Here is a 128,369-nt window from a genome sequence, read left to right as displayed (position 1 = left end):
AATTGCATCTTAATTAGTTGTTGATATAGATTTTATTTATCGCAATATATTGTGCAGTATAAAAATATCAGTATCAAATTTTTCATTTGTATATTTGTATTGTTTGTATTGTTTTTAAAATTGTTTGCAGCTTGAAATTTTGTTCATATCAATCTCCATGAATTTTTCGAACGAATCGTAATGCCACGACCTTTATATTCTTTTTGTGTTATTTTTCGTTATGAATATATGATATTAAAATGCATTGTTGCGTACATTTAACATCGGAAGTGTCATGTAAATTACTGTGCGATTATCCAATCTTGATGATTAGTACGCGGGATTATAATTAATCGTGTTTTTGTATTGCGTACGCAAGAACAACGAACAAATCTGGAAGGAAAAAAATATAGAACATCTGAAAATGGGCAATAGATAAACCGAAGTGGACAAATTATTATATTTTAGTTTAGTTGTTTAGTCATAATAGATATTCGTGAAACTTACGTCAGATAAAGGTGAGCCTCAGAAAGGGAAGGAATTTGTTCGGCATAAACTCGGTCGGCCCGATCTAAGCAATCGGAGCTTAAGTTAAAGCCGAAGTAACACGTAAGAACTTTGAAGAAATCTCCTTTCCTCACTCCTCCTCCTCCGCTTTTTAATTTTTCCACTTTTCGTGTTTTATTCCCGTGTAGAAGCAATCAGTCCTCTCAAATATCAATTAAATTCAATTAATCGTCTGTTTGTCTCTCGTTCGTCTTAAGAAAAAGACAAAGGAAGAATTTCAATTAACTTGAACTAACACTCTATGAGAATAGAGTCGGCAGACAGATAAAACATGCGCGAAAACTATTTCGCGGGTCTATCTACGTTTTATCATCACTCGGAACCGCGTTGAATTAAACTTGCGGGTTTAGCCGGTACCTGTGGAGACGACAAAGCGGTCAGGCAAGCGTGTATATATATATTCGACCTGTATTAGACTAGCCGAAGTTAAAGCCGGAACGCTTGTAGGAAGCCCCCTCTCAGAGAACTCGCCGAAAGGTGTTTCATTCTATGCAACATTACCACGTCGCAAATTAAACTTAACATTCATTCCCCTTTGAAACTTGTTCTCAAAAGGCTATTGATCAGGCAACATCTATTCCAATATCGCAATAACAATTGAAACGTTCGTGGCAATATAACGAGTCTACAATTTCTACGGACAACTGTAAATAAAAAGAAAATCGTATAAATCTTATACAATTTGCGGATTTACTCCATTCTGGTTGTAAATTTTTCAATTAACGTTTAATCAACGCTTTGTTAATATTATTTGAAAAAAGTAATAAATAAATTTCTCAGATTATTTAACACACTGGTAATTAACTGCGATAAATTGGTTTTTTCCATATTTTCGGACGCAAAAAAGCTTTTGTTTTACTCAGCTTTTGCTATTCTGTTTTGATTTGGGCAAATTGAATTACAATCGTGAAATAACTTCAAGTTATTGCGATTATTTTTTATATAATGGATTTTTTATGTTTCCAAACGCATTTATTTTTATTAGTAAATAAAAAAATTAATATAAACGAGAAATCAATTATATTGATGATGATTAAATGTCAACAATTGCTATATCAAGACACGTGTGAATGAGAACAAAAGACCTTCAATATTCCGATGCAGCACCTTTAAACGTATCGCATCACGCATTTTGTCGATTGTTCACACTTCGGGTTTTCGTTTTTATTCTTTTACCGATAGAGTTTCTCGGCACACTTGTATGCTGTCCGCGACACACGACGATTTTCCATTTGTCCACTAAAATTTTTGCCTGCTATTGTCCGCTTAAACAAAAACGAGTGACGCTTGCTTTCTTTTCGTAAAACCACACACCATTCTATGTATATTTTTCTTTTTCCGTTTTTGAAAATTTTTTATTGTGTTTGAAGCAACACGCGATACATATGTATTTTTCATGCCAAACCCTGTCCTACTGAAATCGAAGCGATTTTTATTCTATTTTTTCTTTTCGACGATACAAATACACGTTGTCATTCACACATAAGTATATATACAATACAGGAAACTTGTTTTTTTATAAGATGCGATTCGGAGATCAATATTATTCAGTATTAGTATTTTTTTAAAAATACAGGTATATTTTTATATATATTTATATGAAAGTATGAAACTTTATATTATAATTAATTATAATATGAATTAGATTGTTATTAATTATATGTGTATATATATATATATATATATATATATATATATATATATACACATATAATGTATATATATATATATATATATATATAAAGTATACCTGTATTTTCTAAAAAATACTAATACTGAATAATACTAATATCTCCAAATCGCATTTTATAAGAAAATCCCTGAAACGAGGGAAAGTAGAAGGGGAATTGAATCTATTTCCAGAACATTCCATTTTGTCTCGCTATTTATGTCATACATCCCCCAAATCTATGTCGATTAACGATAATACGACATGATATCGATATCGCACACCCTGTGAATGCTTTCAGGTTATTACGAGATCGATTCCTCGTTTGTTGGGGATTAACTTTTTTCCAAGGGCCGCTTTCACACGTTACGCAACAGACGTGTGGTTGATGCCAAAGAACAAAACTTATCTCAAAAAGAATTAATTGGATTGCGAGCACTTTGCGTGCGTGTTTGTGCGTAGAAACTCGAAAAAGTTAATTTTCAATCGGTCAATTTAGCTACGCACGCAGTATTTATTTACCGAAAAAGAATTCAATTATTATGGTTATTTCTGCTATGGTTACTATGATTATTATATCTTAGTATATCGTGTATGACATCAGAAAGCAAAACTAGTGTTCAATTTATTTAAAAAATTCGCCCTATTAAAATTTCGTAAAAGTCTTCTCTATTCCTTTCATCGCGAATACTCGTACGTTATGTATTCCTAGGTAAAAAAGAAATGTGGCCCTTTTGCAAATATCCCAGTCGTCGCATGTTTCCCTGAGAGAAGATAAAACTCTCCTCTGTAAACTATGTTATAATTTAAAAAGACTTTTACGTGAATTGGTGCCATATATTTTTGCTGACATTATTGTTAAATAATTCAATATCTTTTCATTATCTATCTTATACATAGATGACACATTTATTTTTTATACTACACTTGATATATTTTATATAATATTTTATATAAATATATTAACCGGTTAATTCAGAACTATATAATTTGTTTTTCAATAAATAACTTGTCAATGATAACAAAATTCAAAGGAGGATTTACTGAAATCCTCTAAACATACGAGGAATAAGAGAATAGCAAGCTTTGTTAGAAGAAGTACAAAGCTAGTAAGATCTTTAATACCCCATTCAATCTCACTACTTTCGCAAGTGAACAGCTTTCTCTGGGGATATAAACTCTTAAAGTTGTAGAATATTGTACTTTGAAAGTAGCTTACAAAGCATTTATCCATTCCGTTCCGTAAATCACTCTTTGTAAAATGTTAGAAAATTTTCGTGCCCTTATTTCGCCGCGCAACTCTCAACGATTCGTACTAGACCATCAAAAACTTTCGTCAATTCCTTCAAAAGTTTTAAGTAAAATCGATAAGAAAAGGAAAGACACTGCGGTGTTACGTCAAAAGCCTTGTACTTGTAGAAATTGTCGTTAAATGTGACCGCAAGATTAAAACTGCTTGAAGTCGAAAGATAACATCACAGTTTCAATAAAAAGTAACGATCCGGCACGCGGATAGATAGAGTTTTTACTCTCACGTTTTAACTCGCACACTGTTGAAAGGGCACGAGTCAATTTCTTTAGAAAATTGAGCTCTACCGCAGCAATTGTGAACTGATAGCCTTTGAATACTATCTAGAAGAGATGACTAACTACGTCATGACTAAAATAAGACACTTGTGCATTCCTTCAAGACACCGCTTCTGTCCAATGATGAGATAATTACAAGAATTTCTCTGTACTCTTAAAAAAATCAGCTGTAATTATGATACTTTTGTAAATATTATTTGAAAAATTTTTATCTTAGATTATTGTGTCTATTATTTTTCTTTTTTTTTTTTTTTACTAAAGTTTAATATAGTATATGAACGTAAACAAAAAAAAAATGAGAAAAAAGGACATAAATAATGAGAACATGGAGAGAGCTATACAGACTGTAGTGAAAGATACGACACTGAGAAATGTAACTCATTTATTTTGAATAAGACTCGATACCTTGTCTTATGAAAGTCAAAGAAGACGAAAAAAAAAAAAGAAATAGAAAATTTTTCATGAAAAGAAAAGTTTTCATTAAAATCCTTATTTTTTTGTAAAAAAAACTTATAAGAAAATAAAATATATATTTAACAGTAAAATCACATTGTAATCAAGATCTGTTTATTAATTTTTTATTATGGCAAAAATTTCAACTGTTTGTATAAATGATAAGAAATGAAAATTGTTAAAATCTCTTTTCAAACTACGTAGATTTGACAGTAATTTTAATCTTAGGGAAACTAAGAGATGCCGGAATTAGAAAATAAGCTTTGCCAGAGTGAAGCGACGAATACTCTCATATATTTTTAAAAGCTTTTTCCATGTCATAATATTAGTTCTTCTATGGATGTATAAGTGTTTCTGCAAGAAAAAGAGTTACCATTACGGTATTGTGTCCTTTATATCCGCTTCTTGAAAATAACTGTCCTACTTTAATGTCTGCGTTAAACTAAAATAAGAATAAAAGAAAAGGCACGCTATACACAATGCACTCTCTAAGACGATTGACGGTTAAATGGGGAAATACGGCAAGATTAATCTGATACCTCGTTTTCCATACTATATACTTCATTTAAGTGCGCACGTGTCCGCGCTTGTATTTTTAGTCCGGTCAGAATTTGTAAAAGACCGTATGGAATATATATATATATAGCATCTATATTAACTGGCAATATATTTTTCCATCAGGAGAATCTAATCTCTGAAGCTACATCGGCAAAATAGATTCAATCAGCTTTCCTTACTTATTTAATATATGTGTATATGCCTGAGGGATAAAGCTTACGATGTCACGCACACATATACATGACGCAAGTAAAGTCTGGAATTTTGAATAGCAGACGCACGTGTCTTCCATCTTGCGTCTTATAAAGTAAATCCTTTGAGCTTCGCAAATATTAATCTATCTTTTAATTCATTCAAAGAGAAAGGTTATAATACATTCATTGTGTATAATTCTTAAAAAGTATAGATTTAATTTTATGTGTAAAAGTATATTGTTTTTTATAGTTATGAATTTTATATGTATTTCAATAATGTATGGACGAATGATATATACAGAAGTATGTATTCAGAATTTTCATATCTTTTTGAAGAACGACAAAATTGATAAACATACAGCCTAGTATCTTATATTTTCATTTCATTTCATATCTCTACGTGTTTGTCTATATAGGAAGGTAAAATGAAATAAGATATTGATAGTAGAATAATGTATGCACAAAAATTTCATAGTTATCAAATTTAAAATAATGTAAATATCAAATATTAAAAAAATATATATTATTATAAAATATATATTTAATATTATATGTAATTGTTCTTGCGAAAATATAAAAGACGCAACTCCGGTAATGTGATATTCTTTTTTTTAGAAAAATTACGTTGCTTTAGAAAAACTAATATTATGACACAGAAAAAGCTTTTAAAAGTATTCTAGAATATTTATGATTTTGCAGGAAAAATTCATTAAATATCATAAATTTTAATTCTTAATTTAATTTTATCGTTAAAAAATATTATCTCTGATTTATATTACGTATGTGTGAATGTTGTGTGACTGTAATTTAAAAAAAAATTACACACACACACACACACACACACACACACACACACACATACACACACACACACACACACACGCACGCACGCACACACACGTGCACGCATTAAAAAATAATAAAAATCTCGTTAGTAACACAACATGTACATGGTACTTTTGATTACATTGTAATATACTTTCATTTATGTACATGAGATCGATATAGATTGTAATTAACTAATTGTTCGTTATCCATAATTTCCTTTGTGTCCAAGCGTTTCTAAATTACTGCGACAAAGCATGGGTGTTGCCTTTGATGTGCAAAAACGTCAGCTCCAATTTTACATCGCGAATTCCCATCCAGCACGTTTCTCTATTGCGTGGCGCCGGCATAATTTAGAATCAAGAGAGTTATATGCGGACGCGGATCGATAAAGCGTTCATAAAGATTCACTCAGGAAATGTTCGGGCGCGAGATAATCACGGATAACCGATACGATTACGTATCGTTTCCAATTTTGCGAAGTGAAGCCGCGCGATTTTGCTTCTATCGTCTCCTTTCCGGAATTCTTTCCGCGTGTAAGTCCCATTTCACCAGATTCGCAAATAAAATAACGTATCGATTTCCTATCTTGGGATGCATCGAGCGTCAAAAAGTACAACTCCCGGCTGGTACCGGGAACGAAATAGTTCGCTGCTCTAACTTCATTACACAAGTTTTAATTCGTTTGCTGAGCGCGCCTACCCTCCCGCTAGTTTTCGCGTTACGCAAGGATCTGTGTGGAAGTTACCGCCGTAAAGTTGCTCTCGATACCTTATCTCGGTGCCAAAAGGGGTACGCATTATAAAGAGAGAAAGAGGGAGGGAGAGAGACAGAGAGAGAGAGAGGGAGAGAGAGAAAGTTTATACATCGACGCATCTACATCTTGTTTATTCATTAGATTCTCCGTCAGACAAATATCGAATTCCGCCTTCGCAGAATTATATCCTTCACCGACTTAATAAATTCATCCACGCAGAATCCGAGTCTATGTCCCAAGATTCAATGGACAAATTTTACTTCTCTTCGCGCATTCAAAGTCGTTTACGTCATATCCTACGTTAATTTACAATTTTTCTCGTATCAATCTGTCAATCTCATAGAAATTGACTAAATTTATAAATTATATCACACGTTGGAACAATACGCAATTAATATACGCATAATTTAAAGTAATATCGGTCTTTGTATCAATCTCGTGTTATATGTAAATTTTGTAATTCTCGTTTGTGCGATTATTTATAGCTTGAGGTCATTTTAATTAAACGTATACGATGATACCCGTCATATATATGTAACAATTTCCACGCAGATGGCGAGCAGATAACAATAGCAGAGAAATCATATTAAAATAATGATAAATGTCTAAACGAACTAAGAAAAGTTAGTACATATCGTCTGGAAGAATAAATATATAATCATGATTGATATTCACTATAACTGTAACAATAACAAATATTAATGGAATCTTAATAAATCGTGCAGCAAATCAGCGATAATTGGAAACACATAAAAATAAAACTTTAATTAATTTTTTCAAACGCTAAAATTAGCCTGTAATCAAAATTATTTTGAGCACAGACGAAAAGATGATGAAAAATTTAGGATATGCAAAATATAATACAAATATCGTAATAAAAATAAATCCTCGTGCAGCAAAAGAAGTTAAATTCAATAAAAACTTATTTATCAATAATCATAGAATTTAATTATCGTGTCGAATAAAATTTGATAATAAACATATTTTCAAGACACGATTGATTTTCGATGAGTAATTTAATATAAGAATTTCAATGTAAATGCAATTAAAATATGTTTGAACTGAAAATTCAAATATGAATTTAAAATGAGAATAAAGGAAGCTTTCTTTTGTATTCATTAATGCAATTTATTTAATAAAACATATATCTTTGTCTTGATGGAAAGTTATTATACGTGCATAATATATCGTGAAAAAATACTTGTAGCATGAAAATATGAAAATATGAAAGTAAAATTGCATCTCTAATCAGAAGAAGCGACGAATTGGAGCAGCTTTATATTAATAACATACGGAAAATTATAAATATAATTAATAATCGAGCAAACAAGTTGTATACCACAAAGATCAACGTTCAAAGATCAACGACAAATTAATACTTCAATAAATCGTTTTATTTATTCGGCAAAATCAAAACTTCATATCGGCGATCGTTAAATGTATAAAGAAATTGTTAAATATCGTTTTACTTCCGTTCTGCGCATTCTTGTTTAAATTTTGACAATTGTATGTTAAATACAGTTAAAAATAGCATATTTTAAAACATAAAATACATATGTTAAGCGGATTGCAACACTGAGTGTTTCTGAATATAGTTCCTTTTTTAAAAAATAATAATTTCAAAATAAATCTTTTGTTCATTATTCTCCTTTTTATCAAGGGACAACAATTGTAGCTTGTAAAACAGTGCATGGCACTCTGTCAAAGTTGAGGGTATTGCAAATACCCTAACTCGATAGCGCGCGACACTAGTTAAAATAATTACAAAAATCTTAAATGGCTCCTGGAAACCTTGTTATGAAAATAAGTTTTCCCATTATCGAACGAAGGAGAAACAGAGACGTCTGCGATATCTCGAATAAGAAACCTCACCTTTCCCGATTCAATTCTGTGTTTTTCTTTGTAATACAATACGTGTCAACGGATCGTATTTGCAGCTGCCCTATACACATATACATATATACACATATATACGTACATAAAACACACACACACACGCACACACGCGCACACACGCGCACACACACACACACACACACACACACACACACACACACACACAATAGGTATTATAGCAATTGCGCAGGCGTCACCGCCCGTGAGCTTTTTGCGCGGCGAGATAACGCCAGAGGAGGAAATTTCGCGAGAGAGGAACGCACCGACAGTCGGCGCCGAGCCGTTCTCGCGTGACTTTGTATTCGAGTATTTCGTAGCGGGACGATGCTCCCCGCTTACGGTTTTCGATCGACTGCGACATAAAAAGCTGCGCTCGTTGAAATTTTGCCAAGTGAAAATCACGGCAAAGGATTCGACAATTCGTCATTTCCAAAAATCGGGAGAGGATCCATGTGCCCGCAGCATGGCTATCATGCAGTCCTGTTGCTGTTGGCAATCCGTACGCAGAGGCAGTTATGCCTGTGCCATTTACACCATAGTAAGTATCGTGATTTATCTTGAATGCCTGCGAATGGAATGAGTATGCAAGAGTTATGAAAATAAAGGAAAATGAAATTTGTACGTACGTATGTTATTTTCCGTATACTTGAACAGATAGAAACTTTTAACTTTCCTTTTTCTCTCCGGAAATTTTAAATATTTTATTTTAAACGTATACATAAGTTATTCTTTGTATATTTATTTTAACATGAAATAATGTGGAAAGTTTTAACATTTTAGAATATTTTAGTTATTGCTTTTTTTTATATATATAAAGTTTATATAAATTTTAGATTTGTCTTTTTCAAAGAGTTCATAGGAAACCGATAATAATAATATTATTATATTATTTAATTAATTAAATTATAAATAATATTTTATTTTTAATCGATTTGTGAAAGAAAAATTTAATAAAATGACTGATATTTTTCAAAGTAGAATATTAATATGTACAAATCTTCCATTTCTCGATATTAGAGTAATAATATTTTAATAATTAACAACATCATTTATATCGCTATTTTGATTAATAATTTTTATCCGATAAAAAAGGATAATAATTACATCTGTAATGATTGATTCTTCCATTCTTGCGGCAGTCTGCTGGACGAAATAGTAGTACGAGTCAATAATAAATCATACGTTTCACTTACATAATGATTAATGATTATAACGACATAAAATTTCAGATTTTTGTCTTTGCAAATAAAATAAGAAGAGTATTATAATAAAATAATTGGATTATATTATTATTTTATATATATATATATATATATATATATATAATATTATTTTCTCATCAATATTTTTTATGAAAATATGTCAAAAATACTGACACTACATATGTATCATAGCAAATATACGCACAATTTTATGATACAATTTCTTAGTGTTATGAAATTATGTAATACAATAAGGAAAATTTCGCTAACACATTTTATATAACATAACATAACATTCCCACAATATTATATCAAATTACTGAATGTACATCTACTGAAATCAAATGCAACGTTACTGTTCATCAACGAGAAGCACTCTTAAAGCACAACAAAACGTGACTGTATAATAATAAGTTTTGCAGTTACAATTACCGTGATGACCTCATAACACAAATATTTCAAACTTCGTAATTTTTCTATCAAGCATGTCTGTAATATATTTTCACAACATCACAAAATATTTGAAGAAATTCATGAAAATATAAAATGTGTCTTAAAATTTAAATATGTTTCATAAGTATATCTCCATTATTTACTAAATATTTTTCTTGTTAAATAAATATCTAAATGACATTTAATTGTAAAGAAAGAAAGAAAGAATTAGTTTTTGTATTTGTAAAAATTTATTTATGCAGATTTGTAAGACTTTAAAAGCCTTCCCTTAAGCCTGATAAAAACTAAAAATTGTTCTTAAAATAAAATATGCACAATTACACAGCACAATAAATAATAATAGAGATTGTGACAAGTAATTTGTAAAAATACTAAAATCTAATGAAATCTTTTCGAGAAATATATTATATTCGTCATTATATATGCTATTTTTTGGAAAATAAAATAAAAAAGTCATATAAATAGATAAAAATAATTAATTATCACAGTTAGATGAAGTACTGAAGATGAAATACGTGGGAATATAGTGCGAGATAGTTAACCCAAATTATATTTGCTATTGTAGATGTAAATATAGCGCGCAATATCGGACATTTTATCATTAATGCAATCAGCAGTCTATTAATAATATGGAACATTTCATCGCGCAGAACATGCACTTCAGTTGCATCATTGAATCGAGTAACAACTATTGATCAGCACGTTCTCTTGGGGATATATCAATTCAACCAAAATGTATACATATCTATGATATACATATTATTACGTGCATGCGTCTATATATATATTTATATAGACGAAGATTTAGATATATATATATATATATATATATATCATATATATATATATATATATATAGACACATGCACGTTACACACACATATATGTGCGTGTGTGTGTGTGTGTGTGTGTGTGTGTGTGTGTGTGTGTGTGTGTGTGTATGTATATATAAAAACGCATACTTTTTTTGAACGCATTTTTACATATTTTACATATTTTTGGTCGCTATTCCATGAAAATTAATGAAACAATCAGAAGAAAAAAAGAGAAGCAGAGAAGCAGCTTTATTTTACAATATTGTTGAAAGCTTTCGATTGTGAACGGGAGAGTTATAACACCATGTTTGACTCTTTCAAACTTTTTCACTTTTCAAGTATATACACTCTACAGCAGCGTTATTGCAATTTTCTTTTCTATTTTTTTGGATAGAAAAAAAATTATATTTTTTTATAAAAGATTGAATCAACGATATATATGTATATACATAAATTTATTTTTACTCTAATATTATTAATTTACTTAGGAGCTTACTTGAAATTTTCATTTCCGTCTAGATATAAGAAATATTTACCTTTGAATGTAACTTTTGCAGAATACTCGATAGAAATAAAATAGATTGCGGTTATAGATTTTAATTTTCGGGATGCAAAACGAAGTTTTGCATATCACCAATATCTCGTGTCAAAATATCAGTTGTTTATTTTGCAGCGTACAATAAATGACATTTTTTGTCAAACAGATTTTATTTCTTCAAAATTCAGTTTAACCAAAAAAAAAATTTCTTCTGTTTGGTCTTAAATTATAGATATGTTGTTGAGTCTACTTTAATTAACAGTTGGACCTTTTTGAAAATTTAAATTTGGGCGGATTCCATATGACGGTGAAAAATATACGAGAAGTTTTTTAATGTAAAATACAACAAGATTGTATGTGTATGAAAAATTCTAAAACTTTGTATATGATGGTTTTTTGGGAGGATTTTTTGATTACAAATCTACCATATAAAATTTAAAATCCATAGCAGACAAAATGACGATTTGATGTACTTAAATTATTCTAAATTGTGTATTTTCGGGTTTTTAGGTCGCTGATTATGAATCTGTTATCAAAAACATACAATACAATACAATACAAGATGACAAATCTCATGTGACAGACATGAAAAAGATATAGTGACAAGAGTACAAAATTGTAATAAATTTAGAACCTTCATTTTTACATCCTTGAAAAATTATCTATATTTTACAAAACTGAGTTTGTCTTTATATTATTTGCATGAAACTTACATTATCTTCCTTTTTATTTATTTCTTTTTTTTAGTTTTCTTTCCGTTTCATTTTTAGTTTCTCTAATTTTTTATTTTATATATATATATATATAAGATATAGAATTAAATGATAGTCGCGAAAACGCGGAATAAACTTTATTTAATTATTTAATTATATCCAACAGGTTTGCGTAATTAGATGGGATTTTGGAAATTATTGATACTTGCGAAACATTGCAGTACGTAAAACTTTACGTGATAAAGCATTTGTCAATTTCTATGGAGTTTATAAAGTAAATTAATTGTATTGGATAACCTTTGTCAAATAACTAACTAGAATTCCGCGAGCGAATTTAATTATTCTCATTAACCTTTTTACCGATTCTTGATTATTTTTTGAGCAAAGAAACAGACTTTCCCATTATATATCGTCTTTCTATTTCAATCATCTTTTTTTTTCTTGAATCTGTGAACCCAGATCGCGCATTTACAGATGTTATCTCGTGAATATAATTCTACGATCGTTATCGAAAAGTATTCGTCGAAAGGGCAGGAATCCGAAAAACACGCTCTAGTTGCTTAAAAATTAACTCCAATAATTTCATTTGTCTCCCGAGCGCTAATTATTGAGAGAGAGAGAGAGAGAGAGAGAGAGAGAGAGAGAGAGAGAGAGAGAGAGAGAGCGATCTCATTGCATATTCTATAATACTACGGCATTGATTTTCCGCCAGGCTTAAATTGATATTTGATCGTGTCGTTAATTATCCTTTAATTGATTGATGTGAACAGCGCAAATAGCTCAAATTCAACTATATTTCTGACTCTAAATTTAATTCTCCTTTCCATTAGACATTTGATGGCAGTTCAGATCCGTTTCTTATCGAAAGTATTGATTATTGATTTGATCTCGCCCAATCTCATGTGCTGCGGTTGCAACTATATTTCACCTTTTTGCCAGAGAAATGAAAATTTGACAGCTAATAGCTAATTAGCGAAATCCGGACGGCACGACGAAATATTGTATTTTTCAACTGATTTCTACGCGAGTTAAATTACGCGGCGGTATACCGCGATTTCGGATTTAATAAAAGTCATATTTGGCATGTGCCTCGCTTGATAGATCTGTAAAACGAAATACGAGTGACAATCAATAAATATGAGCCTGAAATGAGGGTTGTGGCGCGCAATATGCCATAGTCAGCAATTCGTGGGTGCCAGAGAAACGACGAAGCGGAAAAGACCGCAGTTTTGCGAGAGGAGCATTTTTCACATTATTTTCCTTCTTCCTTTTCATTGATCTTCAGTGTGCGGTTTTAGCGGCCCTTTGAGTCTTTTTAATTGTGTACGGAACATTACCCAAAGAAAGGGATTTTTTTCTTGCTCGAGACTTCTACATTTATTTGATTACACTCAACAAGAGAGAAATCCAATTTGACTAGTCGATGTGTCGGAATAATTAATTACTCGTGTATGATAATCGTAGCGTTAAAATAAATGAAATTCAAAGAAAAGAAGCGCTTAGAGCGCAAACCACGATTAATTTTTCGTAACAAACTGTGATAGTCGCTCGTGTAAATATTACAAATAATCGATTTATTGCAATATTAAAAATAATCGTGTATATGAAAAAGTTAAAAATTTAGTTAGCACTCTCGTTTCGAGAGAGTAATCTTTTAAAACAAACGCATATAACAAACGTGTATTTTAATAAAGATACGCTTTCAAATTAGAGACGGAGAGTAGTAGAGCAAAAAATAATCGAAACTCTGTGATAAAAGAGAATGATTGTTCCGCGGTGCCACTTCAATTTCAATTAAACATTCTCACGAAGGAAGCAGCCTCAAAGATTTGATACATCGTGACAAATTTCAAAAAGGTCAATGCGATGCAAGAGTACACGGGGTGATGAAGATGCGCACTTTCCTTACTCCGACAGAAATTAGCATAAAATAATACTTCAGATAAGTGGCCGAGCAGTTCCGATCGATCATTTAACAAGATTTGCCTGGTGGCTTGATCGTCTTTAACTTTTTACTTTTCCTCTTCCAGTTTTATCGGATAAGCATCACGAGAAAAAAAAATTATGTTTTCATGGAACGAAAGTTAGAGCTAGTCTACGTCCGACGAATATCTCCCCCGACCCCGGCATTCAATTTATTTGCACGCGAACAATTTGCAACTTACAGGGCGCGATATCGCACATAACATGCCCGACACTGCGGTGGCGAAAATGTTAATGCGTCGCACAACATTCTGCGCGATGCGACGCAATAGCACAACGATATAATATATCATCCGACTTTACATTTAATTCAGAGCACCGAAAGCTCCGTGATGTGCTTACGCGACTCGTTGCAGTGTTAATTAATACTGCGCGGTATAAGCAAGTTTCGTGCTTTCGTCGTACGCGCACATTTCTGTCTGCAAACAAACATCTCGAGCGAATTCCGACTATAAACCCTTGGGAAATTTGTTTATCTGATAGAACACGCCTGACCAGTGTCCCATCTCACCCACCATTTGATCTTTTTTAGGCTGAAAATATTCTCGACAAAAATCTCCGCGGTTTCGATCACGGATTTATCAAAAACCGTCGATTCCCACATTGGTGTTGTAACGAAAAAAATTGATTTTTTTGAAATACCACTTTTTTGTAATTTTATAAAATGATGTTTAATATATTAATTGTGAATGATTCTTTTCTTTTAATATTTCTTTTTATTAATATTTCCAATGGACAAAGATTAAAATATTTTTAATATAAAATGTATTATAATAGATAGTATTCAATTTTGAATGTTTTTATATTTTTTTATCGCTAGATCATAATTATAAACAATTAAATTTAAAACAATTAAATTAATTTTGAATCTTTCTTAGAAGACGAGAAATACATTCTTGTTAATTGTATTTATGCAAATGTTACTTTAAGAAGACTTTTCTTAATAAAAGGGAAATATAAATTGGGCAAAGTATTTCCTTGTTATCTATCTAAATCTCTCTCTCAAAATATATTTTTTGTCTTAAATAGAAGATAATCTTTCTGATTTTAAAAGATGTTAACCTTTCCTATTTGCGCCATTGAAAGAAATTCATATTTTTATTTGAAGATCTTATGCGTAGAGATTTTTTTCTTTCAATCTTAAATAAAGATTGAAAGCAAAATCTTTTCTCCAAGACGAATCTGAGAAATTTAATTAATAATTATCTATTTAAGAACTTTAATTATTCTTATTTTTGCAATAATAATAATTAAACTTAAAACAATTTAATTAATAAATCATTAGCTTTAATAAAAAAGATAATTAAAAAAATAATTATAACTTTATTTAAATTAAAAGTTATATAATTTTCCTCGGAAGAATATCTTCTAGTGCTACTGCGCGCCAAATAATTATTAAATTAACGTCATACATAATTAAACGCCTTGATTATATATATATATATATATATATATATATATATATATATCAGCAGCTAAATTACGATTCTGTTATATCTAATTGCAATCATCACATCATAGAATCAAAGAATTTCATTGAACCTGAATCAACTTTTCAACGTCATGAAACATAAAAATTTTCCCTTTCTTACTACATATGTGTGTATATGTAACAAATGATACATATTTGTGTGATACATAATATGTATATGTAATAAATGATACATATTTTTACAGAGATTTAATTGAAAAATAATTGCCTCACATGTTCGTCATGACTTGCTAAATAAAACATTAAAAAAATGAATTTATTTTGATTTAATTTAATTTAATTTATTTATTCTAATATTTCTATAACATATATATAATATACACTGAAACTTTGCACGTTCTTATCATCATCTCGTAAAATTGTTTCGCAATCTTTGAGTGACAAATCTTTGCGAATGGGCTGACATTCACCATGCGGGTAGAACAAATGTATTCAGTTATCGGTCGATGTGTCCCTGCCATTATTCCAGTTCGCCGTATCCTGTTTCCTTTGTGCTTCTGATTAATCCATTTTTCCAAGTATGCTAAATATACCCATCGGCACAGGTTTAATTAGCAGCATCATACACGTACACACGTACATGTAACATACACTGAAATTGCTCTCGCTATTTTGGCCAACACTCCCGGCATTTACTTTTCCGCACACTATCTCATGCCATCCCTCATTCACATAAACATGTGTTTTGCTCGTTAATCGCTTTGCCGATAATTGCCTGCAGATCCCACTCAGTAAATCTCATTCAACGTTCGCCAATAGGGTTCGATTTCGAGGTTATCAGTGTACGAAAAAAGACCTCAGATTTTTTTCTTTGTAACTAAATTTGTGATCTTTGTTTTCTCTCTAATACTTAATGATTTATTTATCTCATTTAAAAAGAGTATATAATATAGTTACAAGAAACCTTTTACGAAGCCGATTAAAAAATTTAAATAACAAACAAAGCAATCAATCACAATTGAAAATGATTAAAAATGTAAAATTATAAATTATCTTTAAATTCTTGACTGTAATCGATTTTAATTATTTCTATTATTTAGATGATATTAGTTAGAACAAAAATAAGGGAAAAAATCTTTATCGAATTTAATATTAAAGAAGGAATCAAAACATGTAACCAAAACTTATAATATTATTATAATTTAAAAAATCAATATAATTTGTAATTAATACAATAAAAAATAGTATTTTATATATATATATATATAAAATATACTATTTTTATAGATATATATATATATATATATATAAAATATATATATCTTTGACCGAAATCCTTAACAAGAATTTAGCCTCCTTAACAATGAGTTTTGATGCAGACATCGACATTTCCATCCATTATCTTTTATATGTTATAAGCGAAAATTATTGTCGCATCCTAAAAAGCTAAATAAATGCTTAGACACAATAAATAGAAATGAGAAATGAGAAAAATTATAAAAAAAGAAAACAGAAAGTTACTTTATTATAAAAGAACATCTTGATATGTCTTGATTATTTATTGAAGCAATATATTAAATTTAAAATCTTTATTCTTAATTTCTATGATTTAATTTCTTGTTCTTTATCTTTATTATTGCGTCTGGATCCTAAGAGATCACAATAAATGAGAATAAATAATAAGGAATTATTTTCGACCAATGGAAAAATGCTTTAGTATTTATAATCGTATATTGAAACATGATTTCTAATATATCAAAATTAATTGTTTACTTTTAATTTTATATATATATATATATATTTAATTCTTTATTTTTATTTATTTTTCATTTGTCTGAATCTTAAATTTTAGAAATAATGCTGGCATTAATCTCGTAGGTAATACATTTTCGTAATGCTCGTAGCGATTGGCCAAAGAAATGGATTAGAAAATTTGGAAAAATCACACGATAATGACGAACATAGCGAACGCCATTGTTACTGGCGATTATCGATAAGTCACGAAAACCAAAGACAATCTCTTGTTCTCGTAACTCTCCTCTAATGATCCATCAACGATTTCCTGTCGATGCTCAATTATCTCTACAACGCGAAATGCCAACAACAAACTTCGAGAATTTGAAGTCTATGGCGTCTAGTCTAACAGATCGTTTCATCGTTAATGAATGATCTCGATCGACATTCACTAATTGCACTCTCCATGCCAAATAATGCACCAAAGCGATCGTCCATCACTGAATTCTGACGACGCGAATTATGATATTCAACGCAACAAAGAAAACAACAACAAAGAAAATAACAAAGAAAAAAAGTCCAAGTAGAAATCATAATTATTTATTAATAATATAATTAATAATATATATAATAATTTTAATTTTATAATGACATTTATATACGGACATGTTGCATGCTTAAAAATTGCATCACATTAAGATGTTTCTAATACAAATATGCTATCCAAATAGCACAGAGAGTTCAAAAAGAATTCATTTGTACGTCACCAATTCTGAATTCATTTCAAACGCAAAAATAATTCTTTTTTTAATTACCAGATGCAAAGAATTCTTTTTGAACTCTCTGTGCTATCTCTGGGTACTGTTCCCCTTTTCTCTCTAGACAAAATCCAACTAGATAGATAAATAATAAAAAGAGAGATCCATGCTCATATATCTTTCTCTTTTTAAGTCCGTCAAGATAAAAAAAATCAAAGAATTTTTGCCGTATACGCTTGTCCATCGTATTATATATCGATGGAATGGATTCTCGTCACTTGATGCGTATCGACGCATCTGTCGCGTCTGTTTGTCAAACCGGACACGTTCGACTCTCGTTCGAAATTTCACGGACAGGTGAACGATGACGAGAAATGCGGAGCGATCGTGAACTGAAGCGTCAACTGAATGAACTTAACGAGCGATTTGAGCACAGAATTTTCGCTTCTTGAAAATTTGACGAGAGCTTGTTCACGCGCTATAAAACAATGCCTCTCAAGTTTTTGGTTCTTGTCACTATCGAGAAACGACGATACACGAATTATTTTAAATATAATTTTATTAGATAATTAACTCTTTATGTGCCCTACATGGATATTTCGAGTTCGGAAACGGTTCCTATTCATAGAAATAATTCTTTTAGAAATTTTTCAGCACGTTGAGAGATCCTGGATTTATATTACATTTTCTATAGTTTCTTACACATGAAGAACGGATGTTTGTTCTAAAAATTTGAAATTATATCTGTGAACCATTTTAAAGACATGAAAAAAGGGGCCGAATTCGAAAGATCTATGTAGGATCACATGTGGTGCCGTTTTGCACATAAGTCACTAAGGTATCACTTAGTGTATTAGGTAATATTAGAGAGCAATTAAAAAATGTTATACAGGGCACTTTGAATCAAATTTCGAATTGCAAAAGAAAGTAAGAAAAGAGGCATCGAGTTCGCTTTACGCACAAAATATCATGAATTTTAATTCAAATGCATAATAATGATTCAACGTTTCTCGGCACTTTAAATTCGCGGTTTACTTACAGCGCGGTCATGTTTTGAATATATCGAATCCTACAAAGCTATCCCGTATCAATCGGGCAATTCCAGCGCGATATTAGATTCACGTCGGAATAATCTGGTTTATTTAAAACAGCCTCGTAACACTCGCGCGAAAGATGAAATAGAACTGATAAAGGAACGAATCTGAATTTAAATAATTGCTTATAAGCTTGAGCGGAGCTTGAAGGAGTGCCGTGAATTCCGAAATTGTAATTTCTGAAATCCTCGTTTCCCAAAGCGATACTTGATTGCAAAATACGAATCAAACACTTGTGCGCGCGATCAAATAACACTTTACTCGGGGGGGTGATGGGAAGTAAAGATACGAATAATGGTGAGAAGGGAGGATGTTCGTTTAATATCGGCGAATTATCATGGTGTACCGGCTGTGGGACGTCTGCGTAGAATTGGATACCATCGATGAGATCTCCCCTGCCGATGCTCCCTGAATTAAACTAACTCGGATTATTGCGACAGACATACGTGTCCTTCGTCTGGTAAATTGGTAACAGGATTGCCAAGCTTACTGACGCGAAATCGAATTATTCCCTGGATATCGAGCTCGCGTCATCCGTGAATCTCTGTGAATTCTTCCTCGTAAAATCTAAATGATCTAAATATCGATGTATCGATAAGCTGAAGAATGATCGATATAGATCTATGCAATTAAATGTGTGACACAATGGGCGAAGATTAAATCGCAAACATCAGTGTCAACATAATTAATCGCGCGAGGCTTACTGCATATGCATTATGCAGAACGATCTATTTAAACAATAATAATGTAGGGATATTTCCTATTAAAATTTAATTAATCATTAACTTAATAATGTTAATAAATTAATGATTTTATTAAAATAGATTGAATCTTGATATACATTAATAGGCAACGTACCGATGGTTTGTGACGTTTAGTTTGTAATATGGAGTGTTCCATGAGTGTTTGAAGTTCTGAAAACTCTGCATTCGCGATCAATCTTCGCATTAATGCATCGTATTTTTTTAAATATAAATTATAATATTATAAATTATAATATTACAATATTATATAATTAAATTACAATATTATATACCATAACACTTTCGGTTTCTTTATTCTAGATATACTTTGCGTTGCTAGCGTCAACTACCGGCACGACTCTTCGGGGGGAGAGTCAGTACCTGAAGGGGGACGTTTCCCTACCGGAATCGATTAGCTTTCTGGAATCAGGGACCATATCGCCGAGTAAGTAGATAGTTGATAGCGAGTAGATAGTATTCTAGCGAGAGTTAACGGTATCAACAATTCTTTTCCTCCGCACCAACTTCTTGATTGAAATGAAGTTCTTGTGATCTCGCGCATGGAATTGAGTCTATATTTGAGTAGTCGGCTTCGCTTAAACGATATTGTATTGCTTACATTGCTTCAGCGACGGTTCAATTCAACGGAATGCTGCTTATCTGCTCCTGCTGCGGCGTGCTGTGCAGTCTCCTTCTTTTGTACGGCTTATACAAGGTAGGGCAAAATTATGGATTGACAATTAACGCATTGTATCATATAACGGATGCCGTTTTTTTTATATTTGTAATCATTAGAAAACCGCAGGAAATTAATTTGGAAATGCAATAGAATTCCGATTATTTCTGTTTCCATTATTACATATTAAATTGTTGTATTAGACGCTATTATTATATTACTATTATAATAATAATATAACAATATAAGTAGGAAGTTATAATGGTAAAATTATAATAAATACTTTTATAATAATAAGTACTTTTGTCTCTCTCTCTCTTATCATTTGACATTTAATAATTCTTATGAATATTTCTTAGTATATTTTTATTATGTTTAACAGCCAATTTGCATTTTATTATTTTGTATAATATAAAATCTTTTATATCTTTTATATACATTTTCCTCTGAAGACGTACTTTCGTGGTCTATTACATTTGCAAGTAAACTCAATCCTATGAGAATGCAGTAGAAGATACTTTTGCTTCCACTTGGCACGTGATAAAACAGTATTATCGCTGCTCCCGAATGGATCGTATGAAAGTTACAAGTATGACGCACATGTGTTATTCCTAAGAGATACGTGTCATTAGACATAATGTGAAATGAACATTTGAGTAAACAATTCATATTATTTTTAATACATATTTTTAATACATATACTATTTTTAATAAGTTTATTAATATCTTGATCTTTTATTATAATTTTTCTGATTAGTTTCTGCTTTCTTATCATAGTTTTGATACATTCTTGAATAGCACAATCAACTAATTAACAAAAAGATTAGTCTTTCTGATTAGCTTCTGATTTATTGTCTTCTATTTATAGTTCTAACATATTATTGAATATATTATATAAAAGATAGATTTATAACTTATAACTTTAAGCTTTATTAGATTGATTGATTGAAGATTGATTTATTTAATTATTTTATTAAGAACATAAGATAAAAATGCATAACAGAATATATACTGATTTCTTTATTTTGATTTCTTCCAAATCCTAGAATTAATACATTGTTTTTCTATTGATTAGCGAGGTTTTTATGCAGTATACATATACATATAAGCCGTCAATAACGTGCTAGATAATCCGCTTTGCGTGCGCGATATTATTACAAGCGATAAAAATCATACACTCACGTGGGCGAACCAGCAAAAAAACGGAGCGAGAACGCATTAAGAGTCTTAATTATTCTGAGTACTTGCTTGATACTATGACGAATATCATTAGCAAAACAAACTGTAGTGTTCACATGAAAGGAACGCTACAGTGTACTAATGTGTAAGTAGACGTTCATGAATATTAATAACGAGAAGCATTGATAACGTGGAGAGAGCATTTTGCGAGCGTTACAGAAAGTGTTTTATTCGATAAGGAAAAAAATATACTCGATACGTTATTCCACATTGCGTTTTATACGTTTTATATGAAATTTTCATTACTATACACATCCCCGCGTTTGGCTTCGTCACATATCTTGTTATCAAAGAATGATTAACAAAACAAAACATATAATTAAAATTCTTGGAATCCAACTGTGTATCATGATTCAATAGAAGCTGTGAAAACATTTTACTTATAATTAGATACGATATTAAGTTTTCACGTAAATTTTATTTTTCTTTTTCTTTAAATCAAAATACTTTATTAAGTCATTACGTGCTATTTCTTTCTATAAATAAATACATAAAGAATGAATAAAAAAATATATAAATTCTTAAGTAAATTAAATAAATAAATAAATAAATAAATAAATAAATTCTTTTATGAATTCAATCATTCAATGTAAAAAAAACTTTTCAGGATCGTAAGATGTTACTGATTCCATGGATTGTTGCAGTCATCACGTGTGGTATTATAGACGTAGCACATTCTTTGTACCTGTTCATCGTCACAGTAAGTTTAAGTTTATATTTTTCCTTTTTTTTAAATATATAATTAAATATATTATATAATAATTATGTAATAATCTATTTCTTATTTTTTTTACTTGTAAGGAACAATAAGGAATAATATATAGAGAATTCGTATTTTTACAAATTCTCTTAGATATTTGTTACCTGCAATGTTTAATTCGATTATCACCGAACCAAGTTATTTATGAAACTGATGAAAATATTTATTCTACAATTTATCATTTAGCAAGTCAATCTTTTTGTAAAATCGGTTTAATAAAAACTCTTTTTGAAAATGAAAATTAATTTAAGGATTTGATAGAAAAGAGGCATAAATTTAAAAACTAGAACACGAAAGTAAATCTTCTTCAGTTGTGTCCATATTTTAATGCGTGTGTGTGTGCGTGTGTGTGTGTGTGTGTGTGTGTGTGTGTGTGTGTGTGTGTGTGTGTGTATGTGATTTTCAGAAAATCAATATCTTCTTTGCAATATATTTAATCTGCATTTAATCTCATATTAAATTTATAATTAATATAACACATTCTATACAGTTTATGAGTACAATAAACTTTTTCGTTTTGAATTCTATTGTAAATCAACATCTCTAATAATGTTTAATATTTTTTATGTAAAATATTTTCTTTTATTCTTCTATTCATTTTTTCTGTGTCTCTCTCATTTTATAACGTTTGGTTTATGAATATCAGCCATTTAAAAGGTTCGTAATTATTTTAGGAAGCACCGTCATTCTTTATGAGAAAAATATTAGAATTAATCTTGCCAGTTTTTTAAAAATAAATTGTGAAAAATCGAAAAATACATTTAATGAAGATTCAGACATAGGTATTTTTATGCTCCTTTCCAAATTTTTCATAAAATTTTATATGCGTTTATATAAACTCATATATATAACATAAACTCGTATATATAAAACTCATATATAATGATTGTGAAATTAATTTGTTACAGCCTGATTTCAATCCAACCAAAGTTATGCTCTACACATTAAATTTCTTTCTACTTTGTTTAAACGTGAGTACACATATTCGATTAATCTCGATTACGCATTATAGCTGAAATTGTCAAGCATTATATATAAACTCGCTTAAAAATATTTCAGATTTGTCACTCTTGTAATTACTCTATTTTGTAAATAATTGTGTTATCATTATTGTTAAATAATAAATAGAGATCGAAGGGTATTATAAATCGATTAAACATCGTTGTTTTAACAAAAAATTTATTATTTTTATTGTATACATTTATATGTCGTGTAAAATTTTTCTCGCGTGAGTACTACCGAGTATAGATTTTATTACATAAATACCGTTGTTGACAAAATTTACGCATTTATGCATTACAAAAATCTGTCGCGCGTAATTGAGTACAGGTATTGTTACAGATATATTCGTTACTATGTGTCATCTCGCAGTATCAGGAATATTCGGCTGGTCGCGGCACCGCTGCGCACGATTACGAATACAGGGTCAGTATTCCAAAAGTTACGCAGAGGAAAGAACAATGGGATAAGAGAAAAGTTAAGTGAAATCCTTCACTTGTATTACGCTATCTGCAAATAGCTTATTTAGGAAAATCTAATTATCGGATGCGTGTGTTAACGTAATAAATGACAAATCTAGATAATTTTCAAATTAATTATACTGAGAGAAAGATATTGTAAAATTTATTTAAATATGGCGAAATAAAATTTTATTTGTATATAGAGCAAATGAATCATGTTACAGTTAGTAAGAAGAATTAAATATATTTTACAAAATTATATATTTCATCATCACAGTCCAATTTTCATAAGCATTAAATATCAAGGAAAAAAAAAATATATATATATATATATAACACAGCATTTGCTTTTGAATATTTCGATTTTTTTTCTCAGTGTGCGTTTATAAGCACGTGTAATAAAACGTGTGATCCGATGGATACAAAACGAAATAAGATACTAGCCGAAGTCTGCGCGATTGAATGCTCTTTTAAAATTGTGGAAGTAATGAAAGAGACATCCATAGCAACTGTTATGTTAATTATCCATAATCAATATTCCAAAGGAATCATTTGTCAGATTCCAGGTTATATTTTTAAATCTTCTTTTCGTATCGAAGACTCATCGCATTGGATTCTTTCCTCCATAAAAATGTTCATTCTCATATAAACCATATAAAGCGAACCGTTTTATAATTTTAGTAGTTCCTCATAAAAAGATCTAATGTATTATGCCATGCTATTACTTGAACCTCTTAACGAGCAATCTCCGTCGTTATCCTACTATCTTACTACATTTGTGCGAATAAATAAATTCCTTTTCACCGAGCGATACATATTTACGTCTCATATAGTACCCTTTGAAGGTTCCAGTAGTGAGATATGTAACTCAACCACCGACTACGACTGCCACTACGTCGTGTCTAAGTTCACGAAAAGGTGTAACCAATAATGAAACAAAAGCAACACCGACTCAGAGTCCCACAACGTGTCACAATCCTCTCTTATCGGAGAAAAGTCCCACCGGGAGTCGACTATCGAGGAAGCACGTTCAGTTTCCAGACACATCAGATCCGAGTCAGATAGAGAGACCAGGTCAGCATTCACATACATTCCTCATTTTCGCTTCAGAAAAAGCTAAAACTACAGTAATAAATCTGGAAGCGCCAGAAGAGAAAACAGATATCGTTGAGAAGACTTTTGCTATCACGGATATAACCGTGTTCACATACTTCGTGGTACATTTTCATAAATCAACCTGCGTATAAATTTTCAGTTCTCTTTGCATGTCACTGAAAATCGAAGCACGACGCGATTTCATGTCTCGATTCAAATTTAGAAAAAAATTATTGAAAGCGCGACGTATATGAAAAATTCCCTGGAAAATCTCGTGCTTTCGAAATGAAGCTGTCAGTTGTTCAAAATCTCTCTCTCTCTCTCTCTCTCTCTCTCTCTCTCTCTCTCTCTCTCTCTCTCTCAGAAAAATCAAGATTAACTATTTTATCTTTTCTGAAAATTTTAAATAATTTATGAATAATATTATAAGATTATATCGTGTAAAATTATTCTTTTATATTAGATAATTATTAAAAAAATGGAATGAATAGATTTAAATAAAATTTAAATTCTATTCTAAATAAGTCTAAATAGGTTTAGATCAGATTGTCTTATAAAATTTATTATATTTTTGTTCATTAAATTTTGTTATTTAAGTTATCTAACTGAGCGCTTTGAGCTATAGCCATTTTGCATAAATGTTTCAGAAATACCAATAACAAAAATGCCAACAAAATTCTCGTCGAAAGTTGAGCGCAACACGAGAACTTGGCTGCAACCTAGCGATGCCATAACAATTGTCGTTAATCAGTCTTCGCCATCAAGTGACGACGAGCAAAATCATTGCTCATAGAAAGTATGAATCTGAAACACAATCACATACAATTGTTAATAATCTGAATACATGTATGTGATTGCTGTATAATCTTCAAAGACTTATTTTATTGTTGTAAATATATCGATGAATTTTTTTATAAAGGAAAATCTCACAGACTTATAACTTATTTATTTCCCTTCTACTTTATAACGTTCGCTAATTAAAAATTTAAAAAATTTTTCATTGTTCTTGTTTATAAATTAAGAAAGAAGTAAAATAAGGAAAACATTTTCTAATAAATGCGAAAACGTTAAATAAAATATTTAACGCAAAAGAAGTGTAAAAGAAAAAAATTATTAAAATGAGATTTCTATTAAAAAGACGGATGAAACAAACGCAATTAAACACATAATAATAATATTCATTAATTTAATTTCATAATGTTAAAGATAAAAAATAATTCAATATTTACAATATTTTAAAAGTTTACAAAAAATATGCTAAAATAATTATGTAAATATTCTAAAAAAAGTTGAAAAACTCGAAGCAAAATTAATTTTTTTTAAGAAAATCATAGATATCAGTTTTTAAATATTAACTAATGTTAATATAAGTATATAAATATAATAAGTATATAAAATATAGTATATAAATATAACAAATATATAAATATATAAATATAACTTAAGTTTTTACAAAGACTTTTAAAGAACAAAAACTTTTTTCAGATTTTTTAAAATCTTTATATTGTTAATTATATTTAAATTTTGTAATTAATGTTTCATTTTTAACAATAATAAAATACACGTAGATCATTTCAAGTAGAGTAATTACAGTGACAAGTGTAAACTCAATTTCGAAAAATGCTTCTTTTAAACGCAAATAATTTATGAACATTCTATGTCGAAAGAAAACACATGTAAATACTCTGTTCTCAATTCTTCATTATTTTGACAAACTGTGTAATTTCTGTTGTATCTGTTCCAGTGTCTTGCCTTTAGTTTCAAATATGTAGAAAAACGTAAATAAAGCACTGATGATGCTGCATGCAGTGAATAACCAGAACGATGTATGAGTGCCAGTCATTTCACTTAGACTTGGATATAATTTCGTCACTATAAAGGCAGTTACATTAGTTATCAATATAGTTGTGGTAGTGCCAATAGCCTTCACGTTCATAGGAAACAATTCACTGGCCAATGTAAACGGTATTCCCGCTAAACCTATGGCATACATAACTATATATGTCACTGCACCGATAGCAGGCAACCACGTTATATTGTTGGTATCTACGCGATAGTATTGCAAATGAAAATACGTTGCGATCATGGCGGTGGAGCATGCCGAACCGATGGAAGAGATTATCAACAGTGGCTTCCTGCCGTAGCGATCGGTGATGGTCATGCTGATAATCGCGAAGATTAGTTGCACGACACCCAATATTATGGTCAAATACTTGCCCTCCAGATTACTGTTTATTTGGTTGAAAATTGTTTCAGCGTATTGCATCACGGCTTGAGAGCCGCTCGATTGTTGAAATATACCCAGACACATCAACGTTATTAAAGCTCTGTAAAATTATTCGATCAAATTTATTAATTGTCCTTTAATGACTAAAATAAGTTAATAATTTTAGCTTCTCCAAACTACTATATAATATACATACACACACACACACACACACACACACACACACACATATATATGGATAGATATATATAGATATATAATAGTATCTCTGAAATATCTCTCATTAACACTAAAAATCAGATAATAAAAATGTTTTTTAATGAATTATATATGATTATTTTACTTAAAAAGATTTGTATATAATTTGTATATATTCGTAATATTTTTAAATTCAATATGCAATATTCTTATTTATTTGTACAAAAGTTGTTATAACAATTCTAAAACTCTTGAAATCATTAATATTAAAAATCAATAAAAATATCTTCTAATAATCTTTTAAGATTATTTTATTAAAAAAAAAAAAGTATGTATTTAATTGTAAAATTTTTTAATACAGTACCTAATATTCTTATTTATTTGCATCACAGTAATTAATTTTGAAATTTTTATTTTAATATGTGAATGATCGTTGATATAACGACAGATCGAAGTTTGATATGATCTCACCTGCGATTTTCCGGCACAAATATAAGTTCACGGAAATTAGCTTTGTTAGCCAAATCGGCTTTTACGAACTGCTCGATATTGTCTGCTTCTTTGTCAACATCCTCTTTGCCTCTCAATTGAACAAGACAGTTTATAACTTTTTGCTTAGCATCACAGCGCATCAGGTAGTATGGCGATTCCGGTAACCAAATGAAAGCAATCACAAACAGGCATGGTGCCACCAAAGAGACGAAAGCGAGATTTCTCATTGAGAGAAATGGACCTATCACAAACTCGATCAAAATGCCGAGTTTCACAGCAACTGTCAGCATGGACGACAATTTGCCGCGAATATCTGCCGGTGAAATCTCGCCTAAATACATGGGTGTGGCTGAATAAGCGATTCCTAAAGACAATCCACCTACAAATCTCGAGACATATAGCTCCTGCAAAGCAAAGAAAGGACAAGAAGATAAAGAAATTAAATGAATCAAAGTGATCCTTACCTCTTGAGTAATTTTATCCCCAAATTCAAGAAGATAACATGACCTTTTTTTTATTTTTTGAAAAATAATACAGAAACTAATACAGAAAATTTATATATACAATTATAAGCATATTTGTTTATTCCATGTGATTAATTTAAAAAATGATACATATTCACTTTTATGAATTTAATTTGAAAAACAAATTTTGTTTAAATTTTATGAATATTTCAAATCTCGTATTATTCGACACACAATATATTCACATTACATCAATAATTTTTAAAAATTTTCATTCGATATTATTTTTTTCATTCCTATTATATTCATTCCTATTTGATTTTTTATCATTATCTTAGGATATGTAATATGTCTTGATTATTTATCACACTCTGTTATAACACATATATTTTAAAAGTCGGTGAGAAAATTCATGTAATAATTAATCTTGAAAAATTTACCACTATTCTCTATGCTGATGATGTTATCAGTTTTATCTAAATCTTAATATTTTATAGATATTATTCCAGTGTTTATTCACAAGTTTACAACCAAAAAGGGGATTTGGTTTACAAACATAGTTAACTTCATTCTATTTATCCTTATATCTATACTCTTATCTATCTAATATGACTTGTGATATTAACTGACCTTGAGTTGCATAAATTATATATATATATATATATACACATATGTACATTATGTATATGTGACAATATAAACCCGAAACTAGAACAAAAGATATCTTAAAACTATCTTTTAGGCATCTTTAAAATGTCATGCTTCAATTTGGATTTTTTATTGTCTAGGTACGTATTGGAAAGTATTAATAAATAAATAAAAGTAATAAATAAAAAATTAATACAATTACAAATTAAGATATCTAAAAGAAATATAATTATTACTTATAGTCTAATACTTAGCATTCGCAATCTTTAAACTTTAATTCAAAGTATTTGCAAAATCTATCTTAGAAGATACACTTTCTCATTTTAAGATATAGCAGCAATTATCGGTAATTAGATAATAATCCGATAATAATGATTCTTCGCGACACATATGAACATTTTAATTTCAATGTAATCAAATTTAAATGATATAAACTTATCAAACAAAACTTTATTTGATAAGAAATGGAATTATCTCTTATCAGTTAAAAATTATCGACACTAAAAATCTGATTGTATATTATAATGTAACAGAATATAAAAGAATATGAAATTTAAATTGAAAAATATGACATATCCCAAGATAAATGCATTACTGTTAAAAACTAGGATATATAATTCATACATTTCTGTAATATATGGATAGATTTCGGGAAGCTTTAAAAGGCTTGAAAAAAATTTAAAAAAAAAAAAGGATTGAGATTATGATTCAATGTAAATTGACATCTCCCAAATATTTTTAATATTTAATTTTCAACTTTAACATTTGTCATATTATTTTGTACAAATTCCATGTGTATATCTAACCAAAAAAAAAAAAATGTAAAAAACGCAAAAAAATTACCCATGCTGATGTTGCAAAGGCTATTAACAACCAGCTGATTATCGTAGGCACAATGGTAAATAGCATAATTTTCTTTCTGCCGAAAGTATTCACCATAAATATACAAGAAACACAACCTGTGATGGCACCAAGAGTAAGTAGAGATATTACCCAAGAAGCTTCCTCCAAAGTCAAACTCACGGAAGATTTAGGATCATCATTATCTTTCATAATCAATAAAGGCAAGGATGGCGATGCCCAACCGATGTATTGACCGGTTGACAGCATACCTAGATTTCCTATTAAAATAATGGTTTTTAAAAAAATTTTATATCAATAATTTTATTACAGATAAATAATAATTTTATTACAGATAATTTTTATAAAAATTTTATTTATAAAAGTTTTTCCTTATAAATTTTTGATTTATAGATCTGAATTGCAAAGTTTACTCTTTATTCGCTATTCGCGAAATATTCTAATGTGATTTTTTGTTATATTAATTTAAAATTGGCATAATAAAAGATGCCTTTAATATTCAATAAACTTTTGTAGTGTTCGGTTAACTGAAACTAAAACTTATAATGAACTGAATGCGTGACAACTAAAATACATTTGTATGTTGAAAATAATTTAATTTACTTTAAGTTGATGCAAAAATTTCTTTCTATGTCTATATATCTTATATATCTTATATATCTATACATTATTCCAATATGTACATACCTGCTACAGCAGCGAGATATATTTTCTTCATCTTCTTGTTACAACCGCATAGTATGAAAAACGTTTGAGCTAGTAAGACTAAGACATTTTGTCTAAATGAAATACCAATACCAATATAGATATTATCATATCAGTTTTAAGTATATTTAGCAGTATATTTTAAGTATATTTTAAGTATATTTAGCAGTATATTTTAAGAGACAACAAATATTTTTTCTTTATAAAAGAATTATTTCAAAATTATTTAACATTAATTATAGTCACTAGTATTACAGTTAAAAGAAGTTATACAAGTTTCTATTACACTACATAAATTTAATTTATAAATAAAACTAATCTGCACACCCGTTTTAAAGTTCTTGAGTACTCAGCTAAAAACTCCGCGTTGATGATAGCGACGTACTGTCGCGATGAAAAATAGAAAGTTCATTTATCCTTGTTCATCTTTATATAAGTGATGTGTCAACAACGAGTATCAACAACAAGTTTACGCTACGTTTTATCACATTATCTTGTGCTTAATCGTGAAACGTTGTTTCGTGCTTATCAAATTCGTAAAAACCGAACACTATAAAAGTTATCTTTTGATTTTATATGTGAAAGCATACTTTTCATCTCTTTCAACAGCTGTCAAATCGTATGTTTTCTGCCGGAATAGGCTTCATTTCACATGTCTTTTATGACTATTTATTGACTGTCAGGAGGGAAAAAAGTTGTAGCATTCGGTTTTTACAAGTGTCTTAGAGCCATTTCAAGTGTTATTTTATTGCAACATCTCTTTATTTGCAGGAAAAGTGTAGCAAACTTTTACGTATCGTTTCTCGCTTATGACATCACGATTCCAATATGGCCGCGGCGACTCAGGAGCTTTAACTAAACTGAAAAGTTAGTGAGTTAAAAGAATTAATATTGTTAATTTGATAGTAAAAAATTTATCACAGATTTATAAAGAATGTTTGGAATGTTATATTTTTATAAGATAAACTCTTTATAATGACAACTTATAAGAATAAGATGTGATCGCAATATTTATAGATTTAATGTGCGAATTTTTATATTTCTGTAAGTTATAAATAACACTAACTAAAATAATACCAACTATTAGTTTTAAGAATAAGTTTCTTATTAAATAAAAAAAATTTACAACTTTGAAGATAGGCATAAAACAATAAATATCGAATCAATAAATAAAAACTGAACGTGACAAATTATATGTTCGGCTGCGGCTTAATCGCTCTGAGAGAGATTATGACGTCATAGTGTACTTCCCGCACCTAAAGTGAGATGGACATAGGATTCGGCGTTGGAAAAAAAAAGAATGAGAAACGTGAATGTAGAAAGTATATTATGACGTCATTATGACATCATTTGATTGTTTTCGGAGCAATCAAAACTACAGTCGAATGCTATTAGACAAACATCGCATATATTATATTGTAAATAGCAAATACTTTTTACAATATATATATATATATATATATATATATATATATATATATATATATATATATATATATTGTAAAAAGACGCACATCCCTGTACACGTATATATACATGTATATATACATGTATTTATTAACTAAGTTTATTTTATAAATTATGTTCTTTTACGGAGATGCGTCCAATAAGCTTGCAAGCAATCATAACGTAACAAAATTGCAACAATGTTAAATCAGGTATAATATTTCTTGTACTTAATAAATACTGTTTTGTAAAACAATGCATGTACAAAGAACCACAGCCGATAATCGTATGTCTTATTTCTTTCCTTTAATATCTTCTTAACAATATTGATAATTTCTCACAAGCACTCCGCGGATGTTCTCTTCACTAAACACATAAAATTCATACACACGACGTAGAATTATAAAATCTGTAAATTTTAATTATCCATTTTCAAGTTAACTAGTATCTATTTATTAACATCAACAACATATTTTATATATAGTTAGTTATTTAACTTATCGAGAGAAATTCATTTTCATGTACAGAATTTCACAAAATTCTATTGACATGAAAAATGTCAGAAATACTATATCTATTGATAAAGTATATAAAATAATATTTTGATTTTGTCAATAAATTTTTGTAATATTCTGTATATTTAGAGTGAGGCACTTTATTATTTGCTCACTCTTGATAACGATTCTGATTAACGCTTCTAACAAAATAATACAGAAATAATTCAAATCAAAAGTTATATTCAAGAAGAGAAAAACTTAATATTTTATCAGAAACTTTTTCTCCATTATATAAAGTACTCGCTATTTAAACATTTTTCGCCAAATAAATAATTATTTTATCAAAACAAATAAGAGTGTATACAAAATTTAAATACTAAATAAAAAAAATATAATATTGCATTTTTCATAAAACATCATAAAAACAATAAAAAGATTAATATGATGCACTTTACAGATAATAAAATTATAACTGTTTTGAAAATGTTTAATATATTTGCCGAAGTAAAATGGGAAGTGTTGTATTTAAAGAAACAATTTCATGGTGTACACACACACACACATACACACAGTTAAAATCTTATAAAAACTATGTGTTGACAAAAATAAAATTGTTGACGACATTTCAATAATTCTCCGTAATACATGAATTTAAAATCAATCGAGCAAGACTACTTAGAAATACGCTGAATACATTATAATACATTATTAACGACTATAAATAAAAACGCTAATTTGTTCTATTAATCTTAATATCTCTCGTGTGTATATGAACGTATTTGCTTATTCGTATAATTGTCACTCATTATATATGTATATTCGTTTATATTTTATGTACATATCTGTATTACACAGATTCGAGTTCTGGTTATTATTACACTTCGCACTATTTTGCATAGCTGCCATAACTATCGTCAATCCATAACCATCATCAAGTTATGGTAGTGTGATGTACATGTATAGTAATATATATATATATATATATATATTTATATATATATATATATATATATATATATATATATTCACTTGGACAACGTAAGATGTAAAATCTAATGTCAATTCCTAAAGAAATTTTCCCTAGCAATACGATATGGTATACAACCATAAAACGTGTCTTTCTGTGCGGTTATACAGGCGATGATTGTGATTTTCCTTTTTTATCTTTGTATGTATAAAATATTTAGAACAAATACAGAAGTGTTTGCAATTGGCAAGATTTGTTATTCGTATAGATTTTTTCATTTAATAAAGAAAACGACTCGCCGGGACGTCGATTGCACCACGACAGCTACTGGGTGGCGGATTATCATCGTCGGAATTGTTATGCTGTCTCAAAGGCTTTGTCGGAAATTGACTACGTTGCGACGCTATCGCTCGACGTCTCAACTCTTCTATATAATCTGTAGTATCATTTGCTATCAATTCTTGTATACGTTTATTTAGAGTCGACAATTCAGGCTTGTCATCTTCGTACATCCCGTCATGAGCTCCCGATTTTTCATAGAACAATATGTAGGGCGTATCGGGAGGTTTCAAGCTTTTAAAGTCCTCGAATGTAGTTTGCGTTACGAAACTGTCGTTAAATTTGTACCAATTCTGCTTGGAATCGCAAGCATATGTGAAATAGTGCCCATAATCCATGCTATATCCGGAATGCACGACAGCGGCGTACAAATGATACGTTTCGGCTACGGTATATGGTATCGTCGATACCGGTAATTGTATGGTATCGTTATATACTACTTTGTGCCGAAGTTTGGTCCTTAGTCGAGTATCGAAATCATATCGGAAGTGTTTCAGTGTCAGAATTAAATGCGCGGGTGCTTGTAGAATTGTAATGATCCTCTGCGCGTCGCACAACTTCATGCACTTGTCGCATCGATATTTGTTTTCCCCCGTAAGCTTCTCTGGTGTAAGATAATAATTGATAAGATCCTGAACGGATACTTCCTGGTTTTCCTGTATCTCTTCGGGAAAGCACAACTGTAGATCACGAAATTTGTCCGTATTGCGGGAACTAGTGTCACATTGTGCGCATTGATAGGTGATTTGACACTCTCCGCCTAGTACCCTGTGTATAAGAGATGTGTATGTGCCTGTTTCTTCACCACCCACGGATTGTATACCGCTGTCAGTTGAATCCGAATGAGAATCACTAAGTCGTTGTCCAAGCTCCTCACCTGTTGCAAAAATATTCAAAATGTTCAAATATAAAATTATGCAAGTATAGATATAAATACAAGTAATTTCAAACTAAACAAACTAAAAAATTTTGGGAGCTTAATTTATAATTTATTTAATAGACAAAAATCACCTCGTGTAAAATCCGCTAATGATTGAGTTTTTCGTTGTAAAGCTAAACCTTCTGTTAGATCCTCTTCAGTTGTCCAACGCTTAATAATACTTTTTGTTGATTCCATTGGCAACGTTACATAGTCTTCCTGTTTCTCAATTTTACATTTAAGAGTCGCCGTATTATCACTCCCTCCACAGTTTGTATTGGCAGATTTTTCTTGTTCATGCAGAACATCCAAAAGATGACTGCAAAAAAAATTTTTATCGATTATATTTTTTAATAATCAATTATATTTATATATAAAGTGTAGAATAAATTCTTTCAAATCACGCTAATTTGCTTAATTTATTAATATCTAAATTTATATTGCTGAGATAATTGAACTTTTTGATTATTGATAAACTGAGGATTTAAAGACATAGTTGATTCTCTGTAAATCTTAGGATAACTAATAGATGGCGAGATTCAGTAACTTCCCACATAAATATAGAAGAATTTTTTCAGAATTTTGTACAGTCTAAACTACAGTGTAAACATTAATCCTCAAGACCAAGTTACCAAGAGAAGATGCTAAATTACAGATTGTTGATAGAAGATTAATTACAGTTAACAATAAAGAGCAAAAAAATTATAATCAAAACAATATACAAACCATAAAAATTCTGAACTGTCTTGTTGTTGTCCAGGTAAAAAATATGTTGGTCTTGATGCTCGTAATACTTCAGTTGGTGCCAAACATATTCTCTTAGAATATAATAATAATGCAAATAAATTTTGAAGTTTTTCTAACAAGGGTGTTTTACTTGATTCATTTAAGGGACGATAATTCAATACTTCTTGACAGAATTGTCTGGTCATTAATAACGCTTGCAATACACTATTCATGTAACAAGTATTTCCAAGATTGGATAGTCCAACTTTTCCAGATAATGGCCTTTCTGGTTCTACAATTGGTTCAAATTCTTTTGTTTCATCTATCCATACTGGCTCTCTGCAAAGTTCTTTAACAACTTGCATGCGTGGTGGTACAGGAAAAGGATAATTTTCTGCATTTCCACATGGCATACAGGTAGAAAATCTCTTGCTGTATACTTTCATGATATCAACTAAATTCTGTATGCAGTCTTTACTGGAATCTGAATTTTCTTTCATCAAGCCTTTTATTAATGCCGGTATCTTCTTAACTACATTCTGAACAAATGATAATGAACTTTGCCTCTTCAAGATATAAAATATAATGTTGGAAGCATTCTGGCGGATCACTGGTATCAATAACACTCTACACATTAACATTCCTATGTCTATTGAAAATTCCGTTAATTCAAGAAGGGTGGAATATTTATGTTGCTTTTCCAAACCACGTATGAATTCCATTATCCAAACGCTAAGTCGATCTTCAAGCCATTTCGGGAGCCAGTTGCATAAAACTTTCAAGGCTTGTATTAGTTGATGGTCGGTATGCGACTGGGACAGAATCCAGTCTACCGCCTGTGGAATAACGGAAGCTTCTACCAGCTGCAATATGGCAGCGAGTCCCGGACCTGGTTCCTGTCTTCTATTTGTATCGGATATGATGTTATATAAAGTTTGAAGACAGGTAAACATGAGAATGTCACGCTCCCCATTTTTTGTATTCGAACAAAGGGCTTTTAGAAAATGTTGAATCTTGGCGGTGTTGTCATAAAACTCAGTTATTTTCTTCGGCTCCAAGGGCATCTGAAAGGAAGACAGGCTTGTGACTATGGCCTCGCAGAGTTTCGTATGATTCGCCGATCTAGGCAGATACACCCTGTGATCCGCCAGGGTGCTCAGAAGTTCAGTCAGGTGCGACATGTCATCGATATCCGTTTTTCGCAGTAGCACGGCGACGTCGTTGGAAATGGGATTGGTGTTGAAACGTCTCTCCGTGATGTAACCCGATATCCAAGCCATAATTTTCGGCACTTCTGACATATTTGCTATCTCGCCTCGGAGAATATCCCTCAGCGTCTCCTCGCAGTCGGTCAGCTGGTTGAATTCGCGATCTTGAAGATTTTGCAGCATCAGCCAGCCGTCGCTGACAGTCGCGTCGTTCCCGGACACTATCAATTTCAAGCATTGTCCGATGTCGTTCTTCAGTACGTGCTCGGTATCCATCTCGTCGGACGGGTACACACTAAATTTTGTCGCGACTTAGCCTAGCTTAGAATTAAAGAGATGACAATTAACCTCCAATCGACGATGAGTCTCGAGAAAATGAAAATTATCCCATGATGATGAAAAAGCGTAAAGAAGGAAAAAAAAAAGAGAGCAAGTACTACGACACGAATCATGAATCATGTGCTATTCGAGATTAACGGCTCGATAGGGAGATGCATCGTAATTCTCGCATGTGGCTCCCTTCGCTACTTGCGGTTAACCTTCTTCTTTTCTTTCTATGTTAGAGAGAAAAAGAGGAAAGATAAACCGTGCAAGATCAGCAAGCTGAAAGGAATAGATCTATTAAATCCAAAGATGCAGTCCGTTTTTTGCATATAATGTATCATTTATATCCTTATATTTACTACATGTTAAACAAGGATAAGATCCGGTTGCACCAGTATTATTTGGGCTTTAAGCGAGACTTAATACATCATACACGTGACGCATATTATATATTAAATACCACTTAAAATTCAAAATAACGTTGGTGCAATCGAGCCCAAATGATGCATTGTGCGTTCAGGAAAAAAACGGAACGTACTCCCCCCCCTCCCCCCTCCGAAAGAGCCAATCACGTTTTCAATTGTTGAACCAACAGGCCGAATGGGCGCGGCGTGTTTAGTCTAGAAGTATAGAGCTTTCTCGCGTCCAATAGAAGAACTCGTTTCTCGTGATAAGACGAAAATATCTCGGCGGTTGGAATTTCTATCCATCGTTCGTTTAGGGACGCGGCGGTCGGGGCCGACGGTGGTTGGCGACGCGTTGCGGGATTCGAGTTTCGTGTCCGAGCTCGTCCGGCACGGAGCGCGAGAGAGCGCGGCCAAGAATAGCGACGAGCATGCGAGTCTAAGCCGTTCCGTAAATGAGTGCCTGCCAGGCAGAGAGGAGGTGTATGACTGAAGGCGATCGACCGTTCGAACGACCGTGTACGACCGCTCCTTCCGGGTAACCCGTCAAGACGAGAGACTCGACGCAACCGACAATAACACTCGGACGGGAACGCGCGGTCGCGGGCGCCGATCTACTCTCTCGTATATGGAGCAGAATCGCGGGAAACGCCTGTTTCACGTGCCGTATCGCGCGTAGTGAAGCGCAAGTGTGTATGTGTGTGTGCATACGTGCGTGCGTGCGTGCGTGCGTGCCGTCATCGGCATAATCGTCTTCGTCGTCGCTGCTGCCGCCGCCGCCGCCGCCACCACCACCACCACCACCACCACCACCGCCGTCGCCACGCACGAGGAGCGAAAGTGAAAGACACGAAGGGCGGCCGAAGAAGAGTGAGGAAAAGAAAAAGTTAGACAGATAAGACATTCGTCGTCGGGGGCGGGGGGGGGACGAGAGGCGAGCCCGAAGGAGTGAGTAAGAGAGCGAGTGAATGAGAGTGACCGTGTACGCGTCGGCTTGCATGTTTGCTTGTGTGGCGCGCGGTAGCGCGCGTGTGCCAAGCGGAAAGAAGGAGAGAAGCCCGTGCGCGCGACAAGAGAAGCGATTATAGGAGCAGCCCGCTGCCGTCGCCGTCGCCGTCGCTTCTTCTCTACCTGCCCCTTTGGGAGGAGGAGTGCGCGAGAGCGCGTGAGCGAGCGCGTCGTGCTTTTTTCTCTTCGCCGCCTGTCGTCGCCGTCACCATCGCTGCCGCGATCGCCGCCGCCGCCGCCGCCGCCGCCGCCACCGCCGTCGTCGCCGCCACCGCTGCCGCCGCCGTTGTCGGGGCAATGTCTCTCGAGACACGTTCGAGCTCGGCCCTGTTCAAGCGAGCCGAACAGCTCAAGCGCTGGGAACAGTCGGAGACAAATCGCGAGCCCGCACAGCCGCGCCAAGTCGCGCGCAAGATCAAATTCTCCGCCGACATCGTGTTCCTGGCGGCGTGCGCGGCCAGCGACAAGGACGAAGTCGTGCGTCTGCTGCAGAAGGGGGCGGACATCAACACCGGGAACGTCGACGGCCTCACCGCGCTACACCAGGTATGAGAGGCTCGCGCTGGCATCCCTTTGGCATCCCTCCGGCATCCGGCGGGGTTTTGACAGCTTTCAGCCCTTCCGAACGCGCGATTTGTTTTCCTTTTTTTTCCTCTTTCTCTTGAAAACGTAATTCTGCAAGATGGCTACTACGAGCTCCAGCTGTAAATTTGAACTGTAATAATCGAGAGTATTAATCGTTTGTATCGTATATTCGGCATACCGATAATGGGGATTGTCATAATGTGAAAGATGTGATTTAAAGAGAGAAATATGTGACACACAGCGCGCCATACCGTTCACAGTGTTTGATTCGATACGGTCTCCTCAAAGAAAACAGGTCTCTCTTGGAACCTCATCAAGAGACCGCCACGATAATCACAAACACAGTGTCTTCTGCTCTTAACTGTTAATTATTATATATGTGTATTAGTGAGGAAGCTACTTTAGGTGGTAATCCTCTGCTTGTGTAACCAAATGCTAATTTCATTGCATGTTTTGACGTATCGCGTTAGCTACTGTATTTAAAAAATATGCAATCGGTAAATTCAAAATTATCACGATCTCTTTTTTTTTTTACGAAATCTTTTTTCAATGTTTTGATTGCAAATAATATTTTGTTAATTAAATTTATATTTAATTTCAAAATGAAATTGTTATAAACGTGTTTTTTAATCGGTCATTCAATTCGGTATTTGTTAGAATCTAATGTTTATCATTCATTTTTCTTAAAAATATGTAAAAATATATGGAGCATACTTAGAGCAACATTAAAATTTTAGATTTTCAAATCAAATTTTAGATTTTATTTTAAAATCTGTGTTGTATGCAAATACGAACATTATAAACTATGTTCAACGAAATAAAATGATGGAATCTTAAATTTATGTATTGCAAGAAGATATTAAACTTTCCTGAGAGAAATTCCACATATAGATACACATATACATTTATTTTCTAAAACTCCATTTAATTGCGTTAAAAGTAATACTATTTGATTTGCTAGAGAATATTTACTCTTAAGTTTGACCTATTGCCTAACAAAGCAGTTGCAGTTCTTGAATAAATCTTTAATTTAAAGAATTAATGGCCATGATTAATGAATGATGTTTTTTCGTTAATTTTATTTCATTCTATTAAAATTTTTTTGAAATTTGTCAAAATTACTTATTTTTTATAAAGTATATTTAATGTATTTCTTTAAGCATATTTATGATTGGAATGTTTGTATATTTTTATTTTTTAGATACATGTATTACATCTCTACATTTATATTTTTATTAAAAATAATTTATATTTTTATTATATGTTGTGTTTTCGACTTATGTTGGAATATAAAATAATTACTGAGGCCAACATATTTCATATATATTATTTTTAAAATTGAATGTATATAAAATTGTGTATGTAACGATATATATATATAATTTGTTGTATTGAATGATCAATTGCATGACGGGTTCTTTTTCAGTTAAAGACTTAAAACTATTATTTTTTCTGTTTTGCAATAGTTCCTCGGACAGACTAATTATTTATTGCTCTTTTAATTGTTAAAACTTAGAAAATTCAGATTAAAATCTTTGCTACGAAAGAAGATTAACTATGTATACCGATTTTTCAAAAATTTGTAATTATGTAAAATTTGTAACTTGTATTCTCAAACATAGAGTTGCGTAGAACAATTTTTTTGTCACATTAGCAACGATTTTTTTTTTTTCGCGAATAGCAAGCTTTTACGAGCAGCCTATTTTTGGGTGTTTCCGAAAGTGGACACAACTGGGTAATCCGGGACATCTTGTATATACACGTATACCATAACGGTTATTACAGTACTAAGTAATTAATGAGGATACATTAATGAGAAGGTAGCGTGTAAGAATTTCTGATGCAAAGAAAAGAAATTATATTTCGACCAAACAAAAGTAATTCTTTAAACAAGTAACTTTCACTAATCGTGACCAATATAAAATTATAATGCAAAATGTTTTTGAAAATTTAAAATAAAAATTTGCAAAAAATAATGTTTGATAGAATACACACACACATACACACACACACACACACACACACATATATATATATATATATATATATTAATTTAGTTTTACATTTCCTAGATAATATATCTTTTATGTATATTTACCAATTAAATTGATTGACAACCATAACGATCTTGAAACTTGATAAAACTATGAAAGTGTAGTTTAATATAATCATGTAAATGTAAAAGAATACTTGTAGTAGTAATAGCGATAGGGAGTCTTATCCAACTCTTATTAAATGGAATAACATTTTCCATAACGTGAACCAATATTTATGGCTGTTATTTAAGTGAGAAGGAAGGAAGTTAAGGTATTTCATGGATTTGCGAAAATAGAATGTGAAAATACATCAGGCATCAAATGCTATTTATAGCTCTCTGTTAGAAGTCACAGACTGCAGCATCTGTGTTCAGTTTAAATTCTCTATGTCTAGCAATGTTGTAATATGTACCAAACTTTTTTTATCTCGGTAATATCATAACCATGGGAATTTGCGCATATTAAATGATGTAAAAAGTATTTTATAATTTTACTATGTGTTTAATCTGCATGAATAAATTAATTATGAAATGTGTATAGAAATTATTAAATGACAAATACATTTTATCTCTTTCTTTATATTTTATTTCATGATTTTACTTAGAATTATATTATATTTAAGATTGTTCTTAAAAATTTTATGAATGTTATAACATAAATTTATTATTTTTTATTTACGATAAAACATTTTATTAATATAAAAATATTGTTTCTTTTAAAGATTTCTTTTAAAAAAATAATGATGTAATTGTAAATTTAATAGCGCATTTATAACGTCGATTCAAACCTTGGATTGCGACCAGACTTGACTAGACTGAGTAAAATCGGTAGTCTCGATGCCGAGACCTCGAAATACATCTTGCCAATCGTGTCCGCTTTTCATCCCTCTTGTTCAACACATGTACTCGCACATGTTGAATTTAATCAGCACATTATATACTTATATTATATTATAACAGGCCTGCATTGATGATGACCTGGATATGGTGGAATTTTTGGTGGAACAAGGAGCGGATATCAATCGTGGAGATAATGAAGGCTGGACACCCTTACACGCAACAGCATCTTGTGGATTCATATCTATTGCTAAGTTAGTATAATTTTTTTTTACACGAAAAAGCAGAAAAATATTTTTCTGTGTATTTTATATTTACAACTTATTTGTATAAATAATTTATTTATATTAATTATGTTTATCATCAAATAAATAGGAAATTGTACTTTATAGATACTTAATAGAACAAGGATGTAATCTGGCAGCAGTAAACAATGATGGTGAATTGGCGCTGGATATCGCAGAAAGCGACGAGATGGAAGACATGCTCCAACAGCATATAAATAAAGCAGGTTTGTATTTATATGTATATCTGCAGGATGTCCGAGGCCTCTATTGCGTAAAACTTTTAATTATAGACTTCCGAGGAAAATCAGAGCTGGAAATCTTAGTACTGAAATATCTCTGCTGCGATAATTTTACAAGCAATCTAACTGCGTAAGTGGCAATTAGCCACCGTTCTCCTTTGCTTTGTCTAACTTATTTATAAAAATTATTAAATGTTACTGAAACTGTGTACGCGCTTGACATATAGATTATGAAACACCTCAAACTCAACGTTCGGCTAACAGTTTGCACATCCAGACACAGCAAATCGTACATTGGCAAAGATACCCTCTTCCATTGACCTCTTTTCATGACGTTGATATAATTTTACATACAATGTACTGAAATGCTTTCTTAAGTAACACTATCATTTATGTTTTGTACATATAAGTACTGATATAGAGTAGTAAGTACTCGTATAGAAACATTTTACGATATTGATAGTAAAAGCATTTTTTTTTTTATAAAGGTTGAATTTATCGATAAAATCCGAATTAATTGCATTTGCGAGATGCTTGTTAAAAAACCTGTTAAAAAAATTAATAGATTATTGAACATGCAAAATAAATTTAATCACTTTTTAACTATTTTATAACAAGTTTAATTTTGTATGCAGGCATTGATTGTGATCAAGCCAGAAGCGAAGAGGAACGATCAATGTTAAATGATGCAAAAGCTTGGCGATCAGGGGCGCCAGGCAAAGATTCTACACATCCAAGATCAGGAGCCACTGCACTTCATGTCGCTGCTGCCAAAGGCTATATCAAAGTCATGCAGTAAGATAAATGTAGCATTTTAATTAAAATTGGTTAATTAAAAATAAAATAATTTTTATTGTATATTATTTATTCATATTTTACTTAACGGATAACATATACAGAGAATGTTATCTCTTGTATTGAACACAATGTACAATGCAATGCAATGTTAAACTTTATTTTAAAATTAAAATTTTTTTATTTATAATTTTTTGATATATTAAATACGGATTTGGAGTTGATATTTTTTATTGAATCTTTTTAATATTTCTGTGCAGCATATTACTACAAGCTCGATGCAATGTTGATGCACAGGATTTTGATGGATGGACACCTTTGCACGGTGCAGCGCATTGGGGTCAATTGGAAGCTTGTAAACTTCTTGTTGAGAACGGCTGTGATATGGATATAAAAAACTATGCTGTAAGAAAATAAACATATATAATAATTATATAATATAGATTGATCAAGTTGGCTTTAGGCTAGTCTCAGATTTATTTAATTCAAATTCAGGCTTTAGAGGACTTTGGATTTTATAGTGACAAATATGATTATGCTATATTATTATTATATTTTTGCTCATCGTCTTGTTTTTAGGATCAAACTGCTTTTGATATTGCTGATGCAGACATTCTCAAAGCTCTTGAAAATCTAAGAGAGCAACAAGCACTTATCATAAAGGAAAATCCTCAAACAAATAATAAGAAGCAATCGTCTATACCAAAGAAACGGTGAGCACAGAATAATTCTAAATGATAAAATATAAAATGTTAAGTTCTTCTTTTATGTATTTCTAAATGTTGTAGTGTCTCAACAAGTACTGACAATGCAATAGCGGCGCAAGAATCGACAGAAATCTTTGAAGAAGAAACACCAAATAAAGTTAAGAAGGTTGAATTAGAAATTCAATCTGATAAAGAAGATTCCAACGCTAGTACAAACAGCGATGTTGGTAAGATTCTGTCTGTATTATTCCTTCCAATATACGATCTAATCCGCACGTTCATTTTTTTTTTGCTTTTTTTTTAAGAGGTGATTATATTAATACGAAATAACTATCTACTCTGCAACTTCCATGTTTATCTTTTATGTGAAGAAAAAGGAAAGAGAATAATTATATGTTTTGAAAATTATTTTCTCACAAATCTTTATCCTATTGTCCAATTTTGCGAATTTACATTACTGTTAACTGTAATCTGTATTTCTTGTAACATTGCTGCATGGACAGAAGCAACACGTGAAACACACATGGAAGAGAGTGATGGTGAAGGTGAATCTGAGACTAGCTCAGAATCACACTCTTCCACTTTCTCCAATCAATCTGATAAGTCTAACCACGCGACATGTCTTACAGATGACGGTAAGTTTGATCTGTAAGACTGTTTCTTTTTTTTTTTATATATGTAATATGAATTATTGCTTGCTATTATTGCATGTATTATATAAGAGTTTTATAATAGAATACCTTAAATGAAACTTACTGGATTGGTTTTATTGTTTTAAAGAGTTTGACTTTAAATATTTTTCTCTTTGTAAAACTGACAGTTGTAATCAAATTTTTAATCAATTATTTTGCAGAAAAGAAAAATAGAGTAAACAAAGATGAAAATGCACCACACAGTCCAATATCTCCAGTCGAAACTAATAAAGTTCCTAATCAGGTAAAATATCTTTTTAATCATATTATAAATATCACAAATCATATTATTGCATATATATTTTGTATTTTTCAATAATTGTACATTTTGTTTTAAGGCTCCAATATTGCCTCCAAAACAACAGACTGATAATAATGAGGACGGTGTTGTACCATCTTGGAGACGTTCAGGTTCCTTTCGAAATAGAATGCAAAATGCTGAAACTAATTCTACATCTACAAGTATGTTTCAAATGTTTTATTCATATTTTACAAATTTCTAAACTGACTGAACTTTCAACGAACCTGTATAATTATTTCATAGAACTCGAGGATAAGGATAATAATATTAAAATACCAACAACATCAAATAAAGTTAGTGGGGAATCCGATGTGGTATTAAGAAGAACGCATAGTTTCGAGACAGATGAGAAGTAAGTTTAGATAAATCCTACTATACTATACTATATTACTTCATGTGTTATATCAGTTTTTTTTAAATATTACGAATTTATAGCTTTATATTTGTAGTAATATCATATTTTTTTATTTGCTAATGATATTAGCGGACATTTAATGCAATTAACAGTGATGCTACCAACTAAGATATTGTATAATATGCATACTCCAAGTGTCTGCATTAATTATCTAGTCTTAGCATTTCATGTTTGTGACATATGTCCCTATACTATTACGATAATTAGTGTAGAGATGGTATGGTGATGCATGGCATAGTGATGCATGTGATGCAGGTTTTATGAGCAGTATTTGGCATTACGTGCCCGCATCAAGGCGTTCTCGTGTCCTACCCTCCATCGCTGCAATGCAGCTACTCCTACTCACACCAATGCTACAACTCGCTCTGCATCGCTACGCGAAACACACAGGTATATGCCGCATGCTTCTAAACATTGTTATAGCTTTTATTTGTATGCAATATAAACTACAATCATGTTAATATAAATTCTATTCAATTTGTTCAACATGATTGTATTGTATAATATGTCAAATGCTGTGATAGTAAGTCATATTATTTATTTTTTAAAAATATGTGAGAACATGTAACATTATTTCAATGTTTTATTTTTTTTTGTACATCCTATGGGCTTTTAATGTGGCTTGCTATTTATCTTTCTGGCTTGAAACCTTAAAAACCTTAAAAAGCTTTAAATTAAATTGGACATAACAATGCTAATCAGATTGAGATATTAATCCTGATAAATTCTAAATGAATCATTTATATATGAAAATTGATCTATAATACTTGAAAATAATTCTTTCCTTTAATTATATTTTTTATTTTATATGATTGAAATAAATAAATATAGATAAATAAAGAAACCTCAGAGAATTTAAAAATTTATAATTTTACATTTGCATTTTTATAAATTTTAAAATATACATATATAGAATTCTAAAGAATTCAAAGTTATAAGAGGTTTTTTTTTTTTATTTTAATTATGAAACTGTTAATAAATACATAAATATTTTTATTTTTAGTGCTTTTAAGAATATAATATCTGCCGTTAAGGTATATACATTTAATAATTTATTACTTATTCCTTTTTTTAAATTATTTATTTTATTCTTACTCTAGAAAAAAAGACGTGAAATTAAATTTGGAATTATCAAGACTGCCACAAGGAAGCAATACACTTTCACCAACATCTGCATCTAAAACATTGGCATCGAGTTTATTGTCATCCATCACAACAACTACCACTGCCACTACAACAACAAGTCCTATTCCAGTCAATCAAATTCGCAGGTAAATAAATTTTTATACTAAATTTTTATACTAAAAATCGATATCTTTTATTAAACATATTTTTAAAATTGAATATACTTCAACAAGTTTATCTAAATGAAATGATATCTTATCTATAACTGAAATGAACAAGAAATGAATGAACAAGAAATTAAAAGTGGATTGCAGTATTTCACTGTTTTTGAAATCTAAAAAATATTAGTTGTAAAATTTTTAATTGTCTTTCAATATCTTCAAATTTGAAATGAAATTTAAAATGAAATCCTTATATTTTCATAAATATTTTAAAAAATATTAACTCATATATGTATTTTTTTCTTTAATTATTAAATAATTAATACTACATAAATGTTCGGATTTTCCTAAAGATCTTAAACACTTATTACAACATTAAAATACATTCTTACATGTGCACACAATAGTTTTGTATGTATTTACATTTTGTATTGTGCGTTATAATATTGATATGGCTGGGTAGTGTTCAACCAGTGGAAGCTGCATCTACAGTTGTATCGAATACAAATAATGCAGTAGCAACTGCTCCTGGAACTCCTACTACACCAGGAGGGAGCAAGCTAAGTCCAGGAAATATCTTCAAGAATTTCTTCAAGTGGGTACTCACTACTCGGAAGATCCTCCTGAAATATTATGACTTTTGCATATTGTCAAATATTTACGTATATTAATTACGTACGTTAATGGCTGGCAGTAGCATGAAAGTTTGCTTTTGCAGTGTGGTTATTCTTTTTATTTGCACATTAATCGTTTTATATATTTGAATACCTCTATATTTGAATAGTCACCTCGTCCACTACACATTTGAATTCACCAGTTGTCTAAATATTTACATAGTTGGCAAACGAACAAACTGCCATACCTAAATGCACTTTATTTGATTTGTATCGTTAAATGTAACTTTATGATATTTTTTATACTGTTCAATCTATCAAACTATTGCACCAAAAGTTGCTATAAATTTCTATGAAAATTATCAAACAATACTTTATTGATGATACCGAACATTACAAATCTGTGTTTTCTCATTTTCAACTTTATAATTAGTTCAAAATTTAAGATGCATTATGACAGGAAGAAGAAATTAATTTATACATAATATATCTGAAACAAAAGAAATGTTTAACTTATTCTTTTACAGGGAAATATATACTTTTGTTGGTTTATGTGAAATTTTCTCATTGCTTACAAATTGTGTTGAACATGCTTACTAAAAATTTGTTTTTGTTGCAAAAACAAAACAACTTGACATATTTTGTATCTTTCGCTGCAATTCGTAAGCTGATCTCTCATGTATTACTATACATATATGTACAGATCCTTCGTTCCACCGGTGCGCGATGAGGAAAGTGAAACTCAAAGGAAAGCCCATGCAAAGAGAGTAAGAGAAACTAGAAGATCTACTCAAGGTGTGACATTGGATGAGATCAAGAGCGCAGAACAATTAGTAAAGAAAAAACAACAGAACAGCGAATCACCGACGTTAACGCCGTCCACGCAGGTAAGGATCTTATCAGCGTTATCAGCGGCTGTCTTATCGTGTGATTAGAAAAATAATTGTATCCGAACCGATTTGTACGAAAGGCTTATTTCTTTAAGCGGTGTATAATAAAATTAAAGAAGAATGCTTCTAGTGTGAGAAGACTGGCAGTGAATATTAAAACATAATACGACACATTAACGATTGAAATTAATTTGTTTTGTGAAGATCTAATCGAATACTAAATAGTTTCAATGAAGTACCTGTGTTGCTTAAAATTGAGAGTACATAACGTTTTATTTTTTATTATATTCTTACAAGAGTAGCAATGTAGCATGATAAACTAAAATTGAGATCACTATTTATTCATATTTTTTTTAAACTATCCAGCCTACTACTACCGTCAGCAATACAGCTTCGATCACAGCTACGATAACAACCGCAACCTCCACTACTGCAACCGTGACTACTGCAAATAAAATCTCTGAAGAATCTAATTTACCTGAGAGACGGCCATCTTGGAGATTAAGGGTAGACAATGGAAGCAAGGTGTGTGTGCTTATCAAATTTGTACATGAATAATCTGCAGATGTTTATGGTCTATAATTGATGCTACACCGCTATGTGTTTGGAATATAACAAGAAAATTCAATCGACAATTGAAAATATTCCATGAATGTATTAGTGTAAAAATTAAAATTTTTGACATTTCTTGTAATAGTTTCAGTTGGAGGATGCTAATAATAAGCCTACTGATAATACAACGGCCTATATGAGAAGACCGTCTGGTGGAACTGGTATACCCAGACCATCATCAGCGCCAGTGGAAACTATTGCCACTAGTAGCACAGAAGCCACAGTTACTTTACCCCTTAGGAGATCCTTAAAGCAACCTGATGATAAAGGTAAGAATAATTATTAATGACTTTATTAACAGTGAAATAATTAATGACATAAAGAATATAACTTGTTATTTTTTTGATATATTATTTATATAATATTTGAGATATATTATTTTATGTAATATTAATGATCATTTATATAAAAAAAAATGAAACTTTTATGTGTTATAGAACAAGATAAGGAAAATGATAGTAGAAACGCACAAGCTACACAAGCAGTTATTCAAAGGAGACGTCGGCCTAAAAGAAGATCGACAGGTGTTGTCCATGTGGATATGGATGTAAGTAACGTTTTTTTTAAAATGCAGGAATATTTTAAAAATATTCTAATTAATATTATTACAAAAATAAGAACTTTGGATAATTTTTACAAATTTTAATTGAGAGGAAATTAATATCGTTAATTAAAAAAACAACCAAAAATTATTTAATAGAAATAAAATATATATTTAAACATATGTAAAAAATTACATTTTATAGGAAATTGATCCAGAAAAGCAAGATCTAACTGCCGGTGGTGATTGCGACGATTCGAAAATTAATCACAACGAAGTAAGTAATCCATCTTTTTTAATTAAAAATATTTCAGTACGTCAACTTCTGTTAACTTCAATTTTTACCTTACTACCATTAAACATAAGTACTTCGAATCAAAGTTACTTGATTTAAAATAATACAAACTAGATCACATATACTTGAATGATAAACTAATTGTTATAATGAATATTAATGCATGATATCACTGCTTCAAAATATATTATTCCCTTGTTTTATGATCTTCAATTTACAAAATCTTTCTGATGCTAAAGCGTTTATCCGTATTTCGACTTACAAATCTCTTGCCATGGATTTACTAGGCGTGTGCCAAAAATCCAAAATTGGATAACGCGCAATTGAATGACGCAGAGAGAAACACAACACTCGTAAAATAGAAAGAACATAAGATATGAGGCGTCATCACACTTCGGCCTAGATTTTGATAGCTTTTTGTTTCGCAAAGCTCCTATTGTCGGATCGGTCGAGGTGAAATAATTATACAACTATATCATGCATAAAATGATGCAAAGAAGAAAATGTTTTCTTAATATTCGCATAACTGTTTCTTGCGATTTTGAAAATTTATTTATAAAATTTCAGCTAAATTTTTTCATTCATTGGGTGTAAACAGTTTTCACAATAAGTTACCGGAGCTTGATGTTATTTTTAACCTCTTGAAAGAATAACTTCTATTCCATATTCTCAACAAAAATAGTCTAGCATTCGTTATTCTGTCACTTGCGTTCATAAAGAATGCTACATTTGATATACAAATATTTTAAAAAATGACCGTGATTGACGTCAACAGATAATTTTGCTTAATCTCAATATATATTTTTCTACTATTTTAAATATAAAATCATCGCGAGAGAATTGCTCTCAACAAGTGGCTTAAATTACATACGAGATCTTAATCTGTAAATGAAACAAAAAAAGACGAACATGGACATACTCTAATCGTCTAAAAGTGTTCTCTCCAACGTGTTTGGAATACAATCTGACACTTTGACATTTAGAATCGTATACATATAGTTTATTAGCGCTCATGAACATCTCGAAAACATTTTAGTCTTTTATATATCGATGACAGATAGGTTATTAACGCGTTCTATATAAATCTCCATATATTTCATATATGTGAGAGCTATTACCTAATGTTACGAGATTTATTCGTTTTCTTTCTAATTCGAACTTATTTATTATAAAATTGGATATATCGCAATATACATCGTTTATGTATAAATTCATTTATATTTAAGCTGTCGTACATTAAAAAAACATTTAAAATGCGATGCATTTAGTCTCTGAAACTTACAACCTTGATATTTGTGCGTCTCCGCGTGCATTCCAAAAATAGCACATAGTAGTAATGCTTTAAACTGCCTGATGTCTTGGGTTCTCCTGCTCAGTCTCCGTCAGTCTATCATCCGCTGTCCATGGCACTACGTATACGTATGTCTTGCTCTGAAAATTGAAAAGCATTTAAAGTGTCGTGGACTGTAATAAAACTGATCGCAAATCGCTAATGTGAGGTGACGTGTGACGAATCTCAGAAAAAATAGCCGATGCTGTAGCGTTTCGCAATAACTTCGCACGTGACGCAAACCATGTCTTCATACAGAAAGGGAGCGCAGGCTAAGCCAACAACAGCTGCTGGCTTACGAGCTCAAGCATCAACAAATGGGCAATCAATTTTTGGAAATAGGTCACGGATCGGTGGTTTGCTCTCGTTAAATCAGAATAATTTAACATTTAATCCAGGATTATTGGGTGTAAAAACTCCAAATCTGTATTCCGGCTCTAGTTTTTTAAATAAGAGTTCAAAAAATAGCGACTTGTTCCGAACAAATCCATATGCGAAGTCTACAAATACCCTGAATCCATATGTGAAATCTACAAAAACTTCGAATCCATATGTGAAGTCTACGAATAGTCCGAATCCGTATGCGAAACCTACGAATAGTCCAAATTATCAAAATCTCCTTACAACGTACGGTGGAACGTCGACGGGATACGGTGGTGTTACTTTACCTTCTCACACAACTGTCAGTCCCTTGAATTTGAGTCCATCTCCTAGTTACAACTATTTAAATCTAAATGTAAACGCTCGCCCACATGTACAAAAGACCGAGAGTTTTAGTAGATCCAAAATAAAACCAAGTCTCAGTATTGGATCGAGAAGTTCCAGTCTGCAAAGTTTAACTAGTTCTGAGGGATATGCTGTAAGCAATTTTCTTGATTTTTATATCTAAAAAATCTGTATTAGAATTTTTATAAAATTTTCCTAGAACTTTGAAGCATTTTTATTCATCACTTTTTTTAATATTAAAATACATTTTTCACATTCTATATGTGAAAATAAATTATTATATAAATATAAATCTAGAATATAGAGACAACACTTTATAGATAAACATAGTTGTAAAATTAGTAGATATACATAGAGTAGATAACATAGAGTACATAATTTTTCTTTAAAATAAGAATAGAGATAAGAATTTTCGATATTTTAATAAAAATTAATGATATTTTATGTTATGTTTATTTTAGAGTGGAAACGATCGTTCTGGAAGGGCCAATAGATTAGGTTCGATATCCTCGTTATCATCAGAAGCGTCATCAACACCAAGCAGATTAAAGTCTAATAGTTCCGAAAACGGCGAATTAGATTATAAGAAATTATATGAAGAATCTCAGGCCGAAAACGAAAGGTTGAAGGAAAAACTGAAGCGCTCCGACGAACAATTAAAGGAAGTCAGAAGTTTACTAGAAAAAATGCAAATCAACCAAAATAAAGTAATTCTGTCTGAGGCAGAGAAAAGGGAAAGGCGAGCTATGGAAAGGAAACTCTCAGAAATGGAGGAAGAATTGAAGGTAAGTTCGCAGAATTTACATACTTCCTTCATTATGAATGTTCTTTATGTGAAAACGAATGAAAAAAAATGCTTTCATACATTGAATCAAATAATAAGGAGACACGGTTGTCTGTGATTTTATGTGTACGAGTATACGTATCAGTATATATTTGTATATTTATAATTTTATATTTTTTAGTTAGTTATCTCACATCATCTCTTTTTTGTGTTGCTGTGACTGCTAGTGGCAAGCAAAAACAGCAATGATTATTTTTGTACGAAGATCCGATCGCTTTTCCTTACCTGGCAATTTTACGACGCTTCACTCTCTTTTTTATTCTCTTATTCCGATTGGTACTCGTATCTTTTTTTTTCACGGGAAACAATAATTTTTAGTAACCCGTTTATATTTTCCTTGAGTTTCCGCTTCTCAGAACTTCTAGCGTAGTTTAGCGGGGAATTGCACGTAGTTTTACTCGTCTATTAATGGTACGCGAATTAATTATTTGTTTTTGGCTATTTTGGGACTAGCAAAAACAGTGGCGGGGATTTTAGGCTAATCGTTTAACTGTTTACAGCAATTGCAAAAGCTCAAAGCTGAAAATGAGAGATTGAAAGCCGAAAATCGGGCACTTACCCGCGTCGTATCCAAACTCACCAATACTAAATAGGTAAAGGACACAATGACAGCATCTGCGTTAACGATAGACATCGTATCTCACGCAGCATTAATTAATTAATTACTCTCTTAATCGAATGATTAATTACAATTTTGTGTTTCGATCGCCAAATTAAAATAGAAACGATACTACTCATCATACTTATTGTATAATTCAGCTTTGTAAGGTCCAACATATAACGCGATCGTTTTCGCAATTTTCAATTAAAATTCATTTTTATAAAAAAGAGACCTCAAGCTTGCTATAATACATATACATACGTTTTATCCCAAGTATTGTAATCAACATTTATATGGTCGCGTATCTTCTTGGTGTGATACTAATAGCATTCTTATTTTTGCAATGTATATCAACAATGATTCTTTTACGCATATAATTACATATATAACGTTATATACGGTTATACTTTTTCAAGATTTTTATAAAATTTTAAACAATTATAATAAATTATCCCGGCTGATTGTGTGATGCATGTTACAAATGAACTTAATAATAATTTTACTAAAAAGAACCAAAGTTTTAACAAGAGATAAAGAAGAACGCAGTCTGTCATTTATAAGATGCATAGGAATGAATATAGACACCACAATTTTAACTTTAGGCAACTTTCCTTCATGTAAAATCACCATTCAACATACAGAATAACATCAGTAAACTGAATGCTATCACCATCGATAATCATTTCTGGCACGTGTTTCACATGAAAAACAAAGCCATGACTCTGCAATTAATTATTTTTTTTTTCAGTTCCTTCATCTTAATCGTAACTGTGTGAAAGTATTCAATTCCTGAAATATGTTCAAATCTATTCAAATCAACACTTGTTACACTCTATTAACTAGATCTTCACCTCTCTCTCTTTCTCTCTCTCTCTCTCTCTCTCTGTCTCTCTTTCAGAAAGCATGTTAAATGTTAAACTGTTGCATTTTTATTGCACTTTATAGATTTTTAAAAATGTCCAATCCACGAAGTTGACATTAATCTCCCTTTAACTTTTATGTATAATATTGCATACTTATCATTATTCTATAGTATGCATTAGAAAGCTTTCATAATCAACGATATGATTTTATAGTATTTTCTAAAAAAAAGTGCTCAATAATAAAGAATGTGACAAATGATTACAGTCTTAGTTACGACTGATAAAATTATTTCTTGCATTTATATGAAATGCCTCCGATACTCAAGATCAAATTATTGTATTAATTAATATTATGCGTTGTCTAAATTTAATTATTCATTAATTGAATCTCCCTTAGATTGTAAATAGATCCGAGGATAAATTGTCTTCCAAACGGCGCACACGGTACAAATGGTACGAAATGTTTATTGTAAAATATTTGTGTGTAAAAATTGAATTCAAATGGCGAATATTGTAATACTTAAACGATTTGTTCAAGTTATTTATTTGGATTAATACAGTACTAATTAGATGTAAACGATGATTGCTACGAAGGAATACTTGTGTACAAATGCAATGATACTTAAGAGAAATAAAGTTTATGATTCTGGTATTATATCTGGTAATATAACGATCATAAATTGATAAGACGTTATTCGCGATCATTTTTCAGTTCTTTTATAGTATCTGAACATTTGTTAATTTTTGCTAGTATATAATATCATATCCGAATATTTTAATGATTTTTTATTTGCAGTAATATTTGTGAGTGCCTCTTTCCGTTTATCCTCTGTTATTTTGTGAGCACTTAAATTATTCCGTCTATATTGGCATTATTTCTTTGTATTCCTTTGTATAATGTTACGTTCTAAGTTAGTGCATAAGAATTAGTGTGGTATTTTTTTTCTAGGTGATGGACCAACTAAAATGCGAAAATCAGAGGCTAAAAGATGAAAATGGTGCCTTGATCAGAGTAATCAGCAAATTGTCCAAATAAATCTTGTAGTCTCAACTGCACATCATAATGAAATTTTCAGTTGTATTACAACTATGTTGAATGAATTGCTTTAATTATAGCAGCATCATTATTATCGCTAATATTCTTATAAATGTGCATCATATTTGCTATCGATGAATTTATCTTTGTAATAATTTAACTTATTCCAATTATGAAATCGATTAATCGCATGGCTGTGCCAAAGGCGAAAAGAAACGTTACTCCTATTCTTAGACTGTGAATACTTGATTGTAAAAGACTTAGAGGAATTTTACTTTGTGGAATTACTTTTTAATGTTGTAGAAGGGTGAATTTTATAATCCATTATATAAAACCAATTCGATCAATGCTTTATAGTAAAAAAAAATAAGAAAAAGTCAGATTTATTTTATTCGACTACTAGGAAGAGAAAAAGAACTGTTAATCTTTGCGAACAGTTTTCTTTTTTAATAAATCACGTTATCGATGTTGATTCTTTATAAGGACATTTTGTAAATACAGACAAATAGACAATGGATGTGGCATTTTAGTAATTGGAGAAGAGAATTTTTATTCGAGGAGAAAATTTTTATTGAAACATTCTGACTACATACAAACAAATTCATATATGTCGTAAACGAATTCGTTTGCATTACCGAAGCAATAAACTATTTATCTATTACCTTTGACTAAATTATGCAGGTATTAAAAATGAAATTAAAGAACATGACTTTGCTACTCAAGTGGCCTTTCTCTGAAGACTGCAATTTGTAAATCCTTCCATCATTGCCATTTTTGCAGTATAGGCGGAAATTTGATGCATATATGCGGGAGTAAATGTTTTTAATTACTCTGTAATATAATGCAATTTTCTTATATGATATCACAGATATATAAAATGTACTTTAGATACATCGAGATTTTTAATCTCTTTTAAAGTGCTAAAATTATGTATGTTTAGAGCTGTGGGTATAACTTCAGTTCGAATCTGTATGATGTAGAATCTGTGTTATTATTTTTAACTACTTGTCCAATATAAAATGCTGTTACCTATTATTTTCTTATGGCAACATCAATTATGATTGTTCAAGACGTTCTGGATAAAGACGAATTTATTAATATTGGAATAGAATGCGTAATTGACAGTTGGCATGTTTTTTAATGATATTACTGTAAACAATTGTAAAAAAGAATGACTCAATGTAGTTATTTCGTAATGAAATTTATTAGAAAATAATATTTGTGTAAATATTTAATACATATAGGTTTATTACATAGACCTTATTTTTATTATTTTATCAGTTTAAGTTACATTGCGATGATAAAATCATCTTCATCTTTATTTTTATTTATGTATCATATCACATTTTTATACTAAAATCATTATATAATATAATAATATAGTGTGAAATTAATTTATTAGCAGTACTATATATAATAAAAGGTAAGTAATTCATAAAACTGCTTTTACACTTGAATGTTTTATTTACTCAAATTATTGTCTTATTTACAGTATATTATAATATTATTAATTCACTATTCTTGCAATTTTCATGTACTACGATTCCAGTAATCTTTCCATAATTTTTGCTACAACAGCAAAATCTGCACGCCTTTCTGTAACCTTTGCCATTTCTCCCATTAATACATTAAATAATTTTTTCTTGCCGTTTTTATATCCTGATACAAGTTTTGGATTTTTCTCTATAACTTCTAGACATATTTGTTCTAATTGTTTTTCGTCTGATATCAGGAACCAATTACGTTCTTTAACGATCTATAACAAAAATAATGATACGTAAATTATAAAAAGATAATCCAAATATTGTGTGCACATTTGTTTAATAAAAAAAGATGAAATTATTACCTCTCTTGGTAGCTTATTTGAATCGATTATTAATTCGTTTAAAATCTTCTTTGCCGTTACTAAATTGATTAATTTATCTTGTAATAGATCGACCACTTGACCAATAAAATCTTCATGTAATATACTGGAAATTCATTCAAATGAACATTTTCAATTCAGATAATTTATTTAAATAAAAAGAAATATATTACCAAAATTCAATTGTTAATTGCTGTTTATAAATAAAAGTCAACACTTCCATAACAAGAAATTTGGCGACCAGTTGCGGTTGGCGGTTTTTATCTTTTCTTATAATTCCATTAAATAATTGTAATAACATGAAATCACTCTTAAAAAATATGAAATATTAAAAACAACTTTTGTATTTATCTAATTAAGAAACATTATGAAACTTACCATCAGAGATACAATTATTTCAGGAGATATTTTGACATCATTTAATCTCTGACGTATTTGTTCCGGTAACTCGGGTAATTGTCTTCTCAGCATTACAGCATCGACTAAATTATTTTTATTTGGTAAATCTTCTCTAATATGTATGCGTAAGGGTGGTAAGTTCGTTTCAGGCATAAACCTGTAATCCTAACAAAGTACTCTTCATAATGAATTTAATAATTTGTTAAAAGCAATGATAAAATCGAAATATTGCATTACTTCTTTATCTTCTTTTTCTCGCATAGGAATAGTTTTCTTGTTTATTGCATCCCACGCGCGAGTCTCATTGAATATTTCGTTACCGGCTTCGAGAATAGAAATATGTCTATTTATTTCATATTTAATAGCCGCAGCGATAGCACGCACACTTCCGATATTTTTTATTTCCGTCCGAGTGCCCAAACAATCTTGGGCACTACTTACAGAAACATTAGCATCCACACGAAGTGCTCCTTCTATATTTTAAATGCAGTAAAATGTAATATATCGAAATACGAAAATAAAATAATTAAAAAAATAAAATAATTTCTACAAGTGACCTTCCATTTTACTACTACAAACACCCAATAATTGTAATGTAAATGCAAGCTCCTTCACAAGTGCAGCCGCTTCCTCGCCATCAACCAAATCTGGCTCAAATACAAATTCCATCAGGGGTATCCCGGCACGATTAAGATCAATCAAGCTTCTATAAAAATATTAAAAGATCAACTGGATTAGTCTCAATTTTTCAGATAGAACTAAGATCAGCTTGATCAATAATACCTTGTTGCAGCTTCATCGTGCAAACTTTTACCACTGTCTTGCTCCAATTGAATCTGCTTGATTTTAGAAGATTTCAAATATGGAAATTTGTGCAATCCTGGAGTAAATACGTGAAACTTAATTTCACCGTTGATGGCAATAGGTTGTAGTTGTTGAGTAATTTGAAATCCTGCCTAAGTAATTTGTAATAAATGATAAAGACTAATAGTAATGTAAAATATATAAAGGTTTGTAATAACTATGTCACTCACAGGCAAATCTGGATAAAAATAATGTTTCCTCTCAAACAAAGAAATCTCATTTAATTGGCAGGATAGCGCCAAAGCAGTTATTACTGCTGATTCTACACATCTTCTGTTCAGTACCTGCAATGTATTCGAATTTACAATAATTAATATATATTATAATTAATTTATATCAGTATTCTCTAGAATTTATAGTCTTACTTAGAGACTGATATATGTTGATATTCATGCTTATTGCCTTGCTACTTTGTAATTGTCACTTCATAGCATGTAACAATTGATCTTAGGAATAAGACTAATCTGAAATTGTTATGAGTTTTTGACATATGTTGACGATATATATTGATTTAGAACATATAATATACATTTATATATTTTTAATAATTATAAAATATAATTAAGAATATTTTATAATAATAATAATATTTTAACAACATTAAACACATGTGTCAAAAATTTTTAACAGTCTTGGATTAACTTCATCTCTGAGATTTATCATCATAAGCTATGAAAAAGTAGGACACTTCTCACAAAGTAAGTAGTATAGAAGAAATAAGAGCTTAATATCAATACATATCAGTTCCATTCCCAAAGTACAAATCCTAAACAACGTTGAGTTATATAATCGATTATTTTCATAGATTTGAAAGAGCATCTTCAATCTACAGCCAATTGTTAATGGCTACATTCCATTTGTCGCATGATGCGCATGATGTATTGTTTATCCTTATTAACTACATATTAAACAAGGATAAGTGATGCATTATGTGTATTATACAAAAAACGGAACGCACTTAATAACTTACAGGCAATGTTCCTGGTGTGGCACAATCGAAGAACGAGACGCACGAGTTAGCCGGGTTGGCAAAATTGGTTGATGCGCTGGAAAATAATTTCGATTCCGTAGCAATCTGAGCATGAATCTCCAATCCCACGGTAGATTTCCATCTCTCCCTGATCATCAGAAAGAAACAATGCAATTAATAACAGACTATGACATTCCTTACCAAAGCATGATGAATATTTAACAAAGTAATGCATAATTGTTTTATGTTTCGTTTCACAAACAGGAACATTGCCTGTAAGTTATTAAGTGACAAGAATTGTTAAAAATGTTTACATTTACAAATACGTCAATACTAATTATAACCTCACCGCATTTTGGGATCTTGTTGAACCTTCGATGAGAGGAATCGTCGTGGAAAATCATCAATTCGAATTCGTTTGTGTGCGAGAATGAGATATAGCTGTCTCTTTGGCAGCATTTTTCATTGATGTTTAAAGTTCAGAAAAAAGCTGCATACTCCACACTTCTCGTGAGAGAAAGCAGCTGTTCAGAATTGCCAATCGTTACAGAAGAAAATTTTATACAGCATGGGAGCTAGCTCTCGGTCATTGAACCACTATTTTGAATTCAGAATCGTATGTTCAATAAATCTTTTTATTTAGAAACCCATTCGATGTAGCATAGAGGAAAAAAAAAATAAAACGATCACATACGACAATACTTTAAACAACTTATGTTTATTTGTGAATGTAGAAAATCTGTCTACAGACGTACAAAATTTGTTGTGCACAATACGAATTATGGTTTTTAACAATTAGAATAGAAACAATCGTTCTATTATTCATTGATTGTTGCTTCAACGCTTTATGACCTATACAAAACGTCATTTCGTTGATATTGCTGCCACATCATTCTTCCAGTTACTTAGAATGCTGTTAAACAGCCATCATAGTATGGAGATTGTTGTCACTGTTGCGCGGAGTCTATCCAAAGAAATTCACGAAGATAAGAAAATGTGATTTCTTAGAGATCGTTTTGCATAAAATAAGGAGATCATAAAGAATGAGGCCGTTGGCGAATGTTGAGATTTAATCGGTGGCATCATCTTTGGATACACTAAATGGCTCCGTTATGGTCTCCGTGCCACTATCAGCGATGACTACGTCCTTCTGTGGTTTATCTCGCGAATCGGTGCTCGTTTGCTCAATTTTACGCACAATATCCTGCAACAAAAGAAAAATCATGTAATAATAATGACAATAATAGTGAAGAAAAAAGAATACAAATAAATTATAAATTCTTAAAACTTACATTGATAAATGAAATAAATACCAATAAGAGCTAATAATATATTTTCTTATGAATTTAATCATCTTTTCAGTTCTGTAAATGTGTTGTTCAATTTTGAAACATAGCTTCAAGTAATGAAATTATTATTAAATTGATACTAATAAGTATCTTAAAAATCTGTAATATTTGTTGCAAAAAATATTTTTTCAGAGCTCAAAAAATGTATCAATATATCAATTTTAGCTTGGTATCAATGTATCAATTTTTGTTTCAAGATCAAACGTCAATATATAAATTCAGTTTTGCAAAACTGAAAATGTATTAAATTTTAAATTTAAAAAAATGTTATATTGCTGACTTTTATTGATGTTTATATATATTTGTTTATATATATATTTTTTTTAATAAGATTATATGTCTTGTACAACTGTGACTGTCTTGCTTATAAACAGGTTTTTAAAATAAAGCTTTTTTACCATTCCTTTGATGATTTTGCCAAAAACGACGTGTCTGCCATCAAGCCATGGCGTTTGTTTAACTGTGATGAAGAATTGAGATCCATTGGTATCTTTGCCAGCATTAGCCATGGACAGCCATCCAGCACCATAATGTTTCAACTTGAAATTCTCATCTGCAAAGCGATCTCCATAAATGCTGCGACCTAAACAAATCAAGAACCAATAATTAAGATCGGATATATGTCTGTGATATGCTATGATTAGAAATGAAGACGTTCGAACCTCCAGTGCCATCACCCTTTGTGAAATCTCCTCCTTGGATCATGAAGTCTTTGATCACTCTGTGGAATTTGCTGCCTTTGTATCCTTCGCCCTCAGGCATCTTGGCCAATTCTACGAAATTTTTAACCGTCTTCGGAACAGTTTTGCCGAACAAGCCGATCTCTATTCTACCTGCATCGACACCGCCGATCTTGATATCGAACCATACCTACAAATTTAATTATTTATTAATTAAGTGAACATCCTCGTCGACTCGCAGACAAGGGCACCGCTAGACAAAGGCATTGTTCTCTCGTAAGTGACGCACAAATCCCATGCAACAGAAATATCTCGCGCCGGTGATAAAACAAAGTGCCACGTATTCATGGCTTATCGTATTATCGGTCCCTGTCTCGCGAAATCGTTCTTTCGCGGAATTGCGTGTTGTACCTTGTCAGTGACTTTCGGTCCATTGGCGACGTTATTTGCACAGGAAACGACGGCCACCAGGCCCAGTAACAATAGAAGCCTCATGATGCTCCAGACGCGAACAAAGATATCGCTACACTGCTGCGATCCCGCGGTGTTTGTCTATCAGAGTGTCAGAGTGGACCGCTACCGGATGCAACTCGAATACGCGTGTGCACGCTTAGAAATGTGGGAGCGTTCAATTGGCCCGTTTATCCGATAGTGACGTAGCGAGAGGGTCACCACGAGAGCCCGTGAGCGCGAGGGAACAGAATAGAACGAAATACCGACGAGATACTACTAAAACAATCGAATTTATAGACAAATTTTCATGATATTAATGATTTTCTCTCTATAAAAATGCACTTTTAGCCTAACGATAACTCTAATCTAAGAATAACTTGTGTGAACTTGTGTGAACAAATTGGTCAATTAACTTGTTAATAAATAACTGTAAATTTAATTTAAGATCAAGTGCGAGTCTGAGACACAAATATACGATAAGTTAAACGTTTTATCTTTAATCCTTTTTTTAGTTGAATTTCTTGCATTAGTTTTCTCTTTTTTTTTTTTTTCCTTTAACTGGAAAGAAAAAGAAGAATGAACTGTGCAAGAAGTTTAGCTAAAAAATACTTTTAAACAATCTTTTTTGATTGACAATTTATTAAAAGCTATCAACCAAAGAGAATTTTAAGAGAATGATTGAAATCAGTATTAAGAATTTTATTGTATATACAGCAAGTCTAAAGAACATATTTTTCAAAATGAAAAAGTACATTTTTTTGTACCATTTTTATTCTTTTCAAATCGAAGAATGCGACTTATTTTCCTTTATCTAATTCTTATCTATTCAAGGAATGTACATACAATCTACTTTCCTTATCAATTCAAATTCTGAGAAACAATTGGCGAGCGCTTTAAATTTTCGTGTTTTTTTTTTTTTTATCAAAACGAAGTGTTTTTTCTTCTTTTTTTTTTTTTTTTGAAGTTAAAACACAATAATTTATAATATGCTATTATACGTTTATCTAAAATTTTGTCAAATTTCTTGTGAAATGTTTAAACGGACAATATTTTTATATAATAGGAGAGAAGATTGTAGAATTCAGAATTTATTCAGAGCAAATAGCGAAAGACATAGACTTCAATAAATGATGTTACGCCACTGATAAACACAGAGTGTGTTGCGAAACTGTGTTCTAACTCGCGCAAAAGTTCACAGGTGTTATAAAGTACGTTTACTCGTAAATAGGTTACGTACATTTACGTATATTTAAATACTATATCTTATCGAGAAAGGATGTATTCCTTTCATCATAATGCATTTCTTTGATGGATTAAAAATTAAACTAAATCATCTGTCTCTAATAAATCTGTTTTTTTCGACGAAGTTCAATAATCAATTTTATTAATCATAATTAAATATTGATTTTTTCAAATTCTTGAATCTCAGTAGATTTAGGCCACAGAAACCAAATTATTTTGATTTATTCGTATAATATTATATTATCAAAAATTATATTATTAATATATTTATTAATTATCGTATATAATATATCCGATTAATTTTATTTGGTTTCTTATTGTTTTACGATATTTTGTAGAATTTTGATTTGTATGCAACGTTCTTTTCTCAAGATGAACAATGAAATATAACATACAATAAGAAAACATGATATAACGATAAGTATAAAATTATATTTATCATATATGTTCTTCGGCAAATAGAAATTTTAATAACATAATAATATAATAATTACTGATGATAAAATATCAATGATAATTTTCAGTAGTAAAATATTAAGTTAAATTGAATATTTATATATATTTGTATAGCTAAATACGTAATTGTAAATCAATATAAATCCAAATATAGAAATTTTCTTAAATATTTATAATTCTATTCATATTAAAACATATATTACTCTTGAAATTTAATACTGGAAGATAATACTAGATAAATAACAAAATTAATTAAAATTGACTTATAATTGAATATTAATAATATAATATATAAAAAAATGAAGTAAATTTAATAAAAAACAGTGAAAACCAAAAAATGGAAATACATTAAAAAATAATTTAAGACTATATATTTAATCAAAATTATTTTTTTATTCATTTTTACATATTCTCATACATATTCTCATCTTTACATATTTTTTTACTCATATTTACATATTCTTTTACATATATACATATACATATACATATTTTCTAGATAAATATTATTAAGAAATATTTAAATGTAGTGTTTTATAAATAAGGAATCTTCAAAATATGAAATTAATTTAGCACTAAATATGATAGCATTCAACGAACATGGAAGCATTCCGTTTGACGACATCATAATTGGACACAGCGTTACTTGCAGCGATCGATGCCTGGAGATTTTCCACTGGATCCACCAATAAAGAAATTTTACCTGAAAGAATAAACTCTAAACCTTAAAGCGGCGTCTACAATGAGATTTTAAGACGTAATGCTAGATTCAGATCAGCGCGAAGATACGATACGCGATGCGCGATATCCAATGAACGTACAGCTTTTCTCGGAAAAACTGTATGCTCATTGGATATCGCGCATCACGTGTCGAGTCATCGTGCTGGTCTAAATCTAGCATTACGTTCATGATGCTGCAAATTGATTCAACAGATAAAGGGAAAATTGACCAGTTGTATTGAAAAATTGAGTGAAGAAACCTGCGATTGGTCAATTTTTCTTCCACTCGAGAACTCTGAATCGATTTTTAGTATTATTTTCAGACATACATTGTATACATATTACATTTTTGTTCATCTTGAAAATTATTTCAATTAAATAATGCTCCCCCTCTCTCTCTCTCTCTCTCTCTCTCTCAATAATATATATATATATATATATATATATATATATATATATAAAATGATATAAATATAATATAAAAATGATATAAATACATTTATATTATGTATTCAACAGATAATAATTATGAAATGACATTTATATCATTCATATCTTTCACAAATGTGACTGGTAGATTTCTTGTTTCTGTAGATTTTTTTCTTTTCTTTTTTTCTTGTAAACCTATTTGAAAAAGCTTTACATAACGATTTTTTTTCTTTTACGAACTTTCGCGAACATTTACAAATGACACAAACAGTTCGACTAATCGAACTGGTGAATATTTTGATTTCGAGTGGTTCCATGTTCGGTTTCCTTCATTGTCGTAGATCATAGTGTCTCGCAACAAAGTTAATCCTATTTATGAAGAATTGTTTCTTTAAATCATCTAATTTTTTGGTATAATGACTGTTACGCTTCATACTGCAGAGGTAAAAAAAGAACATAGCAAAAATACAATATTTATTTTTATTATATCGATTACACAGGAGGTTGAGTCGTTTTTCTAATAATTTTATCATCAAACAAACAAGTATTTTTCATCATTGTGCTTATTCATTCTTGTTTTATCACTACATTTTAACGACGTTCTTTCTAAAGTATGTAAAGCTTTTCCTCCAGAACTTTTGTTTAAAGTAAGTTACAAAGAAGTATCGCTCATTCGAAGCTCGAGAAAATTTAAATAATCGTCGGATAGAATGTTCTTGTGATTAAAAATAATAAAAAAATTATGCATGTTGTATGCAAAATCGTATTACGTGATTATAGAATAATAAATAGAAAATTATGAAAGTTACATTATTCTTGCAAGGTTTTACTCATATAAAAGATTGAGGAAATCTATTTGTATTTGTATTCTTAAAATATGTATTTTATTGATCATAATTGAGATAAATTTGTTGAAGATGGAGGAAAATATAACATCAAAGGTTGAAGATCTGGTAGATGATTCTAATGATAAAACATCAAAAGAAATAGATCCATATGTGGATGTACTTGGCAATGGTCAGATAAAGAAAAAAGTTCTAGAAAAGGGCAAAGATAATACACGGCCGAACAGAGGTGATATATGTACAATAAATATTGTTGGTACACTGGATGATGGTACAGTAGCAGAAAGATATAATGATTTGACAATACAGATAGGTGATATGGAAGTAGTACAGGTATTAATGATCATTATTATTATAACTTTGTCATTATTGCGTTATTTATTTGAATCATAACAAAATATCATTATTCAAATTGCAGGGATTAGATTTAACAATTGTATTGATGGACTTGGGTGAAATTGCTGAAATTATAATTCATCCTAGATTTGCTTATGGCGCATGTGGAAATGACCCTATACCACCTAATGCCACTATTACTTATACAGTTGAATTAAAAGCAATAGAACCTCAGCCTGAGATAGAAAATATGAGTATCAATCAAAGGAGGGAAATAAGGTAATATAATTAAAAGTTATTTATTTTACATCCTCACCTTTTTATATAATATTGGAATTTATTTTTTTAAAGCAATAAGAAACGTGAACGTGGAAACTGGTGGTTTATTCGCAAGGATGCTATTTGTGCAGTGCAATGTTATCGGAGGGCATTAGAATATTTAACACCAAATACTGCTACAAGTTGGAATGAAAAAGTAGAAGTAGAAACTACAGATGCTGAATTGCAAGCTCTATTGGATGATCGTATAAAAGTATATAACAATTTGGCAGCTGCATTAATGGAAAAAGGATCTTTCTATGAAGCTTTAGATCATTTAGAACAAGTTTTAAAATATCAACCAACAAATGTAAAAGCTTTATATAGAAAAGGTAGTAAAAATCCAACTCTAAAAGTTCTTTGCTTTTTAGATAAACCAATTTTATATTTTTTATTTATATAATATTGTGTGTGTGTGTGTGTGTGTGTGTGTGTGTGTGTGTGTGTGTGTGTGTGTGTGTGTGTGTGTGTGTGTGTGTGTGTGTGTATGTGTGTGAACATGTGTATATATATATATATATGTATATTTATGTATGTATATATGTATGTATATAATTTTTTTATTTGCAGCAAAAATATATAAAATTAGAAAAGAATATTCAAAAGCTTATATGACATTCCTTGAAGCACAGAAATTGCAACCAGATTTGAAAGCATTACAAGGAGAATTGATAAGCTTAAGAGATAAAATTTCAAAAGATTGTAAGAGAGAAAAACATTTATACCGCAAAATGTTGGGTATGGTTGAAGAATCTGATAAATCTGAAATAGAAGGTATAAAGATAGAAGATAAAAAAAAAATTAGTAAAGGTATTCTATGGACTCTGGTTGGAGCATCTGCTGCCATTATCGGTATACTTGTACATAGATTTGCCTCATAAAAAAAATAGAAAGTTATAAAAGATCAGTTAATAAGGTGTAAACTAATTCTATATTTGTATCAGTTTCAGGAATATACTATCATTTAAAAGTTTCAACATACTTTCTAATATTTATACTTGACAAATCTATTTGATGAATGTATTTATGTCTTTATTCATAGTTACTTTTTTAGAGATTCATAAACTTATTGGATGCTTCTTTAACAGAAAATAAGAGAATATTTACTACTTTATTTTACATATGAAAAATAGAATTATCAAAACCATAAAATATCCTGAAACTTTTGAGCGGTAGTATATATAAAATTAAATATTATAAATTTAATCATATAAATTATATACATTATAAAAATTTTTATATTAGAACATTTCTGACGATATTTGAGCATTTGATAAATCAATAAATAGTAAACATAAATGTAAAAAAATAATTGTTTCCTTTTGATTGTGTGTACATATGTGTACTCTATATATACATATATATATATATATATTTATATATAAATGTATATATATATATATATATGTAGATATGTGTGTGTGTGTATATATATATATATATATAGATATGTATATATATATATATAATTTATATATAATATGTATATATATATATACATACATACATACATACACACACACACACACACACACACACACACACACACACACACGCATATCTTAAAGAATCATTGTTTTATTTGTTATAAAGAATAATTATAAAAATATCTGATATAAATATATATTTTTTGTTACATATACATTATTGAAAACAAAATGCGATCTAATAGTTTAATATGCTTTGTCGAAGAAATAAATATAATTGTTAAATATACAATTACATTATACTAAATTTTTCAAATCTTTACAGATATATGTACAGATTGAGGCCAAACAAACCCCTATTCTCGACTTTTTTAATAACTTCTATAAATTAAATAATGCATGTGTAAAACGAAGATATTATGTATATGTCTGTTCATGAATTTCATTATTTTTATTTTATTCTCATATCAAATAGAAAATATAAAGTAATAGAAGAAAAAAAATTATGTAAACTTTTTACTGGTTTGACTAATCAAGAATAGGGAAGAGTTTAGCTGTATTAATCATAAATTTCTAATAGCATTATTTACATTTCAAAAGGAAACAAAAATTAAATATTGATTAATTGATATATTGTTATATGCAGTTGTCACATGTTTTTTATTTATATAAAATTTATAACAGCAGTTCACACGATGTATATTAATATTAATGTGTATTAGCTCAGCATATATTTTTTAGTACTTCAATAAAATTTTATATTTGTACTTTAATAACACATTTTAATAACATCCTTATAGTAATATAGCTTTGTAAATGTTCAAATGTTTGTGTGCTTATTTTATGAGGTAATAAAATCTTTTTATTTTTGTCTAAAAGAATATATATTTGTACGTTACCAAGAACTCAAATATTACATCTTATATAAAAATATATTTTATAAAATATATAACATATTTTTAATCACATTAACAAAATACATAAGTTCATGTTTAAAAAAAATAGCATGTTTTTGCTCAAGCAATCATAATGTCTATTAAAATAATATTATACACGCCTGCGCGTATATACATTTAGTCTTTACATCTTTAAATATTAAGAAACTGTGGAAATTCTTGTATTAAATAATTTTCTATCGTTTCCATCTTATTATTATTATTTACAAGTGAAAACGAGCCTTCAATATTTTCTAATGATGTCTCTGAATACATTACATTTACATTGTCATAATACGTTTGATCAGTATTTAAAAAACTACTTTGAAATTCTATATCTTGATAATCTGACAGATTCAATATTTCATTGCAATTTGTCTCACATTGATCAATTATTTCGTTAGTAGATAACAATTCTGGATTATTTGCGACTTCTACAGTAAGTATTTGTCCAGTATTTACATTTACTAATGAAAGAATTTGGGGAACAAAATTAATACAAGATAAATTCATAAGTTCCAATGACAAACATTCAAGGTTTTCCTCAGGATTTGATGGTTGTATTTGCAATTGCGAGTCAATATTTACAGTCTGCTTCTTTATATTTATAACTGGACAATCTCTTTCCTTCTTTTCAATTGATTCACGTCCTTTTCTGATTTTTCCTTTATTAATTTCTAATTTATTTGATTTATCTGGTACAGGTACAAGATGACCATCCTCCGTTCTCATGAGCTTTACTACCTGTTTAAAATCATAATTGTATATGTATATGTATATATATATATAGTGTATGATGATTAAGTAAGATTATAAGAATTCCTTTTTACCTTTTTTTTTTTCTCCAATATAATTCTATGACAAGTCTCCATGTGGCGAGTGAGATGATGCGAGCGTTTGAATGCAGTATTACATTGCATGCAGGCAAATGGCCGATGTTGCTCATGCGACAATTTATGTCTTTTCAGTAAGCTATTTCTTTTGAATGCTTTGCCACACTCTTCACAGATAAATTCGCGTTCTTTATTATGAACATAAAGTACATGATCTTTGAGAATGCTGACGCTGGTAAATGTTTTGCCGCAATATTCACATATAACATTTCGTTCTTCAACATGCAGCTGCTTATGTCTATCCAGATCTGTTCTTCTGACACATTGAAATTTACATCCGTATATGTTACAAGCAAATTGCTTTGCACCTCTATGAATACGTCTGATGTGTTGATCTAAAGATCGTTGCGTAATCAATTTTTTCGAACAAATTACACATGAAAATATAGCTTTTACAGGTATATCTTTATTAACTTTATTAAGATGTAACGCAGACTCCAAGTGTCGAAAATAATCGTCTTTTTTTACAAACGTGTATTTGCAGTCAGCACAAAAATATGAACCTATAAAATAATATACGAGATAAAATGTAACGAAAGAGGATACTTATATATATATATAGATAATATATATATTAACTTCAATTATATTAATTGTGATATTTGTTACCATTTGTCGATTCTTGCTCGCTTAATTTTGTTATATGAACTGCTTTTAAATGTTCATGCACTTTTCTCTTTGATGCAAAAGTAGTATCACAATTTGGACACTTATAATTATCATGATTCTGAATGTGAGATAAATATGTCTGCTCGTTACTGAATATTTGCAAACATTGTTGGCATTTGAATTGCCTCTTTTTACAATGGTTTTCTTCGTGTTCTTTTTTATCTGTATTCATGCTTATCATATCTCCACATTCTGAACATACCTTGCCATTCTGATAGCTGTGTTTTGCTCTGTGACGGTTTAAAAGAACACGTTTAGGGAAACTTTTAGGGCATATGTCACATAAATGAGGATGTTTGATTACTTTTTCTCCATGTATACGGAATAAGTGAACTTCTAAATGCTTTCGTCTAGCAAATTTTTCATTACAACGAGGACAATTATTTTTTTGATGACCTTCCAAGTGTCGATCCAAATGTCTCTTATATCTGAATGTCATCAGGCATTGTTCGCACTTCTGAATTTGTTCATCTCTGTTTGATAACATGAGATTATTAATTTTTATTTCATCTTTCAACTTTGATATAATATTCAGATTTATATAATTGTTATCTTTGCTGATATTGGAATCTATATTATTTTCTGTATAAAGTTTGATATTACAATTATAATTTTCTGTTTGTTTGCTTTCTTGATCTTTATCAACTATGTAAGATTCATTATTATTGACAGTTGTTACTGTATCATCAGACTCCTTACTTGAACCATTTGAAAAATTTGAAAAGTTCAGATTCATTGTATCAAAATGTTGAATTGAATGTAAAATATTATCATTTATTAATCCATCCTGTTTTATCTTTTCCTTTTTACTCTTTATACCATTCATAGGCTCTTCAGTATTTTTTAAGAACAAGCTTTCAATTTTCATAAAATTAAAATCAATGCTGTTCAGATTAACATCATCCAAGCAGCCTGTCTGTAAACCAATTTCTGCGACATTTGTGGACGTGGTTACTAGGTTGACATCAGAGTTCTTAATTTCAAGATTATCAATGCATTCTCTCAAATAGTCACAGTTCTCCATTTCGATATTTTCTGTACATACGTTTGGCACAACATCCAGAGTCGAGTAATCCTGAAAGGCAGAAGAATGTTATAAGAAAAGTTAGATATAAATATCTGACGAAACGAGCATGGATGCCATGTTTTAGAAAACTCTTGTAAGCATTTTACCTGACTGCCAAACAAATGTAGTGTCATCATCTCGGATCGTGATAATCAATCTTTCAACACTTGAGAATGCAATCGTTACATCGTACGTAACAGACGGCGTAACATTTAGTTCGTCATTTTATTAAAAAAATTATGTTGAACATTGAAGGAATCGTATGAATCTTTCAAAACATTCCTAAGGTAACTGCATAACCTAAAGAGTATTGAGCGAAAAACTAAAAATGTTCATACAATGTTCATACATGCATATATATATATATATATATATATATATATATATATATATATATATGCATGTATATATAGATTTGTTCTTTTCAATTGAACTTCTTGCACGGTTCATCTTTTGTCTTCTTCTGTCTAACATGGAAAGAAAACGAAGAAAGATAAACTGCGCAAAAAGTTTATTTGAAAAGAACAAACCTAATATTGAAAATATTAGATCATTTGCTGCGTTCAGCAGAAAAAGCAGTTTTGTAATCATATAAGAATTTTTGATATAATTGGATCTTAGTTTTTTTATCTAGGATTTAAAGACGGTAGTCAGTTTCTTAGGATGCGTTTCGAAATTCACTGCCAGTACTGAAAATCTACAATATATGTGACCTGAACTATATATTTTCAGTACTGGCAATGAATTTCGAAACGCAGTCATAGTCAGTTCTTATATTTAAAATCACCTTAAGATTGACCAATCAAAAAAAGTGAAGTTAGTAATTGGTAGAATTGAATTTAAGAATATATATTATATTTTAAGTCTACTTATGTGTGTGTGTGTGTGTGTGTGTGTGTGTGTGTGTGTGTGTGTGTGTGTGTGTGTGTGTGTGTGCATGTGTGTGTGTGTGTGTGTGTGTTTAAAAAAATATGTATATATTAAAAAAAAAATATATATATATATATATATATATATATATATATATACATATATGTATATGTATATATATATATTTTTTATATTTTATAAATATATATGTATATATATATTTTTTTATTGTAACTTAATTTACAAATAAGTTTATTTGATAACTTATACCGTAATTGTTTTGTTATCTAAAATATTTTAATTTTAAAAAATTACATTCTAATTTAATATAAATAGTGCTCTTTAAAATTAATTTTTAATTTAACTTAATTTACTTTTAACGCAACTTACTGAATAAATTTTTTTATGTAACTTTTAATGTAATTAAATTAATTTTATAAGCTATTAACTTTAACTTAAATTAAAAAATAACATTAACTTACCTAACTCTGACAATATCCCAACAGGAAAGACAAGAATTTTGAAGAAATTCCAGATTTCTCCTTTATTGTAGGTGCGAAAAAATATTAATTAAATTGTAATATTAGTGAGTACAGTTAATGTTAAATAATTTTAGAATAATTTAATTATATTTATAAAGAAAAAATTTTGTTATTAATGTCAATTAGTATTAATTGTGCAACATTCAATATTATTTCAAATATTGTACAATCCAGTTAATGTTATCTGATTAGGTATAATAAATTTCCTATTAAAGATATTGCGAAACAATTATCATTTTTTATTGATACTCTGCTGAATTCCTTATTTGATGCTTATCTGATGATCTTAAAATTTGACGAACATATTCTAATATGATAATGCGATAAAAATGAATGTGTATATTTCGAATGTACATATCGCAACATATATTATAGAAGATTATAATCTAATTTCTTATATAATTTATATAATATGTGTACAACAATTTTTAATATATATGTATAATCTGTACAATATAGTATAATATATAATTTATATATATATATATATATATATATATATATTTATACATTTATATATATATATATATAAATTATATATTATACTATTGTACAGATTATACATATATATAAAAAATTGTTTCAGATTTCTCTATTATTTATAGTTATTATTTACAATAAGATAAATATATTGTAAATTTATTTTGCTTGAAGTGGCAATTTTATATCAACTCTTGAAATACTGTAGATAAAACTGATATGACATTATCTAGATCAGTATTTCATCTAGACAAAATTCCATTCTTAGTCTTACGAACTCAAACATTTAATACTTGTACGCGGCACGCGATTATAAGAAAATGAAGAAAATATATTTTGCTGCTATAGCAGGTATGTATATTGGAATAAAAGAATATATACATATAGAAAGTATATATAGAAATAAATGTTTGTGTTACTTACTAAATTATGTTATCGTTTTCTTTCTGTAAAAATATTTATTTTGTAATGTAGTATTTAATATATAGCTTTATATTTGTTTTAAATTAATATAATTAAATGTAATATATAAAATATTATATTAGACTTAAAAGACTAAAGAATAAAAACTAATCTTTACAGTTAATCTATAAAGTAAAAATTTAGAGAGAATAACTTTTATGAGAATAATATTTTTATCAAAAGCATCATCTATTTGTAATAAAATTATTGATATAAAATTTTTTTCAAAATGATTATTTTATTAGGAAATTTAGGTATGCTGTCAATCGGCCAATTTATTGGCTGGGCATCGCCATCCTTACCCTTATTGATTGTGAAAGATAGTAATAATACTAAATCTTTCGTACATTTAACTTTGGAAGAAGCTTCTTGGGTAGTATCCTTGCTTACTCTTGGTGCCACCATAGGTTGCATTCTTTGTGCATTTATGGTGAATATCTTCGGCAGAAAAAAAACCATGTTACTTATGGCCGTGCCTGAGATAATCAGTTGGTTGCTAATAGCTTTCGCAACATCAACGTGGGTAATTTAATGATTTTTACATTTTTTTTTACTAGGTATATACATAGAATTTGTACAAAATAATATCACAAATGTTAAAAAATTGAAAATTAAATATTAAAAATATTCGGAAGATGATTCAATTTATACTAAATCATGATCCCGATACTTCTTGTCTTTTAAAGTTTTTCCAAGTCTTCCAAAGTTTCTCAAAATCCAGAAATGCATTTGAATTATATATTCTTGCTTTTAATAATAATCCTCTTGAAATGTATTACATTTTTCAATTTAACTTTCTGTCATTCTAATATACAATCAAATTTTTTGCAATTTTCATGAGATGATTTCATTTTCTTATTAAAAAAGCCTGGTTTAATAGTTTATAGAACGTTTAAATTTGATGATCACATTGAAATTAAAATGTTAACATGTGTTGCGAAGAATCACCGGATTACTATCCAATCGATATATCAATCGATATATCAATTATATCAATTATATCAATCGATTGCTACAATCGTAAAATGAGAAAGTGTTATATTTAATTGTATTCTGAGATAGATCTTGCAAATATTTTGAATTAAAGTTTAAAGATTATGAATGCTAAATATTAAGCTACAAGTAAGTGATAATTATATTTCTTTCAAGTATTTTTTATTTTGTGAATGTGTTAACTTTTTACTTATTGCTACTACTTTCCAGTACATATCCAGTCAACACAAAATCCAAAATTGGAAAATAAGATGACTTAAAGATGTCTTAAAAACATTTTAAAAGCATTTTAAAAACATTTTAAAGATATCTTTGCGATAAATGTTTTATGTTCTGTCTTTGAATTTGTTGTCATTACGTTTCATATGCGTAATTCTTACAATTTTAAGCTTAATTAATATCAAACGTCACATCAAGATTTAGATAAAATGTCACTGATCACATATCATTATGAATAATGTAAAGCTTTTCAAGATTGATTATCTTGATGATATCTTTTTTCATATTGATTTTTATAAAATACGCGCTATAATAGATTGTGATAAATAATTAAGACATATTACATATCCTAAGATATTATAGATAGAAAAATCAGATATAATATTAGGAATGAAAGGATAATATCAAAAATAGAAATTTTTAAAAAATTATTTTTATGTAAATAATTTTTAAAATGATATTTAATATTTAATAATAATTACAATTAGTTCGTGAGGCAACGAATATGATTTATTTCACTGAGGAAAATTTCTAATTAAGTTAAATAAGTCATTAAATGTTGGAATATATGCATATGATTATACAAGATGAGCAATATTTGTAAAAAATTCATTATATAATATTATATTTCTATTTGGACGATATGAGACTATGAGACTGAAGTGTTTATAAAATTTAAACAAAATATGATTTTTAAATTAAGCTCACAGAGCAAGTATACGTAAATATCTTTTAATCATAGAGAAAAAAAAGATACGTTAATAAACATATAAATTTCCATATAACGTTATTTATTTTTTAAAAACTAAAAGTAACATTGTATTATTTTCTTGAATTTGGAATATAAATTGCTCAAGAGATAGAGATCAATTTCAGCCTATTCAATCCCTCTTCTTATATCTTCTTTGCTTTGCAGGAATTATATGTATCAAGGTTTATATCTGGTTTGACTATGGGAATCGCTTACTCATCCACACCTATGTATTTGGGCGAAATTTCACCGGCAGATATTCGCGGCAAATTGTCATCCATGCTGACAGTTGCTGTGAAACTCGGCACTTTGATTGAATTTGTGATAGGCCCATTTCTCTCAGTGAGAAATCTCGCTGTCGTCTCTTTGGTGGGACCATGCCTGTTTTTGGTTACTTTCATTTGGTTACCGGAATCACCATATTATCTGATGCGCTGTGATGCCAAGCAAAAGGCCATAAACTCTCTTGTTCAATTGAGAGGTAAAAAGGATGTTTACAAAGAAGCAGACAATATCGAACAGTCCGTAAAAGCCGATTTGACTAACGAAGCTGGTTTCCGCGAACTTATATTTGTGCCGGGAAATCGCAGGTGAGAGGTCAACTTCGATTTGTCGTATCATATCAACAAGCACTCGAAAATCAATATAAAAGTTTCAAAAATAAGTTATGAATAATAAGAATATTAGACATTGTATTAACAAATTTTATAATTAAGTATTATATATAAACTTTTCTTTTTTTAACCATGTAATTATAAAAAATCATTAGAAGATATTCTTATTAATAATTTTTAATATTAATAACTAATTTTTAATATTAACGATTTTAAGAATTTCAAAATCATCATAATGAGTTTCGTACAAATAAGTAAAAAATATTAAATATTGGATTTAAAAATTTTACAAATAAAACCTTATTATATTAAAATTTTTTAGATGAAATAATCAATAAAATTATCAAAAAATATTTAAAAAAATTTCCATTATCCAATTTTTAATTATATTCAAGAGATTCGCTGTTGTTATAACAAATTTCAATAAAACTATTATTTTAATCATTCAAAAGACAAATTGATTGGAATTGATAAATTTGACCGAATAATTTTTCAGAGCTTTAATAACGTTGATGTGCCTGGGTATATTTCAACAAACGAGCGGCTCTCAAGCCGTGATGCAATACGCTGAGACAATTTTCAACCAAATGAATAATAATCTGGAGGGCAAGTATTTGACCATAATATTGGGTGTCGTGCAACTAATCTTCACGATCATCAGCATGACCATCACCGATCGTTGCGGCAGGAAGCCACTGTTGATAATCTCTTCCATCGGTTCGGCATGCTCCACCGTCATGATCGCAACGTATTTTCATCTGCAATACTATCGCATAGATACCAACAATATAATATGGTTGCCCGCCACCGGTGCAATGATGTATATAGTCATGTATGCCATAGGTTTAGCGGGAGTACCGTTTACAATGGCCAGTGAATTGTTTCCAACAAACGTGAAGGCCATCGGCACAACATTAGGAATAATGACAGTTCATGCGACTGCTTTTATAGTAACGAAATTATATCCGACTCTAAGTGAAATTGCTGGTACGCATACGCCGTTCTGGATATTCACCGCGTGCAGTGTCACCAGTGCTTTATTCACATTTTTCTATGTACCTGAAACCAAAGGCAAGACGCTGGAACAGATACAAAAGAAATTGCACAGCTCATCGAAATAATGAGAATTGAGAGTAGGATATTTACATGTGACAATTTTCTATCGAAAGAAAGTAGAAGAATAATAATATAATATTTGTGAATTATTTATATTTAATTGAAAGAATTTTTCAAAAATTGAGTTTATATACTTCTGTAATTTATAAATTACATTATCTAAAATGATCTGTGTCTTATATTTTTACTGTTACAAATGAAATATTAATTACGAAATTTAAATAAAGGATATAATATATACATTAATATAAACAATGTGATAATATTAACAATGTGAAAAAATAAAAAAAAATTTGTAAAATTTTAAAAGTCTTTACAAGAATTTTAACATATACTTGTCTTAATATTCATAATGCGTTTTCATGCATTCAATCAAATGTGTGCCATTTGTAACACGCGCTATGACACATATTAAAGCATGTAGAAATTAAAAAATTGTAATCCTTTGAGATCTATGTTCATAGTCTGCTCTTATATTCGAGATTAACTTAAATACAGTTTCAGAGCATATACATTGTTGTGTCTTACGACAGACTTAAGTATTAGACGTAAGTAATAAGCTTACGCATAAGATTTGTCGTACATGATAGATAAAATGCAATATTTATTAGCGCATTTGACATTAATAAGATATGTTTATTTTTCGTCCTGATTAGCTTTATTCTTATCATCTTTACTGCCTTTCTCCTAACTTTTAATGGTAAAAGGATTATCACTACCACTTGTAATCAGTATTTCAATTTATAATGCGTTACGTAATACGCAATAAAATTTGTTGGAATTCCGAGGAAATCCGTGATAATTGCAATGTAATTCGTATTCTTTGCTGTTCACCAGGTCTTTGCTGGAAAGATTCTTTTCAGATTATATACATTTCTGAAGAGTACGTAATGCAATAATGTATTCACAAATAATTCACGCTATTCAATTTCTGATATAGAAATAGCATTTTTTTATTGCAATTTCCCGCAGTTGTATTATAAAATATTTGGAATTAATCCTGTCCTGTAATCATTAGACTTGATTGAAGTTTCGAAAGAGCCAATTGTTTTCACGTTTTAATTTGACAAATATCGCAATTTAATGACCGACGAATGTTTCATTAACCGCAGAAACCGCTACTTCCTTTTTTAGGGTTAAGCTTCTCCTTGATATCATGGAAACTTTGTAACAATTGTATTATGATATAAAACGCTTTTAACTTTTTCGATTAATGATTGTATTTTGAATAAAACGGAATCTGCTTTTCATTATGTTCATTATATAAGGCTTTAATAAAACGAACAAAGAAATATGTAATAAAGGGAAAATAAAATAAACTTTATAAATAATATTATTAATAAGTACATAAATCAGATCTTACACCTCTATCTAAGATTTAAAATTAATTTTAGAAAAATATTAAATAGGCTTTCTATAATTGTTTTACATTAATGTGAATTAATATTTGAATAATGTGTACTTAATTTATACTTAATTTAACGTAATATATCACTACCTAATATTTTGTATCAACTCAGTTATGGATCGTTATATATTATCATAATTAAATTACAAAAGCAACAATATATATATATATGTTAATGTTTATTGACAGTTTATACATAATATAATTAATTATATAAATTCTAGGTAATTAATAAATGTTTTAAATGTATACACAATTTAAAGATTTTAAAAATTGAAATTGTTAATAATTTTGCGTACATATAATTAAATTATTAGTTTACATTTCATTACTCGATTACAACGGAAATCGAAAAGAATAATATTTGTTAAAATATTTGCAAGTAAATCTATATCATAATATATAATAAGTATAAATCTGTTATACATTAAATTTATATATATGCGTACATTAATATCAAAAAATGAAATTGTACAAAATAAAATTAAGATTATATGCGTATGTAAACTTGAATGTAAAATAGTCTGATTATTTATTATGTTTATTAAATATTATTTCTATTTATTTATTCTAAAATTTTTCCTGTTTAGCCTAATGGAAAATACATTTATATATTATATATTTATAGTATTATTTGATATTTAATCTACACAAAAGTAGCCTAATTAGCGTGTCGCTATTTCCGGATGCGTCAAACACATTTAATACAGATGTCGTTATCGAAAATTCAGAGAGAAACGTCCAGTTTCCTTTCGACGTGTTGCTGCTCGAAATTATTGTTATCCGAGTGTCTGAACAGTGCGAAAGAGAAACGTTCAAAAATTTAATTCTATTATAATCTTATTGTTTAAATTAATTTGTTTTGATTGAAATAAAATTTGTGTTTTTAAAAAGAAAGATTGTTAATATCATATTATTTAAATATATTTGATAATCAAGACATGTTGATTCATTAAATTCAAAGTGACACAAATTTTTTAGAAAAATAAAATAATTTAAATACAAAAAATTAATTAGATATGTAACATTAATTTTGTAATTTATATTATCTACTTTTATTTTGATAATCACGCATTGCTTTTACAAACGGTATATAGAAATTTATAGACAATGAAGAAATTGATGAATGCACTATTGTTGTTTATTTTTGCGAGTAAAGTGTTACAAATAACCGGAAAACTAATTGTATTACGACCATTATTTAAGAATGTCAATATGAAATTAATATGTCTCTCAGAAGATGATGGCAGCGCTCTTGTTTGGAATCCGTATAATTATCCGTATAATTATAATCAATGTTACCGCAATTACTCTACGGGTAGTTTATTAAAACTATAATAAATATTTCTATAAGTTGTATAAGACAAATATATATTTACAAGTTTAAAAAACAACTTTTCTTTTTACTTTTACATGTTTATTAAAATTAATATTTTATCAATATTTATTAAATATATTTATTTGTAAAATATTTCATTTAATATTTTATCATGTTAATTTGCACCCATAATTATAAGTATGCGTATTATTTTAGATTTTGTGGCTTTAAATGAATTAAGTAATAGCGATATAAATTGTAAAATGAATATAGAAAGTATTTGCTTAAACTCATGGACCAAACATGATTGGACTCTCACCAATTCTATTATAACACCTATGGGTCCGGTTTTTGATCAACGATGGGAAGGTAAGAATCTCGTAGTACAGGAAATAATTACAATATGTATAAAATGAATAATGATATTACAAGGAATGTATATTTTTAAAATAGCTTAAGTGCATACAATTAAAACATACAATTAAAATTAAACTACATACAATTTAAAATTTTCAGAATTTAAAGAATATTTTTTTGATGATTTCTTAATATTTCCTGTGGATTTCTTTCCTGCCACAGTAACACTTCCTCTTTCATTACGGACGCTTCTTTCTGGACCTTTACCTACAAATATTAGTATAGTACTTTGCAAAAATAAAAATTCTATAAGCATGTTTTGCTACTTGATCACATTACGGAATAATATGCTCAACACATTTGTCATAAAAAAGTGTTCGGAAATTCCGTCTTCATTAAATTCCTACCTTTCTTGGTATTCTTGGGAAAACGAGAACTGCACAGAATTAATAAAGTCTTCTGAGGTAACTATAAGTGTATCTTGAATTTCTCTTATTTTAAAACACCACTTTTCATATTATACATATATTAATATGTATAATACAACTTTGAAACATATTTTGAAAAGAAACTTTGATTCGAAATCTTTATGTATATTATTATTTACGAAATTGTATAGAATAAAATTTTGAAAAAACAAAATTGACGTAAAAATTCCAATTTCTGTGCCATACTAAAAATTAATAATTAATATAGGACAAATCTCCCAAATTCTTTGAACTTGAATGGAAAACTTTTATTCTATCATGGAATGCTTCAAGTCAGGAAATAATTATTTACGATACTGAAAAAGTTATAATATCATATAAAGGCATGGAAGAAGATGAAAACTCAAATGGTTATAATATGTTTATTCAGAGCTCGGGCGCTAAGCTTCGATTTCATAAATGTAAGTGCAAGATTTGCAGAATCTTTATAAATAAGTTTGTTTAAAATTTAACATTAATTGAATAAAAAGCAAAGGATTTTATATATAAACATATGTTTTAGATGATTTTTTACATACAACTGTCGAGAATGCAATTTTATCAAGTCCTATTTTCCAATTTAATGATACAATATGTATACAACTGTTTATTGGCCTCTGCGCCGAATGCGAAGCACATATAGTGTTTCGTGACCCAACGACCGATGAAGAATTGGAAAGAGTTACAGCGAAAGGTTCATTACAAGCTGCGATTCCTGATTTGCCCATGTGGCAATCTGTCAAAATTAAGCGAAATATATCATCAACCACTAATGGAACTTATAATAGAGTGATAATGCAATTGATTCCTAAACTTAATAAACCTAGCGTTAATCCGTTATGGGCGATAGCAAATGTTCGCCAATGTCCTCAAAATGGTGCACATTGTTTTAATCTTTAATTTTTTTATTATCTTTATAATATTTTTAATTATTATTTTTAGTCGCATATTTTGAAGGTTAATAATCTAAAAATCTTCAAACAATTTTATTAATTTTTTTATAATGTAATTAATTTTGTTAACGTATTTTGTATCACTTTATATAGAAGCTTTGAGGCAAAGTGTTTTAAAGCTTGACATTGATACAGAATCCGTATTTACAAGACATTCGCAAGCAACATGTCAAAAGTTATTCTATAACGAAAATACCGTTGTGAATGCTACGTCCGACGTCAAACAAGATAGGGATATAAGATTAGGTAAATATTAAGAATATTAAGATTAGATATAAATAATTACTACAAAAATAATAATATAGCATTTTTCACCATGTGTTCACAAAGATAAAGTTGAAAGCTGTTTTATAATAAAAATATATTTTTCTAGATAGTGCAGAATGTTCAGTAGGGAAGATTGGACCCCAATGTATGTTTTCGTGCGAACATGATCTGGGAGATTATTTTGATTGTAGAAAAACTTTGATTTGTTACGAAGATGGTTGCATGTGTAGTCCAGGTTTTCAGGGAGATGATTGTTCTCGTAAGTAATTTGTCATGTCGTTTTTATTTTTTATGTTACGTTTGTGCATTAAATAAACTGTACTTTCAGCTTGTGAATCAAACACATATGGTTATGGCTGTAAAAAAAGTTGCGGCACATGCAATAACAATACATCGTCTGAAAAATCGTGTAATAAAATAACTGGAGTATGTAGTAACGGATGTTACAATCTTGACGAGATTTATATACCACCTTTGTGTCAAACAAGTAATAATCTATTATATCATCTATTGTATCATGCATATAATATAGTGTTTTCATTATCAATATCAAATATATATTGATGATTTAATTGCGTGTATATAAATGTGCGCTGATAATTTTACAGCCTTAGATAAACCGAGAAGACCTATAATTACGTCAGTAAATGAGACAAGTGTATGGGCCAGTGTTCGTATAACATGGAAGGATGAATATGAATCAATACTTTATTCTTTTGATATCAAAGTATATAAAATTTAATATCACGTCTTTTAATTTCTTAACGTAATTATGGAATTATTCTCTTAGTTTTTAATAATTAAATTGGAAGAAATTAAATTTGCAGTTGCAAAAATTCCACTAATTCCAATCAAAACACGGCATTTTTCAATATTGAAAACAATTAGAAAAAGGCGGATTAATTTTATAATATTTTTTTAATAGGGACAAAAGATCCAGTCACAGAATAGAATATCTCGATATAACGTGACATTTTTGACAGGATATTTTGAGAACTTAACGCCTGGTACTACTTATGAGATCAGATGCAGATTAAGTATTGCAGAAGACAAGGCAGTATTTGGTAAAAGGTATATAGATAGCGATTGGCAAAGCTTTGATACTCTCTGCAATCGTAAGTAAATATCTAATTAGTTTGTGTGATATTTTCCATCTTTATTCTATAATTTAATAATAATTTAATTCTAATAGCAGTTATAATTTATTTTATCAGTAAATTTAATACTTTGAATTCGAGTTTAATAAAATTAAAATTACAAAATAAAAATATTATTACACTTATGTTTTACTAAGTAAATATGTGCATATTATTTTTAATAATGTTTTACAAAATAATGTAGCTCCTGGAAACTTTACCGTAATACCTGAAGGAACAGGCATAATAATTGATTATCGCATCAATCCAGACGTATGTACATGTTTTATTTTATTTTAAAATTGTTTAAAATTTTTTTATATTCTTATATGTAATTGCATTTATGCAATCAATCGAATATTACTTAAGAGAAATAAGGCACAGTTCAGTTTTTCTTATAACAGCAATTATATGTATGTTCGGAGAATTCATATCATCTGAAAGTTGAAAATAAATATACCTATTCATTAATTATCGATACTATGATTACGCATTTTCCATTTAAACTGGAACATTTACCGATATATTCTATCCTTAATGTAAATTTATATTATAAAACGAGGATACTATTCTCTGAATCTATTCGTACGCTTGAAGGCGGTAAGTGTAATTATATTTTAACAATATATGTATAAAATATCAACATTGCATGTAGATATATTGCTGCATATTGATGTAATTATACGATGTAATTATCTTATAATATAATTATATTTTACTATTAATTATTTACAGTCCCATCTGAGGTACTAAATCTTCAAGAAAGATTAAATAATACATTACTCATTCTAACTTGGAGACCTCCAAGTAATCCAAATGGTGAAATAATAAGATATGAAATAATTTTAAAGGTAAATATTTTAAGGAAAAGTTTACGTGAGAAAGAATTTATTTTTAATATGAAATAATTATCATTATTTAATATTTCAAGATAGTATCTAAATTTACTTTGTTAGTCAAAATTTCTAATTTTAATGTATCAAATTTATTAATATATTAATATATATATATATATATATATATATATTACATAATCATTGATGTATATAATTTTAGCAGTGTCATTTATAATATAAGATGTATTATTTTAATGCTTTGATTTATGCTTGTTAAATTTCAGATTATTATGTCCTACGGTTGCAGGGATTTAAAACTAGTTACTCCGATTAATCATATCATTAATATATCAACAACAGATACAAAGGTTACAATTCCTGATTTGCATCCATATACTTCTTATTGTGCGCAAATTATAGCACATAATTCACGATATTCCAGCATCACAGAGAAAGTTCTAGATATAGCACAATCCGGTGAATATTCATATCATATCATTTAACATATTTATATTTAATACCATAAAAGAAACAGAAAAGGCACGAATATGTCTGTTTTTAATAGCTTAATACTTAATACTTTTAAATTTATATAACTGAACATATCTTACATATGTAAACTTATAGCAAATGTATATTAACTATCTTTATTATAGAGGTACCATCGGAAACCATTATAATTAATCAATTGCGTGTACAAGATTGGAAATTATTGTGGAATTCAGTTGATGATTGTACGACCATTTCGGGACCAATAAAATTCAGAATAGAAATATATGGTATTAGTAACGCTATCAAAAATTTCATTATGATAATAACAACTTTAAACAATTTCCTCGATTTAAATGAAGTACATCCAAAGTTAAACGGAGATGAGATATATATAGCAAAAATATATGCAATAAGAAAGTATTTAGGATTGGAAACTGTGATTGCTTATCAGGCACACAAATTCGAAACTCCATCCACAGGTGAGATTCAGAATTATGACTAATTTGAGAATTAATTTTTATAATTATAACGTTATAAAAATAATAGCTCCGCCGAAAATTATCAATTTGGAAGTCGTTGAGGTTGATACTCGTGAAGTACCTATAATACATCTGAGATGGCAAAGTCCACTCCCTCCGCTTAACGGCAAATTACGTGATTATGGTATTCAGTTTTGTGATACAAATAATACTTGTGTAAATATTAAAAATCACATTAATAATTCTTGTGATTTCTGGGAAAATTATATTTGCGAAATTATTCAAAAACCATCCACAAATTTTTCAAGAATTCAAGTAAGGAAATTGTTAAATTCTTAAAATTTTTTTTCATATTTTTAAATGCATAAATAATTTGTGTGATAAGAGATAAGATAAACTAATAAACTAATAAATTAAAAATTGAATTAAATCAAAAATATAAAAGTCGCATAATACAAAACAGGGTTTTGTACTATGCGACTTTTATATTTTTTGTAGGTTTTTGCATACAATGTGAATGTAACCGAACCAGGTCCATCTGCTTTCGTGACTGAAAAAATGCTTAACAATATAGGTAAGACTTCAAAGTTATTGAAAACTTGAAAATGTACTTTATAAATTTTAAATTACAAACTTTAAAGCATTAAAATTTATTTGCTACATTGTATATTTTTTATGTTAAAACTTGAAATCGAAATTTATAACACATTATCGTTATATATTATTACATATATAACTGATATTTATTTACACTTTATTTCTATAAATTTATTAAATCAATTTTCATATTTAAAAATATGATTACCTGATTTTTAACCCATAGTTCTCTTGCTTTTTGTTATACTTGAGTCAATGTTTTACTTGTTTATGTTTGTTATGTAGTAAAATCTTTCTTATTTAAATTATCATCCACCATTTTTTTCTCTTTTGTCAGTGATCGATTAAAGATATTTAGAAAGCATCTTTAATCAAACAGATATGAGAGGACGTAGTAAGAATTCTAGAAAAAAAATTCTACTCTAAAAATCAAACGTTGAAATATTTCTGAAATAGGACAGCTATATGTGAGCAAGAAATATATAAAAGGGGCAATGAACACAAAGCTTTAAAAACCAACCAGACGAATATGTTGTCTGTAAATATAAATAAACTTGCAAAACGATAAAATGCATCATAAAGCAAGAGCACTACATTAAAAACAATATGTTCGTAAATATTCGTTAAATTTGAAATTCAAATTAAAATAAAAATGCATTAATTATTTTAAAATTCCTTTTATGATTTTTCCGTTTTTGATTTTTTTAACTCTTTCTTTTAACGATGTCAATATATATTTCTATTATGTATCTGAGCATTTTCAATGATGGTTTAGGAAAGTTGAAAAGAAGAATTCTCTATTTTTAGTAAATACTATAATCATTTGACTTATATTATATGCAATGACAAAGTCATTTAATAGCTTCTTACAATCTTTTTAATGTATATGATAAATTAATGTATATGATAAATTGTCTTCTTGAACTGATTCCAGTTATAAAAATATTTCGTTTTAGACCCAGACGCACCTGGTAATTGCACTTTTACAATAAACAACAATAGCGTAACTGATCTAACATGGTTTCATCCTTGGAAGACAGGTGATCATCTGCGATCTTTTCGCATTCGGGTAATAAAAATGTCTTCAAACCTTAGAAACAGTTACCCGCAAAGTTCCATGAACAAAAATATTTGTACATATGAATATCCGGTGATACAGTACATGCCTAACTATAGTGAACGATTGTATTTGCTTCCGTCAACGCAGTATTTCATCGATGTTCAAACTATAACAATCGAAAATAGGTCCAAAAGCTCAAATTTCATGGAAATTTATACACCTTCAACTGCACGTTTTGACGGAGAATTGAACGCCACAGTACATAAATCTAATTTTTCTATTTTATTAAATATACCGTTTGTTGCGAACGATACGCTAGGCAGCATATTGCGCGTTATAGTAAAAGGTCCTAAATCGCTCTGCGACCAACATTTGGAATTGTCTAAATATCTTCGAGAGCAAGTTGGATTGAAGATGAACGAAGTCGCTTGGCAAGCTGCTGAAGTTCCGGTATGCATACAGAAAAGTTGTTTTATTCGGATAAATATATTTTATAAACTAAATAAGAAGAAACAATTAAATAATAATTAAACAATCTAGATGCAAAAATATTAATCGTGTTCTATACGTATGTTATTAGTATGTTACATAAGATATTATGGGAAAAAATGTGTTAAATTTAACATAAATCACATGTCTTAAACAGTCCACATTTACATTTTTGTGTTAATTTAACATAATATTTAAATAGTAACACTGACTATTAGTTATGTTAAGTCATTCGATTTGAATGCAAAAAATGTAATCTTGATTACAAAATTAATTATGTGATAAAGTTAACATATATAAAATGCTCTTTTTATAATTTACAAATGTATCTATTCAAGTTTTTAATTAATATAATGTGTAGAAATTACATTACTTATTTGTTAAAAATTTAAAAAATTTTATTTTTTTTAACAAAAGGTGTATATTAATGTAGTAATTTCATTTTTGTTAAAGAGCAAATATATAAAAACGTTGATTTTACATTCTACAATTAATTAATTTTTTTATTAATATAAATTACATAATATAAATTACATAGAATGTTAAGTTTTTAAATTACACACATATATTAAATAATTAACATATTTTTATTAAAAAATAATTCATTCAAGATTTGAACATTTCTCATAAACATAAAAATAATGTTATATAATATTGTTATATTCTTAATAATATAAAAATTTAAAAAAAAGTTCAGTTATAATAAGTAAATTCTCTTTTTCTTCGAAAATTCGTAAATCTCTCACTTTTAATATAGGGCAACTCAATTATTTTTATGTTATACTATGTGTAACAAGGCATTAAAAAACGTTGAGACGTGCGAAAATCGAGATTGCATCGAAATAAAAAATAATAATAAATAAAGTGTACCATATTTGTTTTAAATTGAAATCAACATTTTTTTCTGTAAATATTAATATATTTAATAAATACAATATATATAGTTGTAGTAATTTTACATATCTTTTAAATTATTTTTATAATTTTACATTTTATGTTTATTAAAATCAGTTAACATAGCAGTGTTACATTTGCATACAAATATATAGATTATTTAACGCAAAAACTTTAATTAATAAGTTAATTAATTAATAAGTTTTTTCATCAAACTTTAATTAATAAGTTATTTAATTAATAAATTTTTTCATCAAAATACATAAATTTTTCAACAATGTATATATTTCGCAGCTATAATATTAATAAGATTATTAAGAAGAAGAACAGCATTTATATAAATATATAAATATATATAAATATATATATATATATATAAATAATGAAATTAAATGTCTTTGTTTTCTATTATTACAGACTAATGAGCTGGTTGGAAAAGTATTCATGATTGGTGACAATAAAGCTTATGGAAATGCTAAAAATTGTCCATTAAAACCTAACGAGTTTTATAAAATAATGGTTATGGTAACCGAAAAAAATTTATCTAACAATCCAATTATACTTACAAAATTAATCAATACCAATAAAGTTTTATCTATGCATCACGGAGTATGGTTTATACCTCTTGTAATATATCTCGTTATAGCAAGCATATCTTGTTACTTATGTCAAAGGTAGTATCTCTTCCTTTTTCTTTAAGGAAATGATAACATTGCTTATACCAATTTCTAATTTATATCAATATCCACCGTATAAGTATATTAAAATAAGGAATCTATTGATACAGCAAATATGATTTTATGATAGAATATATTTAATTTTGTATAATTAGACATATTATTTTAATAGAAAGTATCAACAACCTATTGAAGAGGTAATGCCAGATGTAATAAGTCATCAGAACTCTGATCATGAATACGAGTCGATATCCGCTATATCATATTCAGAGCAAGATATTTCAAGTATTGCTGACAGACAATCCTTACCGAGTGGAATTATTTCGGAAGTACTGCCACTTGCCATTATAAATGACAATAAAGAAGAGGAGATATTGTCATCTTTAGTCAAAGTGGAAGATTTCGAAGATTATGTCCGGCAGGCAATACAGTCGAACTTATTGGATAAGCAATACAAAGTAATTTTTCTTTATATTACTACCTAGATAGCCAAACGTGTGCGAGCAGATTTTTGAAAGCTGCTACAAGTTTTTGATGTTAGAAAAGTAACAAATCTAATACAAGATCTATTTTATCCGATTATATTGCCCAATTGCTAGAAATGTGACGGAATCTGCTGACAAGCAGTGCAGACGAGCGAATTGGCGGCAGACACCGAGCAGAATTTGTTACGAGCAGTTTGGTGGCAAGCTCTACTTAGCTTCTGTCGTCAATCTATTGTCATAGCATGTTAAACAGGCTTTGACATGGCGTTGTTGACATGGATTTGCAATCAAAATATGATCAAATTTGCTGTCAATCTGCTAACAAACTGCTTGCAATTTTGCTATCTCTACATACATTATTAGATTGTCTTTTAAGATTTTTTCAGGATCTTTGTATTCATTAAGTTAAATAGCTTAAAATTTTGCTCATATACGAAATTTATAAAAATAAAAATTCTGTCTTCGATGTAAACTTGTTATTCTATGTATAACACGATAAGATATTATTATAAGATATTATTTTGAGATTTTTTTTTCAAGATGCTTCCAGAACAATCACAGCCATGCAATTACGGAAAATTGCCGGAAAACAAATTTAAAAATAGATACAGAAGTGTCATAACGTGTATGTTCAAAATAATTATACAGATATAAATTGTACTTACGCAATGACAAATTAATATTGTATTACTTTCTACAGATGATAAAACACGTGTAATATTGCAAAAACTTCCGGACAATGCTTACTCCGATTATATCAACGCTAATTATATCAGTGTAAGTCATAATTTGTTATAATGAGTAGCTTATCGTAGCGTCGAAATATAAGCTGTAAAATTATTTGCCTCTGTATTTACCATGTTAATTTTTAAGTGTTATTAATGATTATTCAAAAGGGATATAAAATAAATAAGCGTTATATAGCAACACAAGGTCCTACACCGACTACAGTTTCCGATTTTTGGCGCATGATTTGGCAGGAGAATGTTCATGTTATCTGTATGTTGACAAATGTTGTTGAAGATGGAAAGGTAAATATTTATTTTTTATTAAATTATAATAATTGTAATAAATATCGAAACACAATCATTTTTAATTATATGACAATAATTATAAATACAAGACCTAGAAAAATATTGCAAGATCCCAAATTTATGTCAATTTTTTTTATTTTCTGTAAATATCAAATTTTATAATTTTTACAGATAAAGTGCGAGCAATATTGGCCGGTTGATGAAAAAGAGAAGAAATACGGAGATATCAATGTATTAAACGTGAGGCAGAATGTCTTTGCTGATTATTGTTTTAGAACATTCTTCGTCACATATAAAGAGGAAACTCGAAAAGTATCAACATTTTTTTTTTAATATTGTACACAATAACTTTCATATTAAATGACATTGACAATCACAGGTACAACAACTTCATTATACGGCTTGGCCAGATTACAATATGCCCTTGTACACGCACTCCATAGTTACATACTTGAATAAATTATCGGCAATATCTGAGAACAAACCTGTTGTAGTTCATTGTAGTGGTGGCATTGGAAGAACCGGTGTTATTATATTATGCGATATTTGTCTCCGTCGTGCAAAAGTTGAAAAGGCAATAATAATATGTTATTTTACAGTTGCTTTTGATTATTTGAATTTATTAATTACATTCAATATATATTTAAATACATTTACATTTTAATACATGAAAAATTACGTAAATTAAATTGCTTAGATGATCGACGTTTTCGCCCAAACGGCGTCCATGATGAACGAAAGGGCGAATATAATAAATAATACACAACAATATCTACTAGCACATTTGATATTGATTGAATGCTTATTTTCTGTTCCGATATCCACTTTATATTATTTTCTATTCCAAAATGGATATTACGAAAGTTTACCAACACGAATTGAGGAATTAAAGGAACAAATACCAATTCTTCAACAGAGGTATTTTAAAATAAACTAAAATTTATTTTTATATCTACATGAATTAAAATAATGTTATACAAGTTTCTTAAGCCGTAATTCTTAGATTACAGCATACCGCCTGGCGAGATAAGGCTCTGGGATTACTCTCTACTCAAGTTATTCCTTTACCGTCATTATCGGAGCGTAATCGAGCCAAAAATAGATTTCCGGAATTGATTTCAAGTTTGTTGCTTCATATTCCGATATATTACAAATTATTTTATCATTTCTTTTATATTTAAAATGTTTACTCATTAAGAATATAGGAAAACAAATTATGCGTAATTAACATTGAATGTTTATAATGATATTAGATAAATATTAGATGTATAAAGATTTATTTTTTTACTTTCTAGATATGTCCAATAGAATTTATTTAACAAGATACCCGGAATGGGATGAGGATAGCGATTATATATCTGGCGTTTATGTGGACGGTGTAACACTTCAGAAACAATACTTAGCTACACAACTTCCTATGCCTTCAACGATGAATGATTTTTGGCGAATGATTGCCGAGTTCAGAGTTAAACTTGTCCTTATGCTGCAGCCACCTGATCTTCAAGATACCGTATATATTCTTATACATTCAAAATACGTTTGACAAAAAATGAACGCATTTGTAGAACATAAGTTATATATTTGCAATAAATAATTACTTTTTTAAGTATTTTTTTAATTTTTTTATTTTATTTGGATAAAATATAAATTAATTAATTAAAATTTATAAAATCTAAGTTGATGAAGTGTATCTATTATACGTGTTAGAAGTGTAGTATTTAACCAATAGAAATATTATTGTACATGAGTTATGTATTCGTGACTTTATAGACTTGTTGCGCAATTGCCCTTTTGGGCGGTGAATTTAAACCAATTCCATATTTGAGCATTACGGCAAAAGAAGTTATAGAAACAGAGTATTATTCGAAACAGAAATTCCTGCTTGTTGACAATTCTGAGGTAAGACAATTCAACATGGTAGTGTTTATGAACTATTTTGTATTGAACGTAATAATACTTTATCGTAGAAACCTTCAAGAGAGCAATTTGTAACTATATTGTGTTTAACGGAATGGAAACCTGGAAGAAATCAATCTCCACCGCCGGTTACAATGATGGTGAACTTTTGGCTAATTGCGAAAAATTATGCAAGAGGCAGTGGGCCGATTGTCACGCTTTGCCAGTAAAGATAATATTATTATTCATAATCTATAACCTGTATCAAACTACAAATTAAAAGAATTGGATTGGAATTTGACCAATTAAGACAATGTTCACTAAACTTCATTTCTTTTCTAACTGGCTAAATTCCAATTTAGTCTCAATTTTAATCCGTAATCTGATACAGGTATAATATAGCTACACGACAATGCCATTTTTATCTTTTTTGAAAAAAATATTCAATAATAGAAAAAAGAGAATTAGAAATTAGAATTAGAAGAATTAGAAAAAAATAGCAGATTTCTCATAAATAAACAATTTTAAATCTATTTAAATCTACTTGTTTTTAAAACAATGATTTGTGAAATATTCTAAGAAAGAAAAAATAATTTTTCAGTGATGGAGCATTTGGATGTGGTCTTTATTTAGCGCTGAGTTTTTTATTAGAACGAATGACTGTCGAAAAAGAATGCAATGTTTATATAGCGGTGCGAGCTGTCAAACGATCGAGATCAGATTTTGTTCTTTCTTTGGTATGATATCAAATTTATAGCATTAGAAAATTATTGAATTAAGAATTTTATTAAAACAAAAATTTAATTACAATGTACTTATATAAATAATATAAATTAACAATATATTATATAAATAATATAAGTTAAAAACATATATAAACATAATACAAGAACGTTAAAACGTATCAGATCTTATATCAGAAATTTTATTTAATGTTTAGGAACATTTGGAATATTTATGTAATGCTGCCTTAGCATTTGAAGAAATGAAAAATTTTGAATCCTAAATTCCTCTTAAAATATAAATAAGTTAATCCTCTATAAAGAATGAGGATATAATATTTTAAATAATATTTTAATAATAAAATAAAAAGTAAAATGCAAATACCATGTATGATTAAATATTTATATTTAAGTTTATTGTGTATTATTAAGTTTATTGTGTGAGAAAATTATAAGGGACTGAGGAAATGGATTGCCATGCATTTTCAATAAATATTAATTATTTTTAAAAATTAAAAAATGTTGGAAATAAAACTTTTGTTTTTGCGTTCTTTGCGTTTCTTTAAAATTTATGTTTTTGTAAACCAATAATTTGTAAAAGAATGAAATAAAATATTTTTTCAGTGATGAAGTAATTGAATACGATCTTTAATATCATATATTATATTAAATTAAATGTAAATTCATATCATGTATTATATTACATTATATTAAATTTTATTACTTACATTTAAAATTAATTTTTAGAAATAAAATAAGTTTTCTGTATTTTTTAAATTTAATTAATAATAATAATAATAATAATAATAATAGTTATAATTAATTTATAATAATATAGTTCAATTTTTAATTAATAAGTATTTTTTAAATTAAAATTTCATAATTTGTTTAGAAAATCATTAAAATAATTATTTATATTAAAATAATGATATATATCTTCTAAAAATATAAATATTACGTTATATCATTTTATAATTTTATAATTATTATATAAAAGTTTATCTATCTAAGTATCAATAAGTATTAATAAGTATTAATAAAGAACGAAAAAATTATGAACTCGGGTATATTAATTATATGAATGTAGACTTTTAAGGAGAAAGTATTTGATAGCCAGAAGGAGTGACAGAAATATATTCGGTTTATTTCATATGCACCATCGTGTATTTCACATTTAGCTATTAGAACTCTTTTTCAATATGATAATTTTGAACGATACATTTACATATATGTCATAAACACATAAAGTTTTATGCTGAGATTAACTCTTTCGGCAGAGGTACTTTCGACTCAAGGCCAAACGGCCGAATTTCCCTTAAAATCTGTGATAGCTCGTATGCATATAGCTCGTATTCACTATCACTTCGCTTTCCGTGCTGTGTGAACATGCGTCTGAACTTCCTTACAAGGCAAAGATTCTTACAAGCTATGATATGTATCTTTTTTGTGTGCAGTTCACAATATACTTCAACCAGTTCCTTAGCCCGACTAATTGTAAGAGAAAGAAGATATCCAGACAGAAACAGAGATCTTTGAGAAAATGTATATGTTTATAAATATATATGTCATCTACGAAATTAAATATATATAGATTATTATATAAAATATTTGCAGACAATTATATTGCAGACGATATTGTTTATATATCTAAGGAAGAGGTATGTTATGTAACATATACCATAAATAATTTTGAATTCATCATCTAGTAAAACAATTTTTTTTACATATTTGCGGAATAATAAAAATTCATTTTAAAATATTTATAATATTCGTAATTAACTTAATATAAATCTACAATAATTGACAATGAGACAAGTTTATTACTGAAAAATAAAAACAAGTTTATCGCTAAAAATTTTTGAGTTTTGAAACATCTTATTTTAAATGTTCATATTTTTTTAAAGATATTATCCAGATATTAAAAAAAAATATCATGTATTAACAATGTATTAACATGTATTAAATAAAATTGCAGACTTACACAACTAGCATCGATCCGCATTCACAAATAATCAAATATCACAATTGCAAAAAAAGAACTTACGTCTAAACCGATTAATAAAAAAAATTATTGCAATTTTCGTTAGAACATTATATATGTATGATACAGCAGGGCGGATATATATCAATGTGCATGTGTTTTTATACATATATATGTTACTTTATAGATGTATATATATACGCCTCAAGAAAATATATATATGAATATTGTGTAAATATATAGAGCTTAGATATACATACGGATCGAAGATAAAAATATAATATTTCGATAGGATAATGTATCTTGTAATTAATATTCATATTTTATAGAACTCTCTTAAATGCATTAGGCATTTCGTATGATATGTTTTGAGTTTTCTTACGCAGATAGATTAACATTTTCGGAAAGTATCGAGAGATAATAGAGGATATATACTTTCAGGGAATTCTCTCGGCGATTATAGCACCAGTGGCGTGGAAAGTAAAGATTTGCTAAGAGTTTTTTTTCTTTTCAATAATAATATAGGTGACAGGTTATTCTACACATGCTGAGATTAGACTATCTTGCTGTTCTTGTTTTGTCTTTGTCGTTATTGTTGTTGTGTTATGTTGTTATATGCGAACGCATGATTTCGGAAAACTCTTAAACCCTTACGCTTCCCCCCACACACGATTACGCTTAAAATATCGTGCAATCAATCTCAAACGATTATTATTTAATATTACACTTTCTCCGACGACAGTAACGATTAATATTACAATGAAATTTTTCCACAGAGTAATATTTCACATAACGTTAACCACAGACAATATGTATTGTATATTTAATATTACGATTTCATTAACGTTAATACAATTAATAGAGTGATTTCCCCCCGACATTATTACTCGACATAGAGAGCGATTTCCGCGATTAATGTTTAACAGAGCGATTTCCGCGATTTTTAATAACTTTCTCTTCTTGGTACTTGCTTTGGGCTTTTACTTCTTCTTTTTTTTTTTTTTAAACGAATAATATGCACATCTATATTTGCCACTAAGAATTAAAATGTCTTCTCTTTTCGTCGTCATATACGTGTATATTTATATATAATCTATATCTCTGAATATAAGATAGCGGAGAAAAATCTTTTCCCTCTTTGATATGTATCGTTTATGGTGTAATAATCCTCCTACATTCTAAAATATGTTACCTTTTAACTCCACAATGTGCTTTAGATTACGAGTACAATATACACACTCTTCGACAGTGTGTAAAGTTCCTTTTTGAAGAAGGGTAAGGGATAAATATATTCGACGTAGAATCGAATAAATGTCTAAAATTTCTAAGGGTAAACTCGAAACATCAACCGGATTATAAGATATTTGCGCCTCTTCCAGCTCTCTCTTTACCCAGTAGAAAATACTTCTTCGTCATTAAAACCATCTGAACCATGATACTTTACACTTTTCTTGCGACGTCCGCCGGACGACCGTTCGTAAAGTGGGAAAAAGATAAATACTTCGATCTGTGCGTTTGAATAATCAACAGGATGTGCAATGACGGACTTATGAGCTAACTGGTTTCTTGCTCATTAGGAACCTCGATTACTGACAGCTTTTTTAAATTATTCGACTTCACTTGTGTGATTGGAATGTTCATGAATGTTTCAGTAATAAAGTGGAAAATGTTTTCGTAATAATAAACTGTTATTTGGCTTTGCTAAAAATGTCATTTTGTCAGCAAAGTTTGTTTATTTATGCCTTAAATCCGCCGTTGCAAACATATTTCTCTCGTACATCCTGTTGGCACCTTGACTCGGTGGAGTTTTTCGATCCTCAATTGAAAACATCAACACTTGTAATGCATTGACGGTAATTCCTTTTAGCTGCATTTTCTTGTTATTCTAATCATGATATGCTTAGAATTTATCTCACTTTACAAAGGACATAAAAATTCGAAATATCAAAAAGATTCAAAAACACATTTTAAACTGGGGATATTTCTTTAAAAATTTTTTATTTAACTATTCTTTTAGAAATTTTATCTTCTCCATTGGGTTCTTATTTTAATACATGTATTTAATTTAGAAGCATTCTTTGCATATCATTTTTTTTTTAAGATTATTTTTGTTATTGTGTATCGTAAACTTTGAATCTTTTTATTAAATTTTATAATATATGTAATAAAATATATGTTTTGTAATATATGTAATAAAACTGTATGAAAATGCAACTAAAAGGCAAAATTTTTTGCATTCGAATAATATTATCGTTCGCAGTATTGACATTGATGTTTCTTGATTATTGAAAGAGATCTTGTTTGCAACGCAATCTCATTGTTGTGATATAATATTCCAAAACTTTGAAAATTTTCGGAGATAGACTTTGTTGATCAACATATATATTTTACAGAATATTAAGAATATCGTTGCTTAACAGAATGAAATAGTCAATGTTGAAACTGCGACGATAACAAGGACTCCACTTCTCCATTTGTGCCTATTCGCTTATTTCACTTACTATATTTTATTTCTATAACCATTATCACGAATAATTGAATGCTTCACTAATTCCTCCCCCCCCCTCTCTCTCTCTCTAATTCGAAAGAATAGCTCAGCCGGTAACAAGTCTTTTAATGTAACTTCTTTTGCGAGCCGTTCTCCATATATTTTATCTCTAAATCATTAAGAAACATCTTCGTCGAACGACGCTTTTAAACACCAACGCGTTCATTCTTATCACAACTACGCTAGCATGTCCCTTATCCCTAGAGACCTATAAGATGGCTTACTATGATATGTGTTGTAGGTTTTTCAGTCGCGCTATATTTGAAGAAGAAACAGCTTCGAAGTAACATCTCCCCGAGTAACATATATATATATATATATATATATATATATATATATATATATATATATATATATGGTTCCATTTTTATCGCACGATTCTCATCGTCAATACTTCCAGGTGTATCGTTGGCGTGGAGTCGAGTTAGGACTAGGAAAGAGATCGAAATAATGTCGAATCGACAGACTTAAACCTAGGTATCTTCACAACGACTAAAGAAGGATTTGATTTTTTTTTTGTAGCTTATCTTATACTGTATACTTTCCATCTGTCATGACGACGAATGACTGCTTAGGCGAACGGCATCCGCTTGAATAAACGATTGCCATGTCCGGTGATCCGTTTCTCACCGGAAGTATATTGGATCACGGACTTTATCTGATCCGTCGCTACCGGGCCAATGCAAACCAGAGGGTCCTTGAAGTACGAGCAAACCTGCCGAGATATTTTCATAATTGCTGATAGAATTATTAAAATGTTGTATTATTTAATAAAGTATTAGAAATAATTTATATTCGTAGGTTAATGCAATAAGAAGTTTCTCTTGCTACATAAAAGCGTTAGAGAAGCGTAATTATCTGAAAAATCTGAGGAATTACATTTCTTGAAAATATAAATTTTGCCAAAAAAACTACAATTGTTTTGTATATTTTATAAAATTTTAGATACGATTGTTGTACAAATTAAATAATAAGTGTGTACTATTACCTTTCTAGAAGTTTGCCGGTGTCGCCTTTGTAATTGACAACATAATCCACGGGTGATGTCACATTCGCTTGACATGGTACACTCCTCATCTATAATATGTGTCGCATTTATGCAATAGAATCTTTTTGTAAAACTCTTACAAAACAAAATATTCTATATTTTACAAAAATAAAATATATGTTCGTTAACGTACTGTACAACTTGTTCGAAGTCGTCGGCGGCTGACACGATTTGGTTTCACGTCCAGACATCTCAGCGCACATTAAGCCAGTTTCACAATCGCTGTCCTGTCTGCAGAGCTCGCCTTGTTTCATTCCAAAATCATAGATGCATGTTCCAACAACTAGAACATCATACTCGTGATTATCTTCTTATCAACAATACGAAAGAGATATGAAATATATTATTTTATTACTTTATATATGGGGTTTTTATTATTTTTGATTAATCAGATTAATTAATTTAATTAATTAATAAGGACTTTCAATATTTTCTCATTTGATTTACCTCCGTCGAGATTTACACAAATGGAACCCGGACAACAGTGATCATTGTACACGCATTTCCTCTCGTAACAAGGTTCTTCCGTTGGTTCAGCTACTTCTCCATATACACCGCCATATCCTTCCTGCAGCGACTGCTTTATTTAAAATGGATAATTTAAGATTTCAAGTGTATTATTGAATCACACATACAACTCAACATTGGATTTGAAAATTGGAAAATAATTCTTTAGAAAAGAATGGAAGCGGAATAATAAAAAAAAAATTATGTTTTATCTTCAATTAATATTGATTAAATATTGGCAGTAATATTGTTATGTTATAATCTATAAAGGATGGCAATTCATTTTTCCCTCTGTTGATTTATTTAATCATCGATTTTCAACTAATGAGATTATTCACATCACATTTCATTTCGCAATTTCGTTGAATCAATATTTATCGTGTGATGCTTTTCTTTCGCAGAGCGGTCAAATGTGAGTTATATGATAATACATTTGACTTTTATTTGTTAGGTTTTTTATTATAATTTATTTACATAATGTTTGGATTAGATTATCTTATAAGTTTATTTCAAATAAATGCATATACAAGCAAAAATATTTATGCAAATAGCGAAGCGTACGTAATAAAATATATACAACTGAGAAAATATTATTACGAGAAAATATTATCGTAATATTAACATATTACTCCATATTTAATAATAATAAGAGAAATTTTGTATGATTTGCCTAATTATAGGTCCGACGAAAATATTTGATTGAAAATAATTATCTATTTTAATTATCTGAAGCAAATAAAGTTACAATTTGAAAGGTGCGCTGATTATTTGACTTGAATAACTCGAAAGCTATAACTCTACTGCAGTTGAAATGTAATAAAAGTTTCTATAGCAGTAATTTCACAAATATTGTGCTGCGGGAGAAGAGGAGATGTAATTCTTTTCAATCTCCGAATCGCAATCTCGCGGTTAATTTGCGAGCGTTGACGAAGAAAATCAAAATAAATGGAGTTATTGGAGAATTTTTTTTGCGATTATGCAAGTGCAAGTGCACGCAGCTCGTAAATGAAGTATCGATCGTACGTGACCCGTACTGCGGCACGATGCTGCTAATTAAATCAAATAATAAAAAGTTCAAAAGGCGTTTAAAAAAACTCGGAAGAGCGTCGATAGACAAAGTTAAAGGTTCTTTAGATTTTTATTATTAACTAAAAGATGTTCAAAGAGTATCTGAAAGATTAAGATATTTTTTGAGATGATTTATTAGTTTATTAAAAAAGATTTGAAGAACGTCTGAAAGATTAGAAGAAATATTTTTGAACTCTCATCTATATAATATCTAAACACGTTTAAAGTAAAGAACATTTGAAAAATTTTGTTTAGATTTCTAAATTGTTAAAAAAAAAAAAAATTCAAAGAATATTTTAATGATCATATTTTGGATTTCTATTTTAATAAAATATGTGAGAAGATGTTTGACAAATTGAAAAATATTTTACATGTCTTTATGACATTTTTAGGACAAAGTATAATTATTGCAAAGAAACATTACTTTTTTAAAGAACAATGTACTTTTCTTAATACCTGCAATAGACCAGGACGATTTATATAACCTCCATGACCGCCGTAGCCAAGATTCGATAACATTTCAGGACTAAAGCGATTGAAGAGACCACCCCATGCTTCGACACCGATATATGCTGTGTTTGCTACAAACACTAATGTTATCAATGCATACGCCTTCATGCCGTTGGAGATGTACTGATGTTTGGCGTTCTGTAATCAACCCGAGAAAGGAAAACTGTTTATGTCGCGTTGAATTTTTGATTAAAATTTATTAAAAAAGTATAATTGAACATTATTAAAAAATCTTGAAATGATAAATAAAAAATAAAAAGTATTGCAAAATGGTGTTAATTTATTATTATATTATTGCGCAAATATATAGTGTGTATTTTTATTTTCAATTAAAAATAATTGAGAAGAAATAAATTTTTATATCAATTCAAATGTACCTTTTAAGCGCGTGAAATTTATTTTATAAGTTTAACGATAGAAATTTTCGAAAATTTTTAAAATATTCTGAAAAATTCTTTTAATTCACAAAGAGATGTAAGAAATAAATTTAGTTCTTTTTAGCATATAAGTCTTTTAATACATATGAAACTTTTGAAAATATATAGCTAGCGGTAGATTCGTCTAAAAGATTCTATATAATATTAAATATTAATATTACATTTACAGCTTGCAAAGACAAGATATTGAAAATAAAAAAAGAATATTTAAATCGCAAAACGGGAAGGAATTTGTTACCGTTTAGATTGAAATGAGTTTCGCTTGATCTTCTTTCTCTTGTATTTCTTGCGAGTATATTTTATTATTTTTATGTTGTTTATCTTGACTGTTTTTGTTGCAAGCAGCGATCCGTAAGAGACGTAATTAGCCGTTAGTATCGAACTCGTTTTACACGATGGCTTATCATATCAGATGCCGATGATGTAATGCTTTTACTACTTTTCTTAAAGTGATCTTTTCGCAGTTGCAATATGATTTCATAATGCAAAAGCGATAAGAGCATTCTTTATACAAGCCATTGATGTGTTATTATTTATTTCTTTCGTAATTTTATTTCTTTAATTTGTTTCTTACATCATGATCTATTTTTATTGAGATTTACTGCAGCTTAAATGTTGATGATTTTCTATCGCGAGGTTAAAATTAAGTAATTATTATTAAAACACACGAGAGGAATTGATTGCTTGTTTAACTCGAATATTTTTTTATTAAAAAAACACACATGTGTGGAGTGTGTATGTTTTATAAAGAGATTTATTCCGTATGTTATAAGAAATTAAATGCTTTAGCATTAAGTTATTTATAAAAAATTAAGAAATATCACAAACTACATTCATATTCTAGTCAAGGATTAAAAGCAATTTATAATTTGCTTGGCATATGATATGAGTTACATCAGAGGTCAATACTAGCAATAACCTATATGAGTACATGATCGATAATTCCTGTTTCATTGATCTATTTCTTGTCTTTTTTATTTGCGATAAAATTTCTTCGCAATATGTAATACATGTCACTTATATATAAATGAGTTAAAGATAAAACAGCAATAGATAATTTTAATATAAATTTTATTTATCAGCTAAATCTTTAGTTCTAATTTCTATGACTCAAATTATTCTTTGATCTATGTCAAACTAATTGGATCATAAAGATTTCTAAATATTAAGTTTTAATTTTAATACTATAAATCAGTTAATCTAATTCTATTTTAATTATATTTTAATGATTAAAACTGTAACTGAGCTTTATGAAAAACACGTAGAGGATCTTTACACGTCACGTTTATAAACTTCAAACGAAAAATCGAAAAACATGATATGCAGGACATTTCGATAAAACACCCATAACGCAACGCGTCCTATATCATCGTGACATCCTGAATATTTGACGCACCCTTTCTATTAATGAGTTTAAGCCATAATCCACTTACGAAACGTTCTTGCGCCCTGGCTCAGCTTGCCTGGAACGCTTTTACACCTCGGCCGGGCAGGATTAGTTACCCCTCGATAGGTAGGTTCGCACAAGCTCAACAAGTCCTCGATGAAGTTTGCTAGAGGACTGAGTCCGTGCCGTGCTCGCTTCGGCAATCTATACTTCTACGTCGTTCCGGTTACCATCACACGGGCGCATATACACGGTGACGCATGCGCCACCCGTTGCCGGCCTGTCTTCTTCTTCTTTTTTCTTTTCGTACCACCCTATCACGACCTACGTGACATTTTGTTCATTCAGATCTTCTGCTTCCTGTCAAGCGAGCTAATCGATAATAGCTAATCGAAGGAGCTAATGAATCAACTACTCCATCTATTCGTATATACAAATGATGATATTGCAATGTCTGTCGACAATGCCTTGAATGCGACAATGGTCAATGGACAAATCACTGCTTTTTCATTAAAAAGTAATTTAATAGAAAATCCAACTATTATAATGTAAAATTGTTCTTATATATGAAGAAAAAAAATCTACAATTCTATTCGCATTGAAATCTCAGATTCTGACCTGAAAAATTCAATTCTTCTCAAATTTATAAATATATAAATTCATCTCTCTCTCTCTCTCTCTCTCGCAATATTTACAGTATTGCAATTCGTTCGGATACCGTTCATCAAATGTTGTTTAGGAAGTGCAATTTTCTGTAACATCTCGAGAAACGAGCAGTCGGATTTCTGAAAGGTCAGAGATAACGAAGTAATCTCGTTTTCCACTCGTAGGCCGACTTTGCGGGAGGTTCTTTGTGTGTGCCGTGAAATTTTTCTGGTTTTCACATATGCTATACATGTATATCTTACATATTCATCTTGAGATGTATTTCTGACAAGATCACGAGACCAAGTACCATATCCTCGCGCGCCAGGACACGTTCTCGCTGTTCATCGGGCTCACCTTGCTCGGTTTACCTCATTCCTCCTCGTACTCCTTACACCACTACTAGTTTCGTTCTCTCTTGGCCGTATTGATCCAAGGTGTCCTGATGTGCCCGCCGGGCGGTCGTTTCTGCTCCATATACTCTCTCATGAAAACCCCCGCGAGCTCTTTCACGTATAGTGGTGCAAGGAAGAAATCATCGAGATAGTTTTGCATTGTTCAATAGTCTTGCCTGCCATTCTTTACATTCAAACTTATCAAATAGATTGTTAATTTTTTTTTTTTTCGAGAAAGAAAGTTTATGCAATAATTTTAATGTAAATTTTAATTACTTTTTTATTGTTATTTATTTTCTTATAAATTTTCTTGTATTATTAACATAAAATCAAATTATATGCATTAGAATATTTATTATTAATATTGTATATGCTTGCGATTTTTATAATTGTTATAATTGTCTTAGAGCTAACAATTTCGAAAAATATAAATTTTTATTACATTATGTTTATGTTTTAATATCGTGTGTGCTTTAAATTTTTCTCTCATATTTTCTCTCATATTTCCAAATCAATATTTCCTTGAAATCCTCTTTTCATTTTATCCATTTTTGCCACCTTTGCTCCTTCAACTTTAATCTTTTCTGTAATTAATAATTAACCTTGAATTCTAATTGCAACATTGGTTTTCCTTTTTCTTGAAAAGGGCATTCAGTGAACATTTTTGCGGAGGAAGGGAATAAGTTCTCAGACGCGTGTAAATCTTTACAACGACAGTTTGCAAATGCGTTTTATCGTCCATCTATGATGCAACCACCTGTGCGACAAAATGCCAGAGTACGCAGGCGAGTGCACAAATTGCATATATGTATTTTCACATGTGCATCGAGTTGCATCGTGTATATTACGTGTGTATATATGTATGTACATACACACTATTAAACGCTTCAACTTCTTTCCGCTCTGACGTTTCGCGGCGTAACTTCGAACGTTACTTTGGCCTTGCGTGTCGTGGATAACAGATCTCAGACTTCCGAGAAACTTCGTGTCCATTATGATATAAATGTATATTGTCTTGCGTTGTAAAATCATGCGCATGAATAGAAAAATGGTTCGTATGACGGATACGCGTCTGGTGATCCTTATCAATTATATGAAATTTGTTCACTTCTGAGGTCAACTAATACGTTACTTGATAATCCTTTGAGTTACCACGGCCTTTATCCATTAAAGGAAAATATAACGTTAACCATTGGTTTCCATACAAAAAATTAAATTAAATTGCTGGAAAATGATTCAACGCATTAAATAGTTTCATTATTTCTAATGGAATTTCATATATATATATATATATATATATATCTCAAATAATATTTTTCGAGATAATTTAATATTTAATATTTTATATTATAATATTATTTATATTACATTTTATATTATAATTTAATATCTATTTTTGTCTGAAAAATTATTATTTCTCGTTAATTTATATATATATATATTATATCTTGCTTTTTATTTTATTTTATATACAGTTTTTTATTCAAATGTCTATTTTTTAGCATTTATATTAATGATATTTTAAAAACACAATTGAGAAACATAATTTATCTTCGACAATTGGCGTGATTTCAAAATTTCCTATTTTGCGAAGTATACAAGAACTAATTGCAGTTGTAACACAATATTAATAATCATAATTGTATTTCTAAGGAATTTCTTCCTGAACACTCATAGATACTTCGTGGTTAACGTAACAAAGAGTGCATATTCATAAGATCTTAATCGGTAGCACGACATTTCGTTCCCCCTATCAAGTTGCACACTCTACTAGAATTTCCCTACCACGTACAAGCACAGAACAATGCTCATACCCTCAATGAGATAAGGGGGTTACTCTAAAATTAAACTAAAGATATTTTAGAAAAGTATAAAATAGTAGAAAAAAGGAAACTATAGGAAAGTATAGAAATTAATAATAATAAATTCTTATGAATATTACAAACTTCATAATAATAAACGACCAAATTTTTGTAAAACGACAAAGTTAGTTTTATTCTGAAAAACTGGAAATAGAAAGAAAGAGGCAATATTATTGACATAATAATAATGCATAATAATATTTGTAGTTTAAAGAAATTTCTGGTTTTTACTGTAGAATAAAAATTTTGCGAAATTTGCACAGATGCTTTGTAATGACCTTTTAGTTCAAACACGCGCCAAACGAAGGAAAGAGAAAGACAGGAAGCGCCGGAAGCAGCGATGTTATCACAAGGATGACGTTGTTCATACGTAATGATAATGAGTATATTAAAAGTTCGATCGATTTGGAGAATATTTGTCGCTATTTTTAATGGAAGGATCACCTGGAGAATTGCAGCGCGTAGTCTGCATGGCGATGTGACGTCAAATAGTCGTTGATGTCTTTTATTTCCGTGCACGGAGTGTTGGTGGTGAATAAAATAGCCACATGTTATTATCGTATAAAAATGTATTTTAATAAATAACATCTAACAATGAAATAAATAAGGCTTGGAGCTCGTCTTTATGCACTTATGCATGCATCGCATAATTGGCGCTAATCTTCGTGGAGCAGACAGAGATATAAAATATGCGGAGTAGCATGCGATTCTTTCTTTCTCAAAGTTATTCGTGTTTTATATATATATATATATATATATATATATAAATAATAATATATATATATATATTTAAAATTCGTTCACGTTAATTTTGATAAGAAAATTGTTAATTTAGAATATAATTCATTTTAAATCGATTTTTTTTTAATAGAATTGTTTAGGAGTTAATAACAATACATTATTTCTATTAAAAATAAAAGATTTTTCTTGAAGATTTTTATTAAAGAAAAATCGGCTTCGAACTAGTAAAAGGAGTTTGTTATATAAAACATTGACGCAAATCGTGAATTATTTGCATCTGTTTCTTCGGTTATGGAAGAAAGTAATAGGAACCTGACGTTACAAGAATGATAAGGATTTCTGACGGATATTCTTTCTAAATCCAAAGTAGACTCTGCGAGTACATAAACACGTGCATAAAGACGAATTTAAACATTGATACGCATAAATGCAACATCGGGCGCTGGTTATGCGCCGAGAAGCAGTGTTTCGCCGCAAACAATTCGCGAAGAATTCTATTTCGAAATTTAAATAACTCAAGACATCACGTTGGTATACTTGTCTCCTGTTTCTTCTTCTTCTCCTCCTCTTCCTCCTCCTTCTTCTTCTTTCTTTCTTTCTTTCTTCTTTCTGCTTTTATAAAGCAATAAAGCTTGCTCGGTATAAATGGTGGCTTATGCAAGTGTTATTTCCGTTGCGCTAATGGAAAACGTGAAATCACGGATGCATAAAAGAACGGGGCGTCTCGTTATTATTCAGAAATCGATGTAGAACTCTGACATTTAAGTCCTGTTACGTCTGCGGGTGAGTTTCGTACGCTCTATCTCGAGGGAAAATAAATTAAGTTTCCTTTGTACATTTATACAAAATGGCATCCGGTGCCGCTCGCATAATTACGCGAGAACGTGAGATGACGATCGGCCCGGCTCTTCAGACTCCGGTGATGCTGTGCAGCCAGGGCTTGAAGAAGGTCGTCCTCATGTATACACCCGGTAGATAGGGAGCCGCACATTTAATGCCGTGAGACACGGTCCCGACTAGGAACCACCTGCCGTCTGGTCGTTCCATCACCAGCGGACCGCCACTGTCACCCTAAGAAAAATCATCAATCGTTCTCTACAATTGTTTATTTAAAATATATTTTTGACATAAATGTTACGAAACGTAAGATAGTCATTTATCGCAGCATCGGCGGCTAATAAACTGAAAGAATTAATAGTAATATTAATATTAATAATAATTGAAAGAGAAAGAATATCGAAGATCTCTTCTTAAAGTAAAAAAAAAACATTTTGTGCACCAAAATAAAATGATAAAAATAAAATGAAATTCTAATAAGGAGGCTGTTGATATAAATTTTTCGCATGTAATCGATAGAGTAATTGCGTTACTCTATGATAAAAGCTAAGAATTAATGTGCTCAATGTGTTTCTCTCCAGAATGAAAAATAAGACCATTATTAAAAAATGAGTAGGTTATGGATGTCAATAGTGATACAAACTTTGCACGTGCTGTCGGCGGAGTAATCGTATTATTTGCCGTAAGATCAAAGGGGCACCGCTAACAGCCGGAACAGTTAATAAAGTTAATGGGATACGGAGGGGGGAGAGGGAGGCAACTCATTTGATTACCTCGCAAGAATCCTTCTGGCCATTAGCGTACCCAGCGCAGAGGAAGCTATCTAAAATCAATTTCGAGTGGCCGCCGGTTTGGAACATCTCCTGGCAAACCGAGTTCTCCATTATGGGTACCTGGACCTCCTGCAGCACCGACGGCACGCCACCATCTGTCGAATGTAACGATACCGTTAGCGGGGCCTTGACGGCGAATTGAACGGCGCGAAAAGAAAGTCACAGTAGAACACGCGAACAGAATTTGGGCGCGTAGCAGGCCACGCGAGAGTCATCGTGAAAGTCGTTACTCCGCTCTCATCATGATAACCCCTATTCTATTTCGTACTTTCTAATCTAGCGGGAAATTTAACGCGTGAATCGTATACGCAACGGCGCTCGCGATCCATAAATTGGACGAACGAAGATCGATACTCACTGTATTTAAGTCGGCCCCAGCCCGTGACGGTCGCCATTCGGCCGGTGAAGTCGATGCCGTCGTCCGGCATGCAAATCGGCACGATGTGCTCGTCAAACTGTACCGGTGATTCTAGCTCGAGAAGCGCCAGGTCATTCTCGAATGTTGCAGGATCGTAACCGCGGTTCACGATGACGCGGCGAACGTTTCTCGTTATGCTACGCTTCGTCTCCAGCTCGCCCGAAATGTCAAATTCGCCAAACACGGCGACCAGAGAAGCCAGAAAGCTGCGGGCAGTAGAAACGATTTGTACAGCGAGAGATTTATATAAAAAAAAATTAATAATATAATTATCTACATAGGCATATCGCGAAATGAACCGTTCGTGCTTTATTATCAATTTTTAAGTGGAAGTTTGAAAAAAAACTTTTCCGACTTACCCGGGTTGACAATGGGCAGCTGTTATCACATATTTATCGGTGATAAGCACACCTCCGCATTTGTTCTTCGTGAACAAACCGAGCCAGGTCGCCTCGCGGACCAAAACCTGCCATGGCCATTCTCCGAACTGCGCGCCCTTTCCGCCGACTATTTTTCCCGATCTCGAGACCAAAGGTCTCACGCCGCATTCTGTGTTATCGCAACAAGTCATTATGTTGACCGTAATTAACAGTCGTGACGACTACGATTAATAATGTATTTCACATTTTCACGAGAGACTTGAAACAGGGTTTTATATGTATAGGTTTAGTGAAAAAGTGGGGAAGAAAGCACTACGGCCGTGATTCCGATTTAAATATTCGAATCGTTTATTTATAAAATTTTTACAGGGACTTCGGACTTGTCGACTGCTCACTTACGATTCCGAAAGTCCGGCGCGACATCCGTTTCCGCAACGCTGCTTTCAGTCGTATTCGGATTCTGTTCTTCCAACGGAACGTTCGCCACCGTGCTGCTGGGCGGCGGAGTCGTCGCTTTTCTAGTCGGTTTCGGACGTCTCGTCGTTACCGCAGGCCTCTTTGTCGTAACGTTCTGCGATATACTCGGCTTAGGCCTCGGAGTGGTCACTTTAGTGGGACGTGTTGGCTTTTCGGATGACGGTTTCTGCGTAGGACGAGTGGGTCTCTTCGTGCTTACGGACGAAGGTCTCTTCGTTGTCGCTGACGGCGATGGTCTTGTTGACGATGTCGGTTTTGTCGTAGTCTTTCGCGTTGGTTTTCTCGTCGTAGTACTTCCACTGGTCGGTCTTTTTGTTACGGCTGTAGACGCCGTTGTTGAAGTCTCTACGGTGCTATTTCGAGTGTACACCATGTCTTTTAGATTCTAAAGAAACAAACGAGAAAGAAGAACAAATTACGCGGATTATTTTTTGACGTTGAAACTAGGAAATTAGGAAAATATTTATTTATCTCGAATTGTTGCGTTCTATTTACTCGAGCAAAAGTAATGCTTAAAACGTATGAAAAAAAAACTTCCAAAAATAATGATTTACAAAGAGAGAATAACAAATTTAACAATAACAAGCTCTCACTGAGAGAAAGACATAACGAAGCTTTAAGCGTATTTATTCACTTGCGGCACTCAAGCACCCAAAGCACTGAAAGTTTAGTTACGTAAAGCTCAAAGCGGTCTGGAACTTCAAACAGCGCGCGTAAAACTCTCGCTAGTAAAAACAAATTATCTCGTTACCTGAAAGCTGCCCTGCAACGACTCGACGAGTTTGTTAACGAAAGCGTCCACTTTGTTCGTCAGCACATCATCTTCGACGAACGTAGGCGTCGGGATGTCATGCTCACTGATGAGCTCGATATCCGGATATCCGGTGTTGTTGTACGTCTCGACGATCGTCGGTTTTTCCTGCTGCAAGTTCGGTATGGAGATGTTGAGATTCGGATTCCGCACCGGCGGAAAGTTGATGAGATCGTCTGGCGCCGCAGTCTCGTCTTCGCAAGGCACGGCGGTAGTGGACTTGGTGGTTCCTTTCAGAGTATCCTTGAATATCAGGTTATTGATCGGCGTCAGATTCTCGTTTGGCCAATTGATGCTGGACGTCGACGGTTTCAAATTGAACGTCGGCTTGCCCGACCACGAGGAAACCGTGGTCCAAATCACAGGTTTCTTCGTGCTCGGTCGATTCTTCGTACTTCCGGTACTTCCGGTACTTCCGGTTGCCGTAGCGATCGCCTCGGTGCTGACATCGATTATCGGTCTCGCGCTCGTGCCGTCCTTCAGGTTGACGCTGATGTAACTGGTCGAGACCACATTGTTGGTGGGAACGTTTGAGATGACGGTGCTAATGTTGTGAGTTATGGTAGTAAACACGCCGGACGGCTTCTTAGTGATCAGCGTGATAGGTCTAACGGGAGTAGTTTTAATCGAAATTGAAGCAGGTTTCGTAGTCACGCCGGAGGGCTTTCGCGTAACAGGTTTCTGAGTAGTTTGCGTGGTAAAGCCCGTTCCGAGAGGCCCGAGAACTATCACCGTTGGCGCCGGAGGATTCGTCGTAGGTCGACTGCCGGAATAGCCGAAACTGCTGCTGGAAGTGCCGGAGTAGGTTTGCGTGGATGGTCGTGAATTGTACGGACTGCTGGAGGTCGAGTGATGCGATGGATAAGTCGTCTCGGTGGGTACAAGCTCGTAGTTATAATACGTCGAGGAAGGTTTAGGTTTCATGGAACCAGGTTTGTAGAAGCTGTATGGAAAGGTTGAAGACGCGGGCGTTGTAGGTCGATAATTCGAAGAACTGACCTTCACGTGATGGGACGGCTTTGAGGTCTCGTCGATGCTCACCCAGGCCTGAACCGGCGAAGAATTGGGAACCGGGAGAGTCACCGATACGTCCGAATTTGGCGTGGTATCGTTCAAGATGGAAATTATGTGATTAATGGCGATCTCTTCTTTGTCAAGAACGTCATCCTTTTTTTTGTTGCCCAACGGTAGATCGTATATAATGGTCGGTACTTTTATTAGCTCGTCATTCATGCTGGAGGTGGTCATCGGCGTGGTGGCCTCGATCTTCATTGAATCTGTCGTTATTTTTGTAGACATTTTTTTCTCGATTGTAGTCATTTTCTCGAACGTGTCTGTAAATTGTGTACTTGGTAAATCGCTCGTAAGCTTTTGTACATTGGTATACATCTCAGTCGCCACAGGCATCTTTGTCGTCATGGATGTTGATTTAGGAATTTGCGACGTGGATGTTAATTCCATCGTGGAAGACGTAGGTTGCTCTGAGAATCTGATCCATGTGCTCTCATCTTGCGTAACCTTTTCGATCGGCATTTCAGTGGCGGGACGGAAGAGCTCGTCCGGATTGTTGATCTCCTCGAGCACCGTACCGTTCTCGTTTAATAATATCGTCTCTGGATCGCTGTGATTGTTCTTGCTCAGTCCTTGCGAGAACAATGCCGGAAGTTGGTCAACCGGGTCTGCTATTTGTAGAATTTGATCGGGACTTAGCAATGTGGTAACTGGATTCACCGCCGACGAATCTTGATGTTCATGAATATCATTATTAGAATCTGAATGCATCAACAATCCTGGCAATCTCAGATCATCGATGACGTCTTGCTGACCCAGAAGAACCGGGAAATTCTCGGCCAAATGGCTAACGTCCGCTTGTTCGGACAATTGTATTTTCTCGGCGTTGTTTGTCATGCCGGGCGAAGAATCTTGATTCGAACTCGAGATCTTCGTGTACATCGTTTCACCGTTGTTCGAAACATTTGGCTTATCGGTCTTTGTGATCTCATCATTCGTTGGCATCGACATGCCAACTGGTGTACCGTCCGGGTTCAAAAGAATAGGTATGTCGGGTACGTGGTCGATTTGATGTACATGAAGAAGCTCCTCTGTGCCGGGCCGATCGTTGTTGCCGTTCATCGAGCTCTTTGGCGGTAATTGGCAGCACGCACCGAAGAGGAAGCCGTCCATGCAGGCGCCGACGACCTCGCCGTTACGCCGCGTGCATTCGTAATTAAACATGCATATTGCCAGCTCGCTCGACTTGATGCGCGACGGCAACGACGGCCGGCATGCCTTCGGTACTATCGTGTAACCGCCGAACAACTTTCTGCCTGGAAAATAATTAGAATGAGAGATCAATTCTAGGATTTACGGATTTTCCTTTAATTTTATAGAAAGTCACTTTAAAAGAAAAAGCCAAGAAACAATGATTAAAAACGTATTTTATATTAAAACGACTTAAGTATATGATATATTTATAAAATTGGTAGCTTATTTTACATGTACGTGTGTATATATATATAATATTTTTGTAATTTTTGAAAAGTAATAAAGAAAAATAATTTTCATAAAATAAATTATTCCGGACGCATAGCATGATGCGAAGAGGAGGCTCCCGAAGTCCGCTCCGTTTGGTATTTGGGTTGTGGAAGAGCGCTCACGTAGCTCGAGACACTGCCCCAAATTTCAGTTCACCCTCAAAGAGAAATCGAATATCGAATCGAGAATTTATTGGTTGCGATATGCAACCCGCCAGTAGAGACGTTAAATAACCGTTTCACACGTCGGCCAAATATATATGGACGTCGTTTATCTTGTAACGATTCCGTTTTAGCCATCGATGTTGCAATCGAATGAGTCAAAGTAAGAAGAGCATAAATAGATATCGTAACGACATCGATTTGCTTAAGAACGAGGAGAACGAAAGGAATGTTGTTTTCTTAAAAAATTGTTCGCGTTCTTTCGCTTAATTTCCTCTATCAAGGAAATTAACGAAAGATTTTTATAGTACCTAGATTTTTATAATATCTTCCCTCTCGTCCGTGTGTGTGTGTGTGTGTGTGTGTGTGTGTGTGTGTGTGTGTGTGTGTGTGTGTGTGTGTGTGTGTGTTTCTGTCGAGCACGCGAGAGAAAATGTAAATCAGCGTCAATGTTGAGTTAATGTCGAGATACGGCGAGAAAACATCGGTTAAAAGATGCACGCCCGCTTGGGCGTGTGTTGTGTCTGCACATACGCGGCTATGTTTTCCGGTTATGCTTAGCTGACCAAAGCATAGACGAGCAAGCATGTAGGCTCCGCCACACGTGTCTTCTACACGCTTGCACACTGCCGATATATATGATGACCTACTCCGCGATCCGTCCGCGATGTTTGTCTGGATACTTGCGGCGTTCCAGATTTTTGCTATGCACAGACTCTCGCACTTTACCAATCCTCATGTTTATTAGTCTCGGTATGCTGCATTCGCTCATCGTCTCCAAATAGCACGTGCAGAAAATGCAAACATCGTCTAAAAACTTGTCTAAAAGGTGTTTACACATCTCAAACGATTTCTAGGCATCTTTTAGGCAATTTTTAGATTTTTATGTTGCCCCATGTATATATATATATATATATATATATATATATATATATATATATATAGATTAATGTAATAAATCTACAAAAAAATAATAAAAATAATATGTGTGAATTAGAAATTTGTGTTAGTTCTCCATTTGTGATATTAACATATGGTGTATGGAAATAAAATACGATAAATCGACAATATCAAATAAAATTTGAGTTTTGATTAAGAAACTTGGAAAGTTAAATTCATTGTCTCTATATACTACTCTATATACTAAAGCTTTGATATACAAATATGTTCTTGTATAAAATTTGTATATTTTTTGCAGCGTTCATCATAGTCACAGGTTGCTCAACTTTCTTTTCTACGACGCGGTAAAGAAAAAAGGGTAATTTGCAATTTAGATTAACCGCAGGATTGTGCATACTGTCGCGAAATATGGGTTGACTACGTGATCCGCATGTATGTGTGTGTGTGTGTGTGTGTGTGTGTGTGTGTGTGTGTGTGTGTGTGTGTGTGTGTGTGTGTGTGTGTGTGTGTGTGTGTGTGTGTGTGTGTGTGTGTGTGTGTGTGTGTGTGTGTGTGTGTGTGTGTGTGTGTGTGTGTGTGTGTGTGTGTGTGTGTGTGTGTGTGTGTGTGTGTGTGTGTGTGTGTGTGTGTGTGTGAAGATGTGATTATATCTATATTGCAACGTGTAAGATGTATCGGTTAGCGAATAATCTGAGCGATCTTTATGAAAATATAAAGCATGTGCTGCTTGATTAATTATCACAAGACGTATGATGTAACAACGAGTATTAAACGCTCGTTGTCGATGTTATGCATAATAGAGTCTCGCTTAAAATAGGAGAGCGTTGCATTAAATATGCACGATCCTCCAAAAGCCTCATGATGAGCTTCGTGAATCATTGATGGAAATTAAATCGAACGTGTAGTATTACTCCACGAGTATTTCCCAAGATCCATTGCTGCATGTATATTTATCCAAATTATATGGATTATGTCTTATATTTTAAACAGATGTGTCTTACATAGAGAAAAAAAAGAGCTACTAATACAGTCAGTGGTATATTGATCTCAATTAATAACCGGATCGCGAGAAAATGAATACCTTAGAAAATGCTTATTAAGGCATTAAACGAACATTGCAATAAAGATGATGAGGCACAATTTCTTGTGTGAGGTGTATATAGTCTTCCATTTATTCTACTGTAGTGTATCATTATGAGAAAATATTATGCAGTAGACAAGATATATCTAGAGGACAAATAGTAGTAATAATTAACTCGTTACGATTAAACTTTTCACTCCCATATTTCCCGCAGATATTTCTACGCAGACGGAATATAATGTGCACTTGGAAACGAATAAGATAAAAATAACTAATATAATACAGGTATTATTAATACAAGTATGAAAGTTGGTATCTCTAAAAACATTATTTTGCAATTTGTATTATTTAATGTATTATTTATTTGTATTATTTATACATACAGTTGCATTATTATATATATAATTATTATACAATAATTATTAACAATTGACAAATATATCTAGTAATTATCTATTGGAAGCGTTACAAAAAAATAAATAAAACGATATCTATTATCGTTATTATCGTTTAAACATTTGCATTTTATGCAAATGTTATTTCATCTATTAATAATTCTATCAATACTAATAAATAATTCAAAAAATTTTTATTTTAGTTAGTCATTCAGTTTACTGCAGCTTTATTGAATTTATTATTTAAACTTCGTAATAAACATCTATATTTTTTATTTATTAAATTTTGCACATACGAGTTTTATTTATTTATTGTTTGTTGATAGAATCAAAGACAAAAATAAGAAAGCGTTTGATTTTTGATAGATCACGTATAGATAGCTACAACAAAATGGATCGAAAGTATGAAGCGAAAAGGAAACGTCACCTGCTGTGAGAAATGTCATCATAAACTATTATAGAGCTGTAAATGTCACTGCAAATATTGCGTGAGCTACAAATTCTCTTGACACAAATCAACGCGCGAAAGTGGAGAAAGGTGAATTTCTGACATATAGGGCAAAGTCATCGCTTACACGCTAATGAGTATTCAAATGCAGTTCCACGTTTGATATATGCACCAACTTGCGAGAATAATTTCGAGAAAATTGTATGATATTAGGAGAGAGCGTACTTGCAACGTTGAAAACTTCAAGTGTTCGATAGATGACATTCCAAAATTCGCTGTCAATATGTTATAAAGAAGAGTGTCCTAGAATCGCGCCGTCTCTTCAGCTGCGTTTAATGAGAAGCTTGAAGTCAATCTTTTCCTTCCAGTAGTCTTGTACATAATCATCGTTCGTCATCACTTTTTAATATTCGATACTAAATATATTAACGTCTAATATATAATTATACTTTCTTGAACTGAAGTTTCTTTTAAAGTTTCAAGAAAAAGTTTCTTTAAAAGTTTCTTTAAGAAAAATAAGATTTTCCCATCTTTTTACATTTTTAAGATTGAAATAATTCATTATGTAACACTTCACACAAATAACTTGAACGTCACTGTCATTACTAATGCCACATTTTGAAATTCGTTACATGCTCTAAAATATTTATGTATATCTAGAACGACATTGCACATTGAACAATGTGTGCCGCTTTCAACCATGTCTCTTAAAATTTTCATGTGTCTCACACAGGCAGACTCATGGAAAACATCTCTTTTACGACTTTCGAGTTGAGATTCTAAGTAGAATTCAGTGTCAATATTTGCCGTGCCAAAAATTCGTAAAAAACGCGACGCGTTAAAACGCGAAACACCGACCGTGGCTTTTCTCCGACGACCCTTGACCTTCCTCTCACGCTCGCCGGAAGGGACCGAAAGCGGCGTACGTGAGACATCGATATTCGCGCAGCTCGGCAGAAAATCGGAATTTCACCTCGTCTGTACGCTCGACGCGCGACCGGAATAAATGGCATATGGCGAAAAGTTTCCTCCTCGGCTCCACCTCTCTGTTGTTGATTTTGCTCGAAGAAAGACGGAAAGTAGAATTCGGTGTCAGTAATGACCGCCGACTTTAACATATCATTTTGCTGTACGAGCCGCGTATACTGGCATGCATGTTAACGAGAATGTATATGCGAGAACAATTCTTAAAAGTAGAAATCCGAGTTTGCCTCGTTTCCGCATTATTCATGTATTCATTATCTTTTAACGTGCTAAAAGAGAAAGATTAACCGTGCGGGAAAAGGTGTATTTTAAAAATTATGTAAAATGACTTGGACTTTATTTTAGTTTTACATAATGTAAGAGTAATTTTAATATTTTTAACGTTTGGAATGAAAAGAGATAAGATTTATTAATATTACAAGCTACAAAAAATATTTATGTTATTATGAATATGTTTAGCAGTTCTTATTAATAAAAATATATAGAAAGTGTGTAAATATTAACTGTAGTAATTACCTTCGTTTCGAGGCGTCCAGGGGTGAGAAAAAACGCATGTCAGAGTAAGGAAGACGAACAGCAGACCAATACCTTTCCCAGCAACCATCTGTAATGGAAAAGTACATTACTTACTAAGAAAAAAACTTATATCTGAAAAGATTTATATCAGTCGCAAAATATTCATTTAGGATAGTAAAATTAAAAAAAAATCTTATCAAATCTAAAGATAGTTCTGCTTTAAGTCAACGTTAATTTATTTATAAAGGCGGCCCTTGGCACCAGCTCAACGACGGTCTTAAAGTACTCTTCATTTTTAAATCTGGCTTTGAGAGATAAAAGGTGACGCAAAAGATGTGCGCTTATATCTACGAGAAGAAGCGAGTATAAGTTACAATTTTCTTTGTAAATACAAACTTGCTTACGCTATGTATTAAATCTGCATTATACTTCAGGTAGAAAATTTCTCCACTCTCATAATTACACAAGTGAATTCAAATATAAAATAATTGAGAGATAGCATTTGCATTTCGATGTAAGATTTATTTGATCAATTATATCACTTCTCTCTTTTCAAGTATTGAATGAGCAATTTGTGAAGATAACATCTGTTGAGTGACACCGAATAGAAATGGCGTTTTTTTAGGTTTCATCTTCAGTATATGATAATTGTTAAGCAGCCGTAATCTTTTAGATGTGATTATCAGATCTACATATTGATATTCATGTTTATCTTTCATAATGGTAAAAGAATATGCCAGAAAAACTGGAAGTTGTAGATAATTCCCAACTGTCTTAATCATTAATCTTTATCTTACGAAATATTGATGACTAATTTAACTTAATTTTGCAATCTGTATATATTAAATAATATTTGTTATTCAAAACTCAATTTGACCATATACATAACGATCTATTTTCAAAAATTAATTAAAAGGTTAAATGGTGTAATACAGATAGATAATTATCATTCATATAAAATGGATATTGATTGCAATGTTAAAGCTGAAAATAATGAAGCATGTAATATTGCATCAAATAGAATTGTAAATTAGAATTATATTAAATTTAATTTAACTACATCGAGTATATTTGAAGATAAATATTATTCGTGAGATTTTGTGAAAAATATTTCCATTATAAAATAAATATGACTTATATTTGGTTCATGTAGCGCGTCATTTCAAATTATAATTATTGATTCATGAACACACACGAACATATTAATTGATAATATAATGTTAACTATGGAATGAATATACAAAGGGTTAACCAATATATTTCATAAACATGGATCGATGCTTCTTGTACATCGCGTAGGTATATACGCTTGCACATAAAAAAAACGCAAGTAGTGTATGTCACCTCAAGTAGTTTTATTAATAATTTCTGCGAGAAGCAAAAGGTCACGAAAAATGTATAAAAGGTTATAATTTATAACCTTTGTTAATATAAATTTGTAACCAATTTAATTTAGAAACAACAATAAAGATAAAAATGGAATTGACCAATTACATCAGGTGAGAGAGAGGTAAAGGCAAACCGTACTGTTCAAATTTTAAGTGGAACTACGAATGTATCTTTGAAATTCACGTTCGACGATTCCTCAAAATTCCAAACGGTGTACAACGCGCACAACGGTTTCACACGCGATTTATCGAAATGTACAAGGAGCAAACATCGCCTTGGACCTATGTATCTCTTCCTCCTCGAGGAGGTTCACGGTCACGTGACACGATGCGAGCATGTACGTGCAAGAGGACGAGGCTGCATGCGTGTATCTGCGGAATCCCGTTACAGTCAGTCACACAGGCCCGACGTACGACGTACAGCCGCGGACGACGAGGCGGAGGAACGGGAACGAAGTATCGGAAGAACCCGATGGTGAACCTGCCGGAGTATCTTCGGCGGGGAGTGAAGGCCTTGATGAGAGGCGAGACGAGACGAAGAGGAGAACGGAGACGATGAGAAGGAACGGCGACGATACGAGAATGAACGGGGCGGGCGAGCAACCTCTGGTTGCTTTAACGCAGGTTCACGAAGGCACTGGTGACCCAGTTACCAATTCGCCGACATTCTGTCCCATTCCCCATTGCGGCCTTGTTAACTCATTATAAAGCCCATCGGGTGACGTGTCACGTACAGTATTCGTCATTCATTTAAATCAACTTGATTTGCCGGTGAAAACGCGCGTGTTTGAGAATCTTACGATTCTACATTCTGATTTTCTGAAGTTAAGAATTTTTTTAATTTTATGTATCTATATATTTTGAGCTCTAAAAATAGGGCTTCAAAGGCTAATGGATCAAGAGGATGCGGCATTAAAATTGATTTTTATTCGAGCTCGATGAAGATAATTTGCGATAACGAGAACAGTTTTGTATAATTAATATAGCGATTGTTTAATTGATGAATGATAATTTTGTTATATATTATGAAATATAAATTATTTCGTTTATAAATGGACCGTTCGTGCCGCTCTGATTTTTAATACGATCCGTTAAAACGAACTGTTGTTCCACACAGGCATAAGAGCTGTGAAATGATTATTAATACTCTCACCTGTTAACCTAAAAACTACGGAACATCCGGTCGATTTATACGATGTCGATTAAATATACCATAATTATGTTAATTTCATTAAATATTGAGTGATTATGTTAATTATATTAAATGTACCGGAATTATGTTACGCGACTCGCATTCGCATTTTAAATCATGCCGCTTGATCCGTTTTGGCAGAATAAATATTTGAAATTCATATTTTGAAAGAAATTGATCAAATTTAAATAAAATATTTCACGATTTGGTAATTTTATCAATTGAGAAGAAACTTGTGACAAATGATAAAAGATAATAAAGTTATAAATATTTTAAAGAGAAATTCACAGATACGTTCCCATCTTGCTTTTACATATGTATTAAGAATTTTTACAACGCAGGAACCGATTACAAATGCAATAATGCTCCTATTATTATAATCCATAATTATGAAACGCACTATTTAAATATAGTGTTAAACTTGAGGTTAAACATACACCGTGCTTCATTATGCGCAGCTACCTTGATTCAGGATCGATTGACTCATGATAACGTATCGCATAATAATTACGCACGTTATATGAGTAACATCGTGTGAACGTTACACCGGTATATTACGTTGCTAACGCTCAAGTGCGATTCTTTCGTACGCCCTACGACGCACGGTCGTGAATACACGGAAGTCACTTTCGTTGCAAGTGTTTCGTTTTCGCGCAACATTTTCCGGTCGCTGTCGGCGATTATATCTATCAACAGAGAACTTAATATATTTCTCAGTACCAATCCTCCACTTTTCATTCCACTTTTTTTATAGCCATAACGTGTTGTTAATTATATATATTACATGTAACTTATATTTTTATTATTTATCTTAAATCATATATATATATATATATATATATATATATATATATAATATATAAAAAAATTATTTTATATATATATAAATATAAATTTATATGTGTGTGTGTGTGTGTGGTGTGTGTGTGTGTGTGTGTGTGTGTGTGTGTGGGGTGTGTGTGTGTGTGTGTGTGTGTGTGGGGTGTGTGTGTGTGTGTGTGTGTGTGTGTGTGTGTGTGTGTGTGTGTGTGTACATAAATTTCTCACGTCGCGTATCGCGCTTTCGTTGCTACGTTTATTGATCGCCGACAGCGCAAAACCAACGTTGCATTCCCGCGAACATTACTTTTCGGGCTATCTGCCGCGGCGATCAATGGTAAACGAGTCCTTTCTCGGCGTGTTTTACTGCCGGCGGAGAGGATGCACGGAGGAATTCTCCCGGAGAAACGGAAAAATGCTCGCGGGAAAACACGACGGGATCCCACGTTCGCCGCATGGATCTTGCACAGATCCTCGCCGATCTCGCCGAGCAGATCCTCCGTCAACCTCGACCTCCGGCGAGGCGCGAGTCGAGAGAATCGAAAATTCTTCCGCGTTCATTGGCCGTCCGTCAATGCCGAGGCCACGTGAATGCGAAGTGCGCGTGCGACGGAAGTTATGCATATACACGCACGGTAGATACACACACACACACACACACACACACACACACACACACACACACACACACACGCACGCACGCACGCACGCACGCACGCACGCACGCACGCACACGTACAGGATCTCGGAGAAAGCTTAGTTCGACGTGATTGGATCTTGATTATTGGATCTGGGTGACCCGATTACTTTGATAGAGGCTTCTTCGTCCTCGACAACCTGTCGCGAGAACTGTCTACGATTGATGCTCTTATTAATCGATCACACGTGCGTGGGTGATTGATGACGACCGAAATGTCTATTAGAGCGTTAATTTGGTGCTAAAAGTTATGACGGAGACCAATGATCTTCATTTCAAATTCAGTTATAATTGTATTAATAGATTTCCACTGATTCCACTATTTGGGATAATGTCGACAACCTGAATTTTCCTGTCTTCCTGAATTTTTATTTTGAAAGTAGTTTATAAGTGAGAGAAGGAAAGATCTTTCTTGTGATCTGAGAAAAAAATTTTCACCCGACTCAACCTCATTTCCGCGATTCGCTTTTCGCGGATAAGCGCGATTTGAATTAATTAAACAAGTCGGAACGTCTTTGGCCTCTATTTTCTCTCCGCGAGTGCAAGCACGAGCCTCAATTATCAAGACGATGGTGATTAACGAAATAATCTGAGAAAGTAGGGAACTCGTGCCATTCGAATGGAACACAGAAGTCTGCAAAGTGACCGCGCGAAAACTAGACCTAGGACGAAGATGCGGTATCTGCTTTCACTCGATCGTTTAAGACATTTCGAGCGCGATCGTTCGTGCAAAACCGATCGATTCCTTCTGCTCTCGTTTTAACACGGAAGATTCAAGATCCAACTGTCTCGTACGAAACATCGAAAGTGATAGTATGTCGATATTATGCGTAAATGCCGATATCGACGGCACGAAAGGCCACGTAATCATTCGCGATAATCTTCACTTATTAGCGCGATTTTGTTACAAAGATATCTTTTTGTTCAAATTCCGGTTTTCTAATCTAATTCTCTAATCATTTTCTAATAATTAAACGATACTTGATGAATAGATAACTTTGCAGGTTGAGATCGTCTGTTTATATGTATAATTCAATGCTTTATAATTTCTAAAATATAATTTTATGAACATAATTTTTAATACATTTACGTTAATTTTTATATATAATTACAGAGCCTTTTTCAAAATTATGTATACTTGACTTTGAGGTACTTTGAAATATGAAAACTATGACAATAAGTCTAAGTCTAAATAGGGAAATCAGGGAGTGTAATTTTATTTATAATTAAAAAAAACTAGAGAGTTAAATTTAACTTTTTTTTCATTTTTATAAAATCTGTATTAAAAAAAAAATCGTACGAATAAACTTTAAAGGATACGTGTTGCAGGTGCGAATCTTTCTTTTCCGAATTAACCGGTAAAAGGCACAGAAGCGTTAAATGCACGAATGAGTCTACATGATTGGAAAGAGCGACAACGAACTGTCAAAGCGTCGACAACCGTTACGACCCGCCACCACATATCTGACTTAGGTATACATTGGATGTGCACGTGCGTAAAAGATGTGTGTGTGTCTGTGTGTGTGTGTGTGTGTGTGTGTTAAACGCTACTAGAGGTCAACATGAGACATCTTTTGCCTGTTGAGAGAGTTTCTCGTTAGGTATGCAAAAAAACTATAGAACCCTTTAAAAGTGAAAATATCTCAATTGATTAATTTCATAGAACTATAATTTTTCCATAATCTTTTTAAATTTCATTTGCATTGAGATTTTTATTAAATTAACACATACGTATATAGTAAAAATATATATATATATAAAAATAACGATGACAAATGGAGCTAGAAACAAACAACTAGCGATAAGTCTAAATAAAAATTGACGCAAATGAATGGTGTTCCTCACTATTTTCCTATTATCCTAACTTAACTAATTTTTTAATAATAATTGTATTTACACGTTCAAGATTCGCCAGTTTCATGCGTTTCATGCCGTTGCTGCGTGCACGCACGAAACTGGTAACGTAAACTGGGAGCTTAATTCGCTGACGATGCCGGCTTCCCCGTGACGGAGGTGTGCGCACTTCACGGTCGGTGCATCTCGCCGCGCGTCTCGTCTGCCGACGAACGAGGGCAGGTCCGCGCGGCCAGCCAGGTCGCCGATACCTGTTACTTGCGTCATCGATTTCTGTGCCGCGGATCTTCCTGGCAACTTTCGGCGTCTAGCTCGTGCAGACGCGTCGGACGCGCGCACGTTTAATGACGCGTGGTCGAGGGATACGAGGGGGAGGGGAAGGGGGGAGGAGGCTACGGCACGAGAGATCGAAATGCCGCGGTGCAACGGAGCATGCCGAATGATCTTCCACTTCGGTGTATCGGAATGCCTTGCCTCAACAGACGAGACAATCCGGCTTTCTCCTGTTTCCACGGTCAAATTACTACTCCGCGATTATTATCGATCGTATACCTTTCGGTAAACAATCCGATCCCCGGCGCCGATATGTTAAATTTCATGCCGATTATCGCGCGACTTCAACTTTCTCCCGCGAGATTGGGTCGGATTTGTCACGGCAAACAAACCGATCACAAATGTCAATCATGTTACTTTTAATATCATTTCCGTATAAACGTGTTAATTAAATTTAACTCAATTTTTGATGATACATTTATGTCACTTTAAACTTTGGAATAGATAAATTAAAATTGAATTAAGATTAATAGAATAAGATTAATAGAATAGAATAAATTTAAATGAATCTTTTATTTAATAAACCAAATTGTATTATAATTATAGAAATCATTACAGAAATTTATTTAAATGAATTCTACATGGAGATGCTGCAGTTAGAAGTTTTGCAATTGAATGATAGATTTTGGAAAAAATAATTTAAAAGAATATCTAAAATACATATTGATACATGCTGGATGTACGAAACGAAAGAAAAACATGGTGATTTATTTCGAGAGATTCAATATTGAATTTAAATTTTAATTATAAAAAAATATATAGTTTTTTTTTTTAAAACTAGAATCCTTTTATATTTACTTATTTTTAAGAGATACTTATTTTTAAGAGCTCTTCTTCCTCCTTTCGTATCTCCTTTCTTTTAATTTAATTATGTGCTACTTTTATTGAGCATGTTTAATATAATTCATATTTTATTAAAGAGATAGAAATTCAATTAAAAAGCTCCCCAGCTCGAGAATATAACGCATCATGAAAACTGAGTAACTCGACGATTTCCCGAGTTGGCACACGAGGGAAATTATCTCATATTCGTTCCACCAGCCGCACCATCGATCAAACAACCCCCTTAAGGGCCGAGTCACTTACCGTGCGACGCATTAACCTTGGGTACAACCGAGAAGGCACATTAAACGCGTCTCATAACGTCGTTTTAATTCCGGCAAACGACGGATCCGCTCTTCCGGTCTGCTTCCGTGCGAGAGAGGAAACGCGACCTTGCCCTTGTCGTGATGGTGGACGGTGGTCTCTTCCGCGTGGATTTCTTCTTGTAGCGATCACTGATGCTCTCCACACTTCTTCACTGAACTTGCTGTCGTCTTGTCAGCCGATTCTACGATAAATCGTTCGCTACGTCCGCGATTGAATTTTGAACCGGTGCACCGACCTCGCGAGTCTCGATCTTTTTTATCCACGCGCGTTATTACACTTGTTAATATCGTCAGCCTACAGGCGACATCGGCGATACTAAGACTCGTCCTCCCGGGATTCGCTGCCGAAACTGATCGTGCTTAAAAATCTCTGTGATTCTTACGGATCGCTCGAACCGATCTGTACCGCGCGATCGTCCATCCGGCTAGTAAACGGGATGGTATCTGTCTGGCCGTCGTACTTTGTGCCACGGCATGTGCTGCTGGAGTCGCATGGCTAAGTCATAAGCGGCGCCTTCTACGAAGATCAGTAGTGGTGGCCGGTTCGATGGTGGAAGTCGTTTATGGTGGTGGCAAGGCAACGTTCCACGGAAGCTCACAAGAAGAAGTGGGGACCGTTCTACAGAGGACAGAAGCCGTCAAATACGAACAGGGAATTGAGGAGGGGGGGGGGGAGGGGGGGAGAACCCCATCGGGAGAAAAACAGAGAAAGAGAGGGAACCAGAGGAAATCAAAGTGGGTCAGTGGCCAGGTCACGTGGAGAAGAACGGGGCCCAACGTGCAGGACGGCGACACACTGTCCTACTCATCCACCGGCCGCTCTTGGTCGCTCCAGGTTCTGTCTGCCCATTCAGGAAACGCATCGCGATGTTGTCATAAAAATGAGATGCGACGATCCTACTCGACGTTTCCTCATCGCTACGCTTCCCCGATGAAGAGAAGAAAATCTTCAACGGACAAATTGGATAAGAATCGCTCAGTGAGCGCAATGACAGTATGTATATAGTCAGCTGATGATATCGCAACAAGGCTATCAGCTGTTCTATTCGACGTTGCGTCAACTATCGATTGTCGGAAAATGTTTGTTCTTAATCAAGAGAGCAACAAATTGACATCACTACTGTTTTTGAGTTAAAGATATCGATAAATGTTATTAAAGGAATGTGCACAATATCATTAGCACTATTAATTTGATGCTATGTGTAAAAATTTATATTTATATTTATATTTATATTAAAATTTATATTTATAATTTATTCTGCAAGTGAGTATTTATTTGTGGAAACAGTTGCATAAATTTCATGACTATGGAGTTTTATTTTATAGAAAATACATTTCCAATGATGAAATAGTAGAATTTTAATTGTAACGGTTGTCTCTGACTAAATTTTTGTCAAATGATGATTAAAATATTTATTATAAAATGTTTCAGTTACTTCTTATTTTATTTCATTTTTCAACGATGGACAATAGCTTTTGTAAGTAATTGTACATTTACTATTTCTATAATAATAATAATAATGTCAGCCAAGATGACTTTATGTATTTTAATTATAAAAGAGTGCATATTACCTTTGAAAATAATCTGCAAGAGATAAATAAGTTTTCCTTTATTTCATTAAAAAAAGTTCTATGGTACTTCGTCTTTGTCATAATCCGCGCAGAAATTAATAAGTTCTTCTTATTAAAGAGATATAGAAGTAAGGTGTAATGTAAGCGCCATTTTTCTGCTACTCTACAATGTTACTAGCGTTTTCGAGAAAGTAATTAATATACCTATATAACATTCCTTATATCATAATAATTCTTTATTAAAAAGATATATTATTTTATTATTTTATTATACATATTATTTCATTACATATAAAATGTTAAATATCTTTAATGCATATTTTATTTTTAATTAATTTCACAAGAGTAAAAACCGGAATATTTTCTAAGTTTTATTGATATTATTCTAATTGTGTAAAAAGAAAAAGTTCCTATTTCTTAGGAGCTTAATTTAAGTTTTTAACAAAAAGATGATTCGTTAGTATGATTATTAGAAATTTATTTTTAATGTAAGCAGCAACTATTTTTCAAATTTCCGCAAGAACATTTAATGTCTCCGCATTTCTCATCAGCAGTTAATAATAAACGTCCAATTTCCTATGTCTACGTGTCTTTGGTTTCTTTCATCGAGTAAGTGTTCCTGCTATAAGAGGATAATTACAATAGAGTGCTCTAACGAGTTGTATTAGGAGATAAATACAACCCGCGTCTGTCGTCTGCTTGATATAAAAGTCTGTCCCATTAATGATATTATCTCATTACCGTTAATGACATATACTCATTAATAGAATGCGGATTATTGAATAAGAATCGCAGATGTACATCCAAATGCACGCGCTTTCGTATGCTACTATAATAAAATTATTATTAATTAACATACTAATTATTTCACGTATATCGAGAAATCATATTTCTTATTTTTAATCAAGCAACATTTACCCGTTCATGGGAAAAATGACAGAAAATATGAGACTTCAACCAATCGGAAGAGCAATCTTAAGTAGCTTTTTATCACACGTCGCAATAATGGAAAAAACACGAAACTCACGTATGTACGTATATACGTCTTTATTACCGTATAAAGGTATTTATTATTATTAATAATAGTACCACGAGTACTGCAAAAAATTGTATGAGCAGTGAAAATTGTAATATTCCTAATTTTGATTACTTTTAAGCTTTCAACGTAGACATCACCGCGCAAATCTGGTGTCATAATGCGTTGAAATTATAATATCAGTAAATTTGCATTATGAAGCAATGTGTTCATTAAACATTTACCAATTGTTTAATAAATTCAAAAGAGCGAGAAGTGAGAACAAATATTGAATAAATTTTTGGTCACTTTTTATCATAGCATATGATTTAAATGACACATATTATCGTACTGTAAATGTTTATATACATTTTGTTTTCGAGAAGTTATACATTTGCAATATCAAATATAAAATATTGGTTTTCAATCTATTGATAATTTCGAAATTATTAAATTTATCTGTGTGTACAACGTTGCGGCAAACGGGTTAATTATTAATATTATAATATATTGTTTAATTATTAATATTATAATATATTGTAATTAATTAATGAAATAATTAATTATCTAGTATATTAGAAATCATTTTTTTAAATTTTTATTATCAAACTCTACAACATATGTACACGCGTATTATTGTCCCTCTCTGTTTATTAGAATATTCCACTCACAAAGGAAACAGGTTACTAGTAATCCTATTTGTGTAATCGGAGCGAGACGAAACGTTCGACAAGGTACGCCACGACTTTCGCGGATAGCAATTCGCTACCAGGAATTTTAATTAGCATGTTGCAGCTGAATTTCACTTCATTTTAGAGTCAAATCGTCGTGACTATGTCAATTTTATGAAGTTAATTGCCTGTGTATATTGAATTTTGTATTCAGTGTATTATTATTTATTTTCAATTTAGATTCATTTCCATAAACGTGACTATGCTATTTACAAATGTACAATATATAATAATAATAATAATAATAATATTTATAAAATACATAATAATAAGAATAATAAATGTCTAAAAATTTGAAAAAAGCGAAGATATCTTAAGAAAAAAATTTTTTATAAATACAACTGATAACTGTTAACAATATAAAACTTTTAAAGTGTATATTTGTGTGTTGCTCACTAAAGAATATATAAATTGATATTTTAATGTCTGAATAATCTAGTGATGTTCGTGATGTAAAATACACATTACCATAACGTCAACTACATTCATAAATGTTCATTCACGCTCTCATCGAGTACATTATCTTCAGCATAATTGAACGCCGTTATCAATATTACAGTCCTGATATCGATGATAGTCATAGGCTGCTAATAGATTTGATTAGCGCTCATTGTAAGAAAGGAATTCATAGAAATCAACAATTCCAAAGCAACGACAGTGCGCCATCGTCGCGGACGTTCATCAATAATTGACGATTGTATCCTATAATTCGTACGCGATGGTGAAACCACGAAACCACTTGCTTCCCGTATAATCATGGTGAAATTATGACGGGTCTCGAAGAATCCATGTATGGCTCTCTCAAACGCAGCCTTGCAACGCAGGAATGCGTAATTGATAACGGTCTCGGTTCTCATAGCTCTTTCACTTCAGGTACTGTTTTGTATTAATGCTCGACCACGCATTCGAATAATATCGCGAAATTCAACTTCCTCGCATTATTATTGGGTCTGTTTGAAGCTTATTTGAGGTTAATATCGTCTTAAACTTCATAATTTTTTGAATTATAGAAAATTAGGATTTGAAGAATATCGTGGGACAT

At 31.0% G+C, this 128,369-nt stretch overlaps 12 protein-coding genes across 34 annotated transcripts; 5 read left to right on the top strand and 7 right to left on the bottom strand.

Annotated features, from left to right (window-relative positions):
• The first annotated feature begins 8,719 nt into the window (after positions 1-8,719).
• On the top strand, positions 8,720-26,113 carry LOC105426824 (uncharacterized). Of its 5 annotated transcripts, none has more exons than XM_089077190.1 (8): positions 8,722-9,023; positions 20,272-20,395; positions 20,580-20,665; positions 22,473-22,565; positions 23,534-23,596; positions 23,967-24,050; positions 24,919-25,159; positions 25,828-26,113. In XM_089077190.1, the coding sequence occupies exons 1-8, from the start codon at positions 8,949-8,951 to the stop codon at positions 25,971-25,973; spliced, it is 912 nt and encodes a 303-aa protein (XP_088933316.1). In that variant the 5' UTR covers positions 8,722-8,948; the 3' UTR covers positions 25,974-26,113. The 5 variants fall into 5 exon arrangements, with proteins under 5 accessions (XP_088933318.1, XP_088933316.1, XP_088933315.1 ...); XM_089077189.1 differs by having other exon boundaries at positions 23,967-24,101; positions 24,931-25,159; XM_089077188.1 differs by having other exon boundaries at positions 23,967-24,101.
• Positions 26,114-26,349: 236 nt separating this feature from the next.
• LOC105426813 (facilitated trehalose transporter Tret1-like) lies at positions 26,350-31,923 on the bottom strand. Of its 2 annotated transcripts, none has more exons than XM_089077184.1 (4): positions 30,758-31,923; positions 30,053-30,330; positions 28,077-28,501; positions 26,350-27,507 (listed from the first exon to the last, which is right to left on the bottom strand). In XM_089077184.1, exons 1-4 carry the CDS (start codon positions 30,786-30,788, stop codon positions 26,883-26,885), a joined length of 1,359 nt encoding a protein of 452 aa, XP_088933310.1. In that variant the 5' UTR covers positions 30,789-31,923; the 3' UTR covers positions 26,350-26,882. The 2 variants fall into 2 exon arrangements, with proteins under 2 accessions (XP_088933310.1, XP_088933311.1); XM_089077185.1 differs by lacking the exon at positions 30,758-31,923 and having other exon boundaries at positions 30,053-30,128; positions 30,203-30,315.
• A 585-nt stretch (positions 31,924-32,508) lies between these two features.
• LOC105426812 (ubiquitin carboxyl-terminal hydrolase 35) lies at positions 32,509-37,345 on the bottom strand. Its single transcript, XM_011638214.2, has 3 exons — positions 35,670-37,345; positions 35,036-35,262; positions 32,509-34,901 (listed from the first exon to the last, which is right to left on the bottom strand). Exons 1-3 carry the CDS (start codon positions 37,151-37,153, stop codon positions 33,964-33,966), a joined length of 2,649 nt encoding a protein of 882 aa, XP_011636516.2. The 5' UTR covers positions 37,154-37,345; the 3' UTR covers positions 32,509-33,963.
• Positions 37,346-37,916: 571 nt separating this feature from the next.
• Mbs (Myosin binding subunit) lies at positions 37,917-56,360 on the top strand. 8 transcript variants are annotated; one of them, XR_967810.3, is made up of 23 exons: positions 37,918-39,159; positions 42,194-42,324; positions 42,463-42,581; positions 43,232-43,391; positions 43,652-43,796; positions 43,971-44,104; positions 44,180-44,325; positions 44,602-44,733; positions 44,952-45,034; positions 45,129-45,252; positions 45,335-45,443; positions 45,762-45,896; positions 46,607-46,777; positions 47,256-47,387; positions 48,110-48,293; positions 48,663-48,821; positions 48,994-49,177; positions 49,346-49,455; positions 49,655-49,726; positions 52,262-52,585; positions 53,145-53,237; positions 54,506-54,561; positions 55,058-55,238. XR_967810.3 is itself a non-coding variant. In XM_011638207.2 (22 exons), the coding sequence occupies exons 1-22, from the start codon at positions 38,911-38,913 to the stop codon at positions 55,059-55,061; spliced, it is 3,063 nt and encodes a 1,020-aa protein (XP_011636509.2). In that variant the 5' UTR covers positions 37,917-38,910; the 3' UTR covers positions 55,062-56,360. The 8 variants fall into 8 exon arrangements, 7 of the variants coding, with proteins under 7 accessions (XP_011636509.2, XP_011636507.2, XP_011636511.2 ...); XM_011638207.2 differs by lacking the exon at positions 53,145-53,237 and having other exon boundaries at positions 37,917-39,159; positions 55,058-56,360; XM_011638205.3 differs by lacking the exon at positions 54,506-54,561 and having other exon boundaries at positions 55,058-56,360.
• A 228-nt stretch (positions 56,361-56,588) lies between these two features.
• Positions 56,589-59,811, bottom strand: GatB (glutamyl-tRNA(Gln) amidotransferase subunit B, mitochondrial). Its single transcript, XM_011638203.2, has 10 exons — positions 59,591-59,811; positions 59,242-59,389; positions 58,442-58,555; positions 58,191-58,363; positions 57,965-58,113; positions 57,645-57,880; positions 57,387-57,572; positions 57,182-57,318; positions 56,991-57,114; positions 56,589-56,900 (listed from the first exon to the last, which is right to left on the bottom strand). Exons 1-10 carry the CDS (start codon positions 59,698-59,700, stop codon positions 56,682-56,684), a joined length of 1,596 nt encoding a protein of 531 aa, XP_011636505.2. The 5' UTR covers positions 59,701-59,811; the 3' UTR covers positions 56,589-56,681.
• A 129-nt stretch (positions 59,812-59,940) lies between these two features.
• Positions 59,941-61,904, bottom strand: Ppib (peptidylprolyl isomerase B (cyclophilin B)). Its single transcript, XM_011638204.2, has 4 exons — positions 61,682-61,904; positions 61,253-61,460; positions 60,989-61,173; positions 59,941-60,445 (listed from the first exon to the last, which is right to left on the bottom strand). The coding sequence occupies exons 1-4, from the start codon at positions 61,763-61,765 to the stop codon at positions 60,311-60,313; spliced, it is 612 nt and encodes a 203-aa protein (XP_011636506.2). The 5' UTR covers positions 61,766-61,904; the 3' UTR covers positions 59,941-60,310.
• Positions 61,905-64,690: 2,786 nt separating this feature from the next.
• LOC105426823 (peptidyl-prolyl cis-trans isomerase FKBP8) lies at positions 64,691-68,272 on the top strand. 2 transcript variants are annotated; one of them, XM_089077186.1, is made up of 5 exons: positions 64,691-65,013; positions 65,488-65,748; positions 65,834-66,030; positions 66,103-66,401; positions 66,640-68,272. In XM_089077186.1, exons 1-5 carry the CDS (start codon positions 64,987-64,989, stop codon positions 66,948-66,950), a joined length of 1,095 nt encoding a protein of 364 aa, XP_088933312.1. In that variant the 5' UTR covers positions 64,691-64,986; the 3' UTR covers positions 66,951-68,272. The 2 variants fall into 2 exon arrangements, with proteins under 2 accessions (XP_088933312.1, XP_088933313.1); XM_089077187.1 differs by lacking the exon at positions 64,691-65,013 and adding an exon at positions 65,059-65,217.
• An 83-nt stretch (positions 68,273-68,355) lies between these two features.
• Positions 68,356-71,747, bottom strand: LOC148936711 (uncharacterized). 2 transcript variants are annotated; one of them, XM_089077182.1, is made up of 5 exons: positions 71,590-71,747; positions 71,167-71,381; positions 69,934-71,068; positions 69,262-69,827; positions 68,356-69,175 (listed from the first exon to the last, which is right to left on the bottom strand). In XM_089077182.1, the coding sequence occupies exons 2-5, from the start codon at positions 71,194-71,196 to the stop codon at positions 68,585-68,587; spliced, it is 2,322 nt and encodes a 773-aa protein (XP_088933308.1). In that variant the 5' UTR covers positions 71,197-71,381; positions 71,590-71,747; the 3' UTR covers positions 68,356-68,584. The 2 variants fall into 2 exon arrangements, with proteins under 2 accessions (XP_088933308.1, XP_088933309.1); XM_089077183.1 differs by having other exon boundaries at positions 71,167-71,359; positions 71,590-71,746.
• A 1,327-nt stretch (positions 71,748-73,074) lies between these two features.
• Positions 73,075-78,437, top strand: LOC105426806 (facilitated trehalose transporter Tret1-like). The gene is made up of 4 exons (XM_011638201.3): positions 73,075-73,302; positions 73,659-73,936; positions 75,542-75,966; positions 76,487-78,437. The coding sequence occupies exons 1-4, from the start codon at positions 73,272-73,274 to the stop codon at positions 77,109-77,111; spliced, it is 1,359 nt and encodes a 452-aa protein (XP_011636503.2). The 5' UTR covers positions 73,075-73,271; the 3' UTR covers positions 77,112-78,437.
• Positions 78,438-78,948: 511 nt separating this feature from the next.
• Positions 78,949-93,655, top strand: LOC105426822 (uncharacterized). The gene is made up of 32 exons (XM_089076069.1): positions 78,949-79,832; positions 80,049-80,201; positions 80,349-80,653; positions 80,886-81,078; positions 81,180-81,533; positions 81,703-81,855; positions 81,983-82,135; positions 82,205-82,363; positions 82,485-82,603; positions 82,802-82,991; positions 83,218-83,285; positions 83,417-83,612; positions 83,748-83,863; positions 84,133-84,325; positions 84,505-84,819; positions 84,887-85,134; positions 85,318-85,393; positions 86,373-86,926; positions 88,277-88,533; positions 88,709-88,994; positions 89,562-89,646; positions 89,722-89,798; positions 89,918-90,052; positions 90,227-90,367; positions 90,435-90,629; positions 90,753-90,973; positions 91,059-91,177; positions 91,351-91,565; positions 91,826-91,954; positions 92,023-92,177; positions 92,553-92,688; positions 92,892-93,655. The coding sequence occupies exons 1-32, from the start codon at positions 79,625-79,627 to the stop codon at positions 92,955-92,957; spliced, it is 5,970 nt and encodes a 1,989-aa protein (XP_088932195.1). The 5' UTR covers positions 78,949-79,624; the 3' UTR covers positions 92,958-93,655.
• A 141-nt stretch (positions 93,656-93,796) lies between these two features.
• spab (space blanket) lies at positions 93,797-102,366 on the bottom strand. 3 transcript variants are annotated; one of them, XM_011638198.3, is made up of 7 exons: positions 102,206-102,357; positions 101,011-101,098; positions 100,282-100,473; positions 98,698-98,830; positions 98,384-98,533; positions 98,191-98,279; positions 93,797-97,917 (listed from the first exon to the last, which is right to left on the bottom strand). In XM_011638198.3, the coding sequence occupies exons 3-7, from the start codon at positions 100,441-100,443 to the stop codon at positions 97,774-97,776; spliced, it is 678 nt and encodes a 225-aa protein (XP_011636500.1). In that variant the 5' UTR covers positions 100,444-100,473; positions 101,011-101,098; positions 102,206-102,357; the 3' UTR covers positions 93,797-97,773. The 3 variants fall into 3 exon arrangements, with proteins under 3 accessions (XP_011636500.1, XP_011636499.1, XP_011636501.1); XM_011638197.3 differs by lacking the exon at positions 101,011-101,098 and having other exon boundaries at positions 102,206-102,366; XM_011638199.3 differs by lacking the exon at positions 101,011-101,098 and having other exon boundaries at positions 98,698-98,827; positions 102,206-102,366.
• A 3,246-nt stretch (positions 102,367-105,612) lies between these two features.
• flz (transmembrane serine protease filzig) lies at positions 105,613-124,592 on the bottom strand. 7 transcript variants are annotated; one of them, XM_011638194.3, is made up of 9 exons: positions 118,106-118,755; positions 116,983-117,266; positions 116,579-116,666; positions 109,499-111,885; positions 108,670-109,132; positions 108,250-108,439; positions 107,831-108,096; positions 107,413-107,567; positions 105,613-106,873 (listed from the first exon to the last, which is right to left on the bottom strand). In XM_011638194.3, the coding sequence occupies exons 3-9, from the start codon at positions 116,664-116,666 to the stop codon at positions 106,712-106,714; spliced, it is 3,711 nt and encodes a 1,236-aa protein (XP_011636496.2). In that variant the 5' UTR covers positions 116,983-117,266; positions 118,106-118,755; the 3' UTR covers positions 105,613-106,711. The 7 variants fall into 7 exon arrangements, with proteins under 7 accessions (XP_011636496.2, XP_088932027.1, XP_011636494.2 ...); XM_089075901.1 differs by having other exon boundaries at positions 116,983-117,165; XM_011638192.3 differs by lacking the exons at positions 116,983-117,266; positions 118,106-118,755 and adding an exon at positions 123,948-124,592.
• Positions 124,593-128,369: the final 3,777 nt, after the last annotated feature.

This window comes from Pogonomyrmex barbatus, unplaced genomic scaffold, assembly GCF_055798465.1.
Source record: "Pogonomyrmex barbatus isolate J1 unplaced genomic scaffold, ASM5579846v1 scaffold2, whole genome shotgun sequence".
Classification (NCBI taxonomy): Eukaryota; Metazoa; Arthropoda; class Insecta; order Hymenoptera; family Formicidae; genus Pogonomyrmex; species Pogonomyrmex barbatus.
The sequence above is the reverse complement of the archived record's forward strand: the minus strand, read 5'-3'. Positions and strand labels throughout refer to the sequence as shown.

Bases quoted from the DNA above. Each gene is read 5' to 3' on its own strand.
- LOC105426823 (XM_089077186.1), top strand. From the start codon at position 64,987: ATGACTGTTACGCTTCATACTGCAGAG. The intron at 65,749-65,833 runs GTATTAATGATC...TTCAAATTGCAG, and splicing joins GTGATATGGAAGTAGTACAG to GGATTAGATTTAACAATTGT. The intron at 66,031-66,102 runs GTAATATAATTA...ATTTTTTTAAAG, and splicing joins AATCAAAGGAGGGAAATAAG to CAATAAGAAACGTGAACGTG.
- LOC105426824 (XM_089077188.1), top strand. From the start codon at position 8,949: ATGGCTATCATGCAGTCCTGTTGCTGTTGGCAATCCGTACGCAGAGGC. The intron at 9,024-20,271 runs GTAAGTATCGTG...TCTTTATTCTAG, and splicing joins CCTGTGCCATTTACACCATA to ATATACTTTGCGTTGCTAGC. The intron at 23,597-23,966 runs GTGAGTACACAT...GTATTGTTACAG, and splicing joins TCTTTCTACTTTGTTTAAAC to ATATATTCGTTACTATGTGT.
- LOC105426813 (XM_089077184.1), bottom strand. From the start codon at position 30,788: ATGAAGAAAATATATCTCGCTGCTGTAGCAG. The intron at 30,331-30,757 runs GTATGTACATAT...TTATTTTAATAG, and splicing joins ATATCTCGCTGCTGTAGCAG to GAAATCTAGGTATGCTGTCA. The intron at 27,508-28,076 runs GTGAGATCATAT...ATAATTTTACAG, and splicing joins TTTGTGCCGGAAAATCGCAG to AGCTTTAATAACGTTGATGT.
- LOC148936711 (XM_089077182.1), bottom strand. From the start codon at position 71,196: ATGATGACACTACATTTGTTTGGCAGTCAG. The intron at 69,828-69,933 runs GTAACAAATATC...ATTATTTTATAG, and splicing joins CGAGCAAGAATCGACAAATG to GTTCATATTTTTGTGCTGAC. The intron at 69,176-69,261 runs GTAAAAAGGAAT...GATTTTAAACAG, and splicing joins TATTGGAGAAAAAAAAAAAG to GTAGTAAAGCTCATGAGAAC.
- LOC105426822 (XM_089076069.1), top strand. From the start codon at position 79,625: ATGAAGAAATTGATGAATGCACTATTGTTGTTTATTTTTGCGAGTAAA. The intron at 84,820-84,886 runs GTGAGATTCAGA...TAAAAATAATAG, and splicing joins ATTCGAAACTCCATCCACAG to CTCCGCCGAAAATTATCAAT. The intron at 91,566-91,825 runs GTATATATTCTT...GTGACTTTATAG, and splicing joins CACCTGATCTTCAAGATACC to ACTTGTTGCGCAATTGCCCT.
- LOC105426812 (XM_011638214.2), bottom strand. From the start codon at position 37,153: ATGGATACCGAGCACGTACTGAAGAACGACATCGGACAATGCTTGAAA. The intron at 35,263-35,669 runs GTTTGTATATTG...TTTTTTTTGCAG, and splicing joins GACAGTTCAGAATTTTTATG to TCATCTTTTGGATGTTCTGC. The intron at 34,902-35,035 runs GTGATTTTTGTC...TTTTTGCAACAG, and splicing joins ATTAGCGGATTTTACACGAG to GTGAGGAGCTTGGACAACGA.
- Mbs (XM_011638205.3), top strand. From the start codon at position 38,911: ATGTCTCTCGAGACACGTTCGAGCTCGGCCCTGTTCAAGCGAGCCGAA. The intron at 48,822-48,993 runs GTGTGTGTGCTT...TTCTTGTAATAG, and splicing joins GGGTAGACAATGGAAGCAAG to TTTCAGTTGGAGGATGCTAA. The intron at 49,456-49,654 runs GTAAGTAACGTT...TACATTTTATAG, and splicing joins TTGTCCATGTGGATATGGAT to GAAATTGATCCAGAAAAGCA.
- Ppib (XM_011638204.2), bottom strand. From the start codon at position 61,765: ATGAGGCTTCTATTGTTACTGGGCCTGGTGGCCGTCGTTTCCTGTGCA. The intron at 61,174-61,252 runs GTTCGAACGTCT...TGATTTGTTTAG, and splicing joins AAAGGGTGATGGCACTGGAG to GTCGCAGCATTTATGGAGAT. The intron at 60,446-60,988 runs GTAAAAAAGCTT...CTTTTGTTGCAG, and splicing joins GCAAAATCATCAAAGGAATG to GATATTGTGCGTAAAATTGA.
- GatB (XM_011638203.2), bottom strand. From the start codon at position 59,700: ATGCTGCCAAAGAGACAGCTATATCTCATTCTCGCACACAAACGAATT. The intron at 57,573-57,644 runs GTAATGCAATAT...GTACTTTGTTAG, and splicing joins GAGAAAAAGAAGATAAAGAA to GATTACAGGTTTATGCCTGA. The intron at 57,319-57,386 runs GTAAGTTTCATA...ATATTTTTTAAG, and splicing joins AAATAATTGTATCTCTGATG to AGTGATTTCATGTTATTACA.
- LOC105426806 (XM_011638201.3), top strand. From the start codon at position 73,272: ATGAAGAAAATATATTTTGCTGCTATAGCAG. The intron at 73,937-75,541 runs GTAATTTAATGA...TTTGCTTTGCAG, and splicing joins CTTTCGCAACATCAACGTGG to GAATTATATGTATCAAGGTT. The intron at 75,967-76,486 runs GTGAGAGGTCAA...ATAATTTTTCAG, and splicing joins TTTGTGCCGGGAAATCGCAG to AGCTTTAATAACGTTGATGT.
- flz (XM_011638192.3), bottom strand. The intron at 108,440-108,669 runs GTAAGTGAGCAG...GCGATAACACAG, and splicing joins CGCGCCGGACTTTCGGAATC to AATGCGGCGTGAGACCTTTG. The intron at 108,097-108,249 runs GTAAGTCGGAAA...TACTGCCCGCAG, and splicing joins GCTGCCCATTGTCAACCCGG to CTTTCTGGCTTCTCTGGTCG.
- spab (XM_011638197.3), bottom strand. From the start codon at position 100,443: ATGAAGGCGTATGCATTGATAACATTAGTGTTTGTAGCAAACACAGCA. The intron at 98,534-98,697 runs GTAAATCAAATG...ATGATGTTCTAG, and splicing joins TTGTGTAAATCTCGACGGAG to TTGTTGGAACATGCATCTAT. The intron at 97,918-98,190 runs GTAATAGTACAC...ATATCTCGGCAG, and splicing joins ACCGGCAAACTTCTAGAAAG to GTTTGCTCGTACTTCAAGGA.